We start from the raw sequence: 144,179 nt of genomic DNA on the forward strand, positions 1-144,179 counted from the left end.
ATTTAATAAAAAGGTTTAGGCAGGTTGACCCTATTTATGATCCAAATCCGTTTACATCAAACACAAACCTACTTAAAGCGGATCGTTTGCAGGTCGGATTGACGGGTCAAATTATAAATTGTCACCCCTACTGCAAATCTTTAATCACTAAAATATACTATACCAAATGTACTGATCTTAGATAATCAAGGATCAGATTATTTTGGGATAAAAATCATCAATGAATTGAGATCACTTTGGTGTTCCCATTCGAATCATCAAACACCACCAAACTGTTTTTTTTGAAGTAGGATGGAAGGAGTCCCATAAAATTAGGTTAAGTTAGGATACAAACACAAATTCTTGGTATCAAAGTCCTAAAATATTGAACAACTATACTAGCAGGCACCGTCTCAATCATAATGAATAATCATTCTTTTTCTCATGGAAAATGCTTTGGCCACCAGCTATACGTGCATAAAATATTGCTTGATTTATAAATGTTGGGCTGGCAACTTGACAACGACAGTCCCGCTGTATGCTATAAGCCCACTTGCCTCTTTGTGCCATGTTAATACATCAACTTTTAGGGTGCATACCAACTCTCCATAGCAATGCTCGTTTTTCATTATCCTCTCACTCAGAAGTTTAGCACTTCTAACTAATGAACTTCACAAGATTTTATAATTATAATTATAACTGATAAGCCATCAATATGGTAAGAATTATAATTTCAATAGAAATTGAGAGACAATGATGCTGCCATGCAGTTTATTTCACTAGCTAGAAGTTCCAAAGGATGGACGATGAAAAGGTAGCATGATATTTTTTAAAAGAATAAAAATGAAGAGAGTCTTGGTCTATAAGTATAAAAAAGAGAATATTTTACTTATAATTAATTTGTAATATATGGAATTATATTAAAACAAATTGTAATGCAATGGTATATGTCTTTAATATATATGCCGTGGATACTTACTCCTTGCCCCTCCGCTAAACCAATCTCCTGTGTCTCTCCAGCTCCAACCCTGCCCCCCAACCCGATCCCACCAAAAAAAAAAAAAAACAACCCTCATTGAAAAAAAAAGGAAAGAACAGAAAGAAAACAACTAAAACTTTTTTAATCCTTTTCTCGGTTCTTTCCACCAGATCTGCCTTTACTAGAAATTTACTTTTAATTATTTATGTAACAATAATAAAAAGTGGCATTATTAATTGAAGAGAAATTATACCACCCACCAATCCAGAACAATGCTTCCGTTCAGAGAAGTTCTGGCTGCCTTGTGAGCTTAGCTATTTCTGGCCCTTAATTTCAATGGCCTTTACAGGTATTTATTCAAAACCATTTCTTGACAGATTTCACATAGATTTGCAGGTGCTTAATGAGAAAGACATTTTTATCTGTCTTTTATGTTTTGTTTATATTTTGTTGTCCTTTTTCATTTTTACTAGTTTAGATTCCTCTTTTTTTTTTTTTTTTTTTTTTTTTTTTTTGCTAATGCGGGTGGATCATACCTGACGGGAATGGATACACCCAATAAGGTCAAAAAATAGGATACCTCAGAGTGCCAAGGGCAACTCCCCATCATCAATTCACAAGGTGCCTCCGGAGTGACAAGCTACATACGCAGCTATCCAATCCACAGCACCATTACCTTCACGGTAAATATGCTTGGCCTGAAAGACCCATCCATCCCTCGCCATAGCCCAAATGTCACGGAGCAAGGGATGGTCACTACCACCACCCCTTGGACCCCCTGGATCCAACTGATGACGGTGGTTGAATCACCCTCCAGAATGATGGACCTAGCATGTAAGACACACCGGGCATGGCGAAGGCCCGCCCAGGCTGCTCTCAACTTCGCACTCGGAACCGAAGTGTCAAATAACTGACTGCCACCGGCAGCCACAACTCTGGCAGACGGGTCCCGAATAACAAAACCCGTGCCTCCCCGCATGCTACCATCCAACACAGACCCATCAAAGTTGACCTTGAGGAAACTCGGGGGTGGGGGCTCCCCGTTGAAAAACACCGTACGGGATACTGCCGAAGCAGAGTGGAAACTCCAGATGTCCCGAGCTATCAAGGTCCCTCCAACAGGGATGGTGTAACACAGCTCTGCCGCCTGAACGCAGGCACTCTCGACCACAAATCGCGGCGACATACGTCGTTCGCTGAAAGTGCGAGCATTCCTGGCCAGCCAGATCTGGTAGGCAGTGCAGCTCGCTCGAACAGCCTCCTGACAAAGCACCGGGGACTCCGAGCCCTGACGCATGGCCTGTAAGAACAGGTGCCTACAGCGCCATACCACCTGTGGGATCCCTGCTAGACGCCAAGTACCCCTAGCCCATGTGCACTGAAATAGGGCATGGTCCACTGTCTCGGCCACACCACAAGCCCCACACACCAATGGGATCCTCACACCTCGACCTCCAAGTACAGCTCTCATAGGAAGACGGTCCTAGACCACCTTCTAGAGGAACAACGCTACCCTCAGGTGGAGCCCCAATCGCCAGATCCAGGCACAATCCGGGTCAGGCTCGTACTCCTGCCTAAGGATGCGGGAGAGATCGCCCATCCTGACCCTAGATCTGGTCGAGGAACTCCACACACGTACATTTGGTCCGCCACTCTGTGGTATAGGGAGTGAGCGGACCCGCTCCGCCAAATGCTGCCCGAAGAAGCGGGCCAACCGAATCTCATCCCAGCCAGCCGCCCCGGGGGGTCATGAGATCACAGACCTGTAGACCCTCCCCAGCCTCGACACTAACCGTAGTCGGCCAAAGCCGCAGAGGAAGGCCATCGACCCATGGGTCCCCGGCTACATCGATGCTATGCCCGTCGCCTATCAGCCATCGGGTGTGACTCGACACCAATGGCAAGTACCTCGCTATCTCACGCCATAGAAAGGAGCATCTCCGCCCTCCTCGGGCCCAGCCCTCTGGGCCTGCCCCCCATAATGGATAGTCATAATCCGGCTCCAAAACCCCTACGGCTCCAAGATGAAGAGGGAAGCATGTCGGGCAAGGAGCAGCTCTTGTCTCTCCAGGAGAGACACCACCCCTAGACCACCCTCCCTGAGGGGGAGGCAGATACGCTCCCATGCCACCAGGTGCACCCCACGGCCCCCTCCATGTGAGTCCCATAAGAAGCTCCGAAGAAGTCGCTCAATCTTCAGTAGAACAGACATTGGCACCACCGTATTTGCCATAAGATAGATGGGCATGGAGCCCAGTACAGATCGAATCAGCGTGACTCTGCCCATCATAGATAGGGACGCTGCCCGCCAACCCTCTAGTCTGCTTTGAACCCGCTGCACCAGCCCAGTGCACTCAGAGACTCGCAATCTCCTACCCGAGATCGGAACACCCAGATAGGTCCAGGTCCCGTCTTGCTCGGGCATCTCTAGAATCCTCCGAATCCCCCGTCGAACCCCAAGTGACGTACTAGGGCTGAAGGAGATGGAGGATTTCTGGCCATTAACTCTCTGACCGGATACAGTGCAGTAGGCGGCCAAAACCCTCCTGATAGTCTGAGCGTCCGCTACGCGAGCCCGAGTCAGGAGGAGGCAATCATCGGCAAAGAGTAAATGTGATATCGGCTGGGCCCCTGGAGCAGGGACATAAGCCCACAGCTCTCCGATGGCGCACGCAGCCCGCAGAGCCCGAGACAAGACATCAGAACAAATGATAAACAAGTCGGAGATAACGGACATCCCTGCCGAAGCCCCATAGTAGAACTGAAAAATGGAGATGGAAAACCGTTGACTAAGATAGAAAACCTCGATCCCCGAACACACCCCAAAACCCACCCAATCCATGTCTTATGGAACCCCAGACTCTCCAAAGCTAGCCTAAGAAAGCTCCACCGGATTCTATTATAAGCTCGTTCCATATCCAGCTTGACAGCCATCAGGCTTCGCCGCTTCGAGGCCCATCGAAGATCCCACATCATCTCTTGGGCCACCATGACGTTATCGGAAATACTCCTACCTCTCACAAAAGCACCCTGCTCCTGACAGATGATGCCAGAGAGGAGGGGCTTCATACGATCAATCAGTATTCTTGCCACAACTTTGTATAAAGTAGTGCACAAACTGATCGGCCTAAAGTGGCTCGGCTCGGCTGCGTCCTGACGCTTTTGTTGGACATATTCTGCCGCTGTGCGGGCCATACCTTGCGGGGTCCCTGAGCAGCACAGGAAGGGTCACTGTCAACATGTCCTGCCGCCTGCCAACGGCGATGGCTTGGTTAGTAGGTGGGTTATACCCGAGGGTCCCTGAACCCATGGCGAGGCCAGGTCGGAGTTCGGGGTGGGCGAGGCCTCGTCGGAGTCGACTCGTGGCGCTACCTTTGGTGGGTTTTAAGGAAATAGAGTTGCGCCTTCACTAACACCGGTCGGTTTTGGTGTAATGGTAGCGCTTGATCCTGACAACTGGTATCAAAGCCAGAGGTCTCGAGTTCGAAACCCAAGCATCGCGTTGGGGGGGGATGTTGGACATATTCTGCCGCTGTGCGGGCCATACCTTGCGGGATCCCTGAGCAGCACAGGGAGGGTCACTGTCAACATGTCCTGCTGCCTGCCAACGACGATGGCTTGGTTAGTACGTGGGTTATACCCGAGGGTCCCTAAACCCATGGCGAGGCCAGGTCGGAGTCCGGGGTGGGCGAGGCCTGGTCGGAGTCGACTCATGGCGCTGCCTTTGGTGGGGTTTAAAGAAATAGAGTTGCGCCTTCACTAACACCGGTCGGTTTTGGTGTAATGGTAGCGCTTGATCCTGACAACAGTTTTTTTAAGCGTGACAAATGTGGCCTTCCAGTCGTCAGGCATCCCTGCCCGACTGAAAAAACACAAGACCGCTTCCACCACTGCAGTCCGGACGATACCCCAGTATCTCCGAAAGAAGAAATGTGGGAAGCCATCTGGACTAGGGGCCCCATCCTCATCCAGTGCCCAGATAGCCTCACGCACCTCCCCCTCCGTCACTGGTCGAACCAACATAGCATTCTCGGTCATATCAATTTGGGAATTAGCCCTCGGGAGCTGGCCGGCAGCATTAGACCCACTATCCTCCGTCCAACGAGAGCGAAAGAAATCAAGCAGGATATGGCTGATGGCCGAATTCGCCCTCCACCCGGTGGCCCTGCTCATCCCGCAAGGATCGAATCATATTCCTCTGCCTTCTGATAATCGTAGAACGGTGAAAGAAACTAGTGTTACGGTCACCCTCTCTGACTTACTGAATTCTGGATTTTTATCTCCAGAAGATCTCATGTTGACACAGAATCGAGTGGTGAGTGGCGAGAAGTCCCCGGAGGCTCACCATATCGGCCTCGGGGAGCGCGCCCATCTGATCTTCTCTTCTTTGAAGTTCAGCAATCGCGGCCTCCACATCCTCCAACTTCCTAAAGATGTCGCCCACTACCTCACGGTTCCAACGCGTCGCTTAGTCAATTCCAATTTACGTGAAACCCTCTGCATGGCGTCACCGCGAACCGGCAGACTTCAAGCTCCTCGGACAATATCCCAGGATTGAAGGAGAGACAACCAAACCTTCTCGAAGCGGAAGGGACACTGGTGACTAGAACCTGATACCGTCGAAATGTTTAGTTTTCTTCTAGTTTCTTCTTTTTTACTTGTTCTGTTTTGATAGTATATTTTTCTAATTTTTATTTCTATTTATTTAAATATACATTGACTTATTACATTTTGCATTTATAGACTGTCTACTCTATTTCCGTTTTTATTATGTAACTACCTTTTGTTTCATTTCCGGCCATTCTCATTCTTTTTTAACAAAAAAAAAAATTGCACATTCTGCTTGGTCCTGCTGTTTAATATATCCGTCCGCATTGTTTAGTGTTTCTGCTTTTTTTTTTTGGATAGTATTTTCTTATTGTACTTTATTTTGCTGGTGATTATTTCCATTCAAATTGTTTAATTTATCTTTTTTTGGTGGATTTTAATTTTCTTTTAATAATCAATTTTGTACATATTTTGAGTTTGATTTAAGCTCCTTACTAGCTAGGGGTGTAAATTAGCCAAGCAGCTTAAATTTAACTTGGGCCTAAGCTCGGCTTGATAATTACCAAGCTCAGGTAGCTCAAAAAAAATTTCAAAATGAGCTCGACCAGTAAAATTCTCAACTCACAAAAAATTAATCAAATATATATATTTTTAATAATATTATATTATTTATAATAAATTTTAATTTAATATTTTAAAATATAATATCATGCTATATTTTTAACTATAATTTTTTAAAGTTATGAGTAAAGCTAAAATTCATACATAAACTCGAGCTTGATATTTAAGTTGAGCCAAATCAATCTTGATTACTAATTTTTTTTTAATCGAATTAAGTTCGAGTTTGGATATTAAATCTCTTAGGTATTTTTGAATCAAATCAAAGCTCAAGTCTCTAACTATTTTCACATGCAAGAGAATAATAATTTTCACATGCTGATTTTCTGGTCTACACAAAAGAATCAGCAATGTAGCTACAAATAAATTTAAAAGAAGAAGATTCAACTTGTAGGCAAGCATTACTTCGGCTAATTATGTACATCCAAAGATGGACAAATGTACCACTTATTTCTGCTTCTTCCACCTTTTATCTCACCAAACTCAGAAATCCCAAGACCGGACCGTTCTGAAGAAAATATAATTCATAGTAACAACTACAGTTTAATAAACATGTAGAAGAAATTAATATGCAATTGCTACCATCAAATGAGCCATCTAATTTCCAAACAATAACTTTTTCCCCCTTTATTAATACACAATTCATCTCCCACCAGCTTAATAAGCTTGCACACCGCCCCCCTTTTCCAAACAAGCAAAAATTAACCGAGTATAGCAAATTTCACATCATACCGTATAAAAAAGAATTATCAATGAACGGTTATGATTATTTGAAATTGACAACCAACAAAAACATTTCTATACACGCATGGACACCTGTGCTCTCTAGTATTTAACATACAACACTCCTTTTTTAACCCTCGTGTTATTACTTAAAGAATTTAGGAGGGGATACACCTTAAGTTCTTTTCCATCCGAATTACCTTCTGTTCTGAGACCCTCTTATCTACTGGCAAGTGGTGAAATGAGCCCGCTGACCAAAAGCACCCAACATTTGGCACCCAAGTTCCAACAACTTCCCTGCATTACAAAAATCAAACACAATTATTCCCTCCACCAACCTAAAGTAAAGGCATGCACAATAATAATAATAACAAGCACTACCCCTCACCAAACACCAACTCCCAATTTTTAATACCAAACAACCTAGACGACATACAATACCCATAACACCCACCCTTTTCTCTCTCTCTCTCTCCCAGTATTGCATGCTAATTCATTCCCCTTGACATCTGTCTTTAAAGAAATGATATGACGAGAGTCGTCTCGTTGGTTGTGGCTATTTCAGGGATATCCAAACCTAAGAAGATCAAAGAGGTTTTTTTTAATATATATTTTAACGCTTGGAAAACTGAGAGCCAGCCCACGGACAACGACGCTGCCAGCTTTCGCATCTAGCTCACAGCTAATAATAACGAACAAGAAATAATAAGAAATATGATAATATAATAGAAAATGGAAAGAAGAGAACAGGGGGAAAATATCATGAGAAAATAGAAAAGGGCAAATGATAGAGACCCTCCACCGCAAACGCCACCGACAAAAGCACACTCATGACCACTTTTAATTTAAGTCTCGGTACTTAAACTCCGTGCTACAGACACCTCTGGGTGAGAGTAGCATCGAATCTCACCATCTAATCGGAATAATCTCGTCCATTCTTTTCCCGGTTAAATCGTTATTATCAGGGAAAGAAAATAATTAAAAAGTTCGCCGGAATATTCCTATATCCAACGCCGACCGCGTTGCAGGAAAGCATAAATAGTTTGACGATAAATTCACCAAAAGCAATAGTTAAGAAATGATGATTAGTACTGACCTCTCCTTGGCTTGGCGGCCTTGACGGTCTTCCTGGCGGCTGTCGGCGCGACGGCGGCGGGGGTCTCCTCCTCCGGCGGGAAAAGAACGGCGTCGATTCCCTGGACGGAGATCCGGCCGTCGGTGTAGATATCGGGGTCGAAGAGATAAGCGGAACCCTCTCCTTGGCCGAACTTGACGGAGCCGTCAGCCTCCCGCGCGACCACCTTGTGGGGCAGCCGGAGCGTGTCGTAACGCACCTTCCCGAAACGCCGCACCGCGTTGTACATGCTCTCCTCCGTTTGATACTCCGGGACCAGGTGGTAGTACACAATCTGCTCCGGTGCTCCGGGCTCGCTCAGCTGATCCGCCGTCAGCTTCGCCATGGCATCGTCGTTGGGGGCGAGGACGGTGAGGACGTAGCCCTCGGAGACCAGACGGCCCATCTCGGTGGCTAAGGATGTGAGATTTACCAGAATGTCGGCGAGCTCGTTGTAGCCGCCGTAGAGAAGGAGGGTCTGGATGAAGTCCTTGACCTGGCTCTCGCCATCGAACCAGTGCTTGCCGGAGCCGGGGCCCGGGGCAGGGGCGGGGGCCAGGGACGGGCCAGGGGCCATGGCGTCGTAGATAGGGAGGGCCGGCGGGGAGCCGGCAGGGGCGGGAGGGGCGGGCTTCTTGAGGCGGTGGGTGCGGGGATCCACCTCGGGGGCGCCGGTGGGGAGAATGGCGGAGATGGAGGCGAGGCTGCGCCGGCGGTTGAAGTCCTCCTGGACGGATCGGGGGACGAGAAGGCGCTCGATGCCGTGAATCACGCCGTCAGGGCGGACCACCGAGTCCGGGTGGACCACGGCGGCGAGGTCAACCCTCTTTGCCTCGCGGGAGCCGGAAAGGTGGAGGGGGTCGGCGGCGAGGGTCCGGTGGCGGGCGGGTTCCGATGTCGGCCACGAATCGGAGCCGATCCGGGTAGGAATAACATGGAATAAGATCAGAGTCTGGAGGGATTTGAGATTTCTGGGTTCCAACAGAAATCGTTTGAACTCGGGGTCGAGATCGCGCTCCAGGGCTTCGTTGCGGGGGGCGAAGATGGTGACGTTGTGGCGGCCGACAGCGTCCTCAAGGGTTTGGAGGAGGAGGGCCTTCTCAACGAGCTCGGCGAGCTCGGTGTAGTGGGAGTCGAGGAGGGCGACGAGGACGGAGTTGGAGTTGATCTGGCCGGAGCCGGAGCCGGAGGGCAATGTGGACCGGGAGACGGGGTTCTCCGGCAATGCGGAGGAGACGCCGGCAGCGGAAATCAGTAAAACAAGAGAGAGGATCGTCGGAGCGCCGCCATAGATCTGGGAATACATGGCGCCGGAGGAGGAAGAAACCCAAAAGCCTTCTCCTCTCTCCCTCCTGTGCGGTATTATCTCTGCTTTCCCTTCTCTTTTCTTTGGCTTTTATTATTTGGTACCGCGTGAGCGGTGAATTAACTGGACTTTGTTTATTTCAATGGCTTTGTTTATAAGCGAAAAACGACACGTGGCGACAGCAGACGGCTCAGGACAGGCTGGTGTGGGGACCACAGACCACCTCGCGACCTAAGGAGCTCAGAACGGGTGACGGTCTTGAGTTTTAACTTCAGTAAATCTAGGATAAGGACACGTAAAATGACATGTTTAGCCTCGTAATTTCCTTTTTTTTATTCCCAGTGTTATATTAATAGAGAGGTAACCATGTGACGGGGGAAGGTGTCCTGGAGCCGAAGGACTCTTTTACCCTCTTGCTCTCTCACTTGCTGGGCGTCGAAGTAACTCTTTCCAAAAGCAATGGGAACGGAATCCTTTGACAGTTATGCCCCTCCATGATGCTGACGTCCACTGGAGCAGGTCGTTTGTGCGCGACTGTTTCGAATTTGGACTCAAATTTAACCCGCCCCTTACAAAAATTGAATCATAAATAGACCACGGTAGTATATATTATATGTTACTCTTATTTGTTATCCAAAAATAGATATTTTATATGGTATTTATTAATTTAAAGTGAGCTTTTTTTTATAGCTCGTCCTCGAGAGCTAGACCTCGACTCCGGTAGCTCGACCTTGATATGGCAGCCCGGCCTCAGCGCGATACCTCAGCTTTCGACATGGTAGTTCAGTCTTTTATGGTAGTTTAGCCTTGACCTTAGCGCAATAGCTCGACCTTGGCATGGTAGGTTGGTTTTTTGAGCTCGTCCTGATTGATTTGATTTTGATTAGCTTGATTCTGGTTTGCTTTTCTGTCGGCGTCACGCATTTCATGCACATGAGGCTTGTGTCTCGGGTGGCATGGAAAGGCAATCTTCAATGACTCGCATCCATAGAAGACAGCGCTTGAGGGCAGTTGCAAAAGAGGGGTTGAATGTAGAAGTATCCATAAAAGCTTGAGAGTCTCTTCTTAGGAGCCTCTCGCCATGAAAATTTGAGAGTCTCTCCTTGGAAGCCTCTCGCAATGAGAGTCTCTTACTATATGTGCTTGAGAGCTTCTCTTTAGAAGCCTCTCGCCTTAAGAGTCTTATTTATGCTTGAGAGTTTTGAGTCCTTTCCCCCCTTCGAGATTCCTTAGCGCTGTTTACATAGAGGAGGGAGCGTGAATCCGTTACGATTTAGAGGTGAAAATCAAAAAATTGTCCTAACCTCCTTCCTTTTATGGATTCAACTCTGTCGTAATCTCCTTTCTTGCTTGGATCCCACCATAAATCTTTTTTTTTTGAGTTCAAATCTTTTTTAAATACTAGCTACATGTCCATCCCCGATGAGGAGGTCGGTTTTACGCCATATCTAAGCTATTAACGAAAATAAAGTCTCTGTTAAGCATTTATAATATTTATCTAAGTAAAAAGTTTCTTTTTAAGATCATATCTTTATAGTCATTAATTAGGAGGAAATCAATGGACAATGTTTTAGGTTGGGGTAGCTATTATTACTCATAATTGGGCACTATTTTCTCATAATAAACAGTACTTATCACAACAACCATCTAGTTTTGCAGAGTTAAGAGTTCAGCAACAAAATGCAGCGATTATAATTGCTGTAACAATCAACAATAGTTTTTGAAGAGGACGGAAAATGCTTTAGGACCCAACTAATCTCAAAGCAAAGGCGATGCGTCCTGCGAAGATGGATACTGCACACTACAAAGTACGACCCCACTCCATATCACAGTAAACGTATTAAATAGATCATAACAAATAGTATATTATTGTTACTCTTTATTTGACATTCAAAAGTTGATATAATCAGAGTAATTATGCAAAAATAACAACAGGATCTTGAGATCCACTTGCTAAGTTGTTTAAGAGCAGCTTTGTTTCAGCTAAGTTGGCTTGAGCTCAACTACAAATCAAATCAAATTTGAGCTTGCAACCTTTTTATATTTTAGATTTCAACTCGATATTTTTCACTTGGAAAGATAGGTGCCATGCCACAAGATATTGACAAAATAGCTGTTGTTATATAATTATTCCTGATAATAGCTATTAACAAGATTAAATCAATGGACTATTTGTAGTGGTTTAGAGAAAAATCAATGGACAACGATTTAGGCCAGCGTATGTGTTATTTCTCATCATTGATCACTATTTTGCTGATAATAAAAAATAATTATATTAACAGTCATCTAGTTTTGCAGAGTTAGCGTTTAATTGATAAAACAACCAATAATAATTTTGAAGAGGATGGAAAAGGGTTCGGGACCCTGCTAATATCAAAAGAAAGGCTATATTGTGATGTCTCATGAGGCACGAAACAACGTACAACCCCATCCATATCTCACTAATCCTATTAACTGCGCCATTAATGCTCTCTCACCACAGAGCAGGATATCAACGGGGATCAATAGTTCAATATTTTATCCATTTCTGAACCTGACAATTTCAACCTGGAATCGTGTCGGTGGTAGATTTAAAAATTAAAAATTATATATGATTATGATTTTGATGATTCTCTGATTCAAAATTAAATTCAATATGAAAATTAAGTCTAAACATACTTGATTTTTAATATTTTTAATATCCTTTATATTTTATATAAATTTAAAATATTATATTATGAATTTGGTTCTGATATGGCCTAAAATCGGCCTCCTATTATTTTTAGAAAGATTTGAATTCAAAAAAGTTTGAATTCTTAGCAAGTGCAAAAAAAAATAAGATTATGGCATATTTGAATTTAGATAAGAAATGAGATTTTGGTACTTTTGATTTTTGCCTCCAAATCGTAATGAATCCACATTCTCCCTATGTAAATAGGACCAAGAGATCCTAAAGTAGGGGGAGAGAGAGGCTCCCAAGCACACAAGATAGCGAGAGGCTCCTAAAAAAAATTCTCAAGCATAGATAGCAAGAGGCTCTCATCGTAAAAAGCTTCCAAGAAGAAGTTCTCATAGCGAAAGTCTCCCAAGAAGAGGCTCTCAAACTCTCATGGCCGCCTCTGCATTTGACTGTTTTTCTACGATTACCCCTAAGCACCGCCTTCTCTTTGCATGGGATGCATGCTCTTGAGACCAAGTACGAGTCCTTGAAAGCTGTCCTTTCGTGCCACTCGAGACATAAGCATCGTACACATAGGATGCGCGATAGCTCACCAGAAGGCTGACCGGAATTAGGCCAATCAAGACAATCTCAGAGACCGAGCTATCACGCTGAAGGCCGACCTAATGTATGAAGGCCCAGCTAACGTACTGAGGCCGAGTTACAGAGTTAAGGCTGAGCTATTCTGTACTCCAGGCCGAGCTCTCCAAATCGAGCAATCTAGGCTGAGCAATTCAGGCCGATCACTCCAAGCCAAAGCAATTCAAGTCGAATAATCCAGGAAGAGACTACTTTAATTTTTTCTCTTATATTTTTTCTTTCTATCTCTCACTGTTATTCCAAACCCCTGCCCGACTTAAGCATTAAAGGGCCTGCTAGAGCCAATTCAACGAGCCTTTCTCTTTTTTGTTATATGCATATCAGCATCTCTCCGTAGATTGATTGGCACTCCCCATGCCACTATAGTTAGACAGGATTTTGGCGTCAACATGTTTGATTATGGATTGTATTATGAAAATATGGATGATATCTTTAAGTTTGTTATTTATATATGAAAATTTTGAAATGAATAAAAATAATTAAATAATTTTTATTTTTCTTAGTTTTGATTTTAGTTTTACGATTTTTCTCAATGACAACCATGATTTTTTATTTCAAAAATTATTTAGTTTTTATTTCGATTTCGGGAGTGGCAGTGAATTTCTATTTTTTCACTAAATATACCAAATTCACTCTGCTGATATCTCTATAAACAGCTTTTATTATTATTATTATTATTATTATTATTATTTCTGATACGTAGCTGGGCTCATGGCAATTACTCGCAAAAGGGAGCTTCTGCGTGGCTGTAATCCAAGGTTATATTGGACATTTGAACGTGCCTTGCTTCGGTACGTCGACAGGGAAGGAAAGTAAGAGATGGTGAGATGAGCTGTCGTTGTTCCCTCTGACCTCAACAAGATTCACATGCCCAGCCTCTCTTTCACACGTCTCCTATTTTTAACTTCTCGTCTTCCCTTCATTTATTTTGCTAATTAACTAAAAATTATAAGGGATTAGAAGTAGCGATTAAAGAACGGGGGAGACGGGGAGGGCGACGTCTCTCCTTCCGGGAAGCTCCTGGTCGCCTTCAGACGTCGAGATTTTGGGGGTGGGGAAGGAGGGGAAGCTTCAAGCTCAGGGGTTGGTATTAGGTGGGACGGCATTTTTGTTCGGTCTCTCTCTCGCTCGCTCTGTCTCTATACGGTGGAATCAAGAGGAAGGCTTGTCGGTGTCGGTGGCTCCGTGCTTTCTTCCTTCACCCAGCATGGCATCTTAAATTATTTTTGATTCCATACCATGCCATATCACGTGTGATCTTGCTCTGCTTCTTTTGTCTTGAGGCGCAGTTGGTGGTCTGAGAATTTTATTCATTCTTGAAGCCTTTGAGTCGTCTGCTCCAATTCTCCTAATTAACCCTTTCAATTTTATTACAAACACAAGAGAAAACAACCATGGCAAGATCGTGCAATAATTATCTCGTTACTTCTTCAATAATTTTTTTGTAAAATAAAGTTGGGTCAAAAGGAATGCAAGCTTGTGTAGGTGAGATGTCAGGGTTTTGCAGGGTGCAATATCGCTGCCGGGGGCGGCACATGAACCATGGACCCACAACAACCTATACATATTTGCTGGCTTCTGCCATCCGTCCAAATTTAGAGACTAACTTATATTTTATTTTTTATTTTTTTTGAATGTATCCATGCTGAGAGCATTCTTATATTTGACTAACTTGCTGCACCATTAGCTTCCTTTAATTGGCAGCCCATGAGCTTCACACAACTGTAATGAGGCACCCCTTAACAATGGAGTAGCCTACTCCTATAAAAAGCAATGATGATTAGGACCCCTGAAGACCTAGCTTAATGACATCAAGCCATCCAAGCTTGAAAATTAGGGCTGAAATTTTGAGTTACCAGTTATTGGTGGCCTATATGACCAATCACGCAGGGACTACATCATGAAATTCTCCCACTATTTTTTCTGGGCAATTTTATTTTCTGATTCACACAGATATATATATACTCGTATTAATTAACTCATCCTATTTACCGAAAAAATAGTTATCGATAATTAGGTCCCAATTCTAAGCCCTGCTTGGTCTCTGGAATCTTGAGAATTATTCGAAATGGGATGTTGGGTCAACTCTATGCTGGGCTCTGGCCCAGTCCAGTCAAGTGATTTTCCTACGAAGTAAAGGAATGAACTTGGGCGGTAATAATGTGATCTCTACGTCTAGAAAAGTTATTGCACTAACCTGATTTGCTCCCTTGTGCGTCATCAAAATAAATGGGAATTTATGGTTTCGTTAATAACACGTACACCTTCCAAATAAGGAATGATTTCAGCCCAAAAATTTTATTATTATTTTTTAAATTTTTATAATTGGCAAATATTATCTTAGAGAGAGAAGGAAGAGAAGATAATTTCTATTAAAAGCATTGCTGAATAGAAAAAGTCTTAGAAGAAAACATTTTATCAAGTCATTGAGCATCCAACTACTTATTAAGATAACAAAAATTTCACATGCTTGCTTAGGACCGCGACTAATGTTCTAATGTATGACAATCATTGGTCTACTCTAAGAAACATTGTGATAAAGTCTTGATCTCAACATCTTTGATGCATGCAATATATTCAAGGACAAGAATTTGATGGATGCCTATGATCCTATCAATCACCAGAAGAAAATTGCTTTTTCATGACAAGTTATTGGTGACAACATGAATTCTTGTTGCGAAAGAAATCAAGTTGTGACAATACTTAACAACTATCACTTGTAGAATTTTTGGGTAATTTTCTCCATGACAATAGAGAAGCTCCTCATGAAAGTAATAATTTGAGAAAGCGGATGAGTTTGAGGCCTCAATAGCTTAGGTAGGGAAAAAATACTATACTCTAGTATAGGGTGGTAGGGCTGAACTTTCAAATCCGGGGAGCCGACCACGGAAGAGCACATAGAAGTTGACTACCACTTCGTTCGTGACCTCATCGTCGCAGGCAAATTGCTCATTCGACTTGTTCGTAGCAACAAGAAAGTGGCGGACATTTTCACTCCGGGAGGAATAGCCTCTCATCATATTGCAGCGGGTACATTGGGCATATTAGCAGGGTTATTCCATCTTAGTGTCCGTCCGCCTCAACGTCTATACAAAGGATTACGTATGGGAAATATTGAAACTGTACTTTCTAGTAGTATCGCTGCTGTTTTTTTTGCAGCTTTCGTTGTTGCTGGAAATGTAACAAGAAAAAATGTAATTGAACTTCGGTGAGCTATCATGAAAGGTTTCTAGTAACAAGAAAAGTCATCAAAAAAACCTCTAATCTATAACATATGCCATTAAGTTTGGGCTCAACCATCTATAACAGTCCATCTATCTCCCATATTGATGTGGCAGAAAATAAGCCCGATGACATGGCACGACTAGATCTGTCCAACAAAAGCTAATGTGGCATTTTGCATAGCCAAACTTGATCTACCTTGATCGATTTGAGAGCCAAGATGAGCAGACCAGAAGTGACCGACCTCCAAGGTCAAACATCACCCAATGTGCTAGGTAAAGCCTCATAGCTTAGCCGGACCGCTACTCGGCTTGGCAACCATCCTAAGTTGACCTATGTACTCTTATTTCGGACAACGATTTCAATGCTCCTATCATGCCAAGAGTTAAAGTTCATAATGATGAACCTGGATAGTTATAGTATGTGCCATAGCACAATCCAAGATGGTTACAACATATCCACCTATGTACTCTTATTTCGGACAACGATTTCAACGCTCCTATCATGCCAAGAGTTAAAGTTCATAATGATGAACCTGGATAGTTATAGCATGTGCCATAGCACAATCCAAGATGGTTACAACATATCTTAAGATGATTATGATGCAATCCTGCACTATTACAACAAGTCCCTTAGGAGATTTTGGATTCTGTGGCTATTAAAGGTTTGGAATTCGTCCATAAAAGGTATGATGCTAATAGTACTGCTATATTGAGACTCTTATTGGTCTCCTCCACCATTATCCATAAACTTTCTCTGACTTAAGTATCGGCGAGTTCTTTGACCTATTGCTATATTGCAGATCGATGGAGGTGATCCACATCAACAGTCTAGAGATCGATAACAACAAATTTACACTATATATGAGAAACTAGGTGAAAGAAGCCATGAAGCTCAGAAGAAATAACCACCAAGTGTCCACCCAGCTAGAGTCTCATGGTGCCCTACACGATCCTCAGAGATCTTGGCCTTCTGGATTGACTCTAGGAGCTGTCAGCGCCGAGTAGTTTAACTTGCTCATCTAGTAGGTGCAGGCTCTTATAGTGGTAGTGCAGAACCTGGAGCAGCAGATTGCTAACATCCAGCTAGCCAGCCGAACCACTAGAACTGCCTCGCATAGGGCATTGGCCACCCTTCTCTCAGGCTATTGCTACCAATCTCCAGACCATTGATGTGGATTACCGCCATAGATCTGCAAGACATCAATGGGTCAGAGAACTTGCTGGAGCTGACTTTATCTGAGCCCTCCGATGCTTAAGTTGGTGAGGGTGTGTTTTGTGTGGGAAAGAGAAGGAACATAATGATAATTTGGGATTCGAAGACTTTTGATTGTCTTACCCTCAATGCATAGGTTTTGGGACATATAAATAGCCATGGGTTTTGGATTAATGGATTTGGGTTGTATGATGACTGCTAAGAGATGTTTAGTAACGACTCAGGATTGCGTCGTAACCCCTTAAGATATGTTGTAATCGTCGAAAATTGTGTTGTAGCTGCTTGGCACGTGTTATAACCGTTCAGGCTCATAATTATGATTTTAACTCTTAGCATGATGAAAGGAAAGCATTTTTAAAGGGAGCACTAACGTTGTTGCTCAGGATAAAAGGATTCAGATCGGTTCAGGATGGTTGCTAAGCTAGATGTCTGTCTGGCCATGCTGCAAGCTTTATCCGGCACGTTGGACAGTGTCCGACCTTGGAGATTAGTCGTTTTTGGTCTGCTCACCCTGGCTCTTAGATTGGTTGGAGTTGGATTGCATCAAGGGGGCGTTTGGTAACCCCAACAGGATCACCACGGTGATCTAAGATCCCCGGTGATCCGAATGCTGGGGTGATTTGATCCCTGGTGATCTAAGATCAATGTGTTTGGTAGGCCATGGTTCAGTGATTAAAAATCTCTGGATATCCCTGATTAACTTGTTTGGTATGGTATGGGGATCCAGGATCGCTGACCACATAATACCATAAATACCCTTGATATATCTTAGATGAATTTTTTTTATGTATTTTTAATTCTCATGAATTAAAAATGTAAGTCAATATACTAATTCCTATAATAACTCCATAATTTTGTCACATATTCTACTTTTAGTAGCCCTTATCATATATTTATTAATCATATAAAATATATTATAATAAAATATTAATATATCTATCAATATATTAATTATTAATATATTCTATAAAAATATATTTATTACTCCTATAAATATTAATCTTATAAAAATATGTTATTTTTCATTATAGAATTAATATTTTTATTTATACTTATAACATATTTTTTTAATACTAATAATTATTTTGATTAGAAAAGTAAGGTAAATAGAAGTAATATAGTAATATATTAAATATTTTCATTACATAAATATAAAAAATGATAATATATTTCTACTAGAATTTAAAATTATCCTTCAATAATAATGGAATAATAATAATATGATTAGTAATATATTATAATATAATATATATCATTAATATAATATATAATATCAATAATATATATATATTGACATAATATATTGATGGTATGTTGATATATCAATTTTTTGCTAACTTGAGAGGTATTTTTGTCTTTGACTTTCAACCCAGGATCACTGTCCTGGGGTGATCTTGGATTCCCGACCTCAAGGACGGGTATCCCATCACCGAGTTGCGAGGTGATTTGAGGAGTGGAGGTGATTTAAGATCACTGCCACGTAGGATCACCATGGTGCAACCAAATACGGTGATCTTATCACCTCCACCCACATCACCCTTGATCTTAGGACGATCACCCCATACCAAACGCCCCCCAAGGGGTTGCCATTTCAGCCATAATCTAAATGAATCTGATTATGCCACATCGTTGGGGCCATTTTTTAACGCATCACGAGCGATACCAAAGGAGTGGCCGTCTTAACTCTTTCTCTGAGATAGGCTCTAGCTTTGTCAATCCCTGAAGAGAAGGAAAGTGAGAGATAAAAATAACAGGAATTAGCAGTATACTCCAAGAGTTTCCACTGCCAAGTATCAATTGCTTCCCTCTGCCTATTTCTCTCCTGGTGTTCTCTTTTTTCTTGTTGATAGAGAAAAGGCAAATGCAATGGTTAATAGCGGTAAAGAAAAGAATGAATGGACTAAGTAACTAAAATTGGATCGTTTTGAGAACTATGATAGTGCTATTATTGGAGATTTACTGAGAACTAGGTACATAAGGATCACACTTTCACAGCCTGGTTGGTCCTTGAGAGTAACCAAAGATTCTTGAATTTCTATATGTTCCTGACTGTGCCCTCCTGCACTCATCTGACCTAACAATGGACTGGGTGTGATATGCCATGGTGGCAAAGCGAGGCCAAGTGCTTATCTGGCCACCCCAGACAACCCCTACCAAGAAAAATGCTTTATTAGAGGTTCATTTGATATGTTCTCTTTGAGCAAAAAGCATCTCTAGTTCATCCATCCCCTTTTCTTTCTGCATGGATTCGAAACCCTCTTCAGTAATATTCTGATGTTAATAAAATGTTGCCATCAACCTTTTGGATGGCCAATCATGTGATTGTCTGTGTAAATATAACATAATTAATTGCTTAAATCTAGTTGATGGGAGGGCTTAGATTACTATGTACGTATTGAAATTAGATGCATTTACATTTTCTATACATCTAGGAAAGAAATATTGGAGATTGTGTAAGTATTATGTTGATTCAAATTCTTTCTTACTCTTGAAGAACAGATGGAGCTTCAGCGGCCAGAAAGATGCATCTGAGTCAAGGAATTGGTGCAGGTGTTTTCTAGAAGCTCCATGGAGGCCACAAGAGGCATGGTAGTCTCCCACCACATTTTTGCAAGAGCAGTGGGGCAATAGCTAGCCACATCCTACAACAGCTTGGGAAGATGAGCATCATTGAAATTGATCTACAGGGTGAGCATTGTGTGCATTAAAGTAGTATAATACTTAAGGTACATCATCTGGGTACCGAGTTCTATACTGATGCTTCCTTGTTAATATATCGGTAAGCCTGGTGTGGAGGCCGGTTCAGCTTTATCGAATGTCGATGCATTCCCTATAACAAAATATCAATATCGAACCAGTTTAGTATAGTACGTCTCATACTATGCCGGTTTAGTAACGTTGATAACACTTATTTCTAGTAACGTTGTTTTCCAGATGCTCCATGGAGGCCACAAGAGGAATGGTAGTCTCCCACCACATTTTTGCAAGAGCAGCGGGGCCATAGCTAGCCTCATCCTACAATAGCTTGCAAAGATGAGCATCACTGTAATTGATCCTAGAGGGTGAGCATTGTGCACATTAAAGTAGTATAATACTTAAGGTACACCATCTCGGAACCGACTCCTATACTAATGCTTTCTTGTTACTATATGGGTATGCCTGGTACAGAGGCCAGTTCAACTTTACTGAATGTCGATGCATCCCCCGTACCGAAATATCAACATTGAACCAATTTGGTATATTAAGTCCCATACAATACCGGTTCAGTAACGTTGATAACACTTATTTCAAGCTCTACACTTCTTTTTCTTTCTATAAATTATTGGATGATTAAATCTTCTTTCAATAATATGGCGCAATATTATTTCAGTGATGAGCCGTGCTTGTTTTGAGCTTCCACTGATTTTTGGAAGTAAAAAGTATAGTCTAAGCTTTCCAAAGTTATATCATATTGCAACTCCATAGGCATTATCTATCATGGCACTTCAGCAGGTGCATGATCCTTTTTTGAATCATTATACTCCGTCGAAGCATATGGTCTCATTTAGTAACGTATTATAACCAGAGGCTTCACATAACTTTTTTCAGGGGTTTTTGATGCCTTGTTATTCTATACGCACGTAGCTGACTCAGATTTGTCCAGTGGAAACTAATAGGTGCTTGTTCCAGTGTAGTTAAGGATATAGAAAATGAGAGAAAACAATTTTAGAGATAAACATAGCACCTCCCAATTCCAAAATTTTATGAATCTTTTTTTTTTGGGACAAATTTTTACAAATAAATCATAGCATTGAAATGCTTCCATAGCACAGAAATTGGAGAAAATTTACACAGTGAATGATGTCATGAAAATTGGTGCACAGTAGGAAGCAGCTATCTTAGTATTTATCATAAATCATAATTAAAGTCTACCAGCATTACTGTGTGGATAAGTGATGCTGGATACTTCATTGAAGTGACAAATGCGCCAGAATTATCATAAAACTCCTAAATTTGGGGTTTCACCAAATTCAGTTTGTTTCCTATAAATTGTCAATGTGCAACTTTATTGTTTTAATGATATTGGTGGGGATGCTGATTCTAAGATTCCTATTAGCCAGCTGAAATGTAAAGAGAAATCTGATTCACTAATCACCATATTAAGAATCATAAGATATGTTCTCATGCTATGGAAGCTGATTGTTTGCCAACGGTGAGGGCGAATGCGACACTGGCAGTGATTATGGTCCATTTTTGCGACCTTGAGCTCATGTGAATCATGGATTGATCCCATTTTCTGGTCGAACTTTTTAACAGCAGCTAGTTTCAATTTGTTCCCTAACCAGATCATGTAGTCCGTGATCAAAACCAGCATTGCCTGTTTAAGCATCAAAACAGGAGTTGTAATTTGGACAGGTTTGAACTTTGGAAATGGTATCCTTTTCAAACTATTGGTCCAAGATACAAGGCACCATGCTCCAGGATGAAGCTGTACTCCTCTCTTGTTGGGCGTTGATGGCAGCCTTTTGTGCGAGAAAGCAACAGCTCAGCGGTGGACTAGTCCAACAACAAAGCAACACATGCAAAGACGGAGAAAAAAGAGAGAGGAGGAAATGGAGTGATATTGGCAGTGTGTGCATGTGTTGCTTTGTTGTTAGACTGGTCCACAGCTGAGCTGGTGAATCTGGTCCAACTAATAATTTTCTCTCTTATGCAAGCTACTTAGCACAAACCCAACTTCAAATAATACAAATTTTTATTGGTCACCTCGAAAGTGTGCAAAGTTAGGAACTCTTAGGATCTTGAGGGATTGAACCACATACTCTTCTGCTTCTGAAACTCACTCTAGGCCTAAGTGTGCAATCATAAATGGAAAACACACAAAATCAAGAGAATACTTGGTCAATATAGTTCAAACAAAAAAAATACTTTTTCTCTTAAATGATGACTCATCAACCTTGGTCATCAAGGTCTCAGGCAAGGAGACATATGTCCATTCACATGAAGGGCGAACGCAAAGTAATGGCTTTTGTGCAACGTCGAAAGCGAGGGACTATTTGGCATTTGCATTATTAATTGGTTGGCAAGTCGTGCAAATGCTCTATATGCAAGAACAAGATGGAGAGTTTTTTCTTGGTACTTCTGTACTTTGAAACATTTAGAAGCATTGGGAGAAGATTTCTGATGTGAATAAAGTTAGAATAACTCAGATACAAGAGGGAGAAGGAAGAAGAAACTACTCGATAGTTTCTGATGAGAATTCTTGTTTCTTTTCCAGAGTGTTAGTGGTTATCTACTTTTCTCCCACTTGATTTACCTATTTACATTTTCTCATGATAGCGGCCATACTTGCGCTCCATTCATTTCTCATGCGTGTGGCAGCCATGGCATATTAACAAACAAGATAGATAAACATTTTATTCTAATAGGGAGGATGAATGAGGGCACGATGTGGAATACTTTGCTTTGAGATGCCCTCGAGGTCTCTCATCGATGAATATTTTATGGTTGCAAGACTAACGGACACTGCCAACCTATTAGTCATATATTATTCGTGGATAATTGTGTTCTAATCTCAAAAGCAAGAATTCGGGACAGTAGAGCTTCATCAACATCATTAGCACTATGCTTGCTGTCATTAGCTATGCTTATGACAACTAGGATATAATCATAAGCCATGCTATTGTCAGAAAAATTAATTGACCCAAGATGCGCGCTCGTGCGTCTTGGGCTGCACCTCCACGCGGGCACGCGCTGACACCAATGGGTGCCTGCTGGCGCCCGCTGACCGCGGACACGTCAGCAAAATCATCCCAAAAATTACGTAATTGCACCTGTAAATACCCCTATAAATACTCCTATAAATACCCCTTAATTTCATCTCTTTTGGGACACGAAAAATTAGAAAAAAATACCAAAAAAATTCTAGAGAAAAATTCTTCCTCTTAGCCGCTTCTGATTTTTATTTTTGCAATTCTATTCAGTTTATTTTATTCATTTTATTTCGTTCTTCGCTGGATCTGCAAGTTCGATCGGGTCTGATTTGGCTTCTTCCGAGATGCACCGAAGAAGAAGTTTAGGGTCGTCGTATCTCTGAGGAGGCTTGTCGGGATATCCGTACGTAGGGGCAAATATTTCTTTGGAACAGCATCTACACGCTTCGATCTACCTTCAATCAGGCTATTTTCTCTTACTTTTGTTTTAAATTTAATATTAGTAGATCTGTAGGATTTGCAATTTTATGATTTAAATTTATTAAATGAATAGATTTATTTTATCCTAGAATAGATTTCTTTTGTGATAAAATAGATTTATTTTGATATCGAATAATATATATATATATATATTATTTCTTTTAAGAATTTTTATTAATCGTAATTATAGATTTATTTGCTTAGTCAGGTGATATATTGCTATCCATCCAAAAAAGTGTTTCTTTATTTTTTTGTTAGTAATAAATAATTCATTAAATCCTTTATTGCAATTGTGACATATTAGATTTTAATTACAATAATTATTTTGCTGGCACAAAATTAATAATCACTTATTCTAAAAAGGTAAAAATTTGCTTAACCTCTAAGAGGTTTATCATACCTCCATTTAAACTCCTCAAGAAGTAATTTTCAGATCCCATTCAAACGAAAAATTCAGAAATTGGTTGATTCACAATAACTAATTCATTGAATTGACAAATTAGATCTCAATTATAATAATTGATTTGCTAGCACAAAATTAGCGATCAATTATTCTAATAAGGTAATAAATCTTATAATTCATTGAATTAACATTTTAGATCTTAATTACAATAATTGATTTGCTAGTACAAAATTAGTAATCAATTATTCTAATAACGTAATAAATCTTATAATTTATTGAATTGACATTTTAGTTCTTAATTACAATAATTGATTTGCTAGCACAAAATTAGTAATCAATTATTCTAATAAGGTAATAAATCTTATAATTCATCGAATTGACATTGTAGATCTCAATTACAATAATTAATTTGCTGGCACAAAATTAGTAATCAATTATTCTAATAAGAAAATAAATCAATTCTAATATATAATTCATTGAATTGACATATTAGATTTCAATTACAATAATTGTCTAGCTAGCACTAAATTAATAATTAATTATTACTAATTCGAAAAATTCAAACAGAAAATTCAAAAATTGGTTAATCCATAATAACAAATTTAAGTTTGCACTTAGGCTTTGGTAAAAATTAAATTTGTATGATTTCTAGTGATTATATCCAATAACTAATAGTGTCAAAGATAAGCTTGTCAAAAAGGTATACGTGCCTAATAAAGGCTAGTACTTAAGTGAGCCTAGTGCTCCATCACCGATCTGAAGCTGATTTGGCTATTATTTTTTGGATATATCAACTAGACATTCAAAATTTAATACAAATTATAGTACAATTTGTTGACATAAATCTTTTGCCTTCATTCAGGTTTCTGTCTCTTTTCTATAATCTTGAACCTATGGCCTCTAACACTAGTGACCACCTAAGTGCCAAACCTAAAAAATTTGATGGCCATAACTTTAGGAGGTGGCAGAACCAAATGTAGTTCTGGCTCACCACATTAGGGTTGATCTCAGCTATAGGTGAGAGCACTACTGAAGTTGATAAAGGGTCCAACCCAACTACTTCACGACCTGCTACTCACCAAAATTCAAATACAAACTGGAGTTCATCCTCCTCCCATATTGAACCTTCTGCTTCCACCAGCACACCCTCTAGGACTCCTGATGAGATAGACTATCATTGCATCCATAGAATCTTAAGTGTTCTTTTTGAAAGGTTGTATGACATTTATTATACAGCCAAAAGTGCCAAAGAACTCTCGGACACCCTAAATAGCAAATATGATTTTGATGATGCTGAGGTAAAGAGGTTCAAGGCCTCCGACTTCAATAACTTTAGGATGGTGGACTCAAAGCCTATGAATGATTAAATCCATGATTTTGAAGTCCTGATCCACCAGTTTAGGGTTAATAGGACCAATTTGGATGAATCATTCTAGGTAGCCTATCTGATAGATAAACTACCTAATTTCTGGTCTGATTTTGCTAAGACTCTGAGCCATACCCAAGGAGATCTCACCGTAATCCAAGTTTTGAACTCGATTAGAATTGAAGAGCAGCATAAGCTCAGGAGCAAAACCTGTACTAGACACAAGAATAATGTTTATAATGTAGAGGCCCCACCTAAAAAAAATCAGAACCGATCCTTCAAAAATAAGCATTACAAAAAAAAACCTACCATCTTAGAAACCCTAACCACCACAATGGAAAACCAATCCAATCCCAGGAGTAGAAGAAGAAAGAAGAAGGTGGTGTTCGTTTCTGTTATGTGTGTGGTCGGACCAACTATTTATCTCCCCAGTGCTTCTATAAGAAGATTGCACCTCTTTAATCCAAGAAGAAGGGTCCACACACAACCAGTGCTCAAGTCAACATGGTGACTTCCGGCGCTTGCTCTTCTAAGACAGCTTTCAGGTCTGCTTCCTTCACTCCTGATGTTAACGTGACTTTACAAGCACTTGATTGGTGGATTGATACCGGAGTTGGTATTCATATTTGTTCGGATCGCTCCTAGTTTTCTTCTTACCAGGTCTCAAGTGGAGGAGTTGTGATCATGGAAAACAGTTCGGAGGCGCGTGTGTTAGGAGTGGGACGTGTCGACTTAAAACTTACTTCTGAAAAAGTTCTATCCCTGCACAGCGTCCAACATATTCTGATCGTTAGGAAAAACCTAATTAGTGGTTCCTTGCTTATCCAGCAAGGCTATCGTCTTATTTTTGAGTCCAATAAAGTTGTAATTTTGCATGGTGTAATGTTTATTGGAAAAGAATTCCTAAGTGAAGGATTGTTTAAGTTGAATGTAATAGTTCCTTCAATAAATGAAAATTCTTTGATCATGAATATAAAACCTCCTTCTATTTGGCATGGTAGATTAGGTCATGTAAATTATAATACAATTAAGTAACTAATGAACCTAAATTTAATACCAAAAAGTGATATTAAGAATCATGAGAAATGTGAAATTTGTGTAGAAGCCAAACTCCCTAGGAAGCCTTTTAAATCTATTAATAGGGATTCAGATCTATTAGAATTGATCCATAGTGATGTTTGTGACTCTGATAAAACTTCTAGGAGAGGTAACAGATACTTTGTAATCTTTATAGATGATCTATCCAAGTTCTGTTACATATACCTAATTAAAACCACGGATGAGGTGCTCAGCAAATTTAAGATTTTTAAGATCGAAGCTGAGAACCAACTGGAAAAGAAAATTAAAATCCTTAGATCAGATCGGGGAGGTGAATATACATCTAATGATATAACTCGATTTTGTGAAGATCATGGAATCATTCATGAAGTGACTGCTCCCTATTCTCCCTAATCAAATGGAGTAGCAGAAAGAAAGAATAGGACTTTAATGGATATGATTAACTCTATATTTATAAGCTCAGGAGTACCAGAGAATTTATGGGAGGAAGCTCTAGTTTCAACCTGTTGAGGATTCATTCTAAAAATAATGATCTAACCCCATATAAAGTTTGTAAACAAAGAAACCTAATCTTAGCTATTTGAAAGTATGGGGTTGCTTGGCCAAAGTAAAAATACCTGATTTTAAGAGAAAAAAATAGGGCCTAAAATAGTGGATGCCATATTCATAGGATATGCAGCCAATAGTAATGCCAATAGATTTTTGGTGATTAATTCAGAAGAAAATGATATTAGTAACAACACTATTATAGAAGCCAGAGATGCAACGTATTTTGAAGACACTTTTCCACTTAGAACTAGAGTAGATAGTAGTATAGCTACTATATCTGTTGGCGGAGGCCTGAGGTGCCGAGTCAACGTTGGCGGAGGCCTGAAGGGCTGAGTCAGTCCCGCCGCCTGTCAACATGGATGCGCTGGAGGAGTAGGGTGAGTTATACCACTAGAGGGTCCCTGAACCCACTGGCGAGGCTCTGTCGAAGTCCGGCGTTGGACGAGACTTGGTCGGAGTCGACTCGTGGTGCTATGGGCCCCTGCGCTAGTTTAAGGAAATAAAGTTGCGCCTTCACTAACACCTGCGGGTTTTGGTGTAATGGTAGCGCTTGATCCTGACAATTGGTATCAAAGCCATAAATTTCGAGTTCGAAACCTAGGCATCACGTTGGGGGGGGGATTGTTGGCGGAGGCCTGAGGGGCCGAGTCAACGTTGGTGGAGGCCTGAAGGGCCGAGTCAGTCCTGCCATGTTGCCCAAGGTGACAACCCAAGAGGGGAGGTGAATTGGGTTTTCTAAAAATTATGTTCCCTTTTGAATTGAATGCAGCGGAATGATAAGATGTTATTTACTTAAGCTCTAGGCAATTACAAGTAAAGCAGTGGAAAATTAAGCTAGAGCAATTATATTATGGCTTTAGGGTGCAATTGATCTAAAATCAACTTATAGTTGTATGATCAATTTTAATCTATGTGAATGGTAAGAATGGAGTGGAAGCTAAGTAAGTTCTAAACAATCACTTATAAATCATTTGGAAACAAAGCTAGAGATATTACACAATCAAGTATGAATGTAAGGCATGAAACATAAGAGATAAGGCATCACAAACACAAAGATGTATAGTGGTTCGGTGCACCCCAGCACCTACATCCACTTCCCAAGACCTCTTGGGAATTTCACTATAATCCCTCAGATTACAGCCGGTTGTTTTACAACCTCACAACCTAACTTGTTGTTTTCACGAGATCACAACGAACTCGGTCGGTTTTCACAGGCTCACCGACTAGAACCAACCGATTGTTTTTCGGGTTCACAATCAACCCAGTTGGTTTTTCCAAAGGCTCACCAACCACAACCTTACAACGATTGTTTTCTGGGTTCATAATCAACCCAGTTGGTTTTTCCAAAGGCTCACCAACCACAACCTTACAACGTTGGTTTTATACTTGGCTTACCAACAAACCTTAACCCCTTGATTCAATCCCTTGATTGAATCAAGTTACAAGATATTAGAACAAGAGTTTAAAACAAATACAAGCTTCTTAAACAAGCAGATATAACAATGTAAACAAATAGAGTAACGAGAAGAAGCCCTCAAACAAGTTTTGTAGATAAAGGAACTCGGCTTCTTCTTTACTTGACCCTCTTCTGATTTCACATGAGGTAGAGGATCACTGAGGCAGCACACAGTTGGAGAGAAAGCTTTGGGATTCACTCGGATGCTCTTCTTCTCTCACTTTTGCTTTGAATGGCCCTTTTGTACTTTTGGAAGGTTTCTCTTGAAATCTTCTTGAAATCTCTTCCTATGTGTTCTCTCCCACTTGTTGGAAACCCGCCCATGCCGCTGATATTTCAAAACAAAAATCAGATGGCAGCGGAAAGGGGGCATGTGCGGGATCAACGTTCATCGCATGAACGTTGTTTCGAGACCTTTCGTAATTAGGTAAGAATTAAAACTTTTAAAAACATTAGGAAGATCAGATCTTCACCTTGCGCGGGTAGATGATCACCGCAAATCTGAATTCGTGGTTTTTGGAAGAGGGTTCGCTTGAAGCCGTTCAAACGTCCGGCCTCTACGGGTATCCACACGAAGTAGAGGACCGATCAAATCTTTCTTGTCTTTCCGGGGTGCTAGCTCCCTTGCAAAGACTTCTTTTGATGGCTGATCTCCTCTCTTTCAATCAACCCTTGATTGTGCTTGAGAGGAGGAAGAAGAAGGATGAAGAAGAGGAAGAAGAAGAATCCCCACGCAGCCTTCTTTTCTTTCCTTGCGTTGGATGAATGAAGGGAAGGGGAGGAGGACGCCAACTCTTGGACTTTTCTTCTCCCTTTGCTTGCGGCTGAACCAAGAGGAGATAGAGGGAGGTGGCCACGGCTTGAAGAGGAGAAAAGCTTCATCTAGGGCGCCGGCCCTAGTCCTCCTTTAATAAGGATGAAGGGCTCCTACAAGTTAGGAGCCCTTGACTACTTTCCAAGAGGGGGCGCCGGCCCCCTCTCTTCATGCCGCACCTAATCAAGGATGAGAGGGGCTCATGCCCCTCTTACTTGGTTAACCCAATCCTCTTCCAAAGAGGATTAGGTGCCCTTCTCATGGTTTAGTCCTAATCTAATTAGGATTAACCAAATCATGAATCAATCGGGTTTAATCTATGCTAGTCCTAATCCAATTAGAACTTGAATGAACCATGACTCAATTGAACTCTTCAATCCTAATCCAATTAGGAGTCATGTTGATTCATTAGATTAATAATTAATTAGGACTTAAGGAATCCTAATCCAAATTAGGACATATTTAATTTTGGTCCTAATACAATTAGGACTCTATTTGAATCCGAAGTCCTAATCCAATTAGGATTTCTAGGAATCCTATTCTAAGTAGGAATCCAAAGATGAATTCAAAATCCTAATCTAATTAGGATTGTAGGAATCCTACTCCAAGTAGGAATCCCAGTCCTACTCCAAATAGGATTCCCAGTCCTAATCCAATTAGAACTCTAGGAATCCTACTTCAAGTAGGATTTGTGATTTAAGTCTAATTAATCAATTCCCATTCCTTCTTCAACTTCTTATCAATCGAATTGATTGCTCGTGATTCATAATTACTTTTCAACCATCGGATCGGTCAATACTTCTAGTGTGTGTGACCCCATAGGTTCTATTCTGACTGGTAGTGAGATATATTGTGATCTCTATCACTTTATCATTGCAAACTCCTTTCAATGGGTTGGAACGATTCCAACTCAACTCATTAGGGTTTATCGATCATCAAGATAATCCCTATGAGTCCTACCATCCACCAGTGACAGCTAGCAGCATGTAGTGGCTACCCAGTAGAATAGAAAGATGAACCTCTAGGTGCAGTTGTCATGTGATACAGTCCTACTATCGTGGATCCCTACAGGACGGAGGTCATGGACAACTCGTCAAACCCCATCGTCTGTCATATGTCAAGATTTATTCGACTTGAGTTCGATAGTGGAAAACTCTTTTTTCACTTTATATTACTGCCTTGGCCAAGGTCTTAGAACTCAGTCTAACAAATCACATAGGATCACTCCTCTTCTATCAAGGTCGATAGATTCCTTATAGGTGCATACCCTACTACTACAGTGAACTTACTGCAGCCAATCTACACTGCATGGACCCATATGGCTAGAGACCATGTATGTGTGCAGTCAAACTACAATAACCTCACTGTGAGCAGCCGAAGCACCGCAGGTCAAAGGACCAGTCACACTACTGCAACATCAAGCAAGTCACTGACGAGTGGATAGACATCCAAGTGACTTCTTGTATTGGTCACGCTCAGTACCCTTGTTCTCTAACAAGCACCTGCACTATTACTTCAGTGTCCCTACACTGTGGACTCAAGTCTCGTCCATCCAGAAGGAAAGTGATCTGTGCACTGATCGGATCGATCACCGTCCTCGTAATGATCCATTGATCAGGAGTATTTAGAAATTAATCACCAATGATACACGGCTCAAATTCTCAACTCTTGAGAATATGTATCATCATCTTATTAATTTTTTGGACGATTCATAGACACATAAATAATATGAATGAAAAGATGCCTTTTATTTATTCAATAATAAATAGTCAAGTACAAAATTATGTCCCTAGAATCAACAATGTGTCAGCCAAATTGGCTTCTAGGGCATACATCTAACAATCTCCCACTTGCACTAAAGCCAATTGGTCATATATCTTAGGCCCATCTTCTCAAGGTGGGCTTCAGTCTTTTGCTGACTCAGCTGCTTAGTGAACGGGTCTGCCACGTTATCCGCGGAGTCTACTCTCTGCACCTCTACATATTTCTTCTCAACATAGTCGCGTATGAGATGGAAGCGCCGCTCTATATGCTTAGACTTCTGATGAGACCTTGGCTCCTTAGCAAGGGCTATGGCGCCATTATTATCGCAGTAGAGTGTTATGGCATGTAATGTCATCACGTCCAACTCTGCAATGAATTTCTTGAACCAGAAGCCTTCCTTAGCAGCTTCAGAGGCGGCGATGTATTCAGCTTCCATAGTAGAATCAGCAATGATCGGTTGTTTAGAACTCTTCCAATTTACCGTACCACCATTGCACAAGAACACATATCCAGATGTTGACTTCTTGTCATCGACATCAGTCATGAAGTCTGAATCTGTGTACCCTTCTACCTTTAACTCTGATGATCCTCCAAAGACCAAGAATAAATCTTTAGTTCTTCTCAAGTACTTAAGAATATTCTTCACAGCTGTCCAGTGTTCTTCACCTGGATTCGACTGATATCTGCTTGTGACACTCACAGCAAGGGCTATATCAGGTCGTGTACATAGCATGGCATACATGAGGCTCCCTATTGCCGATGCATAGGGTATCTTGCTCATGCGTTGAATCTCTTCAGATGTGTTGGGGCACATCTTCTTGGAGAGATGAATTCCATGCCTTAGGGGTAAGAGACCCCTCTTGGAGTTTTCCATGCTGAACCTCTTTAGCACCTCCTCTATGTACATCTTCTGTGAAAGGCCAAGCATCCTTTTAGATCTATCTCTATAGACCTTTATTCCCAAAATATAGGATGCTTCCCCAAGGTCTTTCATGGAGAATTCTTTTGACAACCAGACCTTAACCGAGGTTAGCATGGGAATATCATTCCCTATTAGGAGGATGTCGTCCACGTACAGTACGAGAAATATGACAGCGCTCCCACTAACCTTTTTGTAAACACACGGTTCCTCTTCATTTTTGATGAAATCAAACGTTTTGATTGCGTCATCGAAACGAGTGTTCCAACTCCGAGATGCTTGCTTTAGTCCATAGATGGACCTTTGCAGCTTGCAGACTTTGTGATCTCCATCACTGGAAGTGAAACCCAAAGGCTGTTCCATATAGATATCTTCATCAAGATGTCCATTCAGGAATGCAGTTTTCACATCCATCTGCCAGATTTCATAATCATGAAATGCTGCAATGGCAAGCAATGTTCGGATGGATTTTAGCATGGCTACAGGTGAAAAGGTCTCCTGATAGTCAATGCCTTCGCGCTGACTATACCCTTTCGCCACAAGTCTTGCCTTATAGGTCTCTACCTCTCCATCCGAACCTATTTTCTTTTTGTAGATCCATTTGCATCCAATAGGTACAATACCTTCTGGTGGGTCTACTAAGGTCCAGACTTGGTTGGAATGCATGGAGTCTAACTCTGACTTCATGGCTTCCAGCCATTTCTCGGAATCGATATCAGATATTGCCTCGTTGTAGGTTTTAGGATCCTGTATGTGATCCCTATCTCCCACTAGGAACATTTCCTCGGTATCCTCTTCTAGTATACCTAAGTATCTATCGGGAGGATGGGAGACCCTACTAGATCTACGAGGTGGTCGAGGGACATCGTGTACTGGCTCTGTATGAATGGGTTCAATAGGATCCATGACTCGTTGCTTTTCAGAGACTTTCTCTTCAAGCTCAATTTTCCTCCCACTGCCTCTATCAAGGTTAAACTGATTTTCCAAGAATATGGCATGACGGCTCACAAACACATTGTGATCCTCTGAGACGTAAAAATTGTATCCTAATGACTTTTTAGGATATCCTATAAAACGAGCACTTATGGTCCTAGCCTCTAGTTTGTCTACCTGTAGTCTCTTGACGTGGGCCGGACATCCCCAAATCTTGAGATGACCAAGACTTGGTTTCTTACCATGCCATATCTCATACGGTGTGGTAGGAATGGATTTAGAGGGAACTCTATTCAATAAATAAATCGATGTGAGTAAGGCATCTCCCCAAAGGAACATAGGTAAATCAGTGAAGCTCATCATGGACCTGACCATATCCAATAGGGTCCGATTCCTCCTTTCTGACACCCCGTTGAGTTGAGGTGTACCCGGAGGTGTCCACTGTGAGACTATGCTATTTTTCTTGAGATAGTCCCGAAATTCTCCACTAAGGTATTCTCCTCCTCGATCTGATCGAAGAGCCTTAAGAGGTTTTCCAGTTTGTTTTTCTACTTCATTCTTGAACTCTTTGAACTTTTCAAAAGATTCAGACTTGTGTCTCATAAGATACACATACCCATACCGTGAATAATCATCGGTAAAGGTAATGAAGTACGAATAACGTCCCCAGGCTAGCACATCGAATGGGCCACATACATCTGTATGTACTAGGGTAAGTATTTCAGTGGTCCTCTCCCCATGTCCTACAAAGGGCAATTTAGCCATTTTTCCTTGAAGACAGGACTCGCAAACTGGATATGACTCGAAAGTCAATGAGCCGAGAAGCCCATCTTTATCCATTTTGTTCATCCTATCTTCTCCAATATGGCCAAGTCTGAGGTGCCACAAATATCTTTGGTTTATCTCATCTCTGGATCTCTTGGACCCTTTGGCACTCACTTCTTGCTCGGTAACATTCACAGATACATCCATATGTAAATGATAGAGACTGTCAATCATAAAACCACGTGCGACTATTTTATTTCTCAAATAAATAGAACAGCAGTCTTTGTCAAATGTAAAAACATGACCTTCCTGTGCTAGACATGAAACAGAATTCAAATTTCTGCTAGCAACAGGTACATAATAACAGTCTCTAAGTAATAAACTAAAACCAGACGGTAGTCGCAGATGGTAGGTGCCCACAGCCACAGCAGCAACTTTTGCCCCGTTGCCAACCCGAAGGATTACCGCACCTTCCGCCAGCCTTCTACTTTCCTTTAGACCCTGCATGGTAGTGCATAGATGAGCACTAGAACCAGAATCTATAACCCAACTAGAAGTAGAAGAAACCGTTAGATTAGTTTCAATTATGAGCAAGTCTATACCTTCTGAAGGTGTGTCACCTTTCTTGTTCTTCAGGCTCTCGAGGTATGAAGGACAGTTTCTCTTCCAATGGCCGTCGACATTGCAGTGGAAACATTTTCCTTTGTCATTAGCCTTTTTCTTTTGAACTTTCTTCTTCGGCTTTTTGTCTTTCTTCTGCTTCTTAGCAGGCTTCTTTTTCTTCCAAGTAGACTTTCTCTTGGAACCAGAAGTCAACTCAGCAGCAAGGACATTGCCCCTTGAACTTTTCAAGGCTCCCTCAGCAGTTACCAACATGTTGATCAGTTCAGTCTTAGTGCATTCAATCTTATTCATGTGGTAGTTTACTATAAACTGACCAAATGAATCAGGAAGTGACTGTAGGATCAAATCCACTTGTAATTCCTTGTGCATGTTCATCCCGAGCTTCTCAAGCTCCTCAAGGTCCTTGATCATGGTCAGATCGTGATCATGGACAGACTGCCCTTCGCGCATCTTTGTCTTGAAGAGCCTCTTGGACACTTCAAAACGAGCTGTGCGACTCTGCTCACCATACAACTCTTGCAGGTGTGCTAGTATGTCCCTAGCAGTCTTGAGATTCTCATGCTGGCATTAGAGTTCATTGGACATGGATGCCATCATATAGCACTTGACTCTAATGTCATCATCCAGCCACCTTTTATGCATCTCACGCTGAACATCGGTAGGACGTGTTGGTAGTGTGGGGATATCTGAATCGAGTATGTAACCTATTTTCTCACAGTCCAAAACAATTTTGAGGTTTCTAAGCCAGTCTTTGTAATTGGTCCCGGTCAGTCGGTTGGTCTCAAGAATACGGGTCAAAGGGTTTGAAGCTGACATTGTATCTGCAGAGAGTAAAGATTCTAGTTAGACTTTTGTACTTGATCCTAATCTGTTCTAAGGTCTTTTAGAACAAATGTAACTCCCACTATTTTCTCGAATCCCTCACACTCCTCTGGTAGGGAAACGGAAATCCCATACGACTAGGGTTTCTAGTAGGTACTGCGGTCCCACCAATTTACATGCCACCTCACCTAACAGTTATTGGTGACACATAGATTGATGAATGTACAACTCTTGTACAATGCTTCTCAAGCATGTTGTAGTGTAACTTGGTCTCTAAGCCATGAAGACCTCACCTAACAGTTATTGGTTCCATTTCTTAGTTAAGTCAGACCCACCGTATAACCGTAGGAATAAAGTCGTCATTGGGTCCTCACCTAATAGTTATTGGTGCCCAACCCCACCTTTACCCTACAACATCTCATGTCTATAGAGAAGTCTAGCCCCCCGATGCAACTTGACCACTGTGTCCAGCCGAGACAAATCAACATCAGAAAGGCCTTAGCAGCTCTACTACAGTGGAAGACGTATTGACTTAATATTGGTTAATCAGGTCTTAGTGTTTGCAACTTGAGCCCTTCATAAGAGGTAATCGAATAATTGGCCAGGTAAGCAGGTGGGAGGCTCCCCTTACTCAGAGAGTAAGGTCCTAATTAAGTAACCACCTTTCATGCTTTCCTAGACACCAATTAGATCAATTAATCTAATATGACTTGCTCATGTCGGTTGACTCTCGACTTGATTGAGGAGGTTTTGATTTAGGTCTCAATTGGGTTTGCTACATCACATGTAAACCTATCTACCCGACTCGCATTCACATCACATGCAAACGGCATATCACAGGCAGTTATAATCGCAGCATCAAATTAAAGCTAAACTTTAAATAGGTGATGATCATGGATTCTAGTTAGGTCGTATTACAAGCACATGCACGTCAATCGATCAACTGGTCTTCAACTCTTGAATTGGTTCCAAGCCTCCTTGATTCGATCCTTGACCAACTCTTGATCCAATCGCCATCAACCGTTTAGACCCCTGTTCATCTCATGCATCGTCTTCGACTTGATCGTTGACGTACATCACATCACAGAAATACAACCAGATGTAAAATAAAAATAAAAATAAATTACATCTCCTTTTAGGAGGCACGCAGGCCTCTCAAAACATCAAATAAGATGCATGCAAGCATCTGAAAAATTACATGACATCGCAGATCACATCGCAGGTCATTACATTTGATACCAAAAGGGTTTGAATCCTATGATCATCACCATATGCAACAATTATAATTTTCAGATATAAAAACTAACTGATTATGTCATGACATAGGTTGCTGATCATGCTAATCATGATTCTAAACTTTGTAATCTCATTAACAACGCAATTAGAATCATCATTTTATCACATAAAAATCAGCATGCAAAAATCAGCACCCCTGAAAAATCTGCATGCAGAAATTTTCAGCATACATGATCATTCAATTTTCAGATCTAATAAGCCTTTAGATATTTAATTCTTACCTTAATCTACGAAGCCTAGGCTCTGATACCACTATTGGGAACCCGCCTATGCCGCTGATATTTCAAAACAAAAATCAGATTGCAGCGGAATCGACATAAGCGGGATCGACGTTCATCGCATGAACGCTGTTTCTAGACCGTTCGTAGTTAGGTAAGAATTAAAACTTGTAAAAACATTAGGAAGATCAGATCTTCACCTTGCGCGGGTAGATGATCACCACAAATCTGAATTCGTGGTTTTTGGAAGAGGGTTCGCTTGAAGCCGTTCAAACGTCCGGCCTCTACGGGTATCCACACGAAGTAGAGGACCGATCAAATCTTTCTTGTCTTCCCGGGGTGCTAGCTCCCTTGCAAAGACTTCTTTTGATGGCTGATCTCCTCTCTTTCAATCAACCCTTGATTGTGCTTGAGAGGAGGAAGAAGAAGGATGAAGAAGAGGAAGAAGAAGAATCCCCACGCAGCCTTCTTTTCTTTCCTTGCGTTGGATGAAGGAAGGGAAGGGGAGGAGGACGCCAACTCTTGGACTTTTCTTCTCCCTTTGCTTGCGGCTGAACCAAGAGGAGATAGAGGGAGGTGGCCACGGTTTGAAGAGGAGAAAAGCTTCATCTAGGGCGCCGGCCCTAGTCCTCCTTTAATAAGGATGAAGGGCTCCTACAAGTTAGGAGCCCTTGACTACTTTCCAAGAGGGGGCGCCGGCCCCCTCTCTTCATGCCGCACCTAATCAAGGATGAGAGGGGCTCATGCCCCTCTTACTTGGTTAACCCAATCCTCTTCCAAAGAGGATTAGGTGCCCTTCTCATGGTTTAGTCCTAATCTAATTAGGATTAACCAAATCATGAATCAATCGGGTTTAATCTATGCTAGTCCTAATCCAATTAGAACTTGAATGAACCATGACTCAATTGAACTCTTCAATCCTAATCCAATTAGAAGTCATGTTGATTCATTAGATTAATAATTAATTAGGACTTAAGGAATCCTAATCCAAATTAGGACATATTTAATTTTGGTCCTAATACAATTAGGACTCTATTTGAATCCGAAGTCCTAATCCAATTAGGATTTCTAGGAATCCTATTCTAAGTAGGAATCCAAAGATGAATTCAAAATCCTAATCTAATTAGGATTGTAGGAATCCTACTCCAAGTAGGAATCCCAGTCCTACTCCAAATAGGATTCCCAGTCCTAATCCAATTAGAACTCTAGGAATCCTACTTCAAGTAGGATTTGTGATTTAAGTCCAATTAATCAATTCCCATTCCTTCTTCAACTTCTTATCAATCGAATTGATTGCTCGTGATTCATAATCACTTTTCAACCATCGGATCGGTCAATACTTCTAGTGTGTGTGACCCCATAGGTTCTATTCTGACTGGTAGTGAGATATATTGTGATCTCTATCACTTTATCATTGCAAACTCCTTTCAATGGGTTGGAACGATTCCAACTCAACTCATTAGGATTTATCGATCATCAAGATAATCCCTATGAGTCCCACCATCCACCAGTGACACCTAGCAGCATGTAGTGGCTACCCAGTAGAATAGAAAGATGAACCTCTAGGTGCAGTTGTCATGTGATACAGTCCTACTATCGTGGATCCCTACAGGACGGAGGTCATGGACAACTCGTCAAACCCCATCGTCTGTCATATGTCAAGATTTATTCGACTTGAGTTCGATAGTGGAAAACTCTTTTTCCACTTTATATTACTGCCTTGGCCAAGTCTTAGAACTCAGTCTAACAAATCACATAGGATCACTCCTCTTCTATCAAGGTCGATATATTCCTTATAGGTGCATACCCTACTCCTACAGTGAACTTACTGCAGCCAATCTACACTGCATGGACCCATATGGCTAGAGACCATGTATGTGTGCAGTCAAACTGCAATAACCTCACTGTGAGCAGCCGAAGCACCGCAGGTCAAAGGACCAGTCACACTACTGCAACATCAAGCAAGTCACTGACGAGAGGATAGACATCCAAGTGACTTCTTGTATTGGTCATGCTCAGTACCCTTGTTCTCTAACAAGCACCTGCACTATTACTTCAGTGTCCCTACACTGTGGACTCAAGTCTCGTCCATCCAGAAGGAAAGTGATCTGTGCACTGATCGGATCGATCACCGTCCTCGTAATGATCCATTGATTAGGAGTATTTAGAAATTAATCACCAATGATACACGGCTCAAATTCTCAACTCTTGAGAATATGTATCATCATCTTATTAATTTCTTGGACGATTCATAGACACATAAATAATATGAATGAAAAGATGCCTTTTATTTATTCAATAATAAACAGTCAAGTATAAAATTATGTTCCTAGAATCAACAATGTGTCAGCCAAATTGGCTTCTAGGGCATACATCTAACACCACTTCCTTAAGTTCTCCCATAGCTATCCCCTTGATTTTATAGCTTTGGATGGCGTGCGAACAAAGATCTAGCCGTTAGAGACAAAAATAGAGCCGTTGGAGTTGAGAAAAAACTAGCCGTTATGCCTCCCAGCGTGCTCGAGTCGACTCGGCTGAAGTAGGAGTCGACTCGTGAATAAGAGTCTGCCGGCACTGTAGCTGGGAGTCGACTCAAGCACTGTAGCGCTGAAAATCAACTCTCTATCTTTTTGTCTGTTTTCAGTCGGAGTCGACTCGCAGAGTTTCGGAGTCGACTCGAGCACTGTTTCTTGAAACTCCAGAGTGCCAGAGTCGACTCTGACTTTCCAGGAGTCGACTCGAGGACAGTTCTTTTAAGTTTTTCTTTAGAATTGTCCCTCCAACTTGAATCCTTTGAACTTGAACTTTGGGCCAATGAAGTGTAGCTTTCTTCTAACTTTTCTTGAGAGCTTTTGAGACCTTCTTGTATTTTTCAACTTGCTATATTCCTTGCAAAACAAATTATCTTTCTTCTTGCAATACAAACATTAGTAATTATACTTCAAGATTTTGTGATCATCAAAATCAATCTTTAAATCAATCTTATGGTCATCAATCTCCCCCTTTTTGATGATGACAAAACTTGGAGTATGTGCAATATAAAATATATTATGTTCTAGAACTAATGCATAGCTAAGTTGCATGAAGTAGAAAACATATATCTTTAAAATATACTTTATGATAATGCTTTAGATTTAATCAACTTAACATAATCAACACATAAAGCATTATGAGCATATACTCAGATATTTCTCTCCCTTTTTGACAACATCAAAAAGGTTGCAAGATAATGAAACATTAAGCACAAAGATAATAATACTCAAATATTTCTTTTCCTTACTGTACTCTAATTTTCAGTTAATACATGTCAAATTATTGCAAGAATATGAATCATATAACTTAAGTCAATAATGTCAGAATAAGATTAATTAACATAGATCAGAGCCAATTAAGATGATTTCAGAGCAAATTATAATGAGAGCACATCGAATGTGATTCCAAAGATAGTTTTCAAATCAAGTATAGGTGGAACCTTTTTCATATTAATTCAAGAAGTATCAAGAATGATATTCAAAGAAAGCACGAATGGAAATCAATTTTTTTTTAAAGATCTTTAATAACAAGTATGAAAGCTTGTTCATTTAAGATCTTTTGCCCAATATATTAAGTATTTAGCAACATGAGAGCAATTTAATTAATTTTCAGAGTATAAGATCAAAACAAAAAAAATATAACATCATATTGGATCATTAATTCTTAATGGCTTCAAAGTTCTTGTATGATAATAAAAGCATTCGGGCATAAATACCAAAACATGAATTCATGCACTTTATGATATATCTTAGAGCATACATAAAATTCAAAGCTTTGAAAGTTCTTTTAGAGCTCTTTTAAAGACTTTCTTTTATTCCTTTAAAAAGAAGCACATTTTGATACATATAAAAATGAATTGGCACAAAATTGAAGTTCTAAAGAGCAAGCTAATAAGAACTCATTAATGAATTCCAAAATAGATTTTCTAATAAAGACAGATGGAATTCGTATTCAAATAATTTTCAAAATAGCTAATTTGCCAATTAGGTGTATTTTACCATCTATAAATCTATCACATATAGTAGTTACTTTAAATTTGTGTTCATAAGAAATACTGAAGGAAATTTAGCTCAACACATTATTCTCCCCCTCTTTCATTAAACTAGAGACTCTTAAGATCAACTGTTTGAATTGTAATTTGGTTCATGATTGATGCACTAACCAAATAACAAGCCTTAAGGTGTATCATACAGATTTTCAGATTTAAATTTCAGATGATACATAATGGAGAGTATTAGAATCACTTCTCATTTAGTATTCTTTCTCTCTCCTTTATTTATGGATTTATGCGATTAAGCTCCATATGATCCCTCCTCCTAAAAATTTTCTTTCTCCTCCTTAATTGAACATTCCATTTAAGAGTTTAAAATTTGAAGATAATTTTTAATAAAATATTCAAATTGTCAATCTTGAAAATATATGTTCTATAAGTTTCAGCACAGCTTATACTAATGAGAGCATATTGAGATAAGACAACCTTTATAAAACTCAACTCAAGATATAGGCTTTATATAATTAAGACAAGTAATGGCAACACAAGGAGGTTCATCAAAATCAATTCATAAAAAATTCAAGGTATGCATCATATGATGGTAACTTTTGAATAAGATGAAGAAGGATTGATATGTCTAAAGCTCCCCCTCAAAAGATGCATTCTTCTTTAATCATTTTTTTCTTTTTGTTGAATTTCAGATTTTAATGATGAGCATGAATAAAACTGAAATTCTATGATATCAGGAATGTAGAGTGATCTAGAATTATTCAAAATTTATAGCAATCACTCTTTTTAATCTTTTAAGAACAAGTTATGCTTCCTCTTAATCTTTGAGAAAATGTTCTGAAATATTAATAAGAAATAATTCATTTGAAGCTCAATTTCTTCCAAAAGCAATTACATTTTCTTTCTTTTAATAGTCATTTGAGTGAGCTGAAATGTTTCTAGCTTTAAGATTATTCACTCTTTTAAAAATGGCCTTTTTTTTGGTGATGGAAGCAACAATCATGCAGAAAGGGATATAGAAGATCATTCAAGTGAATGTTTATAGAATTTAATTTTTTACTCATAGATTCATAGCAATGTATACATGAAATACAATGAATCTTTTTAATATCAAAGTAAAGTCATATATTTAGAAACATTTGTTCGCAATCAAGATCATTGAAAAATACATCATTTAAACCAATTTTAGTATACTTTAAAGATAAGAAATGAAATGTTTCAGATGCGTATCAGAGCAATCAACCAAGGCATCAAAATTAATTCTGTTTTTCTTAAGTTAAGATTTTTTATTTAGGAATCATATTGAGTTATTCTCCTGAATGATGCGATCATTGAAGCATGTAACTAAGGTTACAAAGATGTACCGATATAAGCATTTTTAAATTAAGTTTAAGCTTTTATACAAAATCGGATTTTGAACTTCATAAAGATTTTCAAGGAGGCTTTCAAAGTTATAATTTGAGATATGTATCTTCCATATTATAGCTCATCTTAAATCATTACGATTGAAAACACATATTTCAAACATATTAGAGCATATTCAGAATATTTGTATTTAGTGTTGAGTTTTGGTATGAATTAGAACATTATGTACCAAAGTTAGGCAAGTTGAAAGATAAAACAAAAACAATTTATTTTGCCTAAATAGAGATATCCTTCTCTTCTCCTTTTTACAAATTTATTCAACTTTCAGATTTCAAAGATGATTGTGAACGACAAATCTGAAATTTCTTTTCAATAATACAAAAAAAATTATGTAGTATTTCAAACATTCAATCAAATTATCCAAGCATGGAGTATTACAAAATATTGAGAACCTATAATTCAAAACATCATGCCACATGCAAAAAATATATTATGTGTTAAGTCATGCATTAAAATATTAAGAACAAGCATGTCAAGGATCAAAATCAATTCTTTTCAAATAAACTCCTCCTTTTTAAATATAATCTTGCACTGATTTCATCCTTAAGGTGTGTTTTCAAGTGATTAAAACTTGACTTGATTCTTCTTATATACTTTCATTTACTTTGTCATTCATTTTTCTATTTTTTTGAATTTCTTTCCTTAACTAATTAATGAACATTTTGATTTTGTTTTTCATTTTTACTTTCTTATGCTCTATACTCTATTTGCTCCCTATCTGGTGGAGTTGGAAGGGGCACGAGGTACTACCACTAGCCTTCCTCTTGTGCCATCCCTAATATATCCTACACCGAATAGTTGGGTCAAATAGTACCGGATACTACCACTAGCCTCCCCATTGGCACCATCTCTATGATAAGCAATATAGAAAGGTTAAAATGTTCACTTCAAACTTTTCCTGTTTAAGTGTAATTAATTACGAATTTTATCCCTTCCAAAAGAATGCTCACACAAGTCTCACAAATGTGCTGAATATATTATGCTTGTTTTGTTTTTTCATACGATTGGAGTATTTGCCTTTACTTAGATTTTACTTTTCTTGAATAATGTTCATTTTCTTTTCTTTATCTCTCTCTCTTTTTGTTATTCAAAAGTAATTTACATAAAAGAGCAGAATAAAGAAATAATCTTTTGTATCATATAGATGTATATCATGCAACCAATATTTTCATTATGCTCAAGGATTCATAGCTTCTCACAAGTTATTTTAAATCAAAATTTTAAGCATAAACTTGTGTATTTTATGGTTATGACTTGGCAAAGATATATTTTAGTTTGGGCAAACCATGAAACAATTTCTAAAAGCATAAGTCAATCAATACATATATAGACATGATATCACGAAATTAATAATTAAAAATTTTAATCATGCCACAATAAGATTTAAGTTACTGACTTTGCTAAGCTAAGCTAATTACCGATTCATCTGCATTATGAACAAAATCTTTTTCTCTCTTGAAGGAAGTCATTAGTTTCTTCAAGATACAGAACATTCATACAACATATTTCTTAACTAGATGACTCAACATAAGATATGACAATAATTGAATATTGAGTCACTTTACTTAAAAGATTGCCTAAATATAAGCAAGCACATGTCACTTGAACTAAAGAGATAGTTTCATTAACCAAGATGGTTCAAGGACAAGCATGTGAGATAGTAGGAAGATTTATCAAGGTCAAATCATTTTTTTATTTTCAGAATCAATTTAGCTTAGATTCTATTTGCTTAAGATAATTATCAATAAGACATGCTAGCTAAGTATTAATCAAATTATTTTAAACAATTGTTTCTATCAAAATTCAGATTAGGATTCATTTGTTATCAATAAAATATGATTCATTAGAGTTAGATTGAAGTCTTGCACAAGGGCACATAATGAGCATACAATCTGGTCTACTAGCTGTATGATAAAATAATTATTCTATCATGCTTCAATACAGCATTAAAAATAATAGATCTACCTTGCTCATCCTTTTCAAATTCTACAAGATGGGGTCATAGACATACCTTCTTCATGCCAATCTTCTATAAGAGTTTTCTTGTGGACTAACTTTGGTCAATGAAGATCCCCTTTCTTGTTTGTCTTAATTTGGAGTTCGAAGGAAAATGTTAATTCATTCATCATACATATTTCAAAACTCACCTTGCATGAGCTTAGTAAAATCTTCATATAAATCTTCATTAGTAGAACCAAAAATGATGTCATCAATATATACTTTGAGCAAATAAGATATCACAAATTCTTCTTTTTGATGCATAGTTTTATCACTATTGCTTCCTATCAAAAAGTTACTCAAGCTTTTATATCATGCTTTTGGTGCTTGTTCCAAATCACATAGTACTTTATCATATTTGTAATAAGTGTTTTCAAATAAGTGGTTATTTTACATAGATTTTCTTTAATGAAATAACTACATAGGAGTGCATTCTACTCATTCATTTGACAGAATATAAAGCTTATAAATCAAACAAATGATAATGATGATCTTAACTACTAATCATGCAAGAATTTCATCAAGATCTATTTCATCTTTTCTTGATTGAATCTTTTAGTAGTCACCAATTTTTCTTCATTAAGTGCATTTCTGAAAAATTCAATTTGGTTCTAATTATTAACAAGTTTTTAGATTTTATCGGCAAGATTTCAAATTCTGTCTCTTTCAAAAATGATTTAGTTTAACTTGACCAATTATAATCTTATTCATTCTTCTTAAGGTGTTTTAGTTTCAGATTGTTATATATACGTAAAAATATTAACCATATATATAATCTAATTTTAGTGACTTGATGAAAGATCATTAGTCTCATAAAGAATAAAATGAATTGATATTTCTACAAGTAGCACTACAAGAAAAACTATCTTTTCCGACTCTTGTCTGCTGACGCTAAGTAGAAGCGTCGGTAATTTTTTAGGAAGTCTGGCTTCCGCCGACGCTTATAAGCGTCGTCGCAACCCGTAGCTTGGGCCGACGCTTTTAAGCGTCGGCGGAAGCAAAAATTCCTTTTTTTTTATTTTTTTCCTCCCAACGACGCTTTAGAAAGCGTCGTCGGAGGCCATTACCCCCCCCTCCCCTCCTCCCTGCAAATTCCTCCCGATCCCGAACCCATCCAGCCGCCCCCCTCCCCTTCTCTCTCCGCCGCTCGCCCCCTCCCCCCTCCTCTCTACAAATCCCCTCCCCTCTCCCGATCCCTCGACAAGGTCGCCCGCGCCCGCTCCCTCTCACTCCTCTCTCGCCCCCATGACCACCTCATCTACCTCACCTTCTCCGCCCTTGCCCTCCTCAAGCTTCGCCGCCCTGCCGACGCCCTCGCCGAGCTCGACTCCCTCCAACCCCTTCCCACCTCCCCCGACCCCTTCGGCTCCCCCCGCTTCCTCTTCGAGTCCTACCCCCATCTCTACCCCGGCCGCCAGGGCTCCATGCTCCCATTCTCCCTCCGCCTCCTCTACGCCATCCTCCCCCAGTCCCTCGGTGATCGCCCCGAAACCCTAGATCGTCTCTATTCCCTCCTCGATTTCGTCCGCTCCAAGAACCGCGGCCACCAACGGCCGTCGGAGAAGAAAGACTCCTCCTTCGCCGCCGATCGGTGGCGGAGGAGGGAGGTGCTGGTGATGAGCTCTCTCATCTGCAACCACTTCTGCCACCGCGAGTTCGACGTCGCCCTGGTGCTGATCTGCGATTTGCTGCTCCGATCGCCCTCCGATCCGGTGCTCCTCTCGAGACTGGCCTACATCCAGCTCCAAATTGGGGACCTCGATGGAGCCAACGCTACGTTTGCGAAGGTGGAGGGGTTGAGGAGTGAGGAAATGGGGGTAGAGTTCGAGAATTTGGTGGGGAGGAACCGAGCGCTGGGGTTCTTGGTGGCGAAGGACTTTGCGTCGGCGGCGAGGGAGTACGATGAGTGTATCGAGAGAGATCTGGGGGATGTGGTGGCTGTGAACAACAATGTCGCACCGGACATTTGCGAGGGCTGTGTGCAGAGTGCTTCGGCGGCGGACAATCCAGAAGCGGCAGAGGCGGAGATGGCGGGGATCATGAGGAGGCGATGGCGGCCACGGCGATGGCTTCGGCGGCGGTTTTCTTGGATATTTTTATATTTTTTTTTCTGTAAAAAAATTTATGACGACGCTTTAAAGCGTCGCTAATTGAACTGGTTGAGGAATTTTAGCGACGCTTTTCAAACGCGTCAGCAATTTTTTTTCCACTCCGACATAGCCGACGCTTTGGTGACGCTTTGAAAAGCGTCGGGAAGAAAATTACCGACGCTTATAAGCGTCGGTAAAAGCCTCAAAAAGCGTCGCCAAAGCTCCTTTTTCTTGTAGTGTAGGATCTTTTCATTGAATATTCTATATGCATTGCTTGATGAATGATACTCAAAGATAGGAGTATCTTTATCAGATTTGGCATTATTTTCATAAGAACATACCAAGCATAACATGTACGACTGAAAGATATGCAATAGTTCATTTTCTATTTTTCAGAAGATCAAAAAGAAGTTTTTATCAAAAATAGATCTAATAGAAACCATATGTATGACAAGCAATGATGATAGTTTTTTTTTATAAAAAAAAATGACTATCATACAACATTGTCTTTTTCATTTCTTCAAGGATTATATTAACCCTATTTTACTTATGGTGTCCTTGGTGCATAAATAATTGTATTCAACATTATTTTCTGTGCAAACCTTATCAGAATTTTGGTTTTAAACACTGTGCCATGATACTTATTATCTTCACAGTTTGTAAATCTTTTTCATTTGAAATATTTTTACAAGATTTAGCTGTTGGGAACCCGCCCATGCCGCTGATATTTCAAAAAATTCAGATGGCAGCGGAATCGGCATAAGCGGGATCGACGTTCATCGCATGAACGTTGTTTCATGAATCGTTCGTAGTTAGATAAGAATTAAAACTTTTTAAACCTTTAGGAAGATCAGATCTTCACCTTGTGCGGGTAGATGATCACCGCAAACTGAAGTTCGTGGTCTAGGATGAAGGTTTGCTTGAAGCCGTTCAAGTGTCCGGCCTCTACGGGTATCCACACGAAGCAGTGATCCGATCAAAGCTCTCTTGTCTTCCCGGGGTGCTAGCTCTCTTGCAAAGACTTCTTTTGATGGCTGATTTCCTCTCTTTCAATCAACCCTTGATTGTGCTTGAGAGGAGGAAGAAGAAGGATGAAGAAGAGGAAGAAGAAGAATCCCCACGCAGCCTTCTTTCTTTTCCCTGCGTTGGAAGGAAGAAGGGAGGAAGAGGATGCCGCCAACACCTTTGGCTTTTATCTTCCTTGCTTGCGGCTGAACCAAGAGGAGAGGAGAGGGAGGCGTACGGCAAGGAGGAAGAGGACTTCTTCTATCAAGGTCGATAGATTCCTTGTAGGTGCATACCCTCCTCCTACAGTGAACCTACTGCAGCCAATCTACACTGCATAGACCCATATGGCTAGAGACCATGTATGTGTGCAGTCAAACTACAATAACCTCACTGTGAGTAGCCGAAGCACCGCAGGTCAAAGGACCAGTCATACTACTGCAACATCAAGCAAGTCACTGACGAGTGGATAGACATCCAAGTGACTTCTTGTCTTGGTCACGCTCAGTACCCTTGTTCTCTAACAAGCACCTGCACTATCACTTCAGTGTCCCTACACTGTGGACTCAAGTCTCGTCCATCCAGAAGAAAAGTGATCTGTGCACTGATCGGATCGATCACCGTCCTCGTGATGATCCATTGATCAGGAGCATTTAGAAATTAATCACCAATGATACATGGCTCAAATTCTCAACTCTTGAGAATATGCATCATCATCTTATTAATTTCTTGGACGATTCATAGACACATAAATAATATGAATGAAAAGATGCCTTTTATTTATTCAATAATAAATAGTCAAGTACAAAATTATGTCCCTAGAATTAACAATGTGTCAGCCAGATTGTCTTCTAGGGCATACTTCTAACAATCTCCCACTTGCACTAAAGCCAATCAGTTATATATCTAAGCCCCATCTTCTCAAGATGGGCTTCAGTCTTTTGCTGACTTAGCTGCTTAGTGAACGGGTCTGCCATGTTATCCGCGGAGCCTACTCTCTGCACCTCTACATATTTCTTCTCAACATAGTCGCGTATGAGGTGGAAGCACCGCTCTATGTGCTTGGACTTCTGATGAGACTTTGGCTCCATAGCTAGTGCTATGGTGCCAATGTTATCGCAGTAAAGTGTTATGGCATCTAATGACATTACACCTAACTCTGCAATTAACTTTTAACCAGAAGGTTTCCACTGCACCCTTAGATACGGCTTAACATTCAGCTTCTAAGGTAGAATCTATAATGATCGGTTGTTTGGAACTCTTCCAATTTACTGAACCATCATTGCACATATTCTGATGTAGACTTTCTATCATCAATATGTGTGCATCCTTCTACCTTCAACTCTGATGATCCTCCAAAGACCAAGAACATGTCCTTAGTTCTTCTTAAGTACTTAAGAATATTCTTCACAGCTGTCCAGTGTTCTTCACCTGGATTCGACTGATATCTGCTTGTGACACTCACAGCAAGGGCTATATCAGGTCGTGTACATAGCATGGCATACATGAGGCTCCCTATTGCTGATGCATAGGGGATCTTGCTCATGCGTTGAATCTCTTCAGATGTGTTGGGGCACATCTTCTTGGAGAGATGAATTCCATGTCTTAGGGGTAAGAGACCCCTCTTGGAGTTTTCCATGCTGAACCTCTTCAGCACCTCCTCTATGTACATCTTCTGTGAAAGGCCAAGCATCCTTTTAGATCTATCTCTATAGACCTTTATTCCCAAAATAGAGGATGCTTCCCCAAGGTCTTTCATGGAGAATTCTTTTGACAACCAGACCTTGACCGAGGTTAGCATGAGAATATCATTCCCTATCAGGAGGATGTCGTACAGTACGAGAAATACGACAGCACTCCCACTAACCTTTTTGTAAACACACGATTTCTCTTCGTTTTTGATGAAATCAAACGTTTTGATTGCATCATCGAAACGAGTGTTCCAACTCTGAGATGCTTGCTTTAGTCCATAGATGGACCTTTGCAGCTTGCAGACCTTGTGATCTCCATCACTGGAAGTGAAACCCAAAGGTTGTTCCATATAGATATCTTCATCAAGATATCCATTCAGGAAAGCAGTTTTCACATCCATCTGCCAGATTTCATAATCATGAAATGCTGCAATGGCAAGCAATGTTCGGATGGATTTTAGCATGGCTACAGGTGAAAAGGTCTCCTGATAGTCAATGCCTTCGCGCTGACTATACCCTTTCGCCACAAGCCTTGCCTTATAGGTCTCTACCTTTCCATCCGAACCTATTTTCCTTTTGTAGATCCATTTGCATCCAATAGGTACAATACCTTTTGGTGGGTCTACTAAGGTCCAGACTTGGTTGGAATGCATGGAGTCTAACTCTGACTTCATGGCTTCCAGCCATTTCTCGGAATCGATATCAGATATCGCCTCGTTGTAGGTTTTGGGATCCTGTATGTGATCCCTATCTCCCACTAGGAACATTTCCTCGGTATCCTCTTCTAGTATACCTAAGTATCTATCGGGAGGATGGGAGACCCTACTAGATCTACGAGGTGGTCGAGGGACATCGTGTACTAGCTCTGTATGAATGGGTTCAATAGGATCCATGACTCGTTGCTTTTCAGAGACTTTCTCTTCAAGCTCAATTTTTCTCCCACTGCCTCTATCAAGGATAAACTGATTTTTCAAGAAGATGGCATGACGGCTCACAAACACATTGTGATCCTCTGAGACGTAAAAATTGTATCCTAATGACTCTTTAGGATATCCTATAAAACGAGCACTTATGGTCCTAGCCTCTAACTTGTCTGCCTGTAGTCTCTTGACGTGGGCCGGACATCCCCAAATCTTGAGATGACCCAGACTTGGTTTCTTACCATGCCATATCTCATACAGTGTGGTAGGAACGGATTTAGAGGAAACTCTATTCAATAAGTAAATAGCTGAAAATAGGGCATCTATCTAAAGAAACAAGGGTAAATCAGTGAAGTTCATCATGGACTGGACCATATCAATAGAGTCCGATTCCTCCTCTCTGACACTCCATTGAGCTGAGGTGTACCAGGAGGAGTCCATTATGAAGCAATACCATTCTCCTTGAGATAATCATGGAACTCTCCATTAAGGTATTCACTTCCTCGATCTGATCGAAGAACCTTAATGAGTTTTTGTGCTTATTTTTCTACTTAATATCTAAGCTTTTTGAACCTTTCAAAAGTTTCATATTTGTGTCTCATACACATATCCATACCGTGAGTAATTATCGGTAAAATGAAGTAAAAAATTACAACCCCTAGCCTGCACATCGAATGAGCCACACACATCAGTGTGTACTAGGGTAAGTATTTCAGTGGACCTCCCTGTGTCCTATAGAGGATAATTTGGCTATCTTTCTTTGAAGGCAGAATTCACAAATCAAATATGACTCGAAAGTCAATGAGCCCAAAAGCTCATGTTTCTCCAATTTGTTTATTCTGTCTTCTCCTATATAGCCAAGCCTGAGGTGCCATAAATACTTTAGATTTATCTCATTTTTGGATCTATTAGATCCTATTGTATTTACTGTTTGCTCAGATATATTCACAGATACATCCATATGTATGTGACAGAGACTGTCAATCATAAAACCATTTTGAATCAATTTATTTTTAAATAAAAATCTTTCTGTGCTAAATAAAATACAGAAATCAAATTTCTGCTAGCAATAGGTAACAGTCCCTAAGTATCCTGAGCATATCTGACATACCTTCTGAAGGTCTGTCACCCTTCATGTTCTTTATGCTTCCCATGTATGTAGGACAGTTCCTCTTCCAATGGCCGTCCATGATGCAATGGAAACACTTTTCCTTGCAATTGGCCTTTTTCTTGGAACTTCCTTACTTGGTGTTTTCTTAGTCTTCTGCTTCTTCGCAGGCTTCTTTTTCTTCCAAATAGACTCTCTCTTGAAAGTAGAAACCAACTTGACAGCGAAAATGATGCCCCTTGAACTTCTTCAAGGTCCCTAAGTTAGTTACCAATTTATTTAACAATTCTATTTTAGTGCATACAACCTTGTTCATATGGTAGTTTACTATAAACTATTCATATGAAGTTGGAAGGGATTGCGGGATCAAATCCGTTTGCAATTCCTTGTGCATGGTCATGCCAAGCTTCTCAAGCTTCTTTAAGTCTTTTATCATGGTCAAACCATGATCATGGACAGACTGCCCATCGTGCATCTTGGCTTTGAAGAGCCTCTTGGACACTTCAAACCGAGTTGCGTGACTCTGATCACCATACAACTCTTGCAGGTGATTTAATATGTCTCTAGCAGTCTTCATGTTCTCATGCTGGCATTATAATTCATTGGACATGGATGCCATTGTGCAGCACCTAACCTTATTGTCATTGTTCGTCCACTTTAGCATGCGTCTTATGCTGATCAGTGATCGGACAGATTGGTAACATGGGGATTCCATGGTCTAGCACATACCCTAATTTCATAATTCAAAATTATTTTTGAAATTTGCTGAGCCAGTCTTTATAATTGGGTTTGGTCAAACGGTTGTTCTATAGGATATGAGTTAAAAGTCTAGAAGCTGACTTTATAATCCTCAGAGAGTAAAGATTCTAGTTAGAATTTTGTACTTGATCCTAATTTGTTCTAGGGTCTTTTAGAACAAATGTAACTCCCACTATTTTCTCGAATTCCTCACACTCCCCTGGTAGGAAAACGGAAATCCCACACGACTAGGGTTTCTAGTGGGTACTGCGGTCCCACCGATTTACATGCCACCTCACCTAACAGTTATTGGTGACACATAAATTGATGAATGTACAACTCTTGTACAATGCTTCTCAAGCATGTTGCAGTGCTACTTGGTCTCTAAGCCATGAAGACCTCACCTAACAGTTATTGGTCCCATTTCTTAGTTAAGTCAGACCCACCGTATAACCGTAGGAATAAAGTCGTCATTGGGTCCTCACCTAACAGTTATTGGTGCCCAACCCCACCTTTACCCTACAACATCTCATGTCTATAGAGAGGTCCAGCCCCCCGATGCAACTTGACCACTGTATCCAGCCGAGACAAATCAACATCAGAAAGGCCTTAGCAGCTCTACTACAGTGGAAGACCTATTGACTTAATATTGGTTAATCAGGTCTTAGTGTTTACAACTTGAGCTCTTCATAAGAGGTAATCGAACAATTGGCCAGGTAAGCAGGTGGGAGGCTCCCCTTACTCAGAGAGTAAGGTCCTAATTAAGTAACCACCTTTCATGCTTTCCTAGACACCAATTAGATCAATTAATCTAATATGACTTGCTCATGTCGGTTCACTCTCGACTTGATTGAGAAGGTTTTGATTTAGGTCTCAATTGGGTTTTGTTGCCCAGTAGATACAACCCAAGAGGGGGGGGTGAATTGGGTCTTATAAAACTTTTAAGCTACTTCTAACACTTTTCAATTAATTATGCTAAGTTGTATAGTTGCACAGTGGAATTTAAACTTAGCAATAGGTTGATTTATCGAATGAGACTTGATTAAGTAAATTTAATATGCTTGCAACTAAAGGATGCGCGAATAAGAGTTAAGCATGCAATTTATCTAGGTAAGTAAGTGAGCAAGATAGACAATGACAAAAAGCATCACAAACACAACAAACATATAGTGGTTCGGTGCACCCCAGCACCTACATCCACTCCCCAAGACCTCTTGGGAATTTCACTATAATCCTACAGATTACAGCCGGTTGTTTTACAAGCTCACAACCCAACTTGTTGTTTTACGAGGTCACAACGAACTCGGTCGGTTTTCCCAGGCTCACCGACTAGAACCACCCGATTGTTTTCATGGGCTCACAATCCAACCCAGTTGGTTTTTCCAGAGGCTCACCAACCACAACCTTACAACGATTGTTTTCCGGGTTCACAATCAACCCAGTTGGTTTTCCCAAAGGCTCACCAACCACAACCTTACAACGTTGGTTTTTTCCTTTGGCTCACCAACAAACCTTAACCCCTTGATTCAATCCCTTGATTGAATCAAGTTACAAGATATTTAGAGCAAGAGTTTAAATTAAGTACAAGCTTCTCAAATAAGCGAATATAGCAAATATAAACAAGTAAAGTAAAGGGAAGAAGCCCTCAAACAGATTTGTAGATGGAGGAACTCGGCTTCTTCTTTACTTGACCCTCTTCTGATTTTGCCCAAAGTAGAAGATCACCGAGGCAGCACACGGATGGAGAGGAAGCTTTGGGATTCACTTGGATGCTCTTCTTCTCTCTATTTTCCTTTGAATGGCCCTTTTGTGCTTATGGGAGATTTTCCGTGTAATCTCTTTGGAATCTTTTTCCTAAATGTTCTCTCCCACTTCCATAAGTTCTCCCCTAGCTCTCTTCTTGTTTTTATAGCTTTAGATGGCGTGGAAACAAGAATATAGCCGTTAGAGACAAAAATAGAGCCGTTGGACACAGTCTGCACTTCCTGACAATATTACCGTTGGGATCGGAGTCGACTCGCGCGATCAGGAGTCGACTCGCCTGTTGCAGGAGTCGGCTCGTGCTTTACTGGAGACGACTCGGCCACTGTTCCAAATTTGAATTAAAGTGCATGCCTTGACTGGGAGTCGACTCGACTTAACCCGGAGTCGACTCGCCAACATCTGGAGCTGACTTGGCATCTTCGGAGTCGGCTCATCCCATGAATCCAGAGGACATACTTTCTGATTTTCTTCCTCGAGTCGACTCGGATTCTCTTGGAGTCGACTCGGCTCTTAGAGCCCGAAAACTGATCCTCTGCATTTTTGGGGTCGCGCTGCCTTGGAGTCGACTCGAACTGTCTTGGAGTCGACTCGCCTCTCAGAGACGAAAATACCGTCTTCTGTCTTTGGGTTGCGGTGTCTAGGAGTCGACTCGCGTATTGCGGGAGTCGACTCGAATCTCAGAGTCAGTAAATTGGTCTTATGTCTTTTTCCTTGTGTTCCTCTGAGAGTCGACTCTCACTTTCTTTGGAGTCGACTTGCCAACCATCGGAGTCGACTCGCGTTCCACTGGAGTCGACTCGAATCTCAGACCCAAAAACTGCTCTCTGACTTTTCTGCCTGTGACTCCTAGGAGTCGACTCATACTACCCTGGAGTCGACTCGGTGAACATCGGAGTCGACTCGCGCTCTTCAGGAGTCGACTCGTTGACAGGTTCTGAGATGAATCTTTCTGTCCGTCTGTCTGTTGCTCCTTGGAGTCGACTCGGAACTGTAGGAGTCAACTCGAGTGCCTTTCCTTTGAATTTTTCTTAAAACTTGCTCTTCTAAATTGAATCCTTTGAACTTGAGACTTGGGCCAATAAATTGTAGCTTTCTTCCAACTTTTCTTGAGAGCTTTGGAGGCCTTCTTGTGTTCTTCCAACTTGCTATGTTCCTTGCAAAATAAATATCTTTCTCCTTGCAACACAAACATTAGTATTTATACTTCAAGGTTTTGTGATCATCAAAATCAATCTTTAAATCAATCTTTGGGTCATCAGTCTCCCCTTTTTTGATGATGACAAAACTTGGAGTATATGCAATATAAGATATATTGTGTTCTAGAAGTAATGCATAGCTAAGTTGCATGAAGTAAAAACATATATATTTAAGAACATACTTCATGATAATGCTTTAGATTTAATCAGCTTAACACAATCAACATATTTCAATTTAAGCTGATTTGTATTCAATTCAAAACAGAAAGCATTGAGCATATACTTAGATATTTCTCCCCCTTTTTGACAACATCAAAAAGATAGTGAAACATTAAGCACAAAGATAAGAATACTCAAATATTTCTTTTTCTTATTGTACTCTGATTTGCATGTCAAATTATTGCAAGGATATGAATCATCTAACTCAAGGCAATAATATTAGAATCAGATTAATGAGCATAGATCAGAGACAATTAAGATAATTTCAGAGCAGAACACATCGAATGTGATTTCAAGAAGTTTTCTAATTTGATACCACAGATAGTTTTCTAATCAAGTGTAGGTGGAATCTTTCTTAAGTTAATTCAAGAAGTCCCACAAATGATATTCAAGGAAAACACGAATGGAAATCTAACCTCTCTTCAATAATAAGTATGAAAGCTTGTTCATTTAAGAACTTTTGCCCAAAATATTAAGTATTTTATCAACATGAGAGCAATTTAATTAATTTTCAGAGTATAAGATCAAAACTCATATACTTGAAAAACATATCATCACGTTGGATCATTAATTCTTAATGACTTCAAAGTTCTTTAATGATAATAAGAGCATTGGGGCACAAATACCAAAATATGGATTCATGCAATTTTTGATATATCTTAGAGCTCTCTTAAAGACTTTCTTTTATTCCTTTAGAAAATAAGCACAATTTGATACATAAAAATAGGAATTGGCACACAATTTAAGTTCTAAAGAGCAAGCCAATTTGGACTCATTAGTAAATTTCAAAATAGATTTTCTAAGAGATACTAAAAAAAAATTCAACACGTTATTCTCCCCCTTTTTCATTAAGTTAGAGGCTCTTAAGATCAACTGTTTGACTTGCAATTTGGTTCATGATGTATGCATAAGAAATATTAACCAAATAACAATCCTCAAGATGTATCATAAAGATTTTTGCGGTTAAGTTCCATAATACCTCTCCTTCTGAAATTTTCTTTCTCCCCCTCAATTGATTATTCCATTTAACAGTTTAGAGTTTGAAGATAATGTTCAATAAAATTGTCAATCTCAAAAATATGTTTTCCATAAGTTTCAGCTTATTTTCATAAGACTCAAGGTATGAGATAAGACAACCTTTATAGAACTCTTCTCAAGGCATAAACTTATAATTAAATCAAGTATTGCATTATAAGGAGGTTCATCAAAATCAATCCATAAAAATCAAGGTATGCTTCAAATTGAAGTAACTTTAGGATAAGATATCTAAAGCTCCCCCTCAAAAGATGCATACTTCTTTAATCATTCTTTTCTTTTGTTGAATTTCAGATTTTAATGTTAAACGTGAATAAACCTGAAACTTTATGATATCAAGAATGTAGAGTGATCTAGAATTATTCAAAATTTATAGTAATCACTCTTTCTAATCCTTTAAGAACAAGTTATGCTTTCTCCTAATCTTAGAGAAAAATGTATAGAAATATTAATCAGAAAATGATTCATTTGAAGCTCAGTTTCTTTCAAAGGCATTTACATTTTCTTTCTTTTAGAATCATTCGAGTGAGCTGAAATATTTCTTGCTTTAAGATCATTCACTCTATGCTGTCTTTAATAATGTAGGAGAGAAAAACATATAGATGATCATTGAAATATATATATTTATAGAACTCAATTTCTTAATCACAGTTTTTCAGCAATGTATACATGAAGCCCAATAGTTTTTTTTTTTAATATCAAAATAAAATCATATATTTAAAAATATTTACTTGTAATCAAGATCATTGAAAGCCACATCATTTAGGCCAATATTAGTATACTTTGAAGATAAGAAATGATATGTTTCGGATGCGTATCGGAGCAATCAACCAAAGGCATCAAAATTAATTCTGTTTTTCTTTCATTAAGATTTTATTTAGAAATCATATGGAGTTCAAGCTTTTATACAAAATCAGATTCTGAATTACATAGGATTTTCAATTGAGGCTTTCAAAAACCTAATTTGAGATATGTATCTTCCAGATTGTAGCTCATCTTAAATCATTACGTTTGAAAACACATATTTCAAACATGTAAGAGCATATTCAGAGTATTTGTATTTATGTTGAGTTTTGGTATGAGTTAGAACATTATATACCAAAGTTAATCAAGATGAAGGATAAAAACAACTCAATTCATTTTGCCTAAATAGAGATATTCTTCTCTTCTCCTTTTTACAAATTTATTCAACTTTCAGGTTTTAACGATGATTGTTAACGACAAATCTGAAAATTTCTTTTCAATAATACCAAACAAAAGATGTTATGTAGCATTTCAAACATTCAATCAAATTGTCCAAGTATGAAGCATTACAAAATATTGAGAACCCATAATTCAAGACATCATGCCACATGCAAGATATATTATGGGTTAAGTCATGCATTAAAATAATAAGAACAAGCATATCAAGGATCAAAATCAATTCTTTTCAAATAAACTCCCCCTATTTAAATATAATTTTGCACTGATTTCATCCTTAAAGTGTGTTTTCAAGTGATTAAAAATTTGACTTGATTCTTCTTATATACTTTCATTTACTTTGTCTTTCATTTTTAACTTTCCTATGTTCTATACTCTACTTGCTCCCTATCCGGTGGAGTTGGGAAGGGGCACGAGGTACTACCACTAGCCTCCCTCTTGTGCCGTCCCTAATATGCCCTACACCGAATAGTTGGGTCAAATAGTGCCGGGTACTACCACTAGCCTCCCCATTGGCACCATCCCTATGATGAGCAATATAGAAAGGTTAAACTATTTACTTTAAACTCTCCCTCTATTTAAGTGTAATTCATTACGGATTTTATCCTTTTCACAAGTCAAATATATTATGCTTGTTTTGCTTTTCCTTAAGATGAAGTATTTGCCTTTACTTAGATTTTACTTCTCTTGAATAATATCCATTTTTTTTTCTTTATCTCTCTCTCTTTTTGTTATTCTCAAGTAATTTACATGAAAGAGCAGAATAAAGAATTAATCTTATGTATCATATATATGTATATCATGCAAACAATATTTTCATTATGCTCATGGATTCATAACTTCTCACAAGTTATTTTACATCCAAAATTTTAAGCATATACTTGTGTAATTCATGGTTATGATATAGGCTAAGAAATCATTTAGTTTGGGCAAACCATGAAACAGTTTCTAAAAGTATAAGTCAGTCAATACACATATAGACATGATATCAAAAATTAATAATTAAAGAATTTAATCATGCCATCATAAGATTTAAGTTATTGACTTTGCTCAATTAATTTGTGAGAAAGGTATCTAAAATTACCTATTCATTATATATATTCTTCAAGCCAAACTAGATTTCTTACGTGTGAACTTTTGGCTGAAGAAGATCCTCTCTCTTGTTTGCATTTGAATGTTTGTTGTATCTTATGTGGAGGTGTCCTTCAAGTTGAAATCTCTCATTTTCTTGCTCAAGGATCCTGCATTATTAACAAAATTCTTTTCTTTCTTGAAAGAAAGTTATTAGTTTCTTCAAGATACAAAACATTCATATAGCATATTTCTTAACTAGGTAACTCAACCTAAGATATGATAATAATTGAATGTTGAGTCACTTTACTCAAGAGATTGCCTAAACATAAGCAAACATATGTCACTTGAACTAAAGAGATAGTTTCATTAACCAAGACTGTTCAAGGACAAGCATGTGAAGCAATAGGAAGATTCATCAAGGTCAAATTAATTTCTTATTTTCAACATCAATTTAGCTTAGATTCTATTTGCTTAAGATAATTATCAATAAGGCATGCTAGCTAAGTTTTGATCAAATGGCCTTAAACAATTGTTTCTATCAAAATTCAGATTATGATTCATTTGTTATCAATAAATTATGATTCATTAGAGTTAGATTGAAGTCTTGCATAAGGGCACATAATGATCACACAATCTGGTCTATTAGGTGTATGATGAAATAATTATTCTATCATGCTTTTGATGCTTGTTCCAAATCACATATTGCTTTATCATATTGGTAATGAGTGTTTTCAAGTAAGGTGGTTATTTTACATAGATTTTTTTTTTAAATGAAATAACCACATAGACGTATATTCTACACATTCATTTGACAGAATATAAAGCTCATAAAGCAAGCAAATGATAATGGTGATCTTTACTTCTAATCATGCAAGAATTTCATCAAGATCTAATTCATCTTTTCTTGATTGAATCTTTTAGTAGTCACCAATTTTTCTTCATTAAGTGCATTTCTGAAAACTCAATTTGGTTCTAATTATTAACAAGTTTTCAGATTGTCATATGTAAAAGATTAAACATATCCATATATAATTTGATTTTAGTATCTTGATAATGAATCATTAGTCTCATAAAGAATAAACTGAATTGATATTTCTTTAACTAGAATCTTTTCATTGAATATTCTATATGCATTGCTTGATGAATGATATCCAAGGATAGAAATATCTTTATCAGATTTGGCATTATTTTCATAAGAATATATCAAGTATAACGTGTACGACTGAAAAATATGAAAGATATGCAGTAGTTCATTTTCTATTTTTCAGAAGATCAAATGGAGTTTTCATCAAAAATAGACCTAATAGAAACCATATATATGACAAGCAATGATGATAGCTTTTAAATGACTATCGTACAACATTGCCTTTTTCATTTCTTCAAGGATTCTATTAACCCTATTTTACTTATGGTGTTCTTTGGTGCAGAAATAATTGTATTCAATATTATTTTCTGTGCACAACTTAATATAAAATTGGTTTTCAACACTATGCCATGATACTTCTTTTACTTTCATAGTTTGCAAACCTTTTTCATTTGATCCCTTTCACAAGATTTAGCAAATGCAGAAAATACTTTAATTTTACTTGCCAAAAACAAATCCAATGTAAGCTTGTGAAAACTTAGTGATGGAAACAACATCTTTAGATTTAGAACTTGATTCTTATTTGTTTCCTTAGTTAACATGCATAGTAAACTTTGACCTTGCAGAAGATATTCTAAGTAAACCAATGACAAGATCTTTTGAGATTAGGTCCATACTAGCATAAGTTAATTTTATATGCCAAAAAGAATTCTTTGATCATAGTATTTATAATGCATATATTCAAAGATATACCAAGTACACATTTTCATATCTATGATCAATGAACAATAATGCCATGGATAAAAACTCTCAGTCAAGCATATAGAGAATTCATAGAGTTATTCTTAGGAGAATTGATTTACCAAATTATCCATCTATAAGTAAAGCATAATCTAGAAAGATGGAGTGATTTGGATATATTTTCTTTTCATATCAGAAATATCACTTATATCACAAGAAAAGAATGATTAATACTTGCAAGATGTGTTTTAATCAACTAATAAAACAATTTCAGTATGAGAGGATGCAAGAATTACTAATTTCATTATTTCTTCCATTTTAGTCACTTTTCTTAAGTATATTTTAAGTTTCATTCTTTAATATATGTCTAGAGCACCCAATGTCCAATTTAACATCTTTTGTTGGAGCCTTGAGTGCTAGACACACCTGCAGAAAATATTTAGATTTTCAACTTAGGAACCCAAGCTCTTTTGGGTCCGTGCAGGTTAGCTATTATTGTTCCTTTTGGAACCCATATTTTCTTAATAGCTATTTTGTCCATCGGCTTGCAGATTTTAGGGCTACAAGAAGTGTATTTCTGCATCTTCTTATTAAATTTAACAAACATGGATTTAACATGAGTGGTAGATAACCCTTCAGTTTTCTGTTTTTGCCTTTTAGGTTTATCAAATTTGTAATGTACAGATTTAGGAACAGAAGAGATTTTGCATAACCTTTGTTTCTGTTTATCAGCATTATAAGAATCTATTTTAAAATGATTAGAAACTGTTTTAACAAACATATTCTTGAAAGATTTTTGGGTGTACCAAGGTTGACATCCCAACCCAATATTATCAAATTCAGCTCTTTGATTATTTATCATTAGATTCAACTTTTCAGAGCTCAAAGTAAATCTTTCAACAACGGGTTTTAATGTGTCAACTTCTTTAGTTAATCTTTTGTTATCTTCTGAAAGCAATTCATTATTTTTCTTAAGTTTATCATGGCTTTCAGTGAGAAGTTGGTTTTTCTGATTTAGTTCTTGATTTTCTTTCCTCAAGTTCTTGTTCTTACAAACAAGTTTCTTATATTCTAAATACAAATCAGAAAAGGCATCGTGAAGTTCATCAAATGTAAAATTGCTTTCAGTTTCAGCATGTACCTCATGTGCCATGAAACATGAATTTGCAATATGATACTGCTCTTCTTCTACACATGATGTTTCAGATTTGTTAGGGCATTCATATTTAACTTCAAGCATATTCCATATATCTTTAGCAGTTATGCAAGAAGATATGTAATTAAACTCATTCCTATCTAATGCACAATATAATAGGTTCATAGCCTTAGCATTCAGTTCAGCCAAATTTTTATCAAACATACTTTCAATTAATTTCGTGGGTGTGTGTAGGCCATTTGTTATGACATTCCATAGCTCATAGTTTTGTGATTGAGTAAAGATTTTCATTCTAGCTTTCCATTGAATATAGTTAGATCCATCAAACAGTGGAGGTCTGTTTGTGGACAGTCCCTCAGCAGGTAATACGTTATGTGGGGTTGTCATGATCTTTGGCTCAAGTTGGTTAAGACTACAAATAATATTTGAGCACCTGCTCTGATACCACTTGTTGCCCAGTAGATACAACCCAAGAGGGGGGGGGGGTGAATTGGGTCTTATAAAACTTTTAAGCTACTTCTAACACTTTTCGATTAATTATGCTAAGTTGTATAGTTGCACAGTGGAATTTAAACTTAGCAATAGGTTGATTTATCGAATGAGACTTGATTAAGTAAATTTAATATGCTTGCAACTAAAGGATGCGCGGATAAGAGTTAAGCATGCAATTTATCTAGGTAAGTAAGTGAGCAAGATAGACAATGACAAAAAGCATCACAAACACAACAAACATATAGTGGTTCGGTGCACCCCAGCACCTACATCCACTCCCCAAGACCTCTTGGAAATTTCACTATAATCCTACAGATTACAGCCGGTTGTTTTACAAGCTCACAACCCAACTTGTTGTTTTACGAGGTCACAACGAACTCGGTCGGTTTTCCCAGGCTCACCGACTAGAACCACCCGATTGTTTTCACGGGCTCACAATCCAACCCAGTTGGTTTTCCCAGAGGCTCACCAACCACAACCTTACAACGATTGTTTTCCGGGTTCACAATCAACCTAGTTGGTTTTCCCAAAGGCTCACCAACCACAACCTTACAACGTTGGTTTTTCCCTTTGGCTCACCAACAAACCTTAACCCCTTGATTCAATCCCTTGATTGAATCAAGTTACAAGATATTTAGAGCAAGAGTTTAAATCAAGTACAAGCTTCTCAAATAAGCGAATATAGCAAATATAAACAAGTAAAGTAAAGGGAAGAAGCCCTCAAACAGATTTGTAGATGGAGGAACTCGGCTTCTTCTTTACTTAACCCTCTTCTGATTTTGCCCAAAGTAGAAGATCACCGAGGCAGCACACGGATGGAGAGGAAGCTTTGGGATTCACTTGGATGCTCTTCTTCTCTCTATTTTCCTTTGAATGGCCCTTTTGTGCTTATGGGAGATTTTCCGTGTAATCTCTTTGGAATCTTTTTCCTAAATGTTCTCTCCCACTTCCATAAGTTCTCCCCTAGCTCTCTTCTTTTTTTTATAGCTTTAGATGGCGTGGAAACAAGAATATAGCCGTTAGAGACAAAAATAGAGCCGTTGGACACAGTCTGCACTTCCTGACTATATTACCGTTGGGATCGGAGTCGACTCGCGCGATCAGGAGTCGACTCGCCTGTTGCAGGAGTCGGCTCGTGCTTTACTGGAGACGACTCGGCCACTGTTCCAAATTTGAATTAAAGTGCATGCCTTGACTGGGAGTCGACTCGACTTAACCCGGAGTCGACTCGCCAACATCTGGAGCTGACTTGGCATCTTCGGAGTCGGCTCATCCCATGAATCCAGAGGACATACTTTCTGATTTTCTTCCTCGAGTCGACTCGGATTCTCTTGGAGTCGACTCGGCTCTCAGAGCCCGAAAACTGATCCTCTGCATTTTTGGGGTCGCGCTGCCTTGGAGTCGACTCGAACTGTCTTGGAGTCGACTCGCCTCTCAGAGACGAAAATACCGTCTTCTGTCTTTGGGTTGCGGTGTCTAGGAGTCGACTCGCGTATTGCGGGAGTCGACTCGAATCTCAGAGTCAGTAAATTGGTCTTCTGTCTTTTTCCTTGTGTTCCTCTGAGAGTCGACTCTCACTTTCTTTGGAGTCGACTTGCCAACCATCGGAGTCGACTCGCGTTCCACTGGAGTCGACTCGAATCTCAGACCCAAAAACTGCTCTCTGACTTTTCTGCCTGTGACTCCTAGGAGTCGACTCATACTACCCTGGAGTCGACTCGGTGAACATCGGAGTCGACTCGCGCTCTTCAGGAGTCGACTCGTTGACAGGTTCTGAGATGAATCTTTCTGTCCGTCTGTCTGTTGCTCCTTGGAGTCGACTCGGAACTGTAGGAGTCAACTCGAGTGCCTTTCCTTTGAATTTTTCTTAAAACTTGCTCTTCTAAATTGAATCCTTTGAACTTGAGACTTGGGCCAATAAATTGTAGCTTTCTTCCAACTTTTCTTGAGAGCTTTGGAGGCCTTCTTGTGTTCTTCCAACTTGCTATGTTCCTTGCAAAATAAATATCTTTCTCCTTGCAACACAAACATTAGTATTTATACTTCAAGGTTTTGTGATCATCAAAATCAATCTTTAAATCAATCTTTGGGTCATCAGGTTTGCTACATCACATGTAAATCTATCTACCCGACTCGCATTCACATCACATGCAAACGGCACATTGCAGGCAGTTATAATCGCAGCATCAAAATAAAGATAAACTTTAAATAGGTGATGATCATGGATTCTAGTTAGGTCGTATTACAAGCACATGTACGTCAATCGATCAACTGGTCTTCAACTCTTGAATTGGTTCCAAGCCTCCTTGATTCGATCCTTGATCAACTCTTGATCCAATCGCCATCAACCGCTTAGATCACCTGTTCATCTCATGCCTAGTCTTCAACTTGATCGTTGACGTACATCACATCACACAAATACAACCAGATTGTAAAATAAAAATAAAAATAAATTACATCTCCTTTTAGGAGGCACGCAGGCCTCTCAAAACATCAAATAAGATGCATGCAAGCATCTGAAAAATTACATGACATTGCAGATCACATCGCAGGTCATTACATTTGATACCAAAAGGGTTTGAATCCTATGATCATCACCATATGCAACAATTATAACTTTCAGATCTGAAAACTAACTGATTTTATCATGACATAGGTCGCTGATCATGCTAATCATGATTCTAAACTTTGTAATCCCATTAACAATGCAAAATCATCTTTTTATCACATAAAAAATCAGCATGCAAAAATCAGCACCCCTGAAAAATCTGCATGCAGAAATTTTCAGCATGCATGATCATTCAATTTTCAGATCTAATAAGCCTTTAGATAATTAATTCTTACCTTAATCTACGAAGCCTAGGCTCTGATACCACTGTTGGGAACCCGCCCATGCCGCTGATATTTCAAAAAATTCAGATGGCAGCGGAATCGGCATAAGCGGGATCGACGTTCATCGCATGAACGTTGTTTCATGAATCGTTCGTAGTTAGATAAGAATTAAAACTTTTTAAACCTTTAGGAAGATCAGATCTTCACCTTGTGCGGATAGATGATCACCGCAAACTGAAGTTCGTGGTCTAGGATGAAGGTTTGCTTGAAGCCGTTCGAGTGTCCGGCCTCTACGGGTATCCACACGAAGCAGTGATCCGATCAAAGCTCTCTTGTCTTCCCGGGGTGCTAGCTCCCTTGCAAAGACTTCTTTTGATGGCTGATTTCCTCTCTTTCAATCAACCCTTGATTGTGCTTGAGAGGAGGAAGAAGAAGGATGAAGAAGAGGAAGAAGAAGAATCCCTACGCAGCCTTCTTTCTTTTCCCTGCGTTGGAAGGAAGAAGGGAGGAAGAGGATGCCGCCAACACCTTTGGCTTTTATCTTCCTTGCTTGCGGCTGAACCAAGAGGAGAGGAGAGGGAGGCGTACGGCAAGGAGGAAGTGGACTTCTTCTATCAAGGTCGATAGATTCCTTGTAGGTGCATACCCTACTCCTACAGAGAACCTACTGCAGCCAATCTACACTGCATGGATCCATATGGCTAGAGACCATGTATGTGTGCAGTCAAACTACAATAACCTCACCGTGAGTAGCCGAAGCACCGCAGGTCAAAGGACCAGTCATACTACTGCAACATCAAGCAAGTTACTGACGAGTGGATAGACATCCAAGTGACTTCTTGTCTTAGTCATGCTCAGTACCTTTGTTCTCTAACAAGCACTTGCACTATCACTTCAGTGTCCCTACACTGTGGACTCAAGTCTCGTCCATCCAGAAGGAAAGTGATCTGTGCACTGATCGGATCGATCACCGTCCTCGTGATGATCCATTGATCAGGAGCATTTAGAAATTAATCACCAATGATACATGGCTCAAATTCTCAACTCTTGAGAATATGCATCATCATCTTATTAATTTCTTGGACGATTCATAGACACATAAATAATATGAATGAAAAGATGCCTTTTATTTATTCAATAATAAATAGTCAAGTACAAAATTATGTCCCTAGAATTAACAATGTGTCAGCCAGATTGGCTTTTAGGGCATACTTCTAACATTAGCAAATATAGAAAATACTTCAATTTTATTTGCCAAGAACAAATCCAATGTAAGCTTCTGAAAAAACTTAGTGATGGAAACAATATCTTTAGATTTAGAAATTGTTTCTTGTTTGTTTTCTTAGTTAACATGCATAGCAAACTTTGACCTTTCAGAAGATAATCTAAATAAGCTAATGGCAAGGTCTTTTGAGATTAAGTACATACTAGCATGAGTTGATTTTATATGCCAAAAGTGGTTCCTTTACTCTTGGTATTCATAATGCATAAAAATATACCAAGTACACATTCTTATGCCTAAGATCAATAAAAGATAATGCCATGGATAAAAACTCTTAATCAAGCATATAGAGGACTCAAAAAGATATTTTAAGGAAATTGATTAATCATTAACAAAGTATCCATCAATAAGTAAAGTATAACATAGAAGGATGGAGGAATTTGAATTTATTTCTTCTATTTTAATTGCTTTTCTTGATTATATTTTAAGTTCCATTCTTTAACGTGTGTTTAGAACACCCATTTGTATGAAAGTTTTATTTGTTCCATGGGTATCTTGGCACACCTTCATCTACATCCTCATATTTTCATTTTGGTTACCCAAGCTTGCTTGGGTCCTTGAAGTTAGGACATATGGTTCCTTTTGGAACCCAAATCTGTTTAATATTAATAACTTTACCATTTGATTTAATTGTACTAGAACTATAAGTAAAGTTGTTATGCCCATTCTTTTGATGTTTGAAATACGTTATCCTTTTTGATGATTTGCTTGATGAATTTATAACCTTTTTCTTTAGGGATTCATTGCTAAGCGAAGGAGTCAAGCCAAATTTTGATTTATCAAAAATAGCATGTTGGCTTTCAAACATCATTTTTAATCTTTCTGAACTTACAGTGAATTTGTTAATAAAAGATTTTAATTAGTTAATTTCTTCACTTAAGTTTTGATTTTCTTTAATTAAATTCTGATTTTTCTGAATTAATTGTTCTGAATTTAACCTTAAGCTTTCATTTTCAGAATTTAGTTTGTCTTGTATTTCAGCAATAGAATTTCTTTCTTTTGAAATTTTCAGATTTAGTTTTTTAAGATTTTTATTCTTCATAGCTAATTTTCTACATTCACCATACAAATCATGAAAAGCATTTAATAATTCATCATAAGAGAATTCTTCTTGAAAAATATTTGATGTAAAAGTAGATTCAGATTTTACCTTATCTTCTTGTGCCATAAAGCACAAGTTAGTTACCTCTTGTAGTTCTTTGGAGCTAATATCATCATTGATGCTCCTAACTTTCATTTTCTTGCTTGACTCTTCCTTGGTCAAGGCTTTCTTCCTTTTTATCTCTTTCTTCCTTTCTTCTTGCTTCCTCTTCTTCTTTGTCTTTAGGAAGCTTTTGAATTTTTTTGTTGTTCTTTCTTCCTCGAGTCGACTCGAATTTACTTGGAGTCGACTCGATTGACTTGAGAGGCGACTCGAGATCTTCGGAAGACGTCTCGTTCTCAGAGGCCTAAAAAATGATTCTCTGTCTTTTGAACTGATCTGCCTCAGAGTCGACTCGGCTAACTTGGGGGTCGACTCTGAAATACTTGGAGTCGACTCGTTCACAGGGTCTCCAAAACTGAGTCTCTGCCTTTCAGACTGTTTTCCTCTAGGAGTCGACTCGGACAAACTGGAAGTCGACTCGGCTGATGTGGGAGATTCTGCAGTCTCACTGTTAGTATGTAATTGAAGCATATGTGAGCTAATCTGAGATTTATCATAAATAATTTCTAAAGTATCCCAGATTTCTTTAGCAGATAAGCATGCAAAAATCTTATTAAATATAGTTTCATGGATAGCACAATATAGTATGCTCATAGCATTAGCATTCAATTGTGCTAAGTCTTTTTCATTAATAGTTTGAGAGAGTGTGTGAAGGTCATTTATTATGATATTGCATAAATCATAGTTTTGTGATTGAATAAAAATGCGCATGCGTGCTTTCCAATGTGTATAGTTTATGCCATTAAATAGTGGAGGTCTATCAATTAATTGTCCCTCTCCTAGAAAACTATCTATTTGAGTTGTCATGATCTTTGGCTCTTGATCGTGAGATCAACAATTAATCTTAGAGCACCTGCTCTGATACCACTTGTTGCCCAAGGTGACAACCCAAGAGGGGGGTGAATTGGATTTTCTAAAAATTATGTTCCCTTTTGAATTGAATGCAGCGGAATGATAAGATGTTATTTGCTTAAGCTCTAGGAAATTACAAGTAAAGCAGTGGAAAATTAAGCTAGAGCAATTATATTATGGCTTTAGGGTGCAATTGATCTAAAATCAACTTATAGTTGTATGATCAATTTTAATCTATGTGAATGGTAAGAATGGAGTGGAAGCTAAGTAAGTTCTAAACAATCACTTATAAATCAATTGGAAACAAAGCTAGAGATATTACACAATCAAGTATGAATGTAAGGCACGAAACATAAGAGATAAGGCATGACAAACACAAAGATGTATAGTGGTTCGGTGCACCCCAGCACCTACATCCACTCCCCAAGACCTCTTGAAAATTTTACTATAATTCCTCAGATTACAGCCGATTGTTTTACAAGCTCACAACCTAACTTGTTGTTTTCACGAGATCACAACGAACTCGGTCGGTTTTCACAGGCTCACCGACTAGAACCAACCGATTATTTTTCAGGTTCACAATCAACCCAGTTGGTTTTTCCAAAGGCTCACCAACCACAACCTTACAACGATTGTTTTCCGGGTTCACAATCAACCCTGTTGGTTTTTCCAAAGGCTCACCAACCACAACCTTACAACGTTGGTTTTATACTTGGCTCACCAACAAACCTTAACCCCTTGATTCAATCCCTTGATTGAATCAAGTTACAAGATATTAGAATAAGAGTTTAAAACAAATATAAGCTTCTTAAACAAGCAGATATAACAATGTAAACAAATAGAGTAACGAGAAGAAGCCCTCAAACAAGTTTTGTAGATAAAGGAACTCGGCTTCTTCTTTACTTGACCCTCTTCTGATTTCACACGAGGTAGAGGATCACTGAGGCAGCACACAGTTGGAGAGGAAGCTTTGGGATTCACTCGGATGCTCTTCTTCTCTTACTTTTGCTTTGAATGGCCCTTTTGTGCTTTTGGAAGGTTTCTCTTGAAATCTTCTTGAAATCTCTTCCTATGTGTTCTCTCCCACTTTCTTAAGTTCTCCCATAGCTCTCTCCTTGATTTTATAGCTTTGGATGGTGTGGGAACAAAGATCTAGCCGTTAGAGACAAAAATAGAGCCATTGGAGTTGAGAAAAAACTAGCCGTTTTGCCTCCCAGCGTGCTCGAGTCGACTCGGCTGAAGTAGGAGTCGACTCGGTTGAAGTAGGAGTCAACTCGTGAATAAGAGTCTGCCGGCACTGTAGCTGGGAGTCGACTCGAGCACTATAGCGCTGAAGTAGGAGTCGACTCGAGCACTGTAGCGCTGAAAATCAACTCTGTCTTTTTGTCTGTTTTCAGTCGGAGTCGACTCGCAGAGTCCCGGAGTCGACTCGAGCACTGTTCCTTGAAACTCCAGAGTGCCAGAGTCGACTCTGAACTTCCAGGAGTCGACTCGAGGACAGTTCTTTTGAGTTTTTCTTTAGAATTGTCCCTCCAACTTGAATCCTTTGAACTTAAACTTTGGACCAATGAAGTGTAGCTTTCTTCCAACTTTGCTTGAGAGCTTTTGAGACCTTCTTGTATTTTTCAACTTGTTATATTTCTTGCAAAACAAATTATCTTTCTTCTTGCAACACAAACATTAGTAATTATACTTCAAGATTTTGTGATCATCAAAATCAATCTTTGAGTCATCATGCCGCCTGCGAACATGGATGTGCTGGAGGAGTAGGGTGGGTTATACCACTAGGGGGTCCTTGAACCCACTGGCGAGGCCCTGTCGGAGTTCGAAGTCGGGCGAGGCTTGGTCGGAGTCGACTTGTGGCACTATGGGCCTCTGCACTAGTTTAAGGAAATAAAGTTGCACCTTCACTAACACCTGCGGGTTTTGGTGTAATAGTAGCACTTGATCCTGACAATATTTTTCTTATAGAGGACTCTCCAACTATCTTTGAGGACATAATGAAATCCTTGGATTCACCTTTTTGGAGAGAAGCTGTAGACAATGAGATGCAGTCAATTATCTAAAATCATACTTAAGAATTGATTGATCTTCCTTCTGTCTATAAAACTATAGGGTGCAAATGGAATTTTAAGAAGAAACTTAGGCCTGATGGGTCTGTAGATAAATTTAAGGCTAGATTAGTTGCCAAGGGTTTTACTCAGAGACCTAAGTCCAGCTTTGTTGGCACAAAAAAACTCTTGGATGAGAAAGGCCTACGTGCCGCTATCCTGCTTTCTAAAACAAGGAAGGGAATATCTGAGACTCGACAAGAGCATGTCGTGAAAGACGCACACGGGGCGGGCGTGCTTCGACCGTGTCTCCGGGGCACAGTTGAATGTAGATATCATGAACGCGAGGTGCAGGATACCAGGCCGAGAAACCCGGCCCCTTTCTGGCAGCCCTATCTCCTACTCTGTTTGTTCTTTGCTTTGCCTACACTACAGCACCTGTTCCTCTTTGATCTAGTGGTATTTCAGCCGTGTACAGCGAGAGGCTGTTTTCCGAATCGTGCGCCGAAGCAAGGTAGTTCCTTTTTTCAGAGGATTTTGATGTTTATGCACCTATAGCTAGGATTACTACTATTAGGGTCCTGATAGGATTAGCCTCTATCCATGGATTAGTAATTCATCATATGAATGTGAAAACAACTTTTCTAAATGGAGACTTAAATGAACAAATTTATATGGACAAGCTAGAGAGATTTATAATCCCAGGCCAAGAAAAGAAAGTTTGTAGATTAATTAGATCTCTCTATGGTCTTAAACAAGCACCCAAACAATGGCACTTGAAATTTGATGAAACCATAGTGACATTTGGATTTGAAATCAATAGTACAGACGAATGTGTATACCATAAGAGAGTTGGAAATAAATTTGTGATCTTGTGCCTCTATGTAGAAGATATATTGATCTTTGGAACAGATCTTCAGACAGTTGATGAAGTAAAACAATTTTTAAGTCATAAGTTTGATATGAAAGACTTGGGACAAGCTGACTTAATTTTAAATACCAAAATAATTAGAAGTACAAATAGTATTGAGTTATTCCAAAGTCATTATGTTGACAAGATTCTCAATAAATTTAATTATACCGATTGCTAGTTTGTCTCTACTCCCTTTGACCTCTCTACACATCTTAAGAAAAACTTAGGAACTTCTGTCTTTCAAAGCCTATATGCTCAAATCATAGGCTCATTGGGATTCTTAGCAAACTACACCAGGTTATGTTGGCATCCGACCGCACCGGAACCCACTCACACCGGCACTGCCCACCAACGTCGGAAAACAAAGAGAGAATAACTCTCTCGCTCCCTCGACACCGGACTCAAGGATCACCGCTTCGCTTATCCCTACGAAGGGCAAAAGATTACCCTGTGGTATCAATAGGGTAAAACACTTGAGCACCGCAGCGGATTATCAAACCAAAGGAAGAAGAAATAGGAAGAAGATAGCAAAGCAAACACAAAGATGTAACGAGGTTCGGCTACAAATAGCCTACGTCCTCCACCGCTCCAAATCTCAACTAGGATGAATAGATTACAGAGATGGCACATACCCGAACGATCACACGAGATCGCTCTACAAGAGATTCACACAGAATTCCCTTTGCACAAGAAGTAGGATCCCAATCCTCTTCTTCTCTAGAACCCTAGCCTCACAAACAAGAGTCTCTCTCAAATATACGGCCAATCGCTATACCCTAGGGCTCTCATGAGTCCTATATATAGTCTCAAGACCTTCAGATGATCATAGCCATCGAAACGCCAACAAAACACCAAAAGAAAACTCATCCGTATGATTTCCGCGAGCTCGAGTCGACTCGGCTTTAGTTCGAGTCGACTCGGGCACGTCTGGACAACTTCCAGTATGACTGGCACGATCTCGAGTCGACTCGACTGTGGCTCGAGTCGACTCGACGATGCTTCGAGTCGACTCGACTGTAGCTCGAGTCGACTCTGACAGTCCAGACAGAAACATGGTTTTTCGGCCTTTCTTCTCCCGGGTCGACTCGATGGACCTCGAGTCGACTCGACTGTTCCCGAGTCGACTCGACTGAAGCTCGAGTCGACTCCGACAGTCCGCCAGACAGAAAACTATGCAGAATTGATTTTTCTTCAATTCTCTTCATCACCAAAGGTCTCCACATACCCCAACAATCTCCCACTTGGAGATATTGGGTATATCCTCTTGTTACTTGGCTCTCCTCTGTGCTCCCACTGAAACTGAATCATCCTAGTGAAATAGGTACGATGCCTCCTCAATGTCTTCAAGCATGAAGACCAGCAGAAGCTGAACAACTCCTCAGCTTCTCCACCGTGACGACCTTCCTCAGCATATCTGCAGGATTCTGACTTGTATGAATCTTCTCCAACTTGACGAGTCCCTGCTCGAGCAATGACCTCACGAAGTGGTACCGTATGTCAATATGCTTCGTCCTCAAATGGAAAGCTGAATTCTTCGCCAGATGAATTGCACTTTGACTATCTGAATATAACATGCAATCCTTCTGCTCCTTCCCAAGCTCCTTCATCAAGCCTTGAAGCCATATTAGTTCCTTGCACGCCTCTGTGGCTGCCACATACTCCGCCTCCGTAGTCGACAATGCAACAACTGGTTGCAACCTGGAAATCCAACTGACGGCTCCACTGCCCAAGGTGAACAAGTACCCTGTCGTGCTTCTCCTGCCGTCCAAGTCCCCTGCCATGTCTGAGTCCACAAAGCCCTGTAACTGGATCTCAGAACCTCCATAGCACAATGACATGTGCTCCGTGCCCTTCAGATACCTCAGTATCCATTTGACCGCGCGCCAATGCTCCAAGCCTGGGCAGCTCATAAAGCGACTCACAACTCCCACTGCTTGAGCAATGTCTGGTCTTGTACACACCATAGCGTACATCAAGCTCCCCACCGCCGATGCATACGGGATTTTTGACATATTGAGCTCCTCCACCCGCGTCTTCGGACTTTGCCCTTTGGAAAGCTTTAAGTGGGCACCCAGCGGTGTGCCAACAGATTTGGCACCCTCCATGCAGAATCTCCTGAGTACTCGGTTGATGTACTCCGCCTGAGATAGTCTGAGGATATGTTTAGACCTATCTCTGCTGATCCGCATTCCAAGGATCTGTTTCGCTGCTCCTAGATCCTTCATTGCAAATTTTCTTGACAGCTTCAGCTTCAATTTTGCAATCTCATGCATGCTAGCTCCTGCAACTAACATGTCATCAACATACAATAGCAAGATAATGTAAGATGTACCGAAGTCCCGGAAGTAGCAACAGTGATCCTCCTGACATCTCCTGTATCCTATCTTAAGCATGTAGCTATCGAACTTGAGATACCATTGCCTGGGCGCTTGTTTCAAACCATAGAGGCTTTTCTTTAATTTGCAAACCAAGTCACCCGTGCCAGCTGCAATGTATCCCTCCGGCTGCTGCATATATATCTCCTCATCGAGATCTCCGTGGAGAAAAGCCGTCTTCACATCAAGCTGCTCTAAGTGAAGATCCTCTTCTGCCACCATGCTCAGCACCGCCCGAATAGAACTCATCTTGACTACAGGAGAAAAGATCTCCGTGAAGTCGATACCTGCTCTCTGCTGAAACCCTTTTACAACCAGCCTGGCCTTGTATCGCTTCTTCCCATTCTGCTCTTCCTTCAGCCTGTAAACCCATTTGTTTGACAGTGCTTTCTTCCCCTTGGGCAGATCCACCAAATCCCACGTTTGATTCTGCTCCAATGACTTCATCTCATCATCCATGGCCAACTCCCACTCCTTCCTGGTATCAACCTCCAATGCCTCCGTGAAGCATTCAGGTTCGCCATTATCTGTGAGCAGCAAATAACTAAGAGTCCCATCATACCTTTGAGGAGGCTTCCCATGAGTACTACGAGTGGACCTTCTTAGTTGTGGAGGGGGTGCCAATACTTCAGGTTCTTGCTCTGACTGAGTCTTCTGACCAGAATTTGTAGACTCCTCTTCAGGATCCACAAAACACGGCTCAACAGGTTTTGTTTCTGATTCAGTGCTCTGCTGCATTTTCTCATTGAATACCACATCATTACTACGAATGATCTTCCTGTGTTCGGGATCCCAAAACCGATACCCAAACTGTTGACCTCCGTATCCAACGAAAATGCACTTCTTTGATTTGGCGTCTAGTTTGCTTCTTTGACTGGAATCAACATGGACATAACTGGTACAACCGAATACTCGTAAGTGCGCCAAATCAATCTTCTTTGCTGTCCATGCTTTCTCAGGAATCCCAAATTCAAGTTTCTTTGATGGCCCTCTGTTGATCAAATAGGCAGCAGTGTTAACTGCTTCCGCCCAAAACTGCTGTGGCAATCCAGCATGTATCCTCATACTCCTGGCACGCTCATTAATTGTTCTGTTCATCCTTTCAGCAACTCCATTTTGTTGTGGTGTCCCTGGAACTGTCCTCTGCCTGACGATCCCAGCCTCTGCACAGTAGTCCTCAAACTCCCTGCTACAATACTCACCACCGTTGTCTGATCTCAGGCATTTTAACCTCCTTCCTGTCTCGAGTTCTACCATTGCCTGCCATCTCCTGAAGACCCCAAATACCTCTGACTTGTGCTTCAAGAAGAACACCCAAAGCTTCCTGGTAGCATCATCAATAAAAGTAACATAGTACTGAGATCCACCAATGGAAGAAACCGGTGCAGGCCCCCACACGTCCGTGTGCACGAGATCTAGCTTTTCTTGCTTCCGAGGTTTACCTTCTTTGTTGAATGAAACACGCTTCTGCTTTCCGAGAATACAATCCTCACAGAAGTCCATCTCAACACTCCTGAGATCCTGCAGCTTTCCCAACTGGTGCATCACCTCCAGTCCCTGATAACTCATGTGCCCAAGTCTGCAATGCCATAACTTGGCGTCCACATCTGCTGCAGCAACTCCAATAGAGTTTTCTGTGCCATTGGCGACATAAAGTATCCCAATCTTCTTGCCACTAGCCACCGTCAACGAACCTCTGGATACCTTCCACTGATCAGCTGTGAAAGTAGTCTTGTACCCTTTGCTCGCCAACTGTCCAACAGAGATCAGATTCCTCTGCAGTTGAGGCACGTGCCGTACGTCCTCAAGCTCAAGTGAAGATCCAGAAATCAACTTCACTTCCGCGCTTCCCCTTCCTTGTATAGTGCAAGGCTCTCCATCCCCTAGGTAGACTTTGCCGAAGTCTCCCTTCTCATATCCTCCAAGAAGCTTCCGTTGGGATGTAGCATGGAAGGACGCGCCCGAGTCTATCACCCAAGACTCGTCACCGGTAGATAAAGATAGAACGAGGGCATCCATGTCACCGTCTTCAGCAAGATTTGCCAGATCCTTGCTGACTCCTTCGGTGTGGTCGCCTTGCTTCCCTTTAGGAGATTTGCAGTCCCTCCTAAAGTGCCCCATCTTCCCGCAGTTCCAGCACTTCGCTCCCTTGTTCTGAGGTGCTCGAGACCTGCTGGATCTTGACTTCGAGTCGCTTCGAAATCGACCGTCCTTCTTTTGTCTTCCCCGGTCAGAGGTGTTTAGTGCACTTCCAGACGACTCCGCAGCTCCAGAAGATTTCCTTCTTGCTTCTTCACTCAGAAGCACTCCCACAACGTCATCAAAGATCAACTTCCCCGTTGCCGAAGAGTTGCTCACCGCCATCACCAGGCCCTCCCAGTTATCAGGTAATCCGGAGAGAATTAGCAATGCCCGAATCTCATCGTCAAAACTAATCTCCACTGACTCCAACTGGGCCGTGAGTCCATTGAACTCGTTGAGGTATTCTGCTACGCTGCCGCCATTTTTCATACGAAGATTAAACAACCTCTTCATGAGAAATACCTTGTTTGATGCTGAGGGTTTCTCGTACATCCGCGACAATGTTGCCATCAACTCCATCGTCGTCTTCTCGTTTTTGATGTTGAATGCCACTTGGGATGCAAGTGACAATCTTATGGTGCCGAGCGTCTTCCGATCGAGGACCTCCCAGTCTTCATCGGACATCTTCTCTGGTTTCTTCGCTCTACCTCCAAGAGGTAAATAGAGATCCTTCTGGTAAAGGTAATCCTCTATTTGCATCTTCCAAAACCCGAAGTTCGTTCCATTGAACTTCTCAATTCGCAACTTTCCTTCATCCGCCATTGCAGAAAAAACCAATAGCTCTGATACCAATTGTTGGCGTCCGACCGCACCGGAACCCACTCACACCGGCACTGCCCACCAACGTCGGAAAACAAAGAGAGAATAACTCTCTCACTCCCTCGACACCAGACTCAAGGATCACCGCTTCGCTTATCCCTACGAAGGGCAAAAGATTACCCTGTGGTATCAATAGGGTAAAACACTTGAGCACCGCAGCGGATTATCAAACCAAAGGAAGAAGAAATAGGAAGAAGATAGCAAAGCAAACACAAAGATGTAATGAGGTTCGGCTACAAATAGCCTACGTCCTCCACCGCTCCAAATCTCAACTAGGATGAGTAGATTACAGAGATGGCACACACCCGAACGATCACACGAGATCGCTCTACAAGAGATTCACACAGAATTCCCTTTGCACAAGAAGTAGGATCCCAATCCTCTTCTTCTCTAGAACCCTAGCCTCACAAACAAGAGTCTCTCTCAAATATACGGCCAATCGCTATACCCTAGGGCTCTCATGAGTCCTATATATAGTCTCAAGACCTTCAGATGATCATAGCCGTCGAAACGCCAACAAAACACCAAAAGAAAACTCATCCGTATGATTTCCGCGAGCTCGAGTCGACTCGGCTTTAGTTCGAGTCGACTCGGGCACGTCTGGACAACTTCCAGTATGACTGGCACGATCTCGAGTCGACTCGACTGTGGCTCGAGTCGACTCGACGATGCTTCGAGTCGACTCGACTGTAGCTCGAGTCGACTCTGACAGTCCAGACAGAAACATGATTTTTCGGCCTTTCTTCTCCCGGGTCGACTCGATGGACCTCGAGTCGACTCGACTGTTCCTGAGTCGACTCGACTGAAGCTCGAGTCGACTCCGACAGTCCGCCAGACAGAAAACTATGCAGAATTGATTTTTCTTCAATTCTCTTCATCACCAAAGGTCTCCACATACCCCAACAGGTTAGACATAGCATACGCTGTAAATAGACTTAGTAGATATACTATTAATTCAAATAGAGATCACTGGACAGCATTAGAGAGAATCCTTATGTATCTTAAGGGTACCAAGTCCTATTGTTTGCACTTTAGTGGATTTTCTGCTGTTCTATAAGGCTATAGTGATGCCAACTGGTTCAGCAATACCTTAGATGATAAATCCACCACAGGATATGTCTTTCTCCTAGGAGGTGCTGCTGTGTCTTAGAAATCTACCAAACAAACCTTGATATCTAGGAGTACCATGGAGTCTGAACTGATAGCTTTAGACGCCACTAGCACTAAGGCTGAGTGGCTCAGAGATCTACTAATGGACCTTCCTATAGATGAGTCACCTTGACCACCTGTCTCCTTACATTGCGACTGTAAATCTGTAATAGATAAGTGCAACCAAAAAAATGCCAATATAAAAATAAATAGGCACTTAAAAGTGCGTCATAAATCATTAAGATATAATTTGAAAAATAACATTATAGCTTTGAATTTTGTAAAATCAGAAAATAATTTGGCTGATCAGCTTACAAAAGGTTTGTCTAGAACAGTAGTTCTAGAGTTATCGAGAAGGATAGAGTTTAGCCTATAAAGATAGATCACCACAATGGAAACCCAACTTTAAAAGGTTCAATGGGTAGAATCAAACCGGAGTGTGATTAAGAGGAGCACTGTTTCATGTTTTCCTCATCCCTATGGTGCTAGTGCTCATAAAAGCAAGTGGTAAGATGAGTTCGTTTGTATAGCTCTTAATGAGTCCGAGATCCAAGAGACAGGAGCTTCCTTGCTAGCTTCCTTTTTAGGACTCACCTATATGTGTAGTTGTGAGGCCGCGATTATGGAAAATGAACGATTTCCGAAAAAGCACATGACAGATACCTGCGTATGGCCATATTAGCGCAACCCGCTTAGAACCCAGATCGGGCTATATTATGTGTGCTGTTGATTTAATCTGAGCCATGGACCGAGGTTCAAGGTTAAGACCATCTTGGCTCCACAGATGTAATCAATTGTCATTAAGTGAAGGTTCAAAATGAAAGGTACCTACACCGATTACATAATATAAGATATCTAGCATTTTATTTTTGATTTTAAAATTTTTTAAAAAATAATTTTTGTGGGGGATTATCAGAAAAATTAATCTGACCCAAGATGCGCGTGCCAACGGGCGCGCGCTGGCACGTGCGGGCACCAACGAGTGCCCACTGGCCACGGGCTGACCACTCATGCGTCCGCGGAAGGCACGGACGCGTCCGTAAAATCATCTCAAAAATTATCTAATTGCCCCTGTAAATACCCCTATAAATATCCCTTAATTTCATCTCTTTCGGGACACGAAAAATTATAAAAAAATACCAAAAAAATTCTGAAGAAAAATTCTTCCTCTTAGCCACTTCTGATTTTTATTTTTATAATCCTATTCAGTTTATTTTATTCTTTTTATTTCATTCTTCGCTAGATCTGCAAGTCCGATCGGATTCGATTTGGGTTCTTTCGAGACGTACCGAAGAAGAAGTTTAGGGTCATCGTATCTCTGAGAAGAATTGCCGGAAGATCCGTATGTGGGGGCAAACATTTCTTTGGAACAATGTCTACACACGTCGACCTACTTTCAATTAGGCTATTTTCTCTTACTTTTATTTTAAATTTAATATTAGTAGATCTGTAGGATTTGCAATTTTATGAATTGAATTTATTAAATGAATAGATTTATTTTGTACTAAAATATATTTCTTTTGTAATAAAATAGATTTATTTTGATACTAAATAATATATATATATATTATTTCTTTTAAGAATTTCTATTAATCATAATTATATATTTATTTGCTTAGTTAGGTGATATATTGCTATCAGCTTATGCTGCTGCTTTGCATTTAAAGAGAAATCAAACTGCATCTAGACAATGTAGGACCGTTTGGTAGTTTAAAGATATTGGGTATAGCGGGCCCATATGAACTAGGGATGGCAATGGATCGGATAGGCCATTACCCATACTTGCCTTGTACTTTCCTCATGGTGGGGTGAGACGAGTAGATTCATTGGGCAGGTAGAGTTAAATGGAATAGGTTGGACGGGTCAGGTTGAGTAAAGGTACAAAAATCATTTTTTTACATATAAATCATTTTTTTTTGCCTCGAAGATGGGATTTGTAAAGAGATATATTTATCAGGATTATGTTCGAATTGAGTTTTACCATTACCTGTACTCACCTCAAATCTATTGTGGGTCAGGTAAAATCTGTCCTATTTAGGTTGGGTCAGGTTAGGTCAAGTATTTGATGAGCTGGAGTAAATTGCCATCCTTAATATCACTGGAACATTCACAACCTGAATTCTATGGGAGGGAAAAAAATATCGCCATGGATCTTTTTTTTTCCCCTTTCTGCAGGTCAACCCACAGCTGGGACTTAAGCTTGGACTTCGATGGGCTTTTAGAAGATGCAGGCTAGGTTGACCCACAGGGTTTGATTCTTGTAGGATATTATTCCTATAGGAATATCCAAAATGGTTCTGAGTGGGGAACCTTGCCTTTTGATAACCTCAGAAGGGAAGCATGGGGGTACTATGTTCAGAAGGAAGTGTTTCTCTGTGCAAGATGGATGTGAACAAATTGGATGATCTTGTATGTTTGAGTTACATCCTGCAATCTACAGGATGGTTACAAGGGCAGAGTCAAAATGATTGGATTTGTGTGATAAGAAAGGAAACTAGGCTCCATGCAGATTCCTCATTATCTTGGGCATCCCTTGTAGTCGGGATATGGAAATATTCATAGTTTTGGGGGTGCATTATTTTGGGTATCCATTAATGTAAGTAAGGTGGAAGATTTTCACTGCAACTTGTCAAGACCTTTACCTTACTGAAAGTGTGCTTCAGCGAATAAATTGAGCTGAAAATAGTGCAAAACTTACGATTTTAAACATGAAAAAAGAATGACGCTTGTAGCGTTCTGTCAGCAAAGTTGCAGAATTCAGAGTGTGTGGTGCAAGTAATAATTGTTTGAGCATCGATTTAGTCTCCAACATGAGTGCTTTTTCTGCTTTTCCTTTTTCCAGGTTCATATAGTTATCAGCACTGAATTAAAGGTGTGTTTAATGATCCAAATGGGATGACTAAGATAATCTTAGATCATTGATGATTCCTATCCCGGGGTAATCTGATTCCGATGATCTAAGATTATCGCGTTTGGTATGCTATGTTATAGTGATTAAATATTTCCAGATATCCATGAGTATCATGTTTGGTATTTTATGAGAATCAAAGATCACTAATCATATAATACCAAAACTACCCCTAACATATTCCATAAAAATATATTTATTAATCATATAAAATATATTTTAATAAAATATTAATATATTTATTAATTTATTAATTATTAATATATTCCATAAAAATATATTTATTAGTCCTATAAATTAATTATTCTATAAATATATATTAAATTTTATTATAAAATTAATATTTTATTTATACTTAAATATTTTCTTATACTAATATCTATTTTTATTAGGAAAATAAGACAAATAGAAGTAATATATTAAATAATTTTATTATATAAATATAAAGTACAATAATATATTTCAACTTTAATTTAAAATTATCATTGAATAATAATATAAAAATAGTATAATTAATAATATATTATAATATGTTATATATCATAAATATAATATATAATATTAATATAATTAATATAATAGATATATTAAAGATATAATATAGTAATGGTATATTGATATATAAATTTTTTTCGTTGGACTGAAAGACATTTTTATCCTCAAATTTTAGCCTAAGATCATTGCCATCGAGTGATTTTATCCGACGTCAATGATAGGTATTCAATCATTGGGTTGAGAGGTGATTTGAAGAATGGGGGTGATCTAGGATCACCGTCACTTAAGATCACAATGATGCAATTAAATATGGTGATCTCGTCACCTCCACCCACATCATCATTGATTTTGGGATGATTACCCCATAGCAAATGCCCCCTAAGCTTATTGCATCACTATAAGCAAAATTGTACTGGCATTCATTTGGAAGTTTATAGTTTACCTTGATATTATTTGTTGTCGTTGCTCGGTAGAAACATTGAAATGGTGGATGACATGCAGGCATATCTTGCTACTTGATGAAAAATGCCTATCAATTTATTTGGCTGGTTCTCAGGATCTGAATGCTGATGAAGATATCATAACACCCACCGGTTGGGGTTCAAGGACCCAATATGCTTTGCAGGGACAATATGCTGAGCCTTCTAAATTTTACACATTGTAACAGTTGTTTCAGTCCGGCGTCGTTCCATGTTGTACAAGGAATGCAAATCCCAGACTCATGCTTAATTACACCAGATAAGTTTATCTGAATGCTTGTATTAATGGTTTTGAAGGATCTTTAGCCTACAGATGCACTGCTTTTGAAATAACTAAAGGGTCAATAGTTGTACCTATTGCATCTTTAATTACTGCAATTCGCTCAAGTGCATTTTTCAGTTTTATCAAATTTAACATCCAACATGCAGTTGCAACTACAGTTTTGAGTCTAAATGCGGTTTATCAGACTACGGCCAAAATGACTGTAGGTTGAAGTAGTTAGGCATTTAAGAGTATACTATTGTTATATACTGCCATTATACTATTTCATTCATAGTCAAATATATAATTAGAGTAGCTATGTGCCTAATAACTTATAATAACATAATCATCTATATTAGAATATGTATAATATTAGATTAATATGTTGATGGATTACCATAGTACATTATACTATTTATAATATATTTATAACAATATATGCTAATATCATATATATATATATATCAATCACAATATTTATAAGATAAATAATGCTACTTACAATTATATAAGACAAATATTATGGTATCATTTTACTACAATGACATATTTTATTTGTAATAAAATGATAAAAATAATTATTATTTTAAAATTTATCTGTAACAATATATTATTTTATATTATAATCCTAAGTTATTACCTTATTAAATTTAAAATATTATCAATTAATTACATGTAGACAAATAATATTATTTTATCTAGTACAAGTGTATCGGCAACAACAAAATATCTTGTAGATACAAATACTGCAACTATAATAGCAAGTAGCATCATCCAATTAGGTAAGTCAAAATGGCCACTTAAACACAAGCTACATAATTCTCAAAATTGACACCATATTTTGAAATTTACAAACTACTTTCTAAATATTAAACTGATCCAAGATAATTATTAAGCACTAGGCGTGTTATCAGGAATACTTAATTTCAAGCGCTAGCACAAAGTTTTCAAATAGGGTAATCTTATGATGGTCTACCTATGGAAAGAGAGATTTCTTAGTGGAACCTAGAACAAGCTAAAAAAATGGAAGATTGGATTGTCTAAAATTTTATGGAAGGTTAATGACAATGTCTATCACATGCAGCTTTCCTAAAGGTTATGATATTCTCCTATTTTAATCTTGTAGATCTTTTTGATTTCTACAGAAATGAGAATGAGGAGCCTACTCCAACTCAACTGATAGTAACTATACCAAAAATTCCAACTGAACAGATACTCAAGAAATGATTTATCACCTCTTGGTCCACATCCTACATTGAATCCTTGGTTAGATGAAAGAACAAACTAGCCACCATTGACCCACAACCTAAACCTTCATGGTTTCAGTTTGACCTCGACCTCCATACTTCATCTACCAATGCCCCATCCTATACCAGTTAGGCCTCATCTAAACCTTGACCAGGACAAGGCAAGTTGTTAATTGCCTTCAAATTCTAGCTTTATTTGAGCTCACTTATATAATTCTAATGTTTCTTCCTTAGTGCAACTTAGTTTTCAACCCCAATGCGGCAGGACATATGAATCTTGTTGTCGAGTTTAAGCTTGTTCTACCTAAAGATGATATTTGCTCTGACAAACTTAATTATGATCTGTCAAATTTTTCAAGGCAACACTATAACTTTTTTATTTTATGTTATATTAATTTTTTTTTGTTATTACAAGTTCTGTTTTTTTACTTAACAAACTATTAGTTTTATGTAATAGGAGAGACTTAAAATATGGAGAGGTAGGCTATCATCCATGTCTTTGTTAGTATGGATGTTGTATGTTGCTCATGGTTAACTACATAATTTTTCATATAATTTTCATTTCCAATAAATTCATATAGTTTCTGATCTTCACATCCATAGTTGACTTTTTCACCATATTATTTTTGTTTGGTAATAGAAGGTAGTTTGCACTTTAAGATTAGAGGGAAGATCCCTTCTAAAAATGTTGTAATGGGAGAACTTAATTTATGGAATTCAAAAGTCTATAGCTATAAAATATGATCAAAGTGGGTAAAATGGGAGTTTTCATTTATTTTTTTAACTATTTTATACCGGTAGGTTGGTCAATTTTGTTTATTACATAGTTTATAGTGCTTTGTGAAAAAAGATGCATTCCTTCTAATATGCATCTTATTCTAATATGGTTTTAAGGTAAAACAACAGCTTGTAAACAAATTCAAACATAGGTTTTGCAGACAACAAAATTTGGTGTCAGAAAAGCACATTGCCATTTTTCTTTAGATGCTTGTTCATAATGCCTTGTACAAAACATAATCTGCCACCTTATCTAAACAACATTGGTCCTTAAGTGGTAGTGACTCATTTGGATAGTCATGAGATCACATTACATATCTTGATTTTGCAAATTTGAAATGTCAAGTTTAGTTGATAACCAAATTATGTTGCAAACCATTTGTCTTTAACGAACCAATAATTTTCAAAAAGACACACTACTAGTACATAATTTTTGTTTTATTTTTGGCTCTTCATATAGGTGTGTAAGGACTCATGTGGGCGTGTGTTTAGTCGCACATCAGTTATTCACCGAGGAGATCTTGAATACTTATACAAGACTAAGGAACACAAAAAATACCTTCCAGCTAACCTTTGTTCCGGGAATGCCCAGGGTTAAGGTATGCAATGCATTTTTTTTTTCTGTAGTATACAAATTCTTACGTTTAGGTGAGGTCTTGAGCTATGATAAATGGTATCAGGTTAGACCCGATCCATAATTTAAATAAGATAGTGGAAATAATTTAAATAATAACATTCAAATTCTAAGTAAATAGCAAAATTAAAAATTTTACAAAAGCAATAATATTTAAAATCCTGTATCAACTCCAAAACAAAATCGAGTCTAACTAAAGATGTCAAAATCTTGTCTCTAATCACTATTCCATGATAAATCTCCGAGTCGAGCTAGTTTTTTAGATCTGTAAAAACAGTAGAAAATTGTATAATGAGCTAGACAACCTAGTAACCTCCATTGGCAGGATATCGATATACCAATGTATAAACCCCACTGGCAGTGTATCGATATGCTAACATATAATCCTTACTGGCACGATGTCAATATACTAGTGAATAGTCCTACTAGCAGAGTATCGATATGCCAACCCACTGGGAAGGCGTCGATATACCAGACTAATTCGTCGTCATGACGTTCCGGCGGACAGATTAGTCAAAATGTACCTATCCATGTTCTCAGTGTCTGAGCTGATTCTTGTTCCTAAACAGAGCAACTATCAGTTTAGTAGCATTGTGGACGACCCGTCGACAGACGTCAAGAGTGTTTTGGAGAAGTACGGTATCCTAGTGAAGGACCTTTTCTTAAGGCATGGCAAGAACTTCCTTCCATCCCTATGGAGGTGGGCCTGAATTGGCATCCTTTCTGGTCTTCATCTCCGGTGAAAGGTGATAAGGCCCTAGTGGGCCGGACTCCCTTCCATCGGATGATTTGGGAGCTGTTTGCGATCGCTTTATGGGATCGCGCGGTTCTCAAGGGGTTGAACCCCAAGGATCCGGATAGGGCAGCGAAACAGGCTTGGCCGTTTGAAGGTTGGTTCCTTTACTGGAGCTCTATCTTTATACTGCCCCTGTTCAGCTCATTCTTTCTGCCTAAGACCGTCTATACTTGCGAGGTCGCAAGTGATGAGGATCGGTCTCTGCGTGTCCTCCCTGTGAAGGTTGTAGAGTGACCTTCGGATTCAATTAATAATGAACGGCAAAGTCTGGAAGAGGAAGGCAAAATTTCTTTTTTTTCATTTTCATTTTTTTCTTTGTTCCTCAACTTTCGATGAACCAACTATCTGTTGGTAAACTTGTCAAAATAAATGCATTGTATTTTTTTTAGAGGGGTTTGTTCAACCACCATTGCCAGGGTGTCGATATACCAGAGAATAATCTCCACTGGCAGAAAATTGATATACTAATGAATAACTCCCACTAGGAGGGTATCGATATATAGTCTGGCTGCGAGTCCAAATCCATGTCGAAGCAAAAACTTATTTTCTCATATTTAGTGTTCCAAATCATAAGATACATAAATTCATATGACATCAAAATCAATCAAACATAATTCATATCAAAATCAATATGTTCGATCAAGAATTATACAATATTCTAGAAAGAGGCTCATATAATAATAAAATACTCTACATCAACTTCATAAATCCAAAATAATTTGATTAAGAAAATATCTATAATTTGCTGATAGATTTACAAAAAGAGTTACATTACTTATCTTACGAATGAAATGCCACTACTAGATTCAATTCCAAAAATTCTCGCCAGAGCCTAATATTCCAAAATTATACTTTTCATTAGAATTCATCATAATTATTTTAAAAATAAAAATCTTAAATTCTAACATCCTCATACGGTTGACCAAGCAAGAGTGCCCAACATCTAGGTCGGTCCAATAAACGTGATTTCATTGAATCATGTTCAAACTAGGGCACATATGGTTCAACAGAGATAGGAGATGATCAATCTGACAATGTTGGCAAGAACTAGGGTGAGGAATGACACGCCGCCCGATGACTCTGGATTAGGACCCTTCATCTAGGTCGATCCAAAATTACTAAGAATCATACTTATGGGATCCAAAAAACTCTAAAAAGAGAAAGTCCACATAAAGAAAGAAACTTGTAGAGAGAGAAAGGATGGAGAAGAGAGAGATCTCAGTCCTAGTTTAATCAGGGGTCTGGGTTTGGTTGTTAATAGAATGGGTCAATCTAGATTAATCAACATGTCTGGCCCATGAGTCAAGAGAGAGAAACTTTGTAGGGAGAGAATAAGAGAGAGAAAGCATGGGGAAGAGAGAGAATATAGAGAGAAAGAAAGCTACTCTCTCTAACCAAGGAAGAGAAAGAAAGAGGATGGCAACAGGTGATGTTTGAGGTCAGGGACCCATGGCCGGGCAACAGGCGGTCTGATAGCTCGCGGTACCAAAACCAATAAAAAAATAGGAGTTTCGATCCCTTAAAGTATGAAACCAACGCATCTTAGTGGTTGTAGCTTTGGCCACAGCTTTCAGCCACCATAAGGAATCAAGAAAAGCCTTCAGCGATAAGCACCAACGATGGGGCAGTCAAAATTGAAAGAAAATAGGGTTGTTTGATTAAAATAGAGGAAACGTGGCTTCACCTTTTTTCGTCAAAAATCCGACGATTGTCTGCTGAAAATGATTTTCCAAAGGTCATGGATGAGGGAGAGAGAGGAGATAACCAAAGATTTTTAGGTTCTTACCTGACTTCCGGTGGCATTTGGTCATGGCAATGGCATCAATAACGACTGGCATTCGAAGAGAAAGGTTGAGGAAATACTTCAACGACGAGCTCCAATTTAGGCCGTTCCTTTGATGGGGAAAAGAGAAGATGGGGAGGAGCTCTAAATAGAGCTTGGCTGCAACCAGAATCTGACTTAGTGTCGGATTCCATCCGACTGTCTCAGAGAGGAAAAAGATTCCAATCGGGAGTCTCTTTCCTCTAGACACGTGTGCAACACGTGCCAACTTTTTTTCTTTTTTTTTTCAGGCCAAAAAGGGCTGGGCCGGTCAATTGGACTAAGCCCAATCCACTAGGTCTTACAAGGTGCACTTCCTTCCTCCTTAATCTTCTAAGATATCAAATGCAATCTAGTTAAGGCTGTCATTTAATTTCTATTTTCCAATGTTTAGGACCGACCAAACCAATGGTTATGTTTGGGATAATGAAGAATTGAACCAGTAGAGATTAGAATAGAATGCCTGAGCTTATGTCTTTTGGAGCTTGGTCTGAGTTCTTCACCAGCTGGTTTGCATTCCAATGTGGAAGTCGAATGAAAAGCAATTTCAATCTTTCTTATTGATTACCCCTCTGGGGGTCCTAGTTGAAGCACACATTGGAACATCAGTACTGGCATTATAACAAGTTTAACCAGCTAATCTCCAATCCCCATAATTGGTGAAGCAAGTAGAGCATAGGTAAAGGTAGGCGAATCATGCTCTGAAGGTAAGACAAACCTATCATGAAGCACAAGGAGAATTCAGTGGGCTTAAGGAGCTGCATTAATCTTTCTAGTGATATAAAATGGGTTCTTTCTTATACTGGTCACAGTCGGTCTAGCCGTACCTGGACTTAACTAGAAGGAAGAGTGACATTTATCTAGGTGTAGCTAGGAATCCGACTGAAACCACCAACATCTAAGTTGAGCAGAATCACTTTCTTCTAACTAACCATTGTATGCCAAGGCAAAGGAGTTCCTCTTGTGGGATTGAAAATACTATAAAAAAAGAGGATGTCGGATGGAAGACTCAATTATGGGAACGAAAGGATCAAGCGAGAGGAATAGACATGTAAGAAATATGCCACGCAGTAGGAAGACTGCAATTTTGATAGACTGATCGATCGAATGGAGATATCTTAGGTAAAATCTATTGGTAGGCCCTTGGTTGCAAAGAAGAAGAGCCCCTATGAAGAGAACTCATGCTTGACACCCCATTCTTATGCCGTGTAAAGCGCATTTTCAGAAGAGTGATTGGCTTGCGGCCATAGTATACACCTAGAAGTGACTTCTTCATCTTATCTTGAGTTAGAAGCTGGCTTGGTTGAACAAGCAGCCGACCCTATAGTAACGAAAATAATAGAAAGGGAAAGAACCATTTCGAAAGCTATGATTTGCCACTAAAAATAAGCCAAAAGTAAAAGCTCTCCGAGCACACATGGGCAGATACTATTTAGTAGAATTATATGCGTACCTTGCACTTCTTCCCGCTTTGGAACTTTTTTCTTTTAAGTCCAATCCTAGTGGCAATAGAAAACATTCATCGAGATTGATTGCTCTACTTTCTTTCGCCTCTGTTTGTTCCTTCAGAGTAGACCAACTTCTGTTGTTGTCTGACCCTGTAGTTGAGCATGCCTTCTTGACTTGACTCCCGGCACAAGAGGATGAATTGAAAAAAGAAGCTAAAGCTCCCATTAGAAAGCACTGCTGGAAGAATAGAAGCTGACTCAACAATAAAAATTTCTTAGCCCGCCAATCAATGCTATTGTTCATGTTTCTTTTTGAAGAAGAGAGAAGCTTGTAACTCCTAAGCCTTCTTAATGAAGCTGAAAGAAAAGTTGCAGGTTGAGCAGCACCAATTTCAAATCCAAATAGTAGCAGTTCCAATAGAAAAAACAATCACAAGCAGCAACCTTGATTACCATTCATATAGGATAGGGTGGTTGACCTTCTTTCAATCCATCTTCAAAAAATTCATTCGTGTAAGTTAATGAATGAACGATTGTGTTCAGTTAATGACTGCTTTCTTTCTTAGTATTTGTTTGAGTGAGAGACAAAATATCTGACAAACATCTTTTCAGTCATAGCAAAGCATCAGTCAAATATGTAAGGCAGGAAGATAATAGTTGAGTATAGCTTGCATCCCTAATAGATGTAAGGCAGTTAGAAAAGATCTCCCTTTTGGCAGTTCAGCTACTAGTCAAAAATGCTATCTCGGTATCGGTAAGCTCTTTTCTGGCCGAGACGGAATAAATACCATACCAAACCCAACAACAAACCAAGAAGTGAATGATAATGTGGGGCTAGCTTCACAATTAGCCACAAGAGAGAAGTCCCGAGGGGCATACCAACTCATTTATTTTTGAGCTTTCTAATAAGAACAATTGAGAAATCCTTCACTGCCACAACTCTTAATGAGCCTGCTCTCGTCACCTAGCTAGTCTAAGCATATTCTATGAAAGGGTTGTTCTATAGAAGCAATCAATACCAATTTCTGGATATGCCCTACTCTTTCTCATCCTATCAGTCCATAGGGAGACTTCCCTTCCCCAAACTAGACGTAGACTTGATCCATAACCCTTGGGCTTTGATGAAACTATCGGTATGGTTCTTGATCCTGATCCTAGCTTTCACTCTTTGGGCTTCTAGTCTTGGATGTTGATAGGAGTTATTTCAAGTCTTTCTTTATTTGTCTTATCCTAAATTCTTTAAAAAAAGTAAGTGATTAGGGAATAAGTATAAGTAGTTCATTTCCAAACCTCTAAGGGTGCATTGGCCCCCCAATCCATTTATCGACATAGCAATAGTTGAGTGGTTGGAAGGAAGATCTCAGAAAAACCACGTCCGGTAAGGTTAGTTCAACTCTGTATAGATGTATCGTATCAGCTCCTCCACCCGACGTCAATCTCTCAGGAATAGAGAGTTGCTATAGGTTTTTGGGGTTTCGACCCCTATCACGTAAGGCCCAGCTCCTGGACTGGCCTACAAAGGGAAGGGCTTTGAATGGCGATTCCTACATACATACACCTCGATTTTTATACAGCTGGTCAGTCATTACTATTATATATCCGGGGTGCAAGAAAATATTGAAAAAATGGCTGGTCATCTAACTTTACTAGTGGTATCTGTTAGATGTATGCCCTAGAAGCCAATTTGGCTGACACATTGTTGATTCTAGGGACATAATTTTGTACTTGACTATTTATTATTGAATAAATAAAAGGCATCTTTTCATTCATATTGTTTATGTGTCTATGAATCGTCCAAGAAATTAATAAGATGATGATACATATTCTCAAGAGTTGAGAATTTGAGCCATGTATCATTGGTGATTAATTTCTAAATGCTCCTGATCAATGGATCATCACGAGGACGGTGATCGATCCGATCAGTGCACAGATCACTTTCCTTCTGGATGGACGAGACTTGAGTCCACAGTGTAGGGACACTGAAGTGATAGTGCAGGTGCTTGTTAGAGAACAAGGGTACTGAGCGTGACCAAGACAAGAAGTCACTTGGATGTCTATCCACTCGTCAGTGACTTGCTTGATGTTGCAGTAGTGTGACTGATCCTTTGACCTGCGGTGCTTCGGCTACTCACAGTGAGGTTATTGTAGTTTGACTGCACAAATACATGGTCTCTAGCCATATGGGTCCATGCAGTGTAGATTGGCTGCAGTAGGTTCACTGTAGGAGTAGGGTATGCACCTATAAGGAATCTATCGACCTTGATAGGAGAGGAGTGATCCTATGTGATTTGTTAGACTGAGTTCTAAGACCTTGGCCAGGGCAGTAATATAAAGTGGAAAAAGAGTTTTCCACCATCGAACTCAAGTCGAATAAATCTTGACATATGACAGACGATGGGGTTTGACGAGTTGTCCATGACCTCCGTCCTGTAGGGATCCACGATAGTAGGATTGTATCACACGTTAACTGCACCTAGAGGTTCATCATTCCATTCTGCTAGGTAGCCACTACATGCTGCTAGGTGTCACTGGTGGATGGTGGGACTCATAGGGATTATCTCGATGATTGATAAACCCTAATGAGTTGAGTTGGAACCGTTCCAACCCATTGAAAGGAGTTTTCAATGATATAGTGATAGAGATCACAATATATCTCACTACCAGTCAGAATAGAACCTATGGGGTCACACACACTAGAAGTATTGACCGATCCGATGGTTGAAATCGTGATTAGGAATCACGAGTAATCAATTTGATTGATAAGAAGTTGAAGAAGGAACAAAGGGAATTAATTAATTGGACTTAAAACAAGAGTCCTACTTCGGATAGGATTCCTAGAGTCCCAATTGGATTAGGACTGGGAATCCTAGTTGGAGTAGGACTGGGATTCCTATTTGGAATAGGATTCCTCAATCCTAATGAGATTAGGAGATTTGAATCAAAATTGGATTCCTACTTGGAGTAGGATTCCTAGAAATCCTAATTGGATTAGGACTTTGGATTCAATTAGAGTCCTAATTGGATTAGGACTAGAATTAAACAAATCCTAATTGGATTAGGATTCCTTAAGTCCTAATTAATTATTAATCTAATGAATCAACATGACTCCTAATTGGATTAGGATTGAAGAGTTCAATTGAGTCATGGTTCATTCAAGTCCTAATTGGATTAGGACTAGCATAGATTGAACCCAATTTGGCTAATCCTAATTGGATTGGGATTAAACCATAAGAGAGGCACCTAATCCTCTTTGGAAGAGGATTAGGGCATCACAAGAAGGAGGGATCACGCCCCTCCTCCTCTCCTTGTGTGCGGCATGAAGAGAGGGGCCGGCGCCCCCCTTCTCTCTTTGGAAAACCATCTAGGGCTCCTACTTTGGAGGAGCCCTTGATGGCTATAAAAGGCACCATGAGGCCGGCGCCCTAGGGCATTGGAGTCCTCTTCCTCTTGTGCCGTGGCCACCCTCTTCCTCCCTCTTAGTTGCAGCCGCAAGCAAGGGAAGAAACCTCCAAGTGTTGGCGGCCTCCTCCTCTTCCTTTTCTTCATCAAACGCAAGCAACAGAAGAAGGCTGTGCAGGGGCTCATCTTCTTCCTCTTCTTCATCCTTCTTCTTCCCCCTCTCAAGCACTTTCAAGAGTTGGAAGAAAGAGAGGAGATCAGCCATCGAAGGAAGTCTCTGCAAGGGAGCTAGCACCCCGGGGAGACAAGGAAACATTGAACGGTCCTCTACTTCGTGTGGATACCCGTAGAGGCCGGACATTTGAACGGCTTCAAGCGAACCCTCTTCCAAAACCACGAATTTAGATTTGCGGTGATCATCTACCCGCGCAAGGTGAAGATTTGATCTTCCTAATAGTTTTAAAAGTTTTAATTCTTACCTAATTACGAAAGGTCTCGAAACAACGTTCATGCGATGAACGTCGAACCCGTGCATGCCAATTCCGCTGCCATCTGATTTAATGTTTGAAATATCAGCGGCATGGGCGGGTTCCCAACAGTATCCCGATTCTCATCTCCACCTACTATTTGATTGAGCATGCATTTAAGCCTATTCCACACAGCCCTATTGCAAGAAAGGTTCGATAACTAATTGCTTCATTCTTTAGCCAAGCCCCAACAATTCTGGGCCAACCTAACATTGATACATGGATGAGAGCAAGATGACTAACTATATCATTTTAGAAGTAGCGCTTGACTAGCCTGACTAGGGCTCAAACCCTACCCCACTCTTCAACTTTGAGATGATGCTCTGCCCTATCCATGCAAAGCTCGACAACAATCCTATTTCTCTTTCATTGCCTAGCTAACTAATTCCACTTTTCTATCTCATTGACAATCGTCCATAGGTTCAATTGCTCTAGCAAGAATTCCATCCTTGACTTCCATTGTATACGGCACCATTCAACTTGTCCCCAACACTGAGTGTGGACATTGATGTTATTGGTATGATAGATGTAGTCGCAGAGTAGACGACTGACTTGCCTAAAAAGAAAAAATGGTTTTTGTGATTCTAATTTTTTTATAGATTCGTGTTTTAGTGGCTTCACCCATGGAATTATAGAAAACTGCTCTGCTATCCAGTCAAAGGCCATCAGCCATCCCAACATACTTTTTTTACGAGCAATCTAGAGGGCAACACGAGGACTAGGCAATCAAGCTTTTCCAAACGCAGTAGTCTCCTCAGTTTAGTATTGCAAAGATTCCATCCTCGATGTGACCATAAATATATAAAAAAAGAAAAATAAAAATAAATAAATAAGAAAGTACATCGATTCTATTTGAAATAAAGACAATAGGCAAGCAGACACGTCAATGCAGGCATTCGTGATTCCAGAGAACGGAAGAAGCCACCCGGATGCATGCTCCTTACCTGTATAGGCTTAGGGCTACCTTGCCTTCCGACTAGGTAGGAGAACAAGGTGTGGGGAGACACGAGTTAGCTGACAAGTAATCAGATCATTCCCCTTCTCGTGGATAGGAAAAGATGGGGTTACTTTACCCGGTTAAACTACTGAAGATGTAAACTGAAAAGACGGGGCTGATTGACCGAAAGATTGGAATGACCCTAAATGAGCTCTTTAGCTCAGAAAAGATGAAGTAGGCTGAAAAAAGAGTTTTGACACAAAGGTGGGCTCCTTGGCCCTTCCTGGATGAATTTCTTGCCTCGGAGTTGAAGCAAAATGAACTTGAGAGGTGGGGGCTATAAAGATCTCAATGATTGTAGCGATCCTAAGTGAGTAGAATAGAAAGATGGTTGCTAAAGTGGCGCTCCTTGGCTCAGAGTTGAAGTAGATTGAAATTGAGACACTTGGCTCGGTGATGCTTGTTGAAGGGGTGCTCCTCGACCCGATTGCACTATAACATAGAAAAAGAAAAGATTTTTAACAGTATATAATAAGAAATGCAGAAAAAAATTGCCGTCAAAAGTCATTTTTGTTGTAGTGCTTGCTTTTTTTACTTGCTTCTGTCATATTTATTTTCATATAATGTTGCAAGTGGAAATTAGGATGGAAGAGAGATGAAAAGTATATTGTTTGGAATGTCCAAGAGGCTATCTATCTCTATTGCTCTCGGTCTTTTCATATCAAAACTCTGACAATGATTCTTCAAATCTGATTTGAGAATAGATTATGTGCATCTAATTTGAAAGATATATTACATACTATGGACGTGTGGTGTAGCATTCTAATTCAGAAATAGAGGTTGTTGGTGTGGGGTACAATGTTGGCATATTTCTTTCCTTCATTCTCAAATGAAAACATTAATCCTAGTTTAGATAGCATAGATCATATCTAGATTTCCTACATAAGTTGGTGTTTCCTTCTTTCTTGTTCAAAATATACATATTTAGATAATAAGACAAGTGCCATTAAAGTGATCAAGGATTATTTTAGAGATAATTGAGTGATCAAGGATTATTTTAGAGTTCTCTTCATATATATTAAGAGATAAATGCATAAAGAGATTCATTTTGATACTTTTTTTATGTTAAATATCAACGTTGACCATGAATTTAGAAGATATCAAAAATTGATCCTTATAATAGAATTCAAATAGGAATCCTTTCTCTCATTTCATCTTGCATTCTCGCCCATTTTGCCCTCAATGCTTGTTAGCATTGCTAGCTTTAGCCATGGATCTATCCCCCTCCCTAGAAATCTATTGTAGGCCATGACATTATGGAATGACATCCGAATAATTTCCACTTCATAAGAAAGTGTCATGGGCTATAGTGGTTGAGAGGACAAGTGTATGAGGAGACATGGAGCTTTGGGAATTTTTCATGAGACCTATATAACAAAACCACCTGATTTTAAGCTAATTACAATCTAGTCATCACTCTTTATCGGTACTTAAGGTGACAAGTCATGTATCGACCTGTTTAGAGAAATAATTTGGGTTGTTCATTTCATATATATGGATGGCCAAAAAATTTGAGAGGTATTGAAGCATCTCCGTATATAAATGATTTAAAAACCTTACATTCTATATTTTCTCATTTTGTCATCTAGTTATGTTACTTATGCATCAAAAAGCTATCATGATTTAGAAAGCTCATATATTTCTTGTTTCTTATTTAATCATTTTATTCTTGCTTCATTTTATTATTTAATCACATTACCAAAAGCATGTTTTGTAGGCAAGGTTTTGCCAAAGATTAGTTTCTTAACCATCTATTATATGATAATGATGTCACTTCCTTGAACAACTTAGGATAGACAAATATATGTTCTAATAAATTATGTTACATGTTTAGCACCATAGGATAATTAAAAGAATAAAACAAACATGAATATAGATGAATAAGTTAATATATTCCTTCATATCTTTGCTCATTACATTAACAATAGAGTTATAAATTTCAAATTTCTTAGTTTGTTAGGTCAAAGGAGATAATAAGTTTATAATATTTTGCATGTTGCTATACAATTACAAGAACAATTATTAAAGTTACCTAGGCCAGCTCTATAGATATCCTAAATCCCCTCTTGTTCTTCCCCTCAATCCAATAATTTTTTCTTGGATAGATTTAACCAAAATCTAATCTTTCTGACCCATGTGGGCAACCTAAACCATGACCAACCCAAGCCCAATTTATAACTAAATCATTTAGGCAATCATAACTGCCCAACTGATGCCTTGGCAACTCAAGTCATTCATATATCTAAGCCTAATCTAAAGCTCAACTGGACTTAGCATTATTTATTTTACATCAACTGAGCCTTGGAAAATAAATTACCCCAATCATTAGCCAACCCCTAGCAACTTCATTTTTTATCTTTTCTTATATATCCAAGCTACTCCTCATTATATTTAGCCCATGCTAGCTTTCTAAATTTAATAAGTTAACTCTATTGAGGAGACAATTTGCATGCGCTAAGCTCACACCTCAACTCAACCATTTAGACTTACTAGGTGCACCTAACAAACTCCCATGACCTCTCCTCCATTCATTTCAAATAAGTGGATTCTAGATGCATGATATATACTCTCCAACTCATCCTCTACTAGTCTCATCACTTGCATCAGCTTAAGTAGCCTCTATCAAGTTGCTTGCACCTTTAGTCTAGTAAAACAAAGTCCTAGAAATGCATCCTAGCCTTTCCTCAAATAAACCTTCATATAAGTAGTGACTTCAACCCAAGATTCAAAGAAAACTGAGCAAACAAGTGCCCAAATTTCTAGTGCTAGTTCTATTCCCTTCCTAAACCCATCTCTTAGTAGCCTTAGAAAATCTTAGCCTTAATTAAGGCATCAAGACCATAGAGTCTTAGGATACCCATCCCCGCCTTTATATTTCATTAGTCCAAATATGTAACTTATTCAATTAGAAGGAAGTACCATCTATGAGTCAAAGTCCAACCTATTGAGCCCTGGGGAGACCCCTAGCCTTTAAGGTAGGAGTTTTCTTTCAAGCAAAGAGAGATCTTTCTTTAGAACCACTACCAACAGTAAGGGCTCCTACATCTCTCACCCTTTCTCTCATCTCCATTCGTGCTTACTTTCCTTTCCTTTCCTTTTGCTTTATTTACTTGTTTATGTACTTGCTTCAATGAAAGTTTGTTAATTTGTTAACTAACCTACCTAACTTAGTAACTTGTTAGCTAATTTTTCTTTACTTGTCTTGTGGCTTACTTTTTTCTATTTATATTACTTTTTTTATTTACTTGCTTACTTTCATGTGCACCTAGTCATATGATTTTTATATTTTGTATGCAAGCTAAAGTTTAGTTCATATTTTTGTTATAAAGCTTCTGTCTCATTTTTTGAGAACATAAAGTGGTTGGTGGGAGCTTATATGGTCTAAGGATCCAATCCAAAAGAAATAAACTTCATACCATTACACACATCACATTCATATGTTTAATTAGTTGTTTTCTTTTTTCCTCAAAAGAATTAGATGTTTTCTTTTTGTTTAGCTTTTTTCCATACTTTTAACATTAGAAAAGTTAGAAAAGGAAACCTAAAGGATTAGTAATAGAGACTCATTTTGTTTGGGATGTCTAAGGAGGTTTTCCTTCCCCAACCATGATTGAAAACTTTACTAACTTTTCATTGGAGACTACTAAAAGTCAAAAGAGCATCATTTCATTTTTCATCTAGTGTTGGATTTTCCATGTTTTTCCTCCAAATAAAACATAGATAGCCACTCTATTGTTCCCCTCACAACCTCATTTTTGTAAAATCCTGAGGTACAAATTCCTTTACTATTATCAATTAAAGGAGTATAAGTTAGTTTGTATTCATAATAATTGAATATTTTAAGTATAGTTTCAACATAATCTAATTGGGTAACAATAAATCCCTGAAAAGTTTTCATAATTTAAAAGCTCAAAGTATATATCCTTCTTTAACAAAACTAATAATAATGATAACGAGAGTAACCTATAGAGATAGCAAGAGGCAGTATTTGATCATAATTCTTGTAAAAGTGCCTCCTAACCTTGCACATAGTGGCTGCTGCCATCATTGTCAACATTGCGATAGCGATGGTGAAGAATATAAAATTGGTCCAGCATGGTGTTATGCAGTAGAATAATAACAATAGAATAAATAGGATCGCTCTTTTTCAGTAAATCACCATTAAATCATGCATTGTATGCCTAGTAAGAGAGATACATACCTACAAAAGAAAATAGAAGAACACAAAAATGTGATAAAGAAAATGAATATAGGGGTCTTTATGCACCACATGGATTACTTGCACATCGTATTCCCTACAAAAATTATTCGGTAGTCTCATCGTCTTAATCTGCCCTTCTTCTTTCTCTCCATGTCATCTCTCTTTTTTAGGAGGCATGCTAGTGTATTTGCACCCTCTCTTGGACTCCCCTAACTATGGCACTAATTTCTCTTGCATGCTTCAAATGTTGAACTCCTTGTCCTATTTATAATAACAAAAGTTGCTTCCCTAGCGTAGAAACTCTTGTGCAGTCACCTTAGTAATCCCAAGGCATGTGGCAGCCACTAGAATAGAATCCTAGTTCCTAGGGCTAGCTGGGGATAAGTCTAGTAGTTAGCAGCCATTTAGAAAAATCTAGGCATGATTGGTAGTCCCTAGGGCTTCTAGAAGAACTCGATTATCTAGTAACTCTAAGAACTGTCTATTTTAGTAAACCCTAATGCAGGGTAAGTCGAGGTCCTAGTTCAAAAGGTCAAGCCATATAAACCAAATCTTATACCAAGGGTGTGATTCACTTGCTCAATTAAATTGAGCTTTAATTTGGTGGTGATGGATAAGTGTGGGACTTCGAGGTCGACTTGACTTTCTAATCTACCATATCCTATCTTACTTGCTTGGTGTGCCATTATCACAATCAAGCAAGGTCGACCAACCTTTCTATATATAAAGTGTATAATCATGCCAATCCTTGGTAGATGAATGGACAGAAGAGTCCCTCTTCATACACAACACTATCATGCAATTCAATCCCTCCACCTTTCTTTATCCTAGATTAACTATGAAAAATCACCGCATTGTCAAACTCATAGTTGTCTTGGATCTCATGGCCCATTGAAGCCTTGGATCATGTGCAGACACTAGAAAATTTTATGAAATATACCCATTAAGCCAATACAAAGTCAATTACTTTGTTGTCTACAAGAAAATAGTCTTTCTAATTTGATATTGGATATTGTATATAATGGCAGCTATATGAGTGCCATGCTCAACCCCACCAATAGTTGTGAATAATATTCAAGTATCCAGAATGATACAGTTCTCCTTGAAGACACTTGCAAACTCTTCTAGCTTTAAGGACAACATATGGCACGACTCAGTGCTATTTATGAGTGTGTGTATAAAAGAGACATCTATAATATTTCAACTTGTTCCTAAGCTGAATAACCACATAGCTTTTAGGGCATTCCCTGCTTCTAACAGAGGGCCGCCCTTGCAATTCTAGAGGTTATAAAGGCTCTTATTAAGGTCAACATCCTGTCTAATAGTGCCACTGAGGTTATTCATCTTTTCCAAAAAGGCTAGAGACAGGGGCATCTCCCTACCTGTGAAGCATGGTGGAGATTGAACTCCTCATCGATCCCCTCAAAGTCGAATGTTATGGGCAGGAGATGAGGGCTTTGGACTTTGAAAAGGTGTTCACTACTAGCTATATTCTTAGCATTCAGAAGGACCATTGTGAACCATCAAAAAGCATCCTAATATATCTGTAAAAATAGTGATTGCTATGTGCACCCTCTGTGTTATAAAGGATGAGATGGATTTAACCAAAGATAAGATAGATGATGGATGTAGTGGCGGAGCTGGGATTCTGCTCAAGATGAGGCAAACTTATTTGAGGAGAATTCATAATTTCAAGTAATTATTTCAAACGTAGCCTAGATTAGTATTTTCCTTTAAGATTTTAAATCTCCAGAAAAGTTATTTGTAAGTGTGTGCAAGTGAGTGTATATACAATATTACACCCATAATTTCCATTATTTTATTAAGCTTATTTAAAATCATAATTACATTTTCCAAAATTTAAGGAGCACGATAGATATTTAATCAATTCATATCGCTAGTAACTTTGATTTAATTAACATAAGTTATAAAATGAAAGTGAAAAAATGTATAGGAATCAATAAATCATCAAAAAAAAAAAAGGAATAAGGACTAACAGAACAAGTACTAGAATAAGTGGGAATAATCTCTTTCTTCATAGTGTGCACCACAAATTTCAGAACCAAGAAAAAAAGCTAGGGGAAAAAAAGAGAAATATGGAAAATGAAAGCTACAAAACCATAAGTTCTTGGTCTAAGCACTCTTCTTCTTTTCTTTTCCTTCATTTGATAGAAAATTGTTTGAAAAGTTAGTAGTAAAGAAAAATAGAAAATAGGGATAGGAATACTAGAGTAGGCAAATAACTAGACTATGGGGTATTTAGAAAGCCTCCATTCCTTCTCCTTGTAGGACTTTCTTGCAAGCCTTTTTATAGATTAGAAAGTAAACCTTAGGATTTAGGAAACAGTTAGTGTATATTATTTTCTGATATTTTGTTGTAATTTAGAGAAAGATAGACTCCATAAAATTTTAATTCGTCAAAAGATATGGCTAAGATGTCCACTCAAAAAATTTTGTGAAAAGGAATAGTCCATTCTTATCTAAAAACGGTAACCTAGATGGTTATATATGAATAAATTTCTGAGAACCAAAATTCCATAATTTTGTGATGTGGGGCAATTACTAGCCAATCATGGCATTTGCTACATGATAAAAAAGAAAAAAGAAAAAAAGGTTGTTCAAGTGCATGAGGCTTTCACCACTTTGGGATCACATTTTCACATTTTTACTTCCCATGTCTTCCTATTTTTGCCGGGTGGTTCTATATACACCCCCCTATTGCTCAGGACACCCCCCAAAAATTAAAAAAAAATTAAATACTCTCTACACCCCCCCATTTGCTAAGGACACCCCTAAAAAATTAAAAATTCCTAAATTACCCCCCACTCTCCCCACCCCCTCACCTAAATTGCTCTCTACACCCCCCAAACCCCCCCCACCCCGCTCTTCCCCTCCAAAACACCCGCCGGCTTCTCCCTTCCGCCCAAAAAACCTCGCCTCAAGCACCTCGCCAGCGGCCAAACCCCCTCCGTCTCCCTTTGAACTGTTCCGCCCAAAGCACCTCGCCAACGCCCAAAACCCCCCCGTTCCCCCTTCTCCCTCTCGTCGCCGGCATTCTATTCGGCTGCACAGAGCCGGACAGAACCCTTCTGTTCGGCTGCACAGTGCCGGACAGAAGCCTTCTGTTCGGCACTGTGCAGCCGAACAGAAGAGTTCGGTTGAGGGTTGCCTTTTGTTTCGGCACTGTTCAGAAGCTTAGTTTCGGCACTGTTCAGCCGAACAGAAGCCTTTTGTTCGGCGATCCAGTGCCGAACGGAGCACGAACCGTGAAAAAAAAAAATTTCGAAACAAGGTGGAACACGTACCTTTGCGGCCGATTCTTCGTCCCAAATCACTAGTTGCTTGTCCATGCTTCGAATGGGGCTTAAATCTCGTTCAAAGATCGCCTAAACGATGTAAATGGATCGAGGGGTTTAAGGGGGGTTTGAGGGGTGTTTTTTTTTTCTTTTCAAAACGAAACGGAGGAGGAGGAAGGGGGGGGTGTACTGAGAAAATTTCAAGGGCAATATGGTAATTACACTAAAGGTTAGTTTGGGCATTTTTTTTTTTTGGTTTTTGGGGGGTGTCCTTAGCAATAGGGGGGGTGTATATAGAACCCCCCATTTTTGCCTGCGGCTCAAGCCAGTGATGCTTTGTGTGTCTTTGCACAACTTTCCCTTCGCCAATTCTATTGTACATGGGAGCACCACAATAAATTCAGAGCCAAAGTCTTTTATTGGTTAAAAGACTAGCAGCCCTTCACATCTATTAGCAGAACGTGAGCCCTGTGCCTCACTCCCTTTCATGCTTTTGTTTTCTTTACTGCTTGGAAATGGGGTTAAAGTGAAGGTATGAGCAGATGCTTGCCTCCACCAGGCTATGATTGGGTGGTGTTATTTAGAAATGTAAAGTGATAGTTGACCCAAAAAAAATGCTGGAAAGTCAGTTGAAACGTGAGCCCATGCATGTCCTCCTCCGTATTGGTTTATTGAACCACTACAAGAGATAGTCAAGGCGTATAAATATTTGTCACACTTAACACAAAAAAGCCAGGTGAAAATTACTGAAACAATGCAAGGGCCATCTTATAAATATGAAATAAAAGAGATTTTTATTGAAATAGATCTCTAAAATCTCTTTCTCTACAGAAACATATGATTTTTGGTACGTAAGCAATTCAAAAATAACAGATTACATCTAACAGCTTGAATCATTGTTATTGAACTTTTATCATTTAATCTAAGTTTGATTGAATTTAAATAGAGGTCCACTTGAATATAGCTTAGTCTCTCTCTATTCTTTAAGATTTCAACACTAGCAAGCTGTTTCACAAGGGTTCCCTGACATATGAAAGGGCTTCAGCTGACACAGACAGATGAAATGATTTATACCAACCATGATTTCATCACAAAACAAACTTTTTTACACAAACACATGGATGTGGTTTTTCTAAACCCTTCAGGAAAAGTCCTGCCCAAATAAATTCAGGAAACGAACTGGTGATCACAACTGATGTAGACCCTCAACCCCACTCCTAGCCAGAACCAATCTCTTTTTATTCCTGATTTCTGGAGACTTCTCGGCCGGCTGCGAATCAAGCCTGTCACTGGATGGCGTTTTCCAACTTTTTCTTGGAAGAAATTTGTAAGAAGTCTCCAGCTTGACTGATTTGGTCAAAAAAAAAAAAATGTTTGTAAACTAAACATCTACCAAGTCAAGCAAACATTGCATCTCTCTGTCATTGAAAAAGGAAATCATATCTGAAACCAGAACCGTTCCTAACATCCTCCTATGTCACAACCATAAAAATCTAAGTACAAATATCATTCAACAGTTTATCACATTATCATGTATATGTAACAGCTTCTACAACCATTGACTGTTTATCGACTTTTCTCACTAGCTTCTATTTTCCCTTCTTTTTTATTCCGGATGGTTTTTCTTAAAAAAAACTTAGGGTGCATGCGGTTGGTTGACGACCAAAATCAAAATCAGAATAGAGTGTAGCTGGTTGATTGCCAAAATCGAAATCAGAATGGTCATATTTTCTGATACGTTTTGTTCATGAATGGATTCAGAATCGGAACCATAATGGAATAAATACTAGGTGAGAGTCCAGATTGAATTTTTAGAAATTAGGGCATTCCTATTTTATGAAAATAGAACTTCTCCAACCAAATAGCTAAAATGAAAGTCACTTATTCTCATTTTCATTTTTGAGCCTAACTTTCTCCAACCAAATATGCCTAGAGGAAACTCTAAAACCTACACATGGCAGGAAACAAAGACCACCAAAAGAGAGTCTAAAGAAAGAGATGAGTGCGCCGAGCTAACACCATTTTAAATCCACAGCAGCACAAAATCCAAAAACCAAAGCCAACCACAAGTAATAAAGCTGAGCTCGACAAAGATTCAGACGACTTTCACGTAAAATAACCTTACCAGAGAAATCAAAAAATTTTGACTGATCATGAACCAAATAATTCATAGTGACCCCATTCCAATCCCCACCCACACAACAGCAGAACCAGGTGTTCAAGTCCACCACCCAAACATCATCATTATCCGGGCATAATCTATGACTTAAACCTAATTACTCCATCCATTCTTCCACATAAGATATATACACAAAGCATAAAGATAAAAGAGGTTAAGCAATAGTTTAATCTAACACCAAGAGACACATATTCCAAACCTCCCCTTACTCTGCACAGCCAGAGCCGACTGCCATCACCATCATCACCTCCACGAAGTCGAACCGTTTCTCTCCGAAATGCAGCAGTCACGAGCCGAACAGTAAAAATCCAAGCTCCAGGAAGCTAAAAACAAGAGAAAAGAGGGAGCAAGCAAAAGAAAGACACCGCCTTTTAACTTTTACTGTGGAGAATCAGAGACGGAGAGAGACCGTCACCGATGCCGTTACCGTAACGGTCTTGCCGTTCCTCCACCTCTTCTCTTTGGGACGGGCTCCGCCAAAAGCCCGCGCTGTAGAACTTGGCCCACATCTCCTTCTCCATCTCCGTCACCTCCTCCGAAGGCGGCTTCGCCGGCCACGCCTCCCCCGCCACCGCCACCGCCACCACTGCCCCGTGGAGCCCCAACCCCTCCTCCTCCTCCCCCTCCCCTCCGGCAGAATTCAGGCCGAGCTGCCCTGCCTTACGCCTCTTGATCACGGCCCGCCGCTTCGCCCTCGCCTTCAGCGCCCTCTGGCAGAGCCCCGCCGGCAGCCGCACCACCGTGAACACCAGGAGGTTCAACAGCCCGCAGGGGCAGCAGCAGCACACCGCCGCGCACCCCGCCGCCGTCCCGCCGGCGACCTCTGCCAGCCTTGGCGATGGCTTCGCCGGCTCCTTGAGGATCACCGGCTGCCGGAGGGCCGGCGTTACCGCCGCGGGGACGGCAGCGATCCCCACCCGGCACCTGGTCTCCGGTTGAGCCGGGGGCGGAGAGCGGTGGGCCTTCTTCCTCGCCATCCTTCCTGCCGTCCGATCCGATCCTTGCGGCTCAAATCCGGCGATGTCTCGACGTCATCGTCCGAGATGCTAACCGTCGCCGTTTGGTTTGATCGAAACGGGAATCAAGAAGAACAACGACCGATCGGTGATCGTTCTCTTTGGCTGTCAAGAAATCGGAGGCATGGGGACGGGTGTGGTCAGAAACGAACGGGGTCGGGGGATCGGAGAGAGCCGGACCTCCGGCGGGCCGATACGCGCCAAAAGCCGATACAAAGGCCAGATTCCGACGGAGAAATGAGACTCCGATTTCGTCGCCGGAAAATCCGATTCGCTCCTCTGAAACCGTTCGAATCCACGGAGAAGGGGGAAAGAGCGTTATGGGCCAAATGGAGTCAACATGTATATAAAGACCGCGAAGCCTCGGATTAATAAGAATATACCGCAAGAGTAAGATAAGAATTATTGTCTCGCCATCGTGGTCGATTTTTGCTTGGCCACCTGTGTCTTTTATTCGCGGAGTGTAGGAAGTGTGGATGGGGACAAAAGTACTTATGTTGTTCTACGTGAATAGAGGAACGAGGGGAGGAGGGGAAGATGAAGCGGAGACAACTGCTGACGCGTCGACGTAATGCCGATTGGCTCCACAAGGCAGGTTATCGCGGAGTGTGCGTACACGTGTCACGGTTTTCCGGATCCTGTTTTTGTTTTTTATTCTTTTTGGTACATGAGATCCTGTTTCAGCTTATGAGGAATGAAAAGGTTTTTACCCATGAAAGGAGACCGAACATAGCAGGTTTTTTTTTATATAAATATCATATCGCATCGATTTAAAAGTAGAAGTTGAAGGGTCAAAATAGGACATAACTTCAAGTCCATCCATTCCATGACTTAAAAAAAAAAAAAAAAAAATACATAAAGTGCTTTCCATAAAGTCATCTACGAGCTCTTTCTCGCCAAGCTGTCCCCCCCCCCCCCCCCCCCCCCTCTCTCTCTCTCTCTCTCTCTCTCTCTCTCTCTGTGTGAAGTCTTCATTCTTCTCCTCTTCTCCTAAAAACTTTCTTTCGAAATATAAAATTTCTTTTTTCCTAGTACCATAAATATATGTACAAATATACAATACTTAGCTAGGTGATGTACACATAATAAATTGGTCAATTAACAATTCATACTTATTTCTAGGCAGATTGATACATAGTTTTCAGAATACATTGCTTATTAATATATAGTACATATCCAAGTGATACATGCTAGATAGATTATCGATACAATGTATTCTGAAATATTTAGGCTTCTTTGATACATACCCAGCAATGACTCAATATATATTTTTAGGCAAATCGATACACATCTAGAAAATTGATACATAATTTTCAAAATATCATATCCACCAATATATTGTACATGTCTAAGTGATACATAACTGACAAGTTTCTGATATATTTTGAGTTCCTTTAATATATATCCAATAGCGACCCAAAGTACCCATTCAAAATAATCGACACACGTCCAGGCAAATAGATACACAATTTTCTAGAATATTATGTTTACTAGTATACAATATATGTTCAAGTAATACATACTCGACCAGTTTCGGATACATACTTTAAGCTTCTTTGACAAATACCGAACAACGACCTAATACATACCTCTAGGCAAATCGATAAATAGTTTTCAGAATATTTGGTTTACCAGTACACAGTTCATGGTCAAGTGATACACATTTCAGACAGACGCCTTTATGAGGAAGAAGATTTAGAGGAGAAGAAACAAACTCGAGGAGGAGGAGAAAGAGCTCATAGATGGATGGTAAGAAAAGAAGAGAGGGATATGGGCGAATAGCCTTACAGACGACGCTTCACGTAATTTTATTTTTTATTTTTTTTAAGTTATGGGATGAATGGACTCCATTAGTAGATAGAGTTATATTCTACTTTGACTCTTAAGTTACTACTTTAAGATGGATATGATAGGATATATAACAAAAAGAAGTTCGCTCTATATAATTTTCTCTTATATGTGCATCAGAGGATTTTTTTCGTGCATGAGGGCCACACATGTGACAAAATTCTTGTTTCTAGGTCTAGCCGAGAGGAGGTACTTTGCTTGCAAATTAAGTTCATTTTTGTTTAATAACAACTTAATTAAATAGCGATTACATGCAAGGCCCTACTAGTAGATAAGCTCGGCGCCCTATGAGGACTAATATCTCTACCATCATCATCATCCTAAAAGATTGTGTGAGTAACTACATACAAATTAGAAGAAATATAGATGCCTCTTTGAATTTTCCATAGCACCCTTATGGTTCTAGTGTAATATTTTTACTCTCAATTTTTTGTTAATGCTGAACATTTTAGAATTTGATGATCATGTTTTTTATGAGCAAAAAATAAAAATAAGTATAATAAGTGGTCTGATCAATGACTGAAATTGTGGAAGATTTACATAGAGAAGATATTTGGTTTCTGCACATGCACGTGAGATGCATTTGTTAACTTTTCTATTGCATATATGGCAATTTAAAAAGTAGATAACTTTTTGTCTTATTTATTTCTTGAAGTAGGTCATATTGTTAATTTTGGTAATTGGTCAAAACATATAGCTGCTTTTTGAATTATTTTGATATTCTTCATAACCTATTTTTAGTACTTTAGATGAACTAGTTAATAGGTGATAGATAGTTGCTTGGCACTTATCTCTTTGGGAAGGTTCATAGGCTTGTTAAAACTAAATGATGACATTCTTACCATGTCTTACGAACAAAGTTCTAAATGAACTTAATTACTGATAAAAATTGTGATATTATATATTTCCTAAAATATTACTAAAGCATGACTTTACAGTTTCTATCATTAATATAATGACATCATTTTACATTGAGTTAAAATAAATTGTGGATAGATTATTACTAGATCAACATATGCATATAAATAGAATTTTTGAATAGTTTATTCTACCTGTCATTGTATTTGTTGATTTATATTAGAAGCGCATCCAAGTAATAGATAAAAAATATTAATTAGTCAGAATTTATATTTTCTTTTTATTGTTTATGTTGCTGGTGGTCCAAACCGAGAACGATTAGCACAGCGGTGTGAACGGGGTTCCGTTTGAGTTGCCTTGGTTGGTGTTGATTGCGCTCCACCTTCCACCGGGAAACCTGCAAGCAAGCCTCGCACCACCACTGGGGTAGTGGGGGCCCTCCGACGATCAAGTCAGAGAAGATTGGAGGAGAAGGAGAGATAATAGTAGCAAGTAGGAGAATGCTCTGGAAGTTCTTGCTTACCCTTCCCCCCTCCTCCCCCCAGCTGCATATATACCAGGCTGGGGGGTCTTTCAGGGGGGTTCGTCATCGTGGGGCACGATGGAGCTGCCACTGACACGGCCGTTACAGGGCGTCGTGGGGCAGCGCTGGGTACAGCCATGACAGGGCGTAGTGGAGCTCCGCCTTGTACGGCTGTTACAGGTGTTAGATGTATGCCCTAGAAGCCAATTTGGCTGACACATTGTTGATTCTAGGGACATAATTTTGTACTTGACTATTTATTATTGAATAAATAAAAGGCATCTTTTCATTCATATTATTTATGTGTCTATGAATCGTCCAAGAAATTAATAAGATGATGATACATATTCTCAAGAGTTGAGAATTTGAGCCATGTATCATTGGTGATTAATTTCTAAATGCTCCTGATCAATGGATCATCACGAGGACGGTGATCGATCCGATCAGTGCACAGATCACTTTCCTTCTGGATGGACGAGACTTGAGTCCACAGTGTAGGGACACTGAAGTGATAGTGCAGGTGCTTGTTAGAGAACAAGGGTACTGAGCGTGACCAAGACAAGAAGTCACTTGGATGTCTATCCACTCGTCAGTGACTTACTTGATGTTGCAGTAGTGTGACTGGTCCTTTGACCTGCGGTGCTTCGGCTACTCACAGTGAGGTTATTGTAGTTTGACTGCACACATACATGGTCTCTAGCCATATGGGTCCATGCAGTGTAGATTGGCTGCAGTAGGTTCACTGTAGGAGTAGGGTATGCACCTACAAGGAATCTATCGACCTTGATAGAAGAGGAGTGATCCTATGTGATTTGTTAGACTGAGTTCTAAGACCTTGGCCAGGGCAGTAAAGTGGAGAAAGAGTTTTCCACTATCGAACTCAAGTCGAATAAATCTTGACATATGACAGACGATGGGGTTTGACGAGTTGTCCATGACCTCCGTCCTGTAGGGATCCACGATAGTAGGACTGTATCACACGTTAACTGCACCTAGAGGTTCATCATTCCATTCTGCTGGGTAGCCACTACATGCTGCTAGGTGTCACTGGTGGATGGTGGGACTCATAGGGATTATCTTGATGATCGATAAACCCTAATGAGTTGAGTTGGAATCGTTCCAACCCATTGAAAGGAGTTTTCAATGATATAGTGATAGAGATCACAATATATCTCACTACCAGTCAGAATAGAACCTATGGGGTCACACACACTAGAAGTATTGACCGATCCGATGGTTGAAATCGTGATTAGGAATCACAAGAAATCAATTTGATTGATAAAAAGTTGAAGAAGGAAAAAGGAATTAATTAATTGGACTTGAAACAAGAATCCTACTTCGGGTAGGATACCTAGAGTTCTAATTGGATTAGGACTGGGATTCCTACTTGGAATAGGATTCCTCAATCCTAATGAGATTAGGAGTTTTGAATTAAAATTAGATTCCTACTTGGAGTAGGATTCCTAGAAATCCTAATTGGATTAGGACTTCGGATTCAAATAGAGTCCTAATTGGATTAGGACTAAAATTAAATAAATCCTAATTGGATTAGGATTCCTTAAGTCTAAATTAATTAATAATCTAATGAATCAACATGACTCCTAATTGGATTAGGATTGAAGAGTTCAATTGAGTCATGGTTCATTCAAGTCCTAATTGGATTAGGACTAGTATGCATTGAACCAAATTTGGCTAAGCCTAATCGAATTAGGACTAAACCGGATTAGGGCCTCCCAATCCTCATTAGATGAGGATTAGGGCAAACCAAGAGGAGGGCCGTACGCCCCCTCCTTCTTCTCTTCTTTGGTGCGGCAAGGTAAGAGGGGCCGGCGCCCCTCTTGGAAAATAGTATGGAGCTCCTAAAAGTTAGGAGCTCCACAATCTATTTAAAGGGGCTCAAGGGGCAGCACCTAGGGTATTGGGATTTCCTCTCCCTTGTGCCGTACGCCCTCCATCCTCCCCTTGGGTTTTCAGCCGCCATCAGCAAGAAGAGAGAAAGGGATTGCCGGCTCATCCTTCTTCTCTTGTTTGGGCTCCAACGCAAGCAAGGAAGAGAAGGCTGCAAAGGGTTCTTGTTCTTCTTCATCATCCCTCCTTCTTCTTCCTCCTCTCAAGCACTTTCAAGAGTTGAAAGAAAGAGAGGAGATCAGCCATCAAAGGAAGTCTCTGCAAGGGAGCTAGCACCCCGGGGAGACAAGGAAACGTTGATCGGATCTCTACTTCGTGTGGATACCCGTAGAGGCCGGACGTTTGAACGGCTTCAAGCGAACCCTCTTCCTAAAACCACGAATTCAGATTCGCGGTGATCATCTACCCGCGCAAGGTGAAGATTTGATCTTCCTATTAGTTTTAAAAGTTTTAATTCTTACCTAATTACGAAAGGTCTCGAAACAACGTTCATGTGATGAACGTCGAACTCGCGCATGCCGATTCCGCTGCCATCTGAAAAATTTTTGAAATATCAGCGGCATGGGCGGGTTCCCAACAGTGGTATCAGAGCCTAGGCTTCGTAGATTAAGGTAAGAATTAAATATCTAAAGGCATATTAGATCTGAAAATTAAATGATCATGCATGCTGAAAAATTCTGCATGCAGATTTTTCAGGGGTGCTGATTTTTACATGCTGATTTTTATGTGATAAAAAGATGATTCTAATTGCATTGTTAATGGGATTACAAAGTTTAGAATCATGATTAGCATGATCAGCGACCTATGTCATGATATAATCAGTTAAGTTTCAGATCTGAAAATTATAATTGTAGCATACGGTGATGATCATAGGATTCAACCCCTTTTGGTATCAAATGTAATGACCTGCGATGTGATCTGCGATGTCATGTAATTTTTCAGATGCTTGCATGCATCTTATTTGATGTTTTGAGAGGCCTGCGTGCCTCCTAAAAGGAGATGTAAATTATTTTTATTTTTATTTTACATCTGGTTGTATTTCTGTGATGTGATGTACATCAACGATCAAGTTGAAGCAAAGGCATGAGATGAAAGGTGATCCAAGCGGTTGATGGCGATGGGATCAAGGGTTGATCAAGGATCGAATCAAGGAGGCTTGGAACCAATTCAAGAGTTGAAGACCACTTGATCAATTGATGTGCATGTGCTTGTAATACGACCTAATTAGAATCCATGATCATCACCTAGTTAAAGTTTAGCTTTAATTATTGCCGCGATTATAACTGCCTGCAATGCGCCGTTTGCATGTGATGTGAATGAGAGTCGGGTAGATAGGTCTACATGTGATGTAGCAAACCCAATTGAGACCTAAATCAAAACCTCCTCAATCAAGTCGAGAGTGAACCGACATGAGCAAGTCATATTAGATTAATTGATCTAATTGGTGTCTAGGAAAGCATGAAAGGTGGTTACTTAATTAGGACCTTACTCTCTGAGTAAGGGGAGCCTCCCACCTGCTTACCTGGCCAATTGTTCGATTACCTCTTATGAAAGGCTCAAGTTGCAAACACTAAGACCTGATTAACCAATATTAAGTCAATAGGTCTTCCACTGTAGTAGAGCTGCTAAGGCCTTTCTGATGTTGACTTGTCTCGGCTGGACACAGTGGTCAAGTTGCATCGGGGGGCTGGACCTCTCTATAGACATGAGATGTTGTAGGGTAAAGGTGGGGTTGGGCACCAATAACTGTTAGGTGAGGACCCAATGACGACTTTATTCCTACGGTTATACGGTGGGTCTGACTTAACTAAGAAATGGGACCAATAACTGTTAGGTGAGGTTTTCATGGCTTAGAGACCAAGTTACACTGCTACATGCTTGAGAAGCATTGTACAAGAGTTGTACACTCATCCATCTATGTGTCACCAATAACTGTTAGGTGAGGTGGCATGTAAATCGGTGGGACCGCAGTACCCACTAGAAACCCTAGTCGTGTGGGATTTCCGTTTTCCTACCAGGGGAGTGTGAGGAATTCGAGAAAATAGTGGGAGTCACAATTTGTTCTAAAAGACCTTAGGACAGATTAGGATCAAGTACAAAAGTCTAACCAGAATCTTTACTCTCTGCAGATACAATGTCGGCTTCAAACCCTTTGACCCGTATTCTTGAGACCAACCGACTGACCGGAACCAATTACAAGGACTGGCTTAGAAATCTCAAAATAGTTTTGGACTGTGAGAAGATAGGCTACATACTCGATTCAGATATCCCCACATTACCAGCACGTCCCACTGATGTTCAGCGTGAGATGCATAAAAAGTGGTTGGACGATGACATTAGAGTAAAATGCTATATGATGGCATCTATGTCTAATGAACTCCAATGCCAGCATGAAAATATAAAGACTGCTAGGGACATACTGGCACACCTGCAAGAGTTGTATGGTGAGCAAAGTCGCACAGCTCGTTTTGAAGTGTCCAAGAGGCTTTTCAAAGCGAAGATGCGCGAGGGGCAGTCTGTCCATGATCACGGTCTGACCATGATCAAGGACCTAGAGGAGCTTGAGAAGCTCGGTATGGACATGCACAAGGAATTGCAAGTGGATTTGATCCTACAGTCACTTCCTGATTCATTTGGTCAGTTTATAGTAAACTACCACATGAATAAGATTGAATGCACTAAGACTGAACTAATCAACATGTTGGTAACTGCTGAGGGAGCCTTGAAAGGTTCAAGGGGCAATGTCCTCGCTGCTGAGTTGACTTCTGGTTCCAAGAGAAAGTCTACTTGGAAGAAAAAGAAGCCTGCAAAGAAGCAGAAGAAAGACAAGAAGCCAAAGAAGGAAGTTCAAAAGAAAAAGGCTAACGACAAAGGAAAATGTTTCCACTGCAATGTCGAAGGCCACTGGAAGAGAAACTGTCCTTCATACCTCGAGAGCCTGAAGAACAAGAAAGGTGACACACCTTCAGAAGGTATAGACTTGCTCATTATTGAAACTAATCTAACGGTTTCTTCTACTTCTAGTTGGGTTATAGATTCTGGTTCTAGTGCTCATTTGTGCACTACCATGCAGGGTCTAAAGGAAAGTAGAAGGCTGGCGGAAGGTGCAGTAACCCTTCGGGTTGGCAACGGGGCAAAAGTTGCTGCTGTGGCTGTGGGCACCTACCATCTGCGACTACCGTCTGGATTTAGTTTAATACTTAGAGACTGTTATTATGTACCTGTTGCTAGCAGAAATTTGATTTCTGTTTCATGTCTAGCACAGGAAGGTCATGTTTTTACATTTGACAAAGACTGCTGTTCTATTTATTTAAGAAATAAAATAGTCGCACGTGGTTTCATGATTGACAGTCTCTATTATTTACATATGGATGTATCTGTGAATGTTACCGAGCAAGATGTGAGTGCCAAAGGATCCAAAAGATCCAGAGATGAGATAAACCAAAGGTATTTGTGGCACCTTAGGCTTGGCCATATTGGAGAGGACAGAATGAACAAAATGGATAAAGATGGGCTTTTAGGCTCATTGACTTCCGAGTCATATCCAGTTTGCGAGTCCTGTCTTCAAGGAAAGATGGTTAGACTGCCCTTTGTAGGACATGGGGAGAGGACCACCGAAATACTTACCCTAGTACATACAGATGTATGTGGCCCATTCGATGTGCTAGCCAGGGGACGTTATTCATACTTCATTACCTTTACCGATGATTATTCACGGTATGGGTATGTGTATCTTATGAGACACAAGTCTGAATCCTTTGAAAAGTTCAAAGAGTTCAAGAATGAAGTAGAAAAACAAACTGGAAAACCTCTTAAGGCCCTTCGATCAGATCGAGGAGGAGAATACCTTAGTGGGGAATTCCGGGACTATCTCAAAGAAAACGGCATAGTCTCACAATGGACACCTCCGGGTACACCTCAACTCAACGGGGTGTCAGAGAGGAGGAATCGGACCCTATTGGATATGGTCAGGTCCATGATGAGCTTCACTGATTTACCTATGTTTCTTTGGGGAGATGCCTTACTCACAGCGATTTATTTATTGAATAGAGTTCCCTCTAAATCCGTTCCTACCACACCGTATGAGATATGGCATGGTAAGAAACCAAGTCTGGGTCATCTCAAGATTTGGGGGTGTCCGGCCCACGTCAAGCGACTACAGGCGGACAAGTTAGAGGCTAGGACCATAAGTGCTCGTTTTATAGGATATCCTAAAGAGTCATTAGGATACAATTTTTACGTCTCAGAGGATCACAATGTGTTTGTGAGCCGTCATGCCATCTTCTTGGAAAATCAGTTTATCCTTGATAGAGGCAGTGGGAGGAAAATTGAGCTTGAAGAGAAAGTCTCTGAAAAGCAACGAGTCATGGATCCTATAGAACCTATTCATAAGGAGCCAGTACACGATGTCCCTCAACCACCTCGTAGATCTAGTAGGGTCTCCCATCCTCCCGATAGATACTTAGGTATACTAGAAGAGGATACCGAGGAAATGTTCCTAGTGGGAGATAGGGATCACATACAGGATCCCAAAACCTACAACGAGGCGATATCTGATATCGATTCCGAGAAATGGCTGAAAGCTATGAAGTCAGAGATAGACTCCATGCATTCCAACCAAGTCTGGACCTTAGTAGATCCACCAGAAGGTATTGTACCTATTGGATGCAAATGGATCTACAAAAGGAAAATAGGTTCGGATGGAGAGGTAGAGACCTATAAGGCAAGGCTTGTGGCGAAAGGGTATAGTCAGCGCGAAGGTATTGACTATCAGGAGACCTTTTCACCTGTAGCCATGCTAAAATCCATCCGGACATTGCTTGCCATTGCAGCATTTCATGACTATGAAATCTGGCAGATGGATGTGAAAACTGCTTTCCTGAATGGATATCTTGATGAAGATATCTATATGGAACAGCCTTTGGGTTTCACTTCCAGTGATGGAGATCACAAGGTCTGCAAGCTGCAAAGGTCCATCTATGGACTAAAGCAAGCCTCTCGGAGTTGGAACACTCGTTTCGATGATGCAATCAAAACGTTTGATTTCATCAAAAACGAAGAGGAACCATGTGTTTATAAAAAGGTTAGTGGGAGTGCTGTCATTTTTCTCGTACTGTACGTAGATGACATTCTCCTGATTGGGAATGATATTCCCATGTTAACCTCGGTCAAGGTCTGGTTGTCAAAAGAATTCTCCATGAAAGACCTTGGGGAAGCATCCTATATTTTGGGAATAAAGGTCTATAGAGATAGATCTAAAAGGATGCTTGGCCTTTCACAGAAGATGTACATAGAGGAGGTGCTGAAGAGGTTCAGCATGGAAAACTCCAAGAGGGGTCTCTTACCCCTAAGGCATGGAATTCATCTCTCCAAGAAGATGTGCCCCAACACATCTGAGGAGATTCAACGCATGAGCAAGATTCCTTATGCATCGGCAATAGGAAGCCTCATGTATGCCATGCTATGTACACGACCTGATATAGCTCTTGCTGTGAGTGTCACAAGCAGATATCAGTCGAATCCAGGTGAAGAACACTGGACAGCTGTGAAGAATATTCTTAAGTACTTGAGAAGAACTAAAGATTTATTCTTGGTTTTTGGAGGATCATCAGAGTTAAAGGTAGAAGGGTACACAGATTCAGACTTCATGACTGATGTCGATGACAGGAAGTCAACATCTGGATACGTGTTCTTGTGCAATGGTGGTACGGTGAATTGGAAGAGTTCTAAACAACCGATCATTGCTGATTCTACTATGGAAGCCGAATACATCGCCGCCTCTGAAGCTGCTAAGGAAGGCTTCTGGTTCAAGAAATTCATTGCAGAGCTGGATGTGATGACATCAGATGCCATAACACTCTACTGCGATAACAATGGCGCCATAGCCCTTGCTAAGGAGCCAAGGTCTCATCAGAAGTCTAAGCATATAGAGCGGCGCTTTCACCTCATACGCGACTATGTGGAGAAGAAATATGTAGAGGTGCAGAGAGTAGACTCCGCGGATAACGTGGCAGACCCTTTCACTAAGCAGCTGAGTCAGCAAAAGACTGAAGCCCACCTTGAGAAGATGGGCCTAAGATATATGACCAATTGGCTTTAGTGCAAGTGGGAGATTGTTAGATGTATGCCCTAGAAGCCAATTTGGCTGACACATTGTTGATTCTAGGGACATAATTTTGTACTTGACTATTTATTATTGAATAAATAAAAGGCATCTTTTCATTCATATTATTTATGTGTCTATGAATCGTCCAAGAAATTAATAAGATGATGATACATATTCTCAAGAGTTGAGAATTTGAGCCATGTATCATTGGTGATTAATTTCTAAATGCTCCTGATCAATGGATCATCACGAGGACGGTGATCGATCCGATCAGTGCACAGATCACTTTCCTTCTGGATGGACGAGACTTGAGTCCACAGTGTAGGGACACTGAAGTGATAGTGCAGGTGCTTGTTAGAGAACAAGGGTACTGAGCGTGACCAAGACAAGAAGTCACTTGGATGTCTATCCACTCGTCAGTGACTTACTTGATGTTGCAGTAGTGTGACTGGTCCTTTGACCTGCGGTGCTTCGGCTACTCACAGTGAGGTTATTGTAGTTTGACTGCACACATACATGGTCTCTAGCCATATGGGTCCATGCAGTGTAGATTGGCTGCAGTAGGTTCACTGTAGGAGTAGGGTATGCACCTACAAGGAATCTATCGACCTTGATAGAAGAGGAGTGATCCTATGTGATTTGTTAGACTGAGTTCTAAGACCTTGGCCAGGGCAGTAAAGTGGAGAAAGAGTTTTCCACTATCGAACTCAAGTCGAATAAATCTTGACATATGACAGACGATGGGGTTTGACGAGTTGTCCATGACCTCCGTCCTGTAGGGATCCACGATAGTAGGACTGTATCACACGTTAACTGCACCTAGAGGTTCATCATTCCATTCTGCTGGGTAGCCACTACATGCTGCTAGGTGTCACTGGTGGATGGTGGGACTCATAGGGATTATCTTGATGATCGATAAACCCTAATGAGTTGAGTTGGAATCGTTCCAACCCATTGAAAGGAGTTTTCAATGATATAGTGATAGAGATCACAATATATCTCACTACCAGTCAGAATAGAACCTATGGGGTCACACACACTAGAAGTATTGACCGATCCGATGGTTGAAATCGTGATTAGGAATCACAAGAAATCAATTTGATTGATAAAAAGTTGAAGAAGGAAAAAGGAATTAATTAATTGGACTTGAAACAAGAATCCTACTTCGGGTAGGATACCTAGAGTTCTAATTGGATTAGGACTGGGATTCCTACTTGGAATAGGATTCCTCAATCCTAATGAGATTAGGAGTTTTGAATTAAAATTAGATTCCTACTTGGAGTAGGATTCCTAGAAATCCTAATTGGATTAGGACTTCGGATTCAAATAGAGTCCTAATTGGATTAGGACTAAAATTAAATAAATCCTAATTGGATTAGGATTCCTTAAGTCTAAATTAATTAATAATCTAATGAATCAACATGACTCCTAATTGGATTAGGATTGAAGAGTTCAATTGAGTCATGGTTCATTCAAGTCCTAATTGGATTAGGACTAGTATGCATTGAACCAAATTTGGCTAAGCCTAATCGAATTAGGACTAAACCGGATTAGGGCCTCCCAATCCTCATTAGATGAGGATTAGGGCAAACCAAGAGGAGGGCCGTACGCCCCCTCCTTCTTCTCTTCTTTGGTGCGGCAAGGTAAGAGGGGCCGGCGCCCCTCTTGGAAAATAGTATGGAGCTCCTAAAAGTTAGGAGCTCCACAATCTATTTAAAGGGGCTCAAGGGGCAGCACCTAGGGTATTGGGATTTCCTCTCCCTTGTGCCGTACGCCCTCCATCCTCCCCTTGGGTTTTCAGCCGCCATCAGCAAGAAGAGAGAAAGGGATTGCCGGCTCATCCTTCTTCTCTTGTTTGGGCTCCAACGCAAGCAAGGAAGAGAAGGCTGCAAAGGGTTCTTGTTCTTCTTCATCATCCCTCCTTCTTCTTCCTCCTCTCAAGCACTTTCAAGAGTTGAAAGAAAGAGAGGAGATCAGCCATCAAAGGAAGTCTCTGCAAGGGAGCTAGCACCCCGGGGAGACAAGGAAACGTTGATCGGATCTCTACTTCGTGTGGATACCCGTAGAGGCCGGACGTTTGAACGGCTTCAAGCGAACCCTCTTCCTAAAACCACGAATTCAGATTCGCGGTGATCATCTACCCGCGCAAGGTGAAGATTTGATCTTCCTATTAGTTTTAAAAGTTTTAATTCTTACCTAATTACGAAAGGTCTCGAAACAACGTTCATGTGATGAACGTCGAACTCGCGCATGCCGATTCCGCTGCCATCTGAAAAATTTTTGAAATATCAGCGGCATGGGCGGGTTCCCAACAACAGGGGATCGTGGAGCAGCGCCAGATACAACCGTTACAGGGAGTAGTGGAGCAGGAGGCTGCGGCGTGCCTCTGGGGAATAGCCTGTCGTTGTCGAGAGATGTCCGACTCGGGGTCGGGCTGCGGAGACGAAGATGTCCGACTCGGGGTCGGATTGCTGGATCAAGGGGCAGCCGACTCGGGGTCGGGCTGCGGAGCCGAAGATGTCCGACTCGGGGTCGGATTGCTGGATCAAGGGGCTGCCGACTCGGGGTCGGGCTGCGGAGCCGAAGATGTCCGACTCGGGGTCGGATTGCTGGATCAAGGGGCTGCCGTAGTCTTCCTGGGCGCGCGTGCCGGTCACGTGGGGCATGGTGGCTAAGTTCCTCCGTAACAGTAGCCCCCCACTTCCGAGCCCGGAACAAGAAGGGGAACGGGTGAAGGGAGTGATGCTTCGAGATTGCCGCCATCCCTCGGAGAGGCGCGCGCGCTTCGAGCTCCCCGCCTTCTTTATGGCGTATGGCGGTTGTTGCTGACCTGGCAGTCTGAGGATTTCGGCGGACATCCTTCCTTAATGGCGTCGATTCGCCTTTGGGGCGCGAGCGACCCTTCGGCAGCCAGGCGTCCTCTGGCGTCACCGAGGCGTCACCCACCTTTCCGCCTATTTAACCGGGGGCCCTCCTCCGTCCGCCTTTCTCTTTACAGACATCTTCGAGTTTCTCCTTTGCGCTGCCGTCATTGCCGTCGGACTGTTCGCTTGCTCCTCCTTTGACGCTCTCGGAGCCGTTCTTCCTTCTTTTCCGGTGAGTTGCCCCATTCTTCAATTTAAGGCTCTCCATACTTTCTCCTTTTATATTAGTGTACTCCAGTCGTTCCGGTCCTTTCCCCCTTCTTGACCCCGTCCTGACCGTAGATTCACTGGTCATTAGGGATGGGCGAAGTGAGAGCAGACCGCATTAAGTGGGAGCTGGTCGCCGAAGACCTAGATAGGTTCGTGGCTCGATACCACCTTCCCGAGGCCTGCAATGTTACGCTCCCGGGGCCTGAGGAGAGGATGTCCCATCCTCCTCCAGGGAAGGTTGCCATCAATGAGGGCATTCTTCAGGCCGGGTTCCGCTTTCCCCCCTCGGACTTAGTTGTGCAGGTGCTTCGGGGTTTAAGAGTGGCGCCGACGCAACTGGTGCCGAACTCATGGCGCGCCCTGACGGCCTTCCAGGTTCTCTGCCGCATGCACGAGGTTCCCGCCACCCTGAATGTCTTTTGGGAATGCTACGGCCTGAACGGCCACCCCCAGGACAGAGGGTGGTGGTGCTTTGCGGCGCGGCGAGGGTGCGGCCTCGTCAAGGAGGCTCCTTCCTCCATTCACGGCTGGAAGGAGCGTTTCTTTTTCATTGACGTAGATCCCTCTTGGGGAATCAGGGCAACCTGGGAGACGCCGATGAAGTCCCCGATTGGCCTATCGAGGTTGTCGAGGGAGGAATCCGATGGCGTCGTCGTCTTGAAGGGGTTGGTTGCCGAGGGCCGGCTCCCCCCGGTGGCTCGCCTTATTTCCGAGGATACCTTGGTGAACGTCGGTCTGAGCTCGGTCCCCGCTGACCGTGAGCCCGCCACCATTTCTTTTTTAGCTCTTTTCTCCTCTTTCGTCTCGTTCTTTCCTTCAGTTTCTCAACCTCCGACCACCTCGTCCTTTTTGCAGAGATCGACGACGTCATGCGGTCGGACAAGGCAACGGCTGTTGGTAGGACGTCCCTACTGGAAGCAGTCCGGAGGAAGAAACGAGCTCCTCCGAGCGGGGCCCCACCGGCAAAGAAGTCCCGCCGGCCGGCGACTCCGACGCCGACAGACGGGTCCGGACCCACCGATCAGGGGGACGCCGCAGGCGCGGACCGGGAGTTGACGCTGTATCAGCCCTCCGATGCCGAGACTACCGTTTCTCCGGAGGCATCACCCGGGCGCGCCCGAGATGGACGAGTCGGACGTGATCGGTCCCCAGCCCAGCCTTCGACTCGGTCGGCTCCGGATGATACGAGGAGGGACGCGCCGAGGCCCCGGCCGAGCGGGACCCTGTCAATTCCAGGGGCGGTCCCCGCCCCGAGCATGGTCAGCATGACTCTTCCCCAAGCGATGGGTAAGGGTAAGGCTGCAGAACCACCGTCCGACTCCGGGGAGAAGTCGGGGTCGGCCTTCACTTTCGCCGGCGCCCGAAACCTCATCGAGACGGTGCTGCTGGAGAAGGACCGCAGGCGGGTCCGGGAGATGAGGGTCCCTGACGTTGGGGCTGCCAGCTGCGTCTGTCTCATGTCGGTGAGTGTTCTTTTGGTCGCTTTCATCATTCATAGGCTCTGTTGATCCCCGCCTGACGCCCTCGTTTTTTCTATCTCTTAGCTCGCCCAGTACATGATCCGCCTGGAGGAGTGCTACGAGGAACAGGCGAGGCTTCTGGCGAGGGCCGAGAGCCAACTGAAGGCGGTAGAGGAGGGAGGTCAGGCTGCGGCGGGGAGGACGACCAGGGACCTCGAGATGAGGCTCCAGGTGGCCGAAGAGCGGGCGCTCGGCTTCGTCACCCTCGAGAAGCAACTGTTGGAGGCTCAGGAGCAACTCAAGGTTGCCTCGGGTCTCGAGGGCGAGATCAAGAAGGCGGAGGAGCGGGCCGAGAAGCAGTCCCGGAAGGCTGCCGACTACCGGGAGAGGTGGGAGAAGGCCCAGCGGTCAGCCGACAACGCCCGCAACCGAATCCGGTCTCTTGAAGCCAAGCTGGGCGAATTGGAGTCGGCCTTGGAGAAGTCCCGCGCGAGCGACCAGGAGCTTCATTCGCGCCTGGAGGAGGCTGAGGCTGCTCGCATTGCTGCCGAGGCGAAGCACAAGGAGGCTCAGGCTGATCTACTGAGGGTCTCCTCCGAGGCGGACGACCGGATTGTGGCGAAGGTCTTGGAGGCGAAAGCTCAGATTATGGAGCGGGCAGAGGCGGCGCTGGCCGAGAAGAGTGCGGAAATCGGGCGTCAGGCGGTACAGGCTTATCGTCAGTCCGCCGAGTTCACCCGTGATATGTCGGAGGCGGTACAGGCCTATCGTCAGTCTGACGAGTTCGTCCGTGACATGTCGGACGCGGGGTCCGACTCCTTTATCTTAGGCTTCGAGGAAGGCCTGACAAGGGTGTCGGCTAAGTACCCCGAAATTGACCTGAGTGGGATCTCTCTTCTAGACTCCTCTCCGGCGCCATTGCCTGCTGATTCTCCAACCGCCTCCCTACCCCCTGCGGACGTGCCCGGCGTTCCCGACCCGGGGGTTCCTCCAAGCTGACCTTCTGTATTTTTGTTCTTTTCTTTGTGTGTTGGCGTTTTGCCAAGTTGTATGGGTCTCAGCCCTGAAACAATGAAAGTTAATGCAAATAGAGTTTCTTCATTTCACTTTCGTCCTTCTTCTTTTTAACTCTTGGTAGCGTCTCGCTGACTCCCGACTCTTGAAATTCTTCTGGCGCTAGGCCAGGTATCTGAGGGTTAGGCCTCAGAGAATTCTTCCGGCGCTAAGCCAGGCATCCGAGGGTTAGGCCTCAGGAACTTCTTCCGGCGCTAAGCCAGGCATCCGAGGGTTAGGCCTCAGGAACTTCTTCCGGCGCTAAGCCAGGCATCCGAGGGTTAGGCCTCAGGAAATTCTTCTGGCGCTAGGCCAGGCATCCGAGGGTTAGGCCTCAGGAAATTCTTCCGGCGCTAGGCCAGGCATCCGAGGGTTAGGCCTCAGGAACTTTTTCCGGCGCTAGGCCAGGCATCCGAGGGTTAGGCCTCAGGAACTTCTTCCGGCGCTAGGCCAGGCATCCGAGGGTTAGGCCTCAGGAACTTCTTCCGGCGCTAAGCCAGGCATCCGAGGGTTAGGCCTCAGGAAATTCTTCTGGCGCTAGGCCAGGCATCCGAGGGTTAGGCCTCAGGGAATTCTTCCGGCGCTAAGCCAGGCATCTGAGGGTTAGGCCTCAGGGAATTCTTCCGGCGCTAAGCCAGGCATCCGAGGGTTAGGCCTCAGGAACTTCTTCCGGCGCTAAGCCAGGCATCCGAGGGTTAGGCCTCAGGAAATTCCGCTCGTTGGTCGGCCAAGGCTGGCGCAAGCCGAGGCGACCGGTCGGGGCTTCAGGCTAGTTTGCTCCCGGGATGATCATCGGGTTAGCCTGGCATCCGAGGGCCAAGCCTCGGGAGATTCCGCTCGTTGGTCGGCCAAGGCTGGCGCAAGCCGAGGCGACCGGTCGGGGCTTCAGGCTAGTTTGCTCCCAGGATGATCATCGGGTTAGCCTGGCATCCGAGGGCCAAGCCTCGGGAGATTCCGCTCGTTGGTCGGCCAAGGCTGGCGCAAGCCGAGGCGACCAGTCGGGGCTTCAGGCTAGTCTGCTCCTGGGATGATCATCGGGTTAGCCTGGCATCCGAGGGCCGAGCCTCGGGAGATTCCGCTCGTTGGTCGGCCAAGGCTGGCGCAAGCCGAGGCGACCGGTCGGGGCTTCAGGCTAGTCTGCTCTCGGGATGATCATCGGGTTAGCCTGGCATCCGAGGGCCGAGCCTCGGGAGATTTCGCTCGTTGGTCGGCCAAGGCTGGCGCAAGCCGAGGTGACCGGTCGGGGCTTCAGGCTAGTCTGCTCCCGGGATGATCATTGGGTTAGCCTGGCATCTGAGGGTTGTCAGGCCTCAGGAAATTCCGCTCGTTGGTCGGCCAAGGCTGGCGCAAGCCGAGGCGACCGGTCGGGGCTTCAGGCTAGTCTGCTCCCGGGATGATCATCGGGTTAGCCTGGCATCTGAGGGCCGAGCCTCGGGAGATTCCGCTCGTTGGTCGGCCAAGGCTGGCGCAAGCCGAGGCGACCGGTCGGGGCTTCAGGCTAGTCTGCTCCCGGGATGATCATCGGGTTAGCCTGGCATCTGAGGGTTGTCAGGCCTCAGGAAATTCCGCTCGTTGGTCGGCCAAGGCTGGCGCAAGCCGAGGCGACCGGTCGGGGCTTCAGGCTAGTATGCTCCCGGGATGATCATCGGGTTAGCCTGGCATCCGAGGGCCGAGCCTCGGAAAATTCCGCTCGTTGGTCGGCCAAGACTGGCGCAAGCCGAGGCGACCGGTTGGGACTTCAGGCTAGTCTGCTCCCGGGATGATCATCGGGTTAGCCTGGCATCCGAGGGCCGAGCCTCGGAAAATTCCGCTCGTTGGTCGGCCAAGGCTGGCGCAAGCCGAGGCGACCGGTCGGGGCTTCAGGCTAGTCTGCTCCCGGGATGATCATCGGGTTAGCCTGGCATCCGAGGGCCGAGCCTCGGGAGATTCCGCTCGTTGGTCGGCCAAGGCTGGCGCAAGCCGAGGCGACCGGTCGGGGCTTCAGGCTAGTCTGCTCCCGGGATGATCATCGGGTTAGCCTGGCATCTGAGGGTTGTCAGGCCTCAGGAAATTCCGCTCGCTGGTCGTGCGCCTGTTGCTTGCCGCCCGACGGGATTTCTCCTTGGCCAGCTGCGATCGTGTTTCTCCTCCTCTCCAAGCGTCGCCTGGAGAACACCAGATGAGCATTAAATGCTAATTGAGGGGTTACCTGAGAAATCGGATCGCCAGTTGCTGCTTGCGAGGAGTGTCAGTTAAGCGGCCGCGATACGCGCGTTCTTCGAGGCGGATGCGGCCTGGGCGCGAGCGGAGATATGTGGACCTAGGGGTACAGGCCACCCGGAGTGTCCTGCACAAAGAATGCGATTAAGGAGAATTACGCTTAGGAAATCGCGGGAAGATACGCCTCGAGAGCCAGATCGGCTCCGGATTCAATGCGCCCGCATTTATTGGAGCCACCTGCATCGGAACGACCGGGGGGCCGCAGTTTGGCTATAAATATAGGTGCAGGTGCGATGGAGCCTGCCAAGCCGGAGCTGTTCAGGTTGCCATGGATCGTGGGCCTCCTCTCCGGCGCATGGTTGAGAGACCCCTACCGAAGGAACGGGAGGCGCGCCCTTCGCGACTTCCGCCAACTAGCCGTTTCATCTGGGATCAACAAGGAGGTTCTCCCCGGCGGAACTCCGCTCTAGGCGTTTCATCCGGGATCACGTCTCCCCTCCTTGAAGTTCGGCCTCCCGATTGAGCTCCGCACCAGGCGCTTGATCCGGGACCGCGCCTCCATATGCTCTTCTCCCTTGTATTCCTTCTCTCCCCTAACACTGGGGAGGACCGGAATATCCCTTGGAGGTGGCGTTCCCCTGGAGGCAGCGGGAGCTTCTTCTGCGGCGGCTCCTCGTCTTTTTAGTGAGGCGTGGATGGCGCCTCTGGGTAGGAGCAGTGTGGACTTCTCCTTCGTCCACTTCTTCTTCATCCGCGCTGGCTCTTCGTCTTTTTCGTGAGACGTCGATGGCGCCTCCGGTTGGAAGCACCCACTTCCGGTGGGATTGCAGCCGCTTCGGATGGAGGTTTCGGGATCCCAGATCTCCAGCTCCTCGGAGTCTCCACCTCTTCTTTACTTTCTTTACACCCTAATTCCCCTCTGGGAATTCCTTGTAATCACACGAGCACGCCGTTGTAACCAGAAATTATTGAAATGAAAAGTGTTATACATTTTTGAACTGTCTTTCTGGCATTGTCGTTCTACTGGTAATACATCCGCAGGTTAGCGGAATTCCAGCTCCTTGGAATTTCTCGACCATCTTGGGCCTCCAACTGGTAGGAGCCAGGTCGGTTTACCCAGCGAACCCTATACGGGCCTTCCCAATTTGGCGCTAGCTTCCCACCTTCCGCAGGTTGAGATGCTTCTAGCCTTAGCACCAGATCTCCGATTCTGAAAAGCTTCGGTCGGACCTTGGAGTTGTAATATCGGGCCACCCTCCGCTGATACATCGCCATCCGAACCTGCGCCATTTCCCTCGCTTCTTCCAAGAGATCCAGGTTCCCTCGGAGTTGCTCCGAATTGGCCTCGGGTCGGTGTGCGGCCACCCGAGGTGAGGGGAGTCCGAGCTCCACGGGGACAACGGCTTCCGTGCCATAGGTTAGGCTGAAAGGCGTCTCTCCGGTAGGGGTCCGATGCGTGGTCCGATACGCCCAAAGGACATTCTCGAGTTCTTCGACCCAAGCTTGCCCCGTCCGACCGATTCGCGCTTTGATTCCTTGGAGGATTGTCCGATTTGTGACCTCGGCCTCGCCGTTGGTTTGGGGATGCGACACAGATGTGAACCGATGCTCGATCCCGAACTCCTCGCAGAAGTCACGGAAATGCTTGTTGTCGAACTGTCGACCATTATCCGAGATGAGGACCCGAGGTACCCCAAATCGGACAATGATGTTCTTCTTCACGAACTTCCGGACTTGCGCCTCCGTGATAGTGGCCAGCGGCTCTGCCTCCACCCACTTGGTGAAGTAGTCGATTGCAACAATCAAAAATTTCCGCTGAGCTGAAGCGACGGGGAATGGTCCGAGGATATCCATTCCCCACTGGGCGAAGGGCCAGGGTGCAGTGATTGGTGCCAAGGGGACAGAAGGGACTCTCTGGACGCTGGCGTGGCGCTGGCAGGCGTCGCATTTCCGTACATGATCCTTTGAGTCCTCCAACAAGGTAGGCCAATAATAGCCTTGCCTCATGATCTTGTGCGCCAAGGACCTAGCCCCCAAGTGTGATCCGCAAACGCCTTCGTGGACTTCGCCGAGGACGTAGGCCGCTTCCGAGGGGCGGAGGCACTTTAAGAGGGGGGCGGTGAACGAGGTCCGATACAGCCTCCCTTCATAGAATACGTAGTGGGCGGACTTCATAACAAGTCGCCGAGCTTGATCTTCGTCTTCTGGGAGGATCCTTTCGGCGAGGTAGGCGACAAGCGGGTCCATCCAAGACGGCTCCGGATCAATCGCCATCACCGCTCCAGCCTCGCCGATGCTCGGGGCATCCAGGGTCTCCAGGTAGATCGCCCTCGACAAGTTGTGCGCGTCTGCGCCCACTAAGCGGGACAACCTGTCGGCCCTGGCATTTTCACTTCTTGGGACCTGCTGGATGTCGACACTGCCGAGGTCGGGAATGAGTGCTTGCACCTTCCGGACATAATTCTGCATGGTCGGGTTCCGGGCCTCGAACTCCCCACGGACCTGCCCGACCACCAGCTGGGAGTCGGTGAAGACCTTCAGGCGCCGGATGCCGAGCTCCTTGGTGAGTTTGAGTCCCGTGACTAGGGCCTCGTACTCCGCCTCGTTGTTGGTAATCCGAACCTCAAGGCATACTCGGCTATCACTCCATCTGGACTGGTAAGGACCAGCCCGGCCCCTCCACCTTCAGGGTTCGACGACCCATCGATGTGAAGCGTCCAAATCGGGAGGTCGAGGCTGGGTGTTTCCGGCAACCTAGGTTCCGCCTCCTGCACCGTGCACTCAGCGAGGAAATCCGCGAGCGCCTGGGCCTTGATGGCGGGTCGGGGCTGGTAGCGGATGTCGAACTCACCAAGTTCTACTGCCCACTTCACCAGCCGTCCCGCATTCTCAGGATTGCTGAGGATCTGCCGCAGCGGTTGATCGGTCAAGAGGGTGACAAAATGGGCCTGGAAATAGGGGCGAAGCCTCCTGGTCGCGGTCAGCAGCGCGAAGGCGATCTTTTCAGCCTTCGTATACCGCGTCTCGGCATCCCGTAGGACCCGGCTGATGTAGTACACAGGCTTCTGGAGCTTTGCCTCTTCCCGAACCAGTACCGCACTGACTGCGGTTGGGGAGACCGCCAGATAGAGGTAGAGCATCTCCCCTTCTTGTGGCTTGGACAGCAGGGGAGGAGACGCCAAGTATTCCTTGAGCTGGTCGAATGCTGCTTGACATTCGGCCGTCCAGAGAAAATCTTTCAGGCGTTTCAACACCTTGAAGAAAGGTTGGCAGCGTTCGGCCGATTTTGCCACAAATCGTCCGAGCGCGGCGACCCTCCCAGCGAGCTCCTGAACCTCCTTCACTTTGGTCGGAGGGGACATATCTTGGATGGCCTTGATTTTGTCCGGGTTGGCTTCGATCCCCCGCTGGTTGACAATGAAACCGAGGAACCTCCTGGCCGAAGCGCCAAAGGCGCACTTCGCTGGGTTCAGCTTCATGCGAAACTTCCGTAGGGTGGCGAAAGTCTCCTCCAGATCCGCGATGTGCTGGTCTGCATGGCGGCTCTTCACCAGCATATCGTCCACGTACACCTCCATGTTCCGGCCGATTTGCTCTTTGAAGATTTTGTTGACGAGGCGCTGGTAAGTGGCGCCAGCATTCTTCAGACCGAAGGGCATTACCTTGTAACAGTACAGCCCCCGGTCTGTTATAAAGGCAGTTTTCTCCTCGTCCTGTGGAGCCATCATTATCTGGTTGTAGCCGGAGAAGGCGTCCATGAAAGACAGCAGCTGATATCCGGAAGTCGCGTCGACCAGTTGGTCTATCCGCGGAAGCGGAAAGCTATCCTTGGGGCATGCCTTATTCAGGTCGGTGTAGTCGACGCACATCCTCCACTTTCCGCTCGCCTTCCGGACAAGTACGACATTTGCCAGCCATTCGGGGTAGCTGACCTCCCTTATGAATCCTGCCTCCAAGAGCTTGTCTACCTTCTGGTCGACCACTCGGATCCGATCCGGGGCACAGTGTCTCTTCTTCTGTTTTACCGGTCGGTGGGTCGGGTCGACGTTGAGGGTGTGAGAAATGACCTCCGGGTCGATCCCAGGTACATCGGCCGCCGACCAGGCAAACACATCGACATTGGCTCGGAGGAATTCCACCAACCGGGCCCGAGCTCCCAGGTCGAGATTGGCGCCGACCCGGATCGTCCTGTCCGGGCGACCTTCCTCGAGGGGAACTTCGATCACACCCTCGGCCGGCTCCCCGTGCCGCAAGGCCACCTCGTCTCTGGCGTTGAGGGACTCGACGCTTAAGGCTTCTACGGGCTTCTTCCCTTTGAGAGTTGCTAGGAAACATTGCCTTGCGGTCGGTTGGTCACCTCGGACCTCTCCAATCCCGGCCGCCGTGGGGAACCGCATGAGCAAGTGGTACGTAGAGACCACCGCGCGAAGGGCGTTCAGTCCGGGTCGTCCGAGGATAGCGTTGTAGGCCGAGGGAACACGGACGACCAAGAACCCGAGCCGCATCGTGGCTTCTGCGGGTGCAACGCCCGCAGTCACAGGCAGCTCAACGACACCTTCGGCCGAGATAGCGTCACCAGTGAATCCTATGAGGGGGGTGGATATTTTGTGCAACAATTGTCTGGACAAGCTCTGTTAGATGTATGCCCTAGAAGCCAATTTGGCTGACACATTGTTGATTCTAGGGACATAATTTTGTACTTGACTATTTATTATTGAATAAATAAAAGGCATCTTTTTCATTCATATTGTTTATGTGTCTATGAATCGTCCAAGAAATTAATAAGATGATGATACATATTCTCAAGAGTTGAGAATTTGAGCCATGTATCATTGGTGATTAATTTCTAAATGCTCCTGATCAAAGGATCATCACGAGGACGGTGATCGATCCGATCAGTGCACAGATCACTCTCCTTCTGGATGGACGAGACTTGAGTCCACAGTGTAGGGACACTGAAGTGATAGTGCAGGTGCTTGTTAGAGAACAAGGGTACTGAGCGTGACCAATACAAGAAGTCACTTGGATGTCTATCCACTCGTCAGTGACTTGCTTGATGTTGCAGTAGTGTAACTGGTCCTTTGACCTGCGGTGCTTCGGCTACTCACAGTGAGGTTATTGTAGTTTGACTGCACACATACATGGTCTCTAGCCATATGGGTCCATGCAGTGTAGATTGGCTGCAGTAAGTTCACTGTAGGAGTAGGGTATGCACCTATATGGAATCTATCGACCTTGATAGATAAGGAGAGATCCTATGTGATTTATAAGACTGAGTTCGTAAGACCTCGGCCGGGGCAGTATACACAGTGGAGAAAGAGTTTTTCACTATCGAACTCGAGTCAAATAAATCTTGACATATGACAGACGATGGGGTTTGACGAGTTGTCCATGACCTCCGTCCTGTAGGGATCCACGATAGTAGGACTGTATCACATGTTAACTGCACCTAGAGGTTCATCATTCTATTCTGCTGGGTAGCCACTACATGCTGCTAGGTGTCACTGGTGGATGGTGGGACTCATAGGGATTATCTTGATGATCGATAAACCCTAATGAGTTGAGTTGGAATCGTTCCAACCCATTGAAAGGAGTTTTCAATGATATAGTGATAGAGATCACAATATATCTCACTACCAGTCAGAATAGAACCTATGGGGTCACACACACTAGAAGTATTGACCGATCCGATGGTTGAAATCGTGATTAGGAATCACAAGAAATCAATTTGATTGATAAGAAGTTGAAGAAGGAAAAAGGAATTAATTAATTGGACTTGAAACAAGAATCCTACTTCGGGTAGGATACCTAGAGTTCTAATTGGATTAGGACTGGGATTCCTACTTGGAATAGGATTCCTCAATCCTAATGAGATTAGGAGTTTTGAATTAAAAATTGGATTCCTACTTGGAGTAGGATTCCTAGAAATCCTAATTGGATTAGGACTTCGGATTCAAGTAGAGTCCTAATTGGATTAGGACTAAAATTAAACAAATCCTAATTGGATTAGGATTCCTTAAGTCTAAATTAATTATTAATCTAATGAATCAACATGACTCCTAATTGGATTAGGATTGAATAGTTCAATTGAGTCATGGTTCATTCAAGTCCTAATTGGATTAGGACTAGTATAGATTGAACCCAATTTGGCCAATCCTAATTAGATTAGGATTAAACCATGAGAGAGGCACCTAATCCTCTTTGGAAGAGGATTAGGTTAACCAAGTAAGAGGGGCATCAGCCCCTCTCATCTTGGATGGTGCGGATTGAAGGAGAGAGAGGGGCCGGCGCACCCCCCCTTTCTTTCTTTGGAAAACCATCTAGGGCTCCTACTTTGGAGGAGCCCTTGATGGCTATAAGAAGCACCATGAGGCCGGCGCCCTAGGTATTGGAGCCCTCTTCCCTTGTGCCGTGGCCACCCTCTTCCTCCCTCTTAGTTGCAGCCGCAAGCAAGAAAGAAGGAACCTCCAAGTGTTGGCGGCCTCCTCCTCTTCCTTTTCTTCATCCTGCGCAAGCAACAGAAAGAAGGCTGTGCAGGGGTTCATCTACTTCCTCTTCTTCATCCTTCTTCTTCCTCTTCTCAAGCACTTTCAAGAGTTGAAAGAAAGAGAAGAGATCAGCCATCAAAGGAGTCTTTGCAAGGGAGCTAGCACCCCGGGAAGACAAGAAAGCTTTGATCGGTTCTCTACTTCGTGTGGATACCCGTAGAGGCCGGACGTTTGAACGGCTTCAAGCGAACCCTCTCCCTAAAAACCACGAATTCAGATTCGCGGTGATCATCTACCCGCGCAAGGTGAAGATTTGATCTTCCTATTGTTTTTAAAAGTTTTAATTCTTACCTAATTACGAAAGGTCTCGAAACAAGCGTTCATGCGATGAACGTCGAACCCGTGCATGCCGATTCCGCTGCCATCTGAAAATTTTTGAAATATCAGCGGCATGGGCGGGTTCCCAACAGTGGTATCAGAGCCTAGGCTTCGTAGATTAAGGTAAGAATTAAATATCTAAAGGCATATTAGATCTGAAAATTAAATGATCATGCATGCTGAAAAATTCTGCATGCAGATTTTTCAGGGGTGCTGATTTTTACATGCTGATTTTTATGTGATAAAAAGATGATTCTAATTGCATTGTTAATGGGATTACAAAGTTTAGAATCATGATTAGCATGATCAGCGACCTATGTCATGATATAATCAGTTAAGTTTCAGATCTGAAATTATAATTGTAGCATACGGTGATGATCATAGGATTCAACCCCTTTTGGTATCAAATGTAATGACCTGCGATGTGATCTGCGATGTCATGTAATTTTTCAGATGCTTGCATGCATCTTATTTGATGTTTTGAGAGGCCTGCGTGCCTCCTAAAAGGAGATGTAAATTATTTTTATTTTTATTTTACATCTGGTTGTATTTCTGTAATGTGATGTACATCAACGATCAAGTTGAAGCAAAGGCATGAGATGAAAGGTGATCTAAGCGGTTGATGGCGATGGGATCAAGAGTTGATCAAGGATCGAATCAAGGAAGCTTGGAATCAATTCAAGAGTTGAAGACCACTTGATCGATTGATGTGCATGTGCTTGTAATACGACCTAATTAGAATCCATGATCATCACCTAGTTAAAGTTTAGCTTTAATTATTGCCGCGATTATAACTGCCTGCAATACGCCGTTTGCATGTGATGTGAATGAGAGTCGGGTAGATAGGTCTACATGTGATGTAGCAAACCCAATTGAGACCTAAATCTAAACCTCCTCAATCAAGTCGAGAGTGAACCGACATGAGCAAGTCATATTAGATTAATTGATCTAATTGGTGTCTAGGAAAGCATGAAAGGTGGTTACTTAATTAGGACCTTACTCTCTGAGTAAGGGGAGCCTCCCACCTGCTTACCTGGCCAATTGTTCAATTACCTCTTATGAAAGGCTCAAGTTGCAAACACTAAGACCTGATTAACCAATATTAAGTCAATAGGTCTTCCACTGTAGTAGAGCTGCTAAGGCCTTTCTGATGTTGACTTGTCTCGGCTGGATACAGTGGTCAAGTTGCATTGGGGGGCTGGACCTCTCTATAGACATGAGATGTTGTAGGGTAAAGGTGGGGTTGGGCACCAATAACTGTTAGGTGAGGACCCAATGACGACTTTATTCCTACGGTTATACAGTGGGTCTGACTTAACTAAGAAATGAGACCAATAACTGTTAGGTGAGGTCTTCATGGCTTAGAGACCAAGTTGCACTGCAACATGCTTGAGAAGCATTGTACAAGAGTTGTACACTCATCCATCTATGTGTCACCAATAACTGTTAGGTGAGGTGGCATGTAAATTGGTGGGACCGCAGTACCCACTAGAAACCCTAGTCGTGTGGGATTTCCGTTTTCCTACCAGGGGAGTGTGAGGAATTCGAGAAAATAGTGGGAGTCACATTTGTTCTAAAAGACCTTAGGACAGATTAGGATCAAGTACAAAAGTCTAACTAGAATCTTTACTCTCTGCAGATACAATGTCGGCTTCAAACCCTTTGACCCGTATTCTTGAGACCAACCGACTGACCGGAACCAATTACAAGGACTGGCTTAGAAATCTCAAAATAGTTTTGGACTGTGAGAAGATAGGTTATATACTCGATTCAGATATCCCCACATTACCAGCACGTCCCACTGATGTTCAGCGTGAGATGCATAAAAAGTGGTTGGACGATGACATTAGAGTAAAATGCTATATGATGGCATCTATGTCTAATGAACTCCAATGCCAGCATGAAAATATAAAGACTGCTAGGGACATACTGGCACACCTACAAGAGTTGTATGGTGAGCAGAGTCGCACAGCTCGTTTTGAAGTGTCCAAGAGGCTTTTCAAAGCGAAGATGCGCGAAGGGCAGTCTGTTCATGATCACGGTCTGACCATGATTAAGGACCTAGAGGAGCTTGAGAAGCTCGGTATGGACATGCACAAGGAATTGCAAGTGGATTTGATCCTACAGTCACTTCCTGATTCATTTGGTCAGTTTATAGTAAACTACCACATGAATAAGATTGAATGCACTAAGACTGAACTAATCAACATGTTGGTAACTGCTGAGGGAGCCTTGAAAGGTTCAAGGGGCAATGTCCTCGCTGCTGAGTTGACTTCTGGTTCCAAGAGAAAGTCTACTTGGAAGAAAAAGAAGCCTGCAAAGAAGCAGAAGAAAGACAAGAAGCCAAAGAAGGAAGTTCAAAAGAAAAAGGCTAACGACAAAGGAAAATGTTTCCACTGCAATGTCGAAGGCCACTGGAAGAGAAACTGTCCTTCCTACCTCGAGAGCCTGAAGAACAAGAAAGGTGACACACCTTCAGAAGGTATAGACTTGCTCATTATTGAAACTAATCTAACGGTTTCTTCTACTTCTAGTTGGGTTATAGATTCTGGTTCTAGTGCTCATTTGTGCACTACCATGCAGGGTCTAAAGGAAAGTAGAAGGCTGGCGGAAGGTGCGGTAACCCTTCGGGTTGGCAACGGGGCAAAAGTTGCTGCTGTGGCTGTGGGCACCTACCATCTGCGACTACCGTCTGGATTTAGTTTAATACTTAGAGACTGCTATTATGTACCTGTTGCTAGCAGAAATTTGATTTCTGTTTCATGTCTAGCACAGGAAGGTCATGTTTTTACATTTGACAAAGACTGCTGTTCTATTTATTTGAGAAATAAAATAGTCGCACGTGGTTTTATGATTGACAGTCTCTACCATTTACATATGGATGTATCTGTGAATGTTACCGAGCAAGATGTGAGTGCCAAAGGATCCAAAAGATCCAGAGATGAGATAAACCAAAAATATTTGTGGCACCTCAGACTTGGCCATATTGGAGAAGATAGAATGAACAAAATGGATAAAGATGGGCTTTTAGGTTCATTGACTTCCGAGTCATATCCAGTTTGCGAGTCCTGTCTTCAAGGAAAGATGGCTAGACTACCCTTTGTAGGACATGGGGAGAGGACCACTGAAATACTTACCCTAGTACATACAGATGTATGTGGCCCATTCGATGTGCTAGCCAGGGGACGTTATTCTTACTTCATTACCTTTACCGATGATTATTCACGGTATGGGTATGTGTATCTTATGAGACACAAGTCTGAATCTTTTGAAAAGTTCAAAGAGTTCAAGAATGAAGTAGAAAAACAAACTGGAAAACCTCTTAAGGCTCTTCGATCAGATCGGGGAGGAGAATACCTTAGTGGGGAATTCCGAGACTATCTCAAAGAAAACGGCATAGTCTCACAATGGACACCTCCGGGTACACCTCAACTCAACGGGGTGTCAGAGAGGAGAAATCGGACCCTATTGGATATGGTCAGGTCCATGATGAGCTTCACTGATTTACCTATGTTCCTTTGGGGAGATGCCTTACTCACAGCGATTTATTTATTGAATAGAGTTCCCTCTAAATCCGTTCCTACCACACCGTATGAGATATGGCATGGTAAGAAACCAAGTCTGGGTCATCTCAAGATTTGGGGATGTCCGGCCCACGTCAAGCGACTACAGGCGGACAAGTTAGAGGCTAGGACCATAAGTGCTCGTTTTATAGGATATCCTAAAGAGTCATTAGGATACAATTTTTACGTCTCAGAGGATCACAATGTGTTTGTGAGCCGTCATGCCATCTTCTTGGAAAATCAGTTTATCCTTGATAGAGGCAGTGGGAGGAAAATTGAGCTTGAAGAGAAAGTCTCTGAAAAGCAACGAGTCATGGATCCTATAGAACCTATTCATAAGGAGCCAGTACACGATGTCCCTCAACCACCTCGTAGATCTAGTAGAGTCTCCCATCCTCCCGATAGATACTTAGGTATACTTGAAGAGGATACTGAGGAAATGTTCCTAGTGGGAGATAGGGATCACATACAGGATCCCAAAACCTACAACGAGGCGATATCTGATATCGATTCCGAGAAATGGCTGGAAGCTATGAAGTCAGAGATAGACTCCATGCATTCCAACCAAGTCTGGACCTTAGTAGAACCACCAGAAGGTATTGTACCTATTGGATGCAAATGGATCTACAAAAGGAAGATAGGTTCGGATGGAGAGGTAGAGACCTATAAGGCAAGGCTTGTGGCGAAAGGGTATAGTCAGCGCGAAGGCATTGACTATCAGGAGACCTTTTCACCTGTAGCCATGCTAAAATCCATCCGAACATTGCTTGCCATTGCAGCATTTCATGATTATGAAATCTGGCAGATGGATGTGAAAACTGCTTTCCTGAATGGATATCTTGATGAAGATATCTATATGGAACAGCCTTTGGGTTTCACTTCCAGTGATGGAGATCACAAGGTCTGCAAGCTGCAAAGGTCCATCTATGGACTAAAGCAAGCCTCTCGGAGTTGGAACACTCGTTTCGATGATGCAATCAAAACGTTTGATTTCATCAAAAACGAAGAGGAACCATGTGTTTATAAAAAGGTTAGTGGGAGTGCTGTCATTTTTCTCGTACTGTACGTAGATGACATTCTCCTGATTGGGAATGATATTCCCATGCTAACCTCGGTCAAGGTCTGGTTGTCAAAAGAATTCTCCATGAAAGACCTTGGGGAAGCATCCTATATTTTGGGAATAAAGGTCTATAGAGATAGATCTAAAAGGATGCTTGGCCTTTCACAGAAGATGTACATAGAGGAGGTGCTGAAGAGGTTCAGCATGGAAAACTCCAAGAGGGGTCTTTTACCCCTAAGGCATGGAATTCATCTCTCCAAGAAGATGTGCCCCAACACACCTGAGGAGATTCAACGCATGAGCAAGATTCCTTATGCATCGGCAATAGGAAGCCTCATGTATGCCATGCTATGTACACGACCTGATATAGCTCTTGCTGTGAGTGTCACAAGCAGATATCAGTCGAATCCAGGTGAAGAACACTGGACAGCTGTGAAGAATATTCTTAAGTACTTGAGAAGAACTAAAGATTTATTCTTGGTTTTTGGAGGATCATCAGAGTTAAAGGTAGAAGGGTACACAGATTCAGACTTCATGACTGATGTCGATGACAGGAAGTCAACATCTGGATACGTGTTCTTGTGCAATGGTGGTACGGTGAATTGGAAGAGTTCTAAACAACCGATCATTGCTGATTCGACTATGGAAGCCGAATACATCGCCGCCTCTGAAGCTGCTAAGGAAGGCTTCTGGTTCAAGAAATTCATTGCAGAGCTGGATGTGATGACATCAGATGCCATAACACTCTACTGCGATAACAATGGCGCCATAGCCCTTGCTAAGGAGCCAAGGTCTCATCAGAAGTCTAAGCATATAGAGCGGCGCTTTCACCTCATACGCGACTATGTGGAGAAGAAATATGTAGAGGTGCAGAGAGTAGACTCCGCGGATAACGTGGCAGACCCTTTCACTAAGCAGCTGAGTCAGCAAAAGACTGAAGCCCACCTTGAGAAGATGGGCCTAAGATATATGACCAATTGGCTTTAGTGCAAGTGGGAGATTGTTAGATGTATGCCCTAGAAGCCAATTTGGCTGACACATTGTTGATTCTAGGGACATAATTTTGTACTTGACTATTTATTATTGAATAAATAAAAGGCATCTTTTTCATTCATATTGTTTATGTGTCTATGAATCGTCCAAGAAATTAATAAGATGATGATACATATTCTCAAGAGTTGAGAATTTGAGCCATGTATCATTGGTGATTAATTTCTAAATGCTCCTGATCAAAGGATCATCACGAGGACGGTGATCGATCCGATCAGTGCACAGATCACTCTCCTTCTGGATGGACGAGACTTGAGTCCACAGTGTAGGGACACTGAAGTGATAGTGCAGGTGCTTGTTAGAGAACAAGGGTACTGAGCGTGACCAATACAAGAAGTCACTTGGATGTCTATCCACTCGTCAGTGACTTGCTTGATGTTGCAGTAGTGTAACTGGTCCTTTGACCTGCGGTGCTTCGGCTACTCACAGTGAGGTTATTGTAGTTTGACTGCACACATACATGGTCTCTAGCCATATGGGTCCATGCAGTGTAGATTGGCTGCAGTAAGTTCACTGTAGGAGTAGGGTATGCACCTATATGGAATCTATCGACCTTGATAGATAAGGAGAGATCCTATGTGATTTATAAGACTGAGTTCGTAAGACCTCGGCCGGGGCAGTATACACAGTGGAGAAAGAGTTTTTCACTATCGAACTCGAGTCAAATAAATCTTGACATATGACAGACGATGGGGTTTGACGAGTTGTCCATGACCTCCGTCCTGTAGGGATCCACGATAGTAGGACTGTATCACATGTTAACTGCACCTAGAGGTTCATCATTCTATTCTGCTGGGTAGCCACTACATGCTGCTAGGTGTCACTGGTGGATGGTGGGACTCATAGGGATTATCTTGATGATCGATAAACCCTAATGAGTTGAGTTGGAATCGTTCCAACCCATTGAAAGGAGTTTTCAATGATATAGTGATAGAGATCACAATATATCTCACTACCAGTCAGAATAGAACCTATGGGGTCACACACACTAGAAGTATTGACCGATCCGATGGTTGAAATCGTGATTAGGAATCACAAGAAATCAATTTGATTGATAAGAAGTTGAAGAAGGAAAAAGGAATTAATTAATTGGACTTGAAACAAGAATCCTACTTCGGGTAGGATACCTAGAGTTCTAATTGGATTAGGACTGGGATTCCTACTTGGAATAGGATTCCTCAATCCTAATGAGATTAGGAGTTTTGAATTAAAAATTGGATTCCTACTTGGAGTAGGATTCCTAGAAATCCTAATTGGATTAGGACTTCGGATTCAAGTAGAGTCCTAATTGGATTAGGACTAAAATTAAACAAATCCTAATTGGATTAGGATTCCTTAAGTCTAAATTAATTATTAATCTAATGAATCAACATGACTCCTAATTGGATTAGGATTGAATAGTTCAATTGAGTCATGGTTCATTCAAGTCCTAATTGGATTAGGACTAGTATAGATTGAACCCAATTTGGCCAATCCTAATTAGATTAGGATTAAACCATGAGAGAGGCACCTAATCCTCTTTGGAAGAGGATTAGGTTAACCAAGTAAGAGGGGCATCAGCCCCTCTCATCTTGGATGGTGCGGATTGAAGGAGAGAGAGGGGCCGGCGCACCCCCCCTTTCTTTCTTTGGAAAACCATCTAGGGCTCCTACTTTGGAGGAGCCCTTGATGGCTATAAGAAGCACCATGAGGCCGGCGCCCTAGGTATTGGAGCCCTCTTCCCTTGTGCCGTGGCCACCCTCTTCCTCCCTCTTAGTTGCAGCCGCAAGCAAGAAAGAAGGAACCTCCAAGTGTTGGCGGCCTCCTCCTCTTCCTTTTCTTCATCCTGCGCAAGCAACAGAAAGAAGGCTGTGCAGGGGTTCATCTACTTCCTCTTCTTCATCCTTCTTCTTCCTCTTCTCAAGCACTTTCAAGAGTTGAAAGAAAGAGAAGAGATCAGCCATCAAAGGAGTCTTTGCAAGGGAGCTAGCACCCCGGGAAGACAAGAAAGCTTTGATCGGTTCTCTACTTCGTGTGGATACCCGTAGAGGCCGGACGTTTGAACGGCTTCAAGCGAACCCTCTCCCTAAAAACCACGAATTCAGATTCGCGGTGATCATCTACCCGCGCAAGGTGAAGATTTGATCTTCCTATTGTTTTTAAAAGTTTTAATTCTTACCTAATTACGAAAGGTCTCGAAACAAGCGTTCATGCGATGAACGTCGAACCCGTGCATGCCGATTCCGCTGCCATCTGAAAATTTTTGAAATATCAGCGGCATGGGCGGGTTCCCAACAAGCTCATCTTTTGGAAGGCCTCGTAAAACAAAATATCAGCTGAGCTTCCACTATCCACAAGAACACGCCTTACATCATAGTTTGCCATAGTGAGGGAGATCACCATGGCGTCATCGTGGGGGGTTTGAACCCCCTTTACATCTTCATCACAAAAAGTGATTACATTACCGACCCTCTGCCTCTTCGCGACGGCTGCCCCTGACGCTTCAGTCGAGCCCCCTGCGTTCCTCTCGGGCCGGGGGCAGCCCCCAGTGATAGTGTGGATCACGCCCGCGACGGGTCGATTCTGCTCCCGAGGCTCCTGAGGGGCCGGGTCGACCGGACGCGAGTCTGCGGGGGGACGTCGGTCGTTCACATATCGACCGAGACGCCCTCGGCGGATGAGAGCCTCGATCTCGTCCCGAAGCTGGAAGCAGTCTTCGGTGTCGTGGCCGTGGTCCCGGTGGTACTCACAGTACGCCCGAGAGGGCCTCCTCCCAGGAATCTTCTTCATCTGTCTCGGGACCGGGAGGTCCTCCCGCCCCTTGATTTCCATGAGGATCTGGGCCCGGGGAGTCAGGAGAGGAGTGTACCGGTTGAAACGTCGGGGCGGAGAACGAGGGCGTAGTGCCGTGGTTCCTCGCCGGCGACAGGCTTCTGCGCCGACATTGAGGCGTCGGGCTCCTCCTCTGGCGTGCCTCTTTTCGCCTTTTCTTCCCGAGCTTTGGAGGGATCTCGGCGGCCTCCTTGCTCCGGTGGGCGGCCGCCTCCTCGGCGTCCGCATACTGGTTCGCCCGGGACAACAGCTCCGGAAAGCTCCGCGGCAGGCGTTTGTCTAGGGAGAAGGTGAGTCTGCCCTTTCGGAAGCCACGCTTCAGGGCTGAAAGAGCCACCTCCTGGCTCAGGTTCCGGACTTCCAGCGTAGCATTGTTGAAGCGGGTAAGATAATCCCGCAAGCTTTCTCCCTCGTTTTGCCGGACATCAAAGAGGGAGTCGGAGACCAGTCGCCGCCGGCTACTGACGGCGAAATGGGTGATGAAGAGGCGAGTAAACTGGTCGAAGGACTGGATTGAGTTAGCCTCCAAGCCGGCGAACCACGCCCTTGCCGGGCCACGGAGGGTCGCCGGGAAGGCCTTGCAGAGGAGAGGATCTGATGCTCCGTGGAGGAGCATAAGGGTCCTGAAACTCTCGACGTGATCCCGCGGGTCCGCCGCCCCGTCATAGGGCTCGATCGCCGGCATTTTAAACCCCGGCGGATTCGGGGTCCGCAGGATCCTCGAGGCAAGCGCCGGCTGGGAGGAGATCTCCAAGTCGGCGAAGGAATTTTTGGAGTGGCCCTTCAGGACCTGGAGTTGTCGGTGGAGATCGTCCACCCGCCGGTCCAGGGAGCGCGACCGATGGGTGGGAGACAAGGAGCACCGAGAGGGGGACCGACTGGAGCGCGGGTTCCTTGAGGACTGGGGGGTCTGGGAACGCGCCCGGGCCCGCCTCTCGTACCCCGCGCAGCTCCGATGGGAAGGTCCCGGCAGAATGGACCGTGCTCGAGAATCTTCCTTGCGCCGGCGCTCCTCCCCATGGGAGAGGAAGGAGCGCGGGTTGAGGAGGACAGGTGAGCGCTCGGGGAGCAGCGGCTCCTGGGCCCGCTGCGGCGCCCGAGACATCACACCCTGCAGGCTCTGCACTGCCTCCACGAGGGTGCGAACCTGCTGGGCTAACTGGTCGAACTGAGCGGCTTCGACCATCTGAATGGGAGGTGGAGCGGTGGAGTGTTGCTGAGAATGTGTTGGAGACGCAGCGGCCTCCCGGCCGGAGGCGCGAGAGGCCCCGCGACCGGAGGCATTGGAAGCTCCACGACCACCTCGCCGTGCCATTACGATCGCTCTGAGATTCGTTCCTTCCTCTAGCGCCAACTGTTGCTGGTGGTCCAAACCGAGAACGATTGGCACAGCGGTGTGAACGGGGTTCCGTTTGAGTTGCCTTGGTTGGTGTTGATTGCGCTCCACCTTCCACCGGAAAACCTGCAAGCAAGCCTCGCACCACCACTGGGGTAGTGGGGGCCCTCCGACGATCAAGTCAGAGGAGATTGGAGGAGAAGGAGAGATAATAGTAGCAAGTAGGAGAATGCTCTGGAAGTTCTTGCTTACCCTTCCCCCCTCCTCCCCCCAGCTGCATATATACCAGGCTGGGGGGTCTTTCAGGGGGGTTCGTCATCGTGGGGCACGATGGAGCTGCCACTGACACGGCCGTTACAGGGCGTCGTGGGGCAGCGCTGGGTACGGCCATGACAGGGCGTAGTGGAGCTCCGCCTTGTACGGCTGTTACAGGGGATCGTGGAGCAGCGCCAGATACAACCGTTACAGGGAGTAGTGGAGCAGGAGGCTGCGGCGTGCCTCTGGGGAATAGCCTATCGTTGTCGAGAGATGTCCGACTCGGGGTCGGGCTGCGGAGACGAAGATGTCCGACTCGGGGTCGGATTGCTGGATCAAGGGGCAGCCGACTCGGGGTCGGGCTGCGGAGCCGAAGATGTCCGACTCGGGGTCGGATTGCTGGATCAAGGGGCTGCCGACTCGGGGTCGGGCTGCGGAGCCGAAGATGTCCGACTCGGGGTCGGATTGCTGGATCAAGGGACAGCCGACTCGAGGTCGGGCTGCGGAGCCGAAGATGTCCGACTCGGGGTCGGATTGCTGGATCAAGGGGCTGCCGTAGTCTTCCTGGGCGCGCGTGCCGGTCACGTGGGGCATGGTGGCTAAGTTCCCCCGTAACGGCACGATGGAGCTGCCACTGACACGGCCGTTACAGGGCGTCGTGGGGCAGCGCTGGGTACGGCCATGACAGGGCGTAGTGGAGCTCCGCCTTGTACGGCTGTTACAGGGGATCGTGGAGCAGCGCCAGATACAACCGTTACAGGGAGTAGTGGAGTAGGAGGCTGCGGCGTGCCTCTGGGGAATAGCCTGTCGTTGTCGAGAGATGTCCGACTCGGGGTCGGGCTGCGGAGACGAAGATGTCCGACTCGGGGTCGGATTGCTGGATCAAGGGGCAGCCGACTCGGGGTCGGGCTGCGGAGCCGAAGATGTCCGACTCGGGGTCGGATTGCTGGATCAAGGGGCTGCCGACTCGGGGTCGGGCTGCGGAGCCGAAGATGTCCGACTCGGGGTCGGATTGCTGGATCAAGGGACAGCCGACTCGAGGTCGGGCTGCGGAGCCGAAGATGTCCGACTCGGGGTCGGATTGCTGGATCAAGGGGCTACCGTAGTCTTCCTGGGCGCGCGTGCCGGTCACGTGGGGCATGGTGGCTAAGTTCCCCCGTAACGGCACGATGGAGCTGCCACTGACACGGCCGTTACAGGGCGTCGTGGGGCAGCGCTGGGTACGGCCATGACAGGGCGTAGTGGAGCTCCGCCTTGTACGGCTGTTACAGGGGATCGTGGAGCAGCGCCAGATACAACCGTTACAGGGAGTAGTGGAGCAGGAGGCTGCGGCGTGCCTCTGGGGAATAGCCTGTCGTTGTCGAGAGATGTCCGACTCGGGGTCGGGCTGCGGAGACGAAGATGTCCGACTCGGGGTCGGATTGCTGGATCAAGGGGCAGCCGACTCGGGGTCGGGCTGCGGAGCCGAAGATGTCCGACTCGGGGTCGGATTGCTGGATCAAGGGTCTGCCGACTCGGGGTCGGGCTGCGGAGCCGAAGATGTCCGACTCGGGGTCGGATTGCTGGATCAAGGGGCTGCCGTAGTCTTCCTGGGCGCGCGTGCCGGTCACGTGGGGCATGGTGGCTAAGTTCCCCCGTAACAGTTTATTTCACAGAATTCTTTGTAGGAATTTCCTGTTTTTGAAATTTTATTAAGTTCTCTTACAGGCCCATATAGAATTTTTGAACTTAGTATTCACCAAAGGATTACACAAAATGTTTCCCAGTAATAGAATTGTTGCCCAGATAGACAAGCCAAGAGGGGGGGGGGGTGAATTGGGTTTTAAAATAATTATTACAATTAAATGGTTTGTGAGATACTAATTAATCCTTTTTGCAAGTTGATTAATTAGATGCTATGTGCAGTGAATGAAATGAAAGTAAGAGAGACAAATACAATCACAAACACAATGATTTTATAGTGGTTCGGAGCTAACCCTTGCTCCTACGTCCACTCCCCAAGCCTCACTTAGGAATTCACTATAACCCCTCGGATTACAGCCGGTTGTTTTACAAGCTCACAACCAAACTTGTTGTTTTACGAGGTCACAACGAACTCGGTCGGTTTTCCCAGGCTCACCGACTAGAACCACCCCGATTGTTTTTCCGGGATCACAATCGAACCCTTACACGTTGGTTTCAACCTAGGCTCACCAACAAACCTATATACCCTTGATTCAATCCCCTGATTGAATCAAGTAAGAACCAAATGGAAAGAAAGAACAAAGAGAAAAAGTACAGCTTCTAGGAAAGCAGATATTCAGCAATATAAACAATAGAGAAGTTAAGAGCCCTCAAACTATTTTATGACGATGAGGAGGAGGGCTTCTTGAACTCTGGGTCTCCTCTTGAATGTCTTGAAGACTTGAAGGCAGATGGAGACTTCTTTAATGCTGGGAAGAGTTGGTTGAATGGAGTTAATAGCCCTCTTCCTTCTTTTTCGTTGAAATCAGTTTGCAGATGGAGGATTCTTGTTTTCTTTGAGTGGAATGTCACTTTCTTTTTTTTTTGCTACAGTCCTCTGTGGCTATTTAAGCCATTCCCTACGGAAACTAGCCGTTAGACTCACTTTACTAGCCGTTCTGCACATTCTGCACATTCTGACAATGTGTCCGTTGGGATCGGAGTCGACTCGCGCGATCTGGAGTCGACTCGACTGTAGCAGGAGTCGACTCATGCTTTTTTGGAGTTGGCTCGGCAACTGTTCCGGATTTGAATTAAAGTGAGCTTCTCGACTGGGAGTCGACTTGACTTAACCCGGAGTCGACTCGCCAAAACCTGGAGTGTTGCCCAGATAGACAACCCAAGAGGGGGGGTGAATTGGGTTTTAAAATAATTTTAACTATTAAAGCGTTTGTGGGTGACTAATTAATGCTTTTTACAAGATGATTAATTAGTTGCTGTGATGTGTATGAAATGAGAGTAATGGTAAGAGACAAGCAATCACAAACACAAAGCTTTTATAGTGGTTCGGAGCTAACCCTTGTTCCTACGTCCACTCCCCAAGTCTCTCTTGGGAATTCACTATAACCCCTTGGATTACAGCCGGTTGTTTTCCAAGCTCACAACCAAACTTGTTGTTTTACGAGCTCACAACGAACTCGGTCGGTTTTCCCAGGCTCACCGACTAGAACCAACCCCGATTGTTTTTCCGGGATCACAATCGAACCCTTACACGTTGGTTTTACACTCGGCTCACCAACCAACCTCAATACTTTTGATTCAATGCCCCGATTGAACCAAGCAAAGACAAAGGTGTAGATAAAAGAGACAAATAGAAAAATACAGCTTCTCAAAAGCAGATAAATGGCAATATGAACAATAACGAAGTTAAGAGCCCTCAAACGCTTTTAAGTTGGAGAAGAGGAAGGGCTTCTTGAACTTCGGGTCTCCTCTTGAATGTGTAGTCAACTTGAATGCAGGAGAAGGCTCTTTCAATGTTGGGAAGAAGTAGGTGGATGCAGTTAATGCTGCTCTTCCCTCTTTTTCGTTGAAGAACAAGTTGCAGAGATTGAAAGCTTGATTACTTGGAGTGGAATGGTTGTTCTCTACCTTGCTACAGTCCTCTGTGGCTATTTAAACCAACCCCCACGGAAACTAGCCGTTAGAGAGCTTTTTCTGCCCGTTCTGCACACTCTGTACAGTCTGACAATGTGTCCGTTGGTGGGTTGGAGTCGACTCGCGCGATCAGGAGTCGACTCGTCTGTAGCGGGAGTCGACTCATACTTTTCTGGAGTCGACTCTGCAACTGTTCCAGATTTGAATTAAAGTTGCCTTCGCGACTGGGAGTCGACTCGTCTTGACCCAGAGTCGATTCGCCAACTTCTGGAGCTGACTTGGCTTTCTCGGAGTCGGCTCATCCCATGAAGTCCGTGGACGTATTTTTGAATTTGGTCCACTCGAGTCGACTCGACTGTCCTGGGAGTCGACTCGGCGCTCAGAGCCCGAACTCCCTATCTTCTGTCTTTTGGCTCGTCCAGTCTTGGAGTCGACTCGAGCTTCCTCGGAGTCGACTCGGCTCTCAGTTTCCGAAACTTGGTCTTCTGCCCTTTTGATGTGAAGCTGCCTTGGAGTCGACTCTAGCTGTCTGGGAGTCGACTCGAATCTCAGAGGCAGTAACTTGGTCTTCTGTCTTCTTTGTGGTCGCGGAGTCTCGGAGTCGACTAGCGTAATGCGGGAGTCAACTCGAATCTCAGAGTCCAGAATCTGCCCTCTGACTTTTTCTTTGTGTACTGCTGAGAGTCGACTCTTGCTGTCTTTGGAGTCGACCTGCCAACCATCGGAGTCGACTCGCGTTCTACTGGAGTCGACTCGAATCTCAGACCCGAAAACTGCTCTCTGACTTTTTCTTCGTGTTCCTCTTGGAGTCGACTCTTACTACCCTGGAGTCGACTCGGTGAACATCGGAGTCGACTCGCACACTTCGGGAGTCGACTCGTTGACAGGTTCTGAGTTGAAGCTTTCTGTTCGTCTGTCTGTTCTCAGTCGGAGTCGACTCGTACTGATCCGGAGTCGACTCGAGCTCGTGCCAGTGAACTTGATACACTTGGAGTCGACTCGTGATACTCTGGAGTCGACTCGAGTCTCAGACTTTGGTTCAAGCTGACTTCTTAACTTATCCAAAAACTATGAACCAAGTCTTGAGACACTTAGACAAGATTTTCACTGAAACACTTAATTAAATTCATTAGTAAACAAGAAATATACTCAAATGCTTTGAGCTCATCAAAATCAAATAGGGTTTTAATCAATCACTCCACAATCTCCCCCTTTTTGATGATGACAAAACATTGAGTATATGTAAAGTGAATTGCACAATAAACAATCAAATAAAATTCATAAATGAATTCAAATGTCTGGTAATTCAATTTATCCAAGCTTGAAAGGAGTGAAACAATAAATTTCAGAGTTAAAGCTCCCCCTTTCATTTGGAATT

The 144,179-nt window shown here is 42.0% G+C and overlaps 3 protein-coding genes across 3 annotated transcripts; 1 reads left to right on the plus strand and 2 right to left on the minus strand.

The window, feature by feature from the left end:
• Positions 1–6,725: 6,725 nt before the first annotated feature.
• Positions 6,726–9,389, minus strand: LOC103717029 (fasciclin-like arabinogalactan protein 17). Its single transcript, XM_008805260.6, has 2 exons — positions 7,944–9,389; positions 6,726–7,144 (listed from the first exon to the last, which is right to left on the minus strand). The coding sequence occupies exons 1-2, from the start codon at positions 9,265–9,267 to the stop codon at positions 7,071–7,073; spliced, it is 1,398 nt and encodes a 465-aa protein (XP_008803482.1). The 5' UTR covers positions 9,268–9,389; the 3' UTR covers positions 6,726–7,070.
• A 6,280-nt stretch (positions 9,390–15,669) lies between these two features.
• LOC148703500 (uncharacterized) lies at positions 15,670–82,062 on the plus strand. Its single transcript, XM_089929764.1, has 3 exons — positions 15,670–15,759; positions 44,825–45,666; positions 81,981–82,062. The coding sequence occupies exons 1-3, from the start codon at positions 15,670–15,672 to the stop codon at positions 82,060–82,062; spliced, it is 1,014 nt and encodes a 337-aa protein (XP_089785890.1).
• A 20,235-nt stretch (positions 82,063–102,297) lies between these two features.
• Positions 102,298–103,486, minus strand: LOC113461442 (uncharacterized). Its single transcript, XM_026801510.4, has one exon. It carries the CDS (start codon positions 103,133–103,135, stop codon positions 102,530–102,532), a length of 606 nt encoding a protein of 201 aa, XP_026657311.4. The 5' UTR covers positions 103,136–103,486; the 3' UTR covers positions 102,298–102,529.
• Positions 103,487–144,179: the final 40,693 nt, after the last annotated feature.

Source organism: Phoenix dactylifera, chromosome 1 (assembly GCF_051530095.1).
Source record: "Phoenix dactylifera cultivar Ajwa chromosome 1, Ajwa_hap1_PhDact_Kaust_v1.1, whole genome shotgun sequence".
Taxonomy (NCBI): Eukaryota; Viridiplantae; Streptophyta; class Magnoliopsida; order Arecales; family Arecaceae; genus Phoenix; species Phoenix dactylifera.

Bases quoted from the DNA above. Each gene is read 5' to 3' on its own strand.
- LOC113461442 (XM_026801510.4), bottom strand. From the start codon at position 103,135: ATGGCGAGGAAGAAGGCCCACCGCTCTCCGCCCCCGGCTCAACCGGAG.
- LOC103717029 (XM_008805260.6), bottom strand. From the start codon at position 9,267: ATGTATTCCCAGATCTATGGCGGCGCTCCGACGATCCTCTCTCTTGTT. The intron at 7,145-7,943 runs GTCAGTACTAAT...TTTGTAATGCAG, and splicing joins GGCCGCCAAGCCAAGGAGAG to GGAAGTTGTTGGAACTTGGG.
- LOC148703500 (XM_089929764.1), top strand. From the start codon at position 15,670: ATGGGAAATATTGAAACTGTACTTTCTAGTAGTATCGCTGCTGTTTTT. The intron at 15,760-44,824 runs GTAATTGAACTT...TCCCTCGACAAG, and splicing joins GAAATGTAACAAGAAAAAAT to GTCGCCCGCGCCCGCTCCCT. The intron at 45,667-81,980 runs GCGATGGCGGCC...TGATTTCTACAG, and splicing joins ATGGCGGGGATCATGAGGAG to AAATGAGAATGAGGAGCCTA.